Source organism: Thermobia domestica, unplaced genomic scaffold, assembly GCF_964235325.1.
Source record: "Thermobia domestica unplaced genomic scaffold, izTheDome1.hap1.1 HAP1_SCAFFOLD_438, whole genome shotgun sequence".
In the NCBI taxonomy this organism is placed as follows: Eukaryota; Metazoa; Arthropoda; class Insecta; order Zygentoma; family Lepismatidae; genus Thermobia; species Thermobia domestica.
In genome coordinates this window covers 9,679-153,857 of record NW_027656148.1, presented here as the reverse complement: position 1 = coordinate 153,857, position 144,179 = coordinate 9,679, and the positions used below count along the sequence as shown (strand labels likewise).

The 144,179-nt window shown below is 34.3% G+C and overlaps 2 protein-coding genes across 6 annotated transcripts; one reads left to right on the top strand and one right to left on the bottom strand.

The window, feature by feature from the left end:
- Positions 1–20,055: 20,055 nt before the first annotated feature.
- Positions 20,056–37,248, top strand: LOC145676860 (uncharacterized). The gene is made up of 5 exons (XM_081747648.1): positions 20,056–20,134; positions 24,684–24,922; positions 27,031–27,360; positions 28,580–28,815; positions 36,204–37,248. The coding sequence occupies exons 2-5, from the start codon at positions 24,706–24,708 to the stop codon at positions 36,261–36,263; spliced, it is 843 nt and encodes a 280-aa protein (XP_081603774.1). The 5' UTR covers positions 20,056–20,134; positions 24,684–24,705; the 3' UTR covers positions 36,264–37,248.
- Positions 37,249–55,817: 18,569 nt separating this feature from the next.
- LOC145676861 (uncharacterized) lies at positions 55,818–116,505 on the bottom strand. Of its 5 annotated transcripts, none has more exons than XM_081747651.1 (4): positions 116,073–116,498; positions 112,733–112,857; positions 108,762–109,305; positions 55,818–65,845 (listed from the first exon to the last, which is right to left on the bottom strand). In XM_081747651.1, the coding sequence occupies exons 3-4, from the start codon at positions 109,196–109,198 to the stop codon at positions 64,639–64,641; spliced, it is 1,644 nt and encodes a 547-aa protein (XP_081603777.1). In that variant the 5' UTR covers positions 109,199–109,305; positions 112,733–112,857; positions 116,073–116,498; the 3' UTR covers positions 55,818–64,638. The 5 variants fall into 5 exon arrangements, with proteins under 5 accessions (XP_081603777.1, XP_081603778.1, XP_081603780.1 ...); XM_081747652.1 differs by having other exon boundaries at positions 112,733–112,854; XM_081747654.1 differs by lacking the exon at positions 112,733–112,857 and having other exon boundaries at positions 116,421–116,505.
- Positions 116,506–144,179: the final 27,674 nt, after the last annotated feature.

Sequence of the window (144,179 nt, the reverse complement as noted above, 5' to 3'; positions counted from 1 at the left end):
TTCAAGTTGAGGCCACGCCATCGGTAGAGCAATAACTTGTGGGGATTCAGGGGGTAACTGTCCCCGCCGTTCGAGGGGGCCTTTTTTGAAAAAAAAAATTCTTACTCCATATACGATACAACATGAGATTAGAAATGAAGCATTAAATAGGGTCGCTAGATTACATAAACATTTCAGACCCATTTCAGTATAAAATGTCTACTATTAATGGCTCTAGAAATAATATTTATTCGTATGGCCTTGAGATTTATCAGTATTGTCCCCTTAATAATATCATGGGCCCAAAGAGTAACTAACGGAACCGCAGACCTTGCCGTGCGGGAGGGCCCACAGGCTCCGGGGGCCCATAAAATTAAGAGAAAGTTGGAAAGAGGAGTCCCAAGGATTAGAAAAACAACTTTTTCTTGGCGGCCCAAATAAGCTTATTAATGCTTGCACCCCCAGAAAAAATCAAAGCTAGGGCACTGATCATCGGTTGCAGGGATGATGGTCCCGATTTACATTACACTTCGTCTTTACCCTAACTTCTAATTTCCAAAGAAGAAAAGACGACAGAAATTATTTGCACATTCTTTGAATTGAAAATGAAATGAAAATGAAATCTTTGAGTTTTACGTCCCACGGTTATGCCAGTTAGGCTAAAGGAGACGGTGATGATGAGTAATGAATGAAATGGTGGAATGAAGAAAGTGGGAGAAAACGGGAGAATCCCGAGAAAACCCACGCACACGGTGTTTGTCCACCACAAAGTTCACTTGGCGGGGGCTGGGATCGAACGCGGGACCCCTAGCACCAGAGGTGAACGCTCTACCACTGAGCCACCGCGGCCCCTATTCTTTGAATTGTATCAACACGTGTAGAAATAGACAGTTCTATGTTTATGTTCCATAACTACTAGTTTGTTTTCTTATGTTCATATGAGAAATTTCTGGCAATTTGGCCGGAGCAGTAGCCGAGTGATCTCGGGCGTTAGGTTGTTGATCATGAGGCGCAAACTACTAGGGGTTCGAATTCCTCTGAAGAGCAAGGTCGGAATTTTAACTGTCGTCTGTATTTCTGTGTTCGTGTCACTGTAGTGTTCGGAATACGTCGAAATGATATGAGGTGCCAGTGGCGAACAATACTCGATTCGGGAGATTTGTTTTAAAAAATTGTGAAAACAGGAAACTCCCATTGCAACTACCTGGATGCAAATCCCGTCGTGGCAATTATTAATTTTTCTGAATGGAAAGATAATGTTTATGTAATTGGTATTGTAATTATGTTATTCCTTTTATAATAATAATAATAATAATAATAATAATAATAATAATAATAATAATAATTATTATTATTATTATTATTATTATTATTATTATTATTATTATTATTATTATTATTATTATTATTATTATTATTATTATTAGAATAGAAGGAAAGAAAATGTAACAGTAGAAGTTATTCATAGGAACAGAAAAGATATACAGTATGTCAGATGGTTTTTAAGTTTAGACATAAACACAATAATATTATTACGTTTATGGATTTACAGATAGATTTATCATTTTATAACAACAAGAAATAGAATATAAATATATGTTAGCTGATAACAGTAATGCATTTTGTTTCGTCCTTCTTCTAGGTAGAAAGGTGAGGTGACATCTTAAATTGAATCATTCCCGTGACTAGCGTTGTAAGTTCGATCATTATTTTCAATTTGTACACAGGTAGAAACAATTTCTAGGAACACATTTTTGGCCCATACGAAAGCAATAAGGACGTGTTTATCTCTTATGTATTCAAAATTATTGTCCAAACATGTTACGTTTCCAGACAGTACAAATGAAGTTGATACGGATGTTGTAATTTTGTGTAGTTCGCATTTCACCTGTGAAAGAAGTTTCAACTCTTAGACCCAGAGAAAAGGAATATTTTTCATGTCAGTATACATCAAAAGTATGAGTTTTGTAGATTATAAAAATTTCCTGAACTGCCACAGCCGGAATTGAGCTCGCGTCCCCAACATTATGGAACTAACATTTAAGCCACTACTCTAAGACATCGCTACTCTAAGAAGGGAAAAAATGGATTCAGTAATTACACACTTTTACGATTCCAGTGTAATAATGCTGAAACTTTTTGATTTCAGTCATGATAAAAGAGTAAAGTACTATGCATAAAGAATAGTCCAGAGAAGTCAACTTTAAATTGACCACTCATGTACGGAGGCGGGGCCCTATGCTCTCGCCTCGGGTCCTGATTTTTTACGGCACGAAATTGGACAGATACTCATATTGATTGGAATCTGATGTTTCAGGGCCCTATATTGTTTTTTAAGTTAATTAATTTAACGAACCTTCCTCAGTACCTTGTTTCCTAGTTTTACGCGTTTTACTCACTTTTACAGTTTTTCCACAAACTCTTTAAGAACAGGAACAAAAACACAGAAGAATTGAGGACAGTAAAAATCACAAACACTATTCGCACGTTCTTCCCTTGCCTGAAGTAAAAGAATAAAATATGGTGAACATGCAATTTTTGGTCTTCCATCTTCTATGTAGTGTCAAATTCAGAGTTGGAGTGGGTCAATGGGTCTAATTGATCGAGTTTTCTGAGTGAGTCAGTGGATCGTGGGTCAACAGCATGTGACACGCTGCGACCCATCATCCAGCGTGACTCACTGTGACCCACTACCCACTGTGACCCACCATTTAGTATGACCCACTCTGACCCACCGACCCACACTGCTCACTGCATTGTAGACAGCATATTCTGAACAGCATTTTTTTCACCCTCGATCCTAGCCATAGAAACTAAAAGCACGTTTCTGATTGGTTGCAGCTTGCGATTTTCCAAACCTTATGGTGTATGTATTGTGTATTACAGTGAGAATAAAAGAACATTGTCACTTTGTAGGAATTGAAGATGAAGAAAATTGAAGAAGCAGTTGAGGTGGCATCGTTACATCGTGGCAGTCAGGGTGGAATAAAACGAGCCCTTCGGGGCTTCTAACCCACTCCTCCTCCTGTTAGTACTACTTATACTATGGATTCGTATTGCAAAACTGCACACGTAACGTAATCATTCTTTTAGTATTTTTCATCTTATTTTAACGAAAAAAGTGTTTTGAAAATTTTAAAAATAAAATATAAAAAAAAACATTCCTTGACCCGGGTTTGCACCCACACCAAAAGCAATTATAATTACTAGCGCATTGCGATAGTATTTTTGGGCCACGAAGACCGCGAGTAACAGACACTTCATTTTTACTATATTTCTGCTACAAGGCGAGAAACGGATAACTCCAAGTTACTAGAACCGCGTATTTTGCTCCTATGACTAGGGTCGAGCGTGATTTGAAAATCTGATTCTGAACACTGGTCAATTTGTCTACGTTTAACTTTCAAGGCTTCTATATCTCTTTTTCATTTGTTTCTGTTTACTTACCTGAGATGAGTATCTCTAAGTGAAATAGAACTTGAGGCATTTTTGGATATTAATATTTTTAATTGTAATAATAGCAATACGACGTATACTACTACTTGGCTTTAGAGATACACAGTCTGTGAGTTTTAGAGGAGCTAACTACTGGAAACAATACATTATTGAAACACTGTAATATATAAATTATTATATGAAAAAATGATTGTAACTATGTGTGACTAATCATCACGGTGAAATTGCAGTCAAATAAAATGGCTTTAGGTATTTAGTTAGGCCTTAATCCAAACTGCGATTTTATCATATTGCATTCATTATAATAATATCCTAAGGGATAGTGGGAATCAGAATATTTGCGAAAAGATTGAGTCTCACAAACCGTTAAACTTACGGAGCTGAAATTTAGTATATTAACTCTTTATTGAAAATGAACAGAACGTCTCCTAGCATGTTTTAATAATCTCCTTTATGGGGAGGGGTAAATAGATAGTGCGTTAGTTCGTAAAAATAATCGAAAAAGATTGGCCGAGTTCGATTCCCGGCGGGAGCTCAATATGGTTCGGATTCACGTTAATCCGTATTTAAAGCCGTAAGCGTCGGTGGACCACCGATGGGCAACTAGCGACATCTCGCCAAAAAGTGGCGTCCCACAGCGACGATCCGCGGTGGCCTCTCTTACGTTTTGAAAATTATACACTCAGCGTCCCACCATTGGCTGAAACACGACAAAACGCCTATGAACCACAAAATTACTCCCTCAAAATGTGTTAACTCGCTTATATGTGTCATTTGTTTCCATTAAGGTGAATGTAAGAAAACACTTTAAAAAGTACCGGAAAAGTAGCCCGCAGGTGGCTCGAACCAAGAATCTTATGATTACTGGGCGGGTGTTCTTCCGACTTCGCCACGGAGGTGATGAAGTAAACGTCGCTTGTAAAGTGATAAATCGTTGAGATTTTTTTAATTTGGTCAATCAGAGTGCTTCTTTAACCGTGTATATGAGATGATAATTGTTTGAAATAAGATCAAATTCGTTCGCTATGTAATTTTATAATAAAATGACGCGTGTCTATTTACTTTATTTCATAGTTCTCCCATACACACCTTCTAATAATCGACGACAGTTGCCATATAAATTCATACAATTATCGCACTTATATCAATATTTTTCACTTCATCATGTTGAGGCAGAAGTTATTCTTGACTAGTGATGGGTAAATTCCCGGGAAGATATTTTCTGGGAAAATTCCCAGGGAATATTCCCGGGAAGATTCACAAAAATGGAAATATTCCGGGAATTTATGAACAAATACAAAGAAAATTGCATTCTATTACTATATTATGATTTCAAAATTAAATTCGTTTTTATCACAGTATACTTTTTACTGTTGTCCCCAACGGATTCTTTAAAATATATATTCTAAACGGTATTATTTTACTGTTATTTTGTTCTATTTAGAGAGCACGTATAATTTTATGTATACTTACTATAAATATATTTTGTGAAACTGAATATATAGGAAAAACATTTGGTTGCCCTATAGAAAGTCAAGATATCTTTATAACGATAAAACAGCTACCGCCTTATGCAGAGTCGATTAGACGTATGATTAGCCGCATACTAAAGGCCAGATTACTGCAGGAAACATATTGTGGCAGTATCCGTATTTAATCAGAATTTCATGTATAATAATTTTATTTTTATTGATCAATTTTTATTTATTTTATGGATATCGGGTTTTTATAAAATAATGAGGTGAAGGTAAACAACTGTTAAGAATTGAGATTAACGCAAGCTGATGCAAATGTATTGTTTAATTGTCAGCAAGATTCAGTAAACAAAAATGTATAATGGAGAGTCTGCGAATGCAGGAAAACAATCTATGTAATGCGTTAACTCGTACATAAACGACATTCTGTAAATTATGAAAAGTGATTGTAATCTGTTTGTGAACATTTCACACATTCACAGATATGAGGAAATTGCCTAGAATCGGGAAATCGGAGTTTGTCGAGTGTTGCAGTTTTTGAGTCTTGACACGAGGAAAGACGTTGTTTTTCCAAACGAAAGGAGGTCACACGTGCCTGGCAGCAGACGACGCCAGAGAATTCCAGAACAAAGGAGTTGAACAAAACCAAGAGACAGGAGGTCTTCTGGACAGACAGTGAGAGAGGAGACAGACAACCGTGGGTTCGACAGAGAACCAGGAGTTCGACCGAGATAGAAAACTGTGAGTTCTATTAAAAGAGAAGTCATCGCGATCTGGATGGAAGCTTCAGCTTTTCGAGAAGCTCCAGTATTTTATTAAAGAAGTTCAACGATTCATCTAGAGCATTTGGGAGTGAGACCAGACTCAATGCTAAGCCGCAACGCCTGTCCATAGAAGTGTCAACTTGGCGACACTGGATTCAACTCTTCAACACCAAGGCCATCAGCGAACGTCATTTGGAAGAGATCTGAAAGGTATGTGTTTCTCCTGTTGAGGATTTAATTGCTCAATGCTCGATAAGCGATACTCGTCTGGCAAAGTTTCCGATTATCCGTACTAAAAATTCACAACACTCATATTCATCACATTTTACTGAATACGAAATACAGATGTTATCTAGTCATTGAAATCATTGTGTTATTATTAGAATTAAATCCCCAATTGGTATGTGTAAATGATAAACCTCTCGCATATAAATTCGAGAACTTGCCCACTCATTCTAGATGGTGAGTGGAAGGCGCTCAGCTCAATTCATTTTTCCATCCCCAAATTAGGCACGAAGTGAGCTGGGTTGTCATGGTGGAGTATGCTTAGGGTTCGAGTCCCGGTGCAACTAGCTTGTTATTACTAACTACCACTGTATCATGGCGTAGATGATCTGGGTCATTCTCAGAGAAATATAGTTGTAAAGATTCTAAATAAGTAAAATTAATTCCCACCCAACCCACCCATGCTAATATCGTCTTTATGGAATAATTTTATTACGGCGTAATAATAGAGAAAGTGATAATAAGAAATACCAACAAGCACGTCCTGACGAAAATTATGAGAAATAAGCGTCAATAAGCGTTCGATTCCTGGCGAAAAGATAATTATGTGCAACAAGTAATAATATTTTGATTTTCCGATAATTTTGATTTTTATTCTTTATAAACCTTAGTAATTAATTTCTGGTGAAGATATTATAATATTTATGGTTATAGGAAGTATTTATTGTTATTGGAATTAAGTTAGATTAGTAATTTAAGTGATTTTAGTTAAAGTAAAATAGTTTGTAAGAATTAAAAGTCATAATACGACAGGCATCATTCTTAGCCGATGCATGAGAGGCGCATGGGCCACTTGCAAGCGACTGAACCGAGCGTTTCCGATCCGTTACCACGATCGACGAAGCTTCGCATGAGAGAGACGTGCTCAAGGTCGTGAGTACAGCGGCAAGCAGAAGCGAATCGTACGAGATACAGTGGAATGAGAATGTGCTATTGTAATTAAAATAGTAAAGTTTGACGTTATAGGATTTAAGAATAGTACTTTTAAGGTTAACAATATGCTATCACTTAAGAATAATCACAGGGTTCATTACCCAGTGTTAAAAGACAACGGAAAGCCAGCGTCTATGTTTTCTAAGTCTAGATATTATTGTTTGGACCTAGGAGTACTAAAACATTTCACAGAATATTCTCCAACGTATAGCGATAACAAAGAACAAGCATTTAGATGTAATGTCTTAGGTTACGCATATAAGCATTATTATTTCTCTGAAAGAAATTTTAGTATAGAAGATTTGGTAGAATTTCGTTTCCGAAGACATTATTTGTCGATTTTGACAGGAATAGCTGAAACCAATACGTTGATAAGAAACGCTGTATTTTTTGCAGTGAAAGAGGATCCGATAAAGTATAAAATATGTGCATTGTTCTCAAGTGGTGCTAGCCAGGACGTAGTGAATAGATGGCTAGAAAGATTCAGACATAGATTTAATTGTACACAGGCTGTCAGAATCTCTGACTTCATAACACCATTAGCACAGTTAGAGAAACAAGCAAGAATAGTTGTAGCGAGCGATAAATCTTTATTGCATTTAGCTGCGTTCGCAACATTTTTCAAGGAGAGGACACCTTGGTTATCGGCCTAAAGATGACTAAGGAAGTGAAAATTTTGAAAATAGTATTATTACTAGTATTTAAAGGGACATATAGATATAGGATATAATTGTTAGTGTACACATATTCCAGTTTATTAATTTTAGGTTGGTGATCAGTTAAATTAGTAAAATAAGTGTAGAAATAAGCATGATATGAGTGTATTTAGTAATATAATTATAGTTTTAAGAAATATAAATCTGACCCTTTGTTTTATTAGTTGAACTATGTCTTTATGACATATAGTATTTTAATTAGATTTAGTGACGTAATTAGTTTTAAGAATAGATTAAATTGGGGAAAGACTATGGAGAACAACAAACAAAATTTTGAATGATTTTTGTAATTAGATTTGAAGTAGGGAAAAGTAGATTTAAGAAAGGCAAGGATAAAAAAAAACACAAGTAAATGGATGATGCAAACGACATAGAATTAAGCTAGACAAGTAAGTTCAAAATTAGAAAACAGGCAATTACTCGAACCTTTCATTAGGGGAAACTCTAATCAGGAAGGAAATCCCATTCTCTTCGAGTTGAATTGGGTGTTTACCAAACTTCGATGAGAATATTTTATTTATCAAGTCACATAAGTCTTCCGTGATTGTTGAAAAGAGACACAGGAGTTGACTCGTACATCACGCGTAAAGCAGTGAAATTTTTTTTGGTGGTGATATCCTTCGTTTTTAGCTTAAACCTTAGTGATAATTAAAATTAAGTTAGAATTAGATTAGTGAGTAAATAATCCTGTATCCTAGTGAGTAAGAGTAGGATAGCAAGTGCGATTATAAAATTTTAAAGAAGCATCTAGCGTAATGAGAATAGTAAAGACTGGAATATTTGGTTATTTTAGTGTTTTACTCATATTGTAAAGAATTAGTCTAGTTTAATTTTGAACATTTGTATAGGTTTGAAGGAAGAGAGAAAGAGAGTTTGGAATGTGAGTAGCGAGAAGAAGGACATATTAGTAAAAATAGATTATAGAACAGTGAATAAGTATTAAATAAATATAGGATAGACGTAATAAAATTAGTAAATATAGAGAAGATGACATAGACGTAAAAAGTAAGAAAATGTGAATATGGAGAAGAGCAGAGTAATAATAAATAGATAAAAGAATAAATAGATAAATAGTTACTAAAGAATGAGAGTAGAAGAACAATATTAATAGCTATTAAAGAGTTATAGAGAATAGAAATGCATGCATCGTTGAAAGAAATATATAGATATAGATATACATGTATAGATATGATAAGCGCTATAATACTAAGAGATTATAATTATATGAAAAATAGATTATGAATAAATAAGCGCAAAATGTAGAAATAAGAAATAAGATTTGGGGACAAGCAGACGTAGATTTTCTGCAAATAGAAGCCCTAAACAAGAGAGAACATTTAGAGTTGGACAAGTGTAACAGTCATACGACTAATTTCGAGGATCCTTCTCACAAGCTAGGCCCTGTCGGCATATTTTAATATAATATAATAATATAATAATAATAAGAAGAAGAATAGTGAATAGTAAATAAATCATTAATAGATAAGTAATAATATAATAATAGTTAATGAAGGTGCACGATAAAATATAATTAATAAATATTTTAACTAACGAAATTGTTGTGGGAATGGCCAACCGGAACAACGTAGTTAGGCAAATAATAAATAAATAATAAATAAATCATTATGACACGTCTATGATTATTAGAAATAAGTCTATCAAAATAATAGATTATTATTTACGTCTACAAATTTAGAAAATGCGTCACGAGTATTTTATTGATTTTTTTTTGAATATAGAGAAGAATCGAATTTTAAAAAAATCAACGTTAGGTAGTCAGATTTTTATAAATATGTAAATAGTTCGATTGTAAATGTGATAGCTGGAGCCAAATCTTGATTGGGATGGACGGCTAGGCAAGCAGCCGTTTTTAACAACCAAAGCTTTTTCGAGTCTCAAGGAAATGTGAGATTCCATCGATTTTCCCTGAATCTCAATCGATTTTTGTATTCAGTTATTCAGCATTAAGTATAATAATAGTGATTATAGGTTTAAATAAAGTTAGGTAGTTATACACATTTTTAAATATATCCGTGTTTAAATAAGTAAAATTTTAAATGTACTCACCACTGTAGGTATATTATTCCATTGTTTATCCCATTGTTTATATCCATTAGTTTGTTATTGTCACTTTAAAACATCACATTCACACTTCATTTTTAATAAGTAAATAGTAAAAGCCAGATTGAGTAGAGCCAGATTGACACTGAAATAGGGGTAACACTAGTGAATTATATAACACCACGCAGATGTATGTCACGAAACGAAAACATTCTGAACGCCCGTTAGACATCAACATGGGAAGAAATATTCCGAAACAACATGCGACGTCATTATTTTGTAAAACACGAAATTTTGGCGAAATTATTAAAAATTTCGTGGTGTGTTTCGACATCAAGTGTACATGAAACCAAGGCGACGCGCAAAATGGAAGTGCTAGCGTGGATGTAGTTTTAACCTTGGGTCAATTTTGCTGAATTTGCAGTTGCCGCCCAGAAATTTTCTCAGTGTAGCAAATGCCCTAAAGAAGAATTTTATTCTTCCACAGTAAAAAATTCAGTGTTCAGTTTTATTGAAAAATAAAAGTGATGATATTTTGCGATTTATTTTAGTGCTACAATTCCACAATAAGTGAATATGTTTTAATTATTCGAAAAAAGTTTTATCTTTTTAGATTTGAAGTGTAAGACAACTGGAATGGACAAATGAAATCTGTTACTGATACTGTCAACAAATGTTTCAGTTGGCAAGTATGGACAACTAAGTAATGGAAAGTTCCAGTAATTTGACCTCTAAGCTGAATTGCGGGGGTTCTTCGCAATTAAGAGTACTTTTGCTTTTACATACATATATTCTTTCGCACAGAGTACTTGTGCTCATCTCATGCTCATCTCATAATTCTAGTACATATCACAAGATGTCGTGAGTGTACACTTTTGAATATAGAGATATTGATGTATATGGTTCACGTTATTTTTTTCACAAATTAATAGAGATGATTAAAAGATTATATATATATATATATATATATATATATATATATATATATATATATATATATATATATATATATATTATGATAATGTTCAGCTGTAGGAAAACAGTTATTGATTTATTGATATTGATTTATATAGATACACATGTTCCACTTATTTATTTTCAAGTTTATGTTTATTTCAGTGTTATTTATTTTCATATGATGTATATATCTACAGGGAGTTCTGTAATATCACGACCTCTTACGAGTTCTAAATTGAATAGCGAAGCTACCAAGGTTTTAAGGGGGGACATGTGGCAGTATCCGTATTTAATCAGAATTTCATGTATAATAATTTTATTTTTATTGATCAATTTTTATTTATTTTATGGATATCGGGTTTTTATAAAATAATGAGGTGAAGGTAAACAACTGTTAAGAATTGAGATTAACGCAAGCTAATGCAAATGTATTGTTTAATTGTCAGCAAGATTCAGTAAACAAAAATGCATAATGGAGAGTCTGCGAATGCAGGAAGACAATCTATGTAATGCGTTAACTCGTACATAAACGACATTCTGTAAATTATGAAAAGTGATTGTAATCTGTTTGTGAACATTTCACACATTCACGGATATGAGGAAATTGCCTAGAATCGGGAAATCGGAGTTTGTCGAGTGTTGCAGTTTTTGAGTTTTGACACGAGGAGAACTGTGAGTTCTATTAAAAGAGAAGTCATCGCGATCTGGATGGAAGCTTCAGCTTTTCGAGAAGCTCCAGTATTTTATTAAAGAAGTTCAACGATTCATCTAGAGCATTTGGGAGTGAGACCAGACTCAATGCTAAGCCGCAACGCCTGTCCATAGAAGTGTCAACTTGGCGACACTGGATTCAACTCTTCAACACCAAGGCCATCAGCGAACGTCATTTGGAAGAGATCTGAAAGGTATGTGTTTCTCCTGTTGAGGATTTAATTGCTCAATGCTCGATAAGCAATACCCGTCTGGCAAAGTTTCCGATTATCCGTACTAAAAATTCACAACACTCATATTCATCACATTTTACTGAATACGAAATACAGATGTTATCTAGTCATTGAAATCATTGTGTTATTATTAGAATTAAATCCCCAATTGGTATGTGTAAATGATAAACCTCTCGCATATAAATTCGAGAACTTGCCCACTCATTCTAGATGGTGAGTGGAAGGCGCTCAGCTCAATTCATTTTTCCATCCCCAAATTAGGCACGAAGTGAGCTGGGTTGTCAATATGTTAGTCGAACCCTTTACTATGGCACTAGTCACGCATCAAAATTACCCTGCATAAGGCACCTTAAATTTATATGTAAGTGAATTTTCTAAACTGATTCTTCCTCAGAGAGCGAAATTCGAATCAGAGACAGGAGATAGACCGACATGTATTATTACGCTCGTTCAAGTGTATTGATAGTAAGTAGTTAGGTAATCTAACTACGAGCGCACTTTTCCTCTCCAATCCCAAACCATCACAAATTACAAATCCACCACTGACTATAGAACTTTAACAAAGAAGAATAGAACAAAGTACATCGGATATTGTACACTGCGCACTGGCTTTTATGACGTTTAAAATCATAAAAACTTATAACTAAAACTTGTAACTTATAGTGCTGTCTTTCATTGAAAAAGTAGTTTTTGTTTGATCGAAATCGGTCCACAGATGGCTGAATGTTGATAAGTTAAAGTTAAGTATGTTGATTCGCTGGTTACATACATATATTCAGCTTACAAACCAGTTTTAGTTCAGAGAAGCAAAAAGTATACAGCCTCTCTCTTTCCTTCTTCTCCTCACACTAAGGTTATATACATATATATATATATAAACCTCCTCATGCCAACAGAACTTCTAGCTGCAGTAGACACTAGATGGAGCTGTTATGACCTAATCCCACGAGATGGGACTACGCAATAACTATGACGTAATCCCTTAGCATGGGACTACGCAATAACTATGACATAATCCCACGGGATGGGACTACGTAATAACTATGATGTTAGTTGATACACGTCATTATATCCTTCCACCTTCAGCAAGAAAGAGAGAGAATGACTTACTTATAGCTCAACATGATTTCCTCAACATCATTTCCTCAGTGTTGCAAACTCAATATTTTTTTCCGAACGTTCCAGGATTTTAATTTTTCAAGATATCGCTTTAAAACATATCGGAATGAATTCACCCCATTACTAATAAATATGATAATTGTTAAAAATGAGTTGGCAACACTGGCGGCCTTACCCCCAAATAACGTTAAAATTCAATAGTTCGGTTCTTAACTACCCGATTTCAAAAATTCAAACAACATTCGACAGATAAATAAATTTGCCATCTTCTGAATGTATTTTGGGTTGCATACCTCTAAGGATACTATTCCGAATTTGTTATATATCCGTTGTTTATTAACCGATTTTCAAAGTTCAAACGTCAATCGATAGAGAAATAAATTGGCTATCTATTGAATGTCTTATAAATTGCATAACTCTAAGGATATAATTACAAAAAACTCAAAATAATCTCTTATTTATACATGTATCTTTAAAATTCAAATGACATTATGTTCTGTATATCCAACGGTCTTAGTTTTTAGTCTTGATACTATAAAAACACTTATACACTTAAAACACACTTAAAATTACAAGTTCGGATACTGATAATGAAATCTTCTGCTAACCTCGTTCTCAATAGGAAACAATGACTTCTTAAACTCTGTCCACTGATCATAATTCAAGCTGAATAGACAACCGTTAATATCAAAAACTACTTGAACTTCGGTTTGCACATTTTTCACAATTACATTGAAATTATTAGTAAGTATAAATTTCTTTTGAGGACCCATTCTATCCACTCCATTTTTTACTTCTGACGACATATTTTTGATCATTTTTATTATTCTTTGGATTCACAAAACCGCTTTACATTTGAAATTTACATGCAGAACTCAACAGTTGGATAATTATCTTTTAAACCAGTGTATTTGATTTTTATTCCATCTTTAACGATCTCATCAATCATTTTATCTGTTAAGTGTTTTGTAAATCTAGGTGGAAGAAAGACCTTAAACTCTTCACATTCAACTAAAATGCTCTTTCCAAACTTAGTTTTAATCTTTTCCATTTTCACAATGTTATATTCTGTATTTAATTCTAATTCTCTTAATCCAATAACTTGTTTTTGTTCAAGACTTCCAAGTTTATTTAAAAGTTCAATATGACTCGCCATCGTATTTATTATACAGAAATCAATGAACACTCTTCAATTTTTATCTTCACCAAAATATTTTAATCATTTTTGTTAATTGCGTTTATGGAAAACTTCCATAAACACCCCAAAAATACATTTAACTATCTAAAACTCTTCTACTACTTTCTCATTCTTAGGATCATATGTAAAGTTCTTTTGTCCAATTAAAATCGCATAACATATAGTATTAGCTGCCACAGCTTCTGCAAAGTCTACTACAATCTTTATGTTTGTTCTCTCATTTACTGATACATTCTTCCTCTTACTACAATTAATCACATACATTGGTCTATTATCTATAAACTCTTTTGGGTCATAGTACATTTCTGTATTACCACACGTTATTCTCTTAAATGCAGTATAATCTTCATACCTCTTAAAATAATCCCTGTTAGCAATATCTAAGTTTCTTGATTCTTTTGGAAATACCTCATTCCTTCCATTCTTAAGATAGATATTTTTTACCTTACAATGATCAAACTTACTTGCACCTGCTGTTTGTTTGCCACTTCTAACTGTTTGGAACATTACAACTACGAAATCATGCATATCAAATTGTCTAGAATTAAATTGAGTAGTAACATCAAACTCCAAGAAAGAACCTACAACAGTCTTCTGAACACATTGATAAGTATGGAATGAAAACATGATTTTAGGTTCTTTAAGAATATTCAACTTTAACTTGTTTTCATAATTAGATTCGTATTCAACAATAGGCATTCTTATCTCCATACTTTTTATTGTTTTTTTTCCATCATGAGGAGCTGCTGCACCTGCTCCTGATCCAGTCCATTTGTACAAGACATCGTTATTGTTGTTAGCTTTTGTAAATGTTATTCTCAATCCACCTTTCCACATAACCTCTTTATAATCAGTTAAAAAGCCTGGAATTAATCTTAATGGATACAAAACACTAAAGTCCTTTCTTAGACCAAGTTTATCATCTGTTTCAAATCCTGCTTGTTTTAAATATTCAACTTCTGGTTTGGAAATCTTTAATGTTCCAATAGCTGTAGATGTTATTCCTGGTAGCTCAATCTTATCTATAACAACTCCATGCTTTCTAACCTCAACTTGAGAAAAGAAGAATGGTAAGAAGTTATTTACAAGTTTTATAGTATCATTTGCACCAAATGTTCCTCCAACTGATGCGCCAACAACTTCAAAAGTCATATAACAATCTGCTTTGTGTGGATGTATGAACCCATCCCCCACATCGAAATCAAACTCAATATCTTTATTAGCTTCATTCAAATTATTAAATGTTTTTGTGTTAGCCTTAAAGCTCTGTAACTCGTAACTCTCAACACTATCCATTTATTATAAAGAAAATCTTGAAACAACGCTTTTATGGGATATACCCATAAAAGAATCATACATAATAACAATTAAAAACTTATAATCCCCATCCTAACCTAACCTTAGCATTCATAGCAGTACCTACCACAAAAGCATCTAATCGTTCACCAATTGACGCATCACTACTAAATGCTCTTTTCCATGCTTTAGTTTCTAGTTCCTTATCTGCAATATGTTTTGACTCTGTATCTTTATTGTCTCTGTAGTATATATCATGTTCTTTACAAGCCTCATCTAATGGGTTAATACCTTCATCACCTCTTTCTAACCTTTCTTGGAGCTTAGTCCCAGGCCCGCAAAATCTAAAACCTGGAATATGTAATTCAACTGGAAGTTTATTAACCAAATCATTTACTAATCCTTTCCCAAACTTCTCATCATTCCAGAATCGTGGTGGTAATATATTTAAGGTCTTAATCAAATAACCTATACCTTTTGGATCATTAGGAATAAATTGTGAAAGATTATTAATCATACTCACTATACCTACGTTTTATTATAAAAGTTATTATTACCAGCCTTTTCTTCTCCATCTATAACTATTAACCGATCAATTAACTTTCTCACATCATCCATCCATATATATTCTTTAGGTATCTCTGTATATTGTTTAATTCCTTCACCAGTCCTTTTAGGTGTCGTGTTCTTTTTTGGAGTTGTAGGTAAAGATGGTTTAATATAATTATCCCAAATAGGCTTCATAATATTAATGTACTTAGAACCTCTATTCGATGCTACTTTTTTATCTCGATTATATTTTTGGAAAGCAGCATCTGATTCTATTATTATTTCCTTGTATTGTTCGAAATCGTCATCGTCATAATCTTCAATGGTTTTATTAGTATTCATCGTTAATAATTCCCATAGACCTTCTGTTCCTTTATAAGTTTTACCACTAATTATCAAATCATTACCACTCACTTTAACTTCAGAGTTTCCTATCTTATTTATTATTTTTCCATCTTCTTCTACAGCTCTTATTCCAAATACACTATCATTTCTTTTACTATAATATTTTGTTGCAATCTTACCAAATGATTGTGTTGTTGTTAAAGGTTCTACTCCTTCCACTCTGTCTTTAATTTGTTTTCTCATTTGTTTTATTTCTCCTGTTATAGGCGTATCACTACTACTTGGAGAACTGTCATAAGTTATCTTTTTAGGTGTTTCTAGTAGACTAGGATCTATTGAAGCCGTCTTATGCACAACTGGAACAAGTTCAGTTATTAGATTTTTATTTTGTTCTTCTACTTCTTTGATCTCACTTCCCAAGTTTTGAATAGCATCAATTACAGGTTGTTCTTGCGTCTTAAATTTATCGTATATACCTGCTCTTTCTTTCTTCCAGGATTTGAAGCCCTTTATCAAGAACTCCTTTAACTTGATATTCTTATTAATTTCTTTCTCATCCATTTATTATATAGAAAACGAACAAACGTCAATAAACGTCAAACGTTAAAACGTCAATAAACGTGAAAAACGGCAATAAACGTGAAAAAACGTCAATAAACGTCAATAAACGTCAAACGTTTATAAAGTGTTTTATCTTGTTCCTATACTTACCATTGTTTACCTTCCTTGTCATATCAATTACTATAAAACCATAATCATCTTGCCAACATTTTGAACATATCTCTTTAAATTTATCATAAGACATATCTCCTCCAACAAACTCATTATACACATGTTTAAGATTAGTATCATCTTGTCTGAATATGCATAGGAAGTTAACGTTATCTCTTATAAGCTGTTTAGGTACTTTTGAATATGTTTGTGCAAGATAGAAACAGTCTAAATGTCTATGCCTACCTCTTGTAAAGTAATTTCTAACAGTATCTTTATTCTCTAAAATGTAATCGTCAAACACAACTACAGAGTATTTTTCACATTCATCAATAGGTACAATACAATCATTACTGCTTAAGAACGTTGCTATTTGCTTCTTAAACTTTAGTTCTCCTTTTTCAAACCGATCTTTTAATTGCTCATACTTTGGCTGATTCATGCTTTTAGAATATATGTAGAAGTAATTATTGTTTAACCAACCTGGTTGTAATAAAAATTAAATAACAAGAAAGTTTTACCACACCCAGATGGACCCACGATAAGGCATCGAATATCATCAGGTATAAGTTCTCCATTTGTTTTCTTAGCTGTTGTTCCTTTAATCATCTCTTTTACATCCCAATTAAGTTTTCTTACTCATTTATTATAGAGAAAATTGTCTGCTAACACCTTTTATGATCTTATATCTTTAAGTTGTTCTCTGATCTTAAGCAATGTATTTTTTATATATTCCTCATCCATTTCGCCATTTAATGTTATTATCATCTCTAACTTTTCTTTAAATGAGTTAATACAAGTGACAATGGTTTTATATTCATCTTTTCTTTTGCTTATGTTTAACTTAGAAGACAAACATGTTATAAAGCACTTCCAGTTGCAAGAGACGTTAATATTGAGTAAATTGTTACAGGTATAAAAATATTAATAAATCCAGTTGTTGCAGAAAGTATAACTGATAACGTGATCAAAGTGTAGTATGCATATTTAACAATTCGTAGTTTTCTTTTTTTCTTCTTTAAACTGTATTCTAACTTTTGAATGACATCTTCTATTAACTTGATTACTTTCTCTCTTGGAATATCTCTAGGTAAATCAAATTCATTCATTTATTATATAATAAATGGCTAAGGTATTTAAGTCAAGAGTAATACTTCTGTTTTAAGGAAGAAACTCCATTACGAATTAGACAACAGTAGCAACTATTTAAGTATAGGACTAGTTGGGTTTTACAGTACATATCTAACTCCAAATGTTTCACATAATGCATTGTTTTACTATGGAGATGAACTTGTTATTATACCAAATGGACAATACAGCTTAAAAAGCCTTAATGTTTATTTAAAATCTCGCTCCATAAACATAACGTTAAAAGAGGATCATATAACAAATAGAGTAAAAATAGAAACAGGTGATATTGATATCACAATGGGAAATTTAGATACTGTTCTTGGATTTCGGTTTTATGAGCTTTTAGAAAAAAACAAAACACATATTGGAAGTAAGTTACCAAAGTTTTATCCGTTCGAAACAATTAATGTTCACTGTAATATAGCAGATGGTATGTTTGCTAAAGATACAGAATACACACATAGAGAAACAGGAATTATAGCATCATTTAAAACAGATGCCGAGTTTAAACATAGTATAATTTATGAGCCTACTTATCCATTATTTTTCCCTATATCCAAAGATAAGTTTGACAATTTTGAGATAAGGATAACAGACGAGAATGATTCCTTAATTGATTTTGGTGGAGCAACAACAACTGTACTTTTACAAACTAAGATTTTCTCTTAAATAAATAGGAAGATGTGTTCTATTAAAGGTTGTATGTTTAGTGTTCCGTACAACGAACTAAAGGTTTAAATATTGATCATGTATTAACAAAGAAACAACTTAACGATAAAGCCAAGAAAATTAAAGAAGGTAAAGGAATGGATTTAACTTTAACTACTGCACAAATGAAAAAGATTAAGAAAGAGCATATGGGTGGTTCTATTTTTACAATTCCAGCCATTTTAGCAGCTTTAGGAGCAGTTGGCTCATTAGCAGGTGGTGCAGCAGCGATTACTAAAACTGTACTTGGTGCTAAGAAGAATAAACAAGAACCTGAAGAACAAAAAAGGCACAATATGGCTAATGAAGAAAAGCAGGGGGCAGGTAAACCAAAGAAGTCAAAAAACTGAAACCATTGACCAACTTCGATATAGAGAGGTTGGTTAAAGAATTAAAGATAAAACGATTTAGAGGTGTATTTATTAGTGATGAACTTCCACAAAAACCCTATATAAATGAGTGTGGTGTAGTTAACCTCGATAAATCAGAAAACATTGGTACTCATTGGATATGCTATTGGAAAGATAACAACATAAAGTACGTGTTCGATTCTTATGGGGGTGTTCCTCATAAACAACTAGTACAATATCTTGGTACCAAAAACTTATTTTACAATGACGAACGAATACAAGACTTTAATTCAGTTATATGTGGTCATCTTTGTGTTAAGGTTTTAAATCTTCTTAACCAAGGGTATTCTTTTAGTGACGTTATGTATATGATTAAAAATGATTAAGTTTAAGTACTTTTATGGCTTATATCCATAAAAGATTTGTTTTAAGATAAATATGGAAGCTATACACAATAGTTTTTTAGATTATTTTAAGAAGCATGAGGATGAACTAGATGCACTAGATAGATATAATTTTTGTCAGTATTTTCAGGATGTTAGCAAGAATGACTTAAAAGATAGAAACAACGTATATACAGCTATTGATTTATGGAAAATGCTATTACTTAAATTTTTGTACACGGAAAAAGAGTTGGAAAAGTTACGCCCAATAATTACCTTAAAGGACATGTTGTCAAATAGTAGCACCGCACCATTAAAATGCAGTAGGATAGTCCCGACTTTGTCAGTAGAGCGATATCCTGTGGATATCCTGGCAGGATAATCCCGCAGTTGTTGATATTATTATTATTATTATTATTATTATAATAAAATACTTTTTCAAAGAGTAAATACAGTAATTATATAATACTTTTCTATATTATTATTATTATTATTATTATTATTATTATTATTATTATTATTATTGTTGTTGTTGTTGTTGTTGTTTATTAAATAATAATATAATAATAGAAAAGTATTATATAATTACTTGGTCCATCGTATTGTATAATTCTCGCGGCGCGATCGTTCACTGTTTCAGCAGAGGATCGCGAAACGATAAGCAGTTGTTTCCATGATGCACTGCGCAAGACGGGCCGTGATGGAAGTGAGTCAGTGTAGTAAATGTGTTAATCGCTTGTAACCAATTAAAATCCATTGGGCTGAAGAATATAGGTTAAGTAATTTTAGTTTATTCAATACGTATTGTTGCAAATAGTTTAATACACATCAAGTGTAAATGTGCAATAATTTCATTGCTTAGCGTGTATTTTCACGGGCAGTTCCGATAAACAACAGAAGTTGCTGATGCAAATAAGCGAAGCAAAATTGAGGTGTTTGATGTGATAGTTTATGCAACATAGCTCGATTCAAGGCTAGATAATATAACTTGCAGTGATTTTTAAAGATTTATGCAGTTCAATCCTCCCGAAAGGATCGAATACGTCAGAGTTAAAAAAAAATAATAAAATAAAATAAAATAAAAAAATATAAATAGTTTTTGATACCGTAAACTGATTTCTGACTATATGTTAGTTAAAGTTAGGTCTGTTTACTGTAACGATAAAAAAAAAATTTTACTTGTAATGCGACAAATGGGATGTAAGCCCTTTTGTGTACCACTTTAAAGAAAATACACAGTGATATGATATGCTCCTATCTGTAACAGTTCCAGTTCAATGAACAGCAAGAAGCGGGCTGTGGGAGCAGCAGTAAGAACATATTAACTTAATGCCGGTAAGTGAAAATTATTGGTTTAGAAATACTACATTTTACTTTCGCGACAATTTGGTTCTTTGTAATAATTTGCCGACTGGCAAGATTTTGAATGTGTAGACCACTGCACATGTTAATAATGTTAATAACCGTGCAATGGGAATAATGTTAGCATATTTTTACGCCCAAGGGCAAAAATGTTACCAAAATTATTTCTGAAACATGGTATCGGCACTACTTTATTAGCAGATGGCTCTAGCAAATTTATCGACATTTCTACTTTTTTTGGAAAATTTTCGTGCTGTTAGACTATATTACGGTCTGTTTGCTTCTGCGATACGATTCTTTTGGTCGGTTAGGTTGGGTAGGTTAGATTAAGATTCTGCTAATAATTACGGTCCTTGTGCGGTTACGGGGGTCCAAAACCAGCAGAAAAACAGTATGATCTACCGGAAGGAAGAGTTGATGGTGATGTAAGGTGAATTGGAAAAAAAAGGAGGAACTCATGGAAAGATTGGTAATTGCCCAGAAGTCCACTATGATTCAAATTATCGTTCTTTCGTTCCTAATGATGTTAACAATGCATAAAAGGGCAGTGCAGATGGTGTATCTTTGAGTACAAGAGTACATACACAGTCCTGGTAAAGTGCCCTTGCATTCAAAACACTCGGCTGTATACCCCACTTTCAGAATTTTAGACATCACCTGGAGCGAAAGAAGGAAATAGCACACACAGAGGGTGCAGAGTCGGGTGTTTTGATTGCAAGGACACTTTGCCAAAACTGTATGTACTCACACTGCACCCTCTTTTTAAGCGTTGTGTACATCACTAGGAACGAAAGAACGATGATTTGCATCACCCGACACTGTATGAAAGAAGGAGTTCTTCTGGGCAATTAGCGAAGGATATTTGGCGGAATATCTGTCTCGATGTTCAGTAAAGCAGGAAAACACCGTCCGGTAAAAGTCCACTTTGTGCCTCCCAGTATGATTGGCGCTAAGTATTCTGACGTATTTCTTAAGTACAGGGCCAAAATTAGTAAATGTCATTCGTTGTGTCATAAGTATGATTATTTACTATTATTACTATTAGTAAAGCAATGTTAACGTAATCTATCAAGGGAAGTGGAAAAAATGTAAATTTCGCACGTAAAACACTGGACCCCCGCAACGGCACATTGACCATAATTACTTATAAATTTCCTCTATTGACTTCACTGACAATTACTTAAAACATATTTCACGTGGACACTGGACTATATTTGGTAGGGTGATAATGTGAACACGTGGAGTTATATTTAGTAACATTTTAGTCCATAAGAATATAAAATTAATATTGCATCAGTCACAAGTCTGCACATTCTAAAATCCTGCCATTTGGCCCTTGTACTTAAAAATACTATAAAAATGCTATACTAGATATCTGCATCATCCCTCATACAGCATAGCCTGTGGTGGAAATAAAGGTTCTTTTTGGTATGCCACGGTCTTCAACACGAGGTACGGCTTGTGTAGCCCGCTCCTTGCAGTTCTAATCTGGAACTGTCACTGGTCGGAACATGTATCAAGTGACCATGAGCAATGTCGTTCACACAAACATATGTGAATGGCTCATGTGTGCAATGAACAATCCCAAATTATTTATTAAAACAATGCATTCTGAGCAAGACTATTCACATTTAAAGATGGCGTCGTGTATACAAAATTAATCCTATGAAAGTACAAGAAATCGACCATAATTAGAACCGTTAAAAGAAACAGCAATGACTTCTTCACCCTTGGAAAGATAATTTTGTCCCCATTTAGTAGTGGTAAGCGCGTGGCAGTACAGCAAACTGAACTGCGGAATTTCTGAATTTGAAAAGGAGGCGGGGCTAAAAATAATGGACAAATTTCCAAAACTGATTACACTTTTTTTTTGTGGAAAACCTGCGAAAGTATGCAATAAAGGGTCTACGTTTAAAAAAAGCTTTCAAAAAGGTAATATTTTCGCAGTATTTTAACTATTGACAAAATTGTAATATGATAGCACATGGTTTGGAGTACAAAATCATTCGCATACATACAGTTTCCTAGCGAAGTGTGAACAACCGAGGAATTAGTGTAGACAGTTAAATTAAAACGAAGAATGTGAAGATTATTCTAAAAGCAAATAAACCCCTTTTCCTCAAGCTGAAAGCTGCCTCAGCCTGTTGTAAACGGAAAGGACAGCATCAACTATCTAGGATTTGAAAAAAAAAAGAAAAGAAACTACAAAAACACGGTGTAAGGTTAAAATGAGTTCACTCGATGCATTCTACGATACTACCTGGATTCTAACGTGGCACCACATCATCCATGCCCTGTTCAAAGTAATGTTACTCAAGGTTCCCTAATAGGTCAGTGTGGCCTGTGGTGCCTCTTTCAGTGTATGGAAATGGAGGTGTTCTTCAGGGGGAATCGGGAACTTCTACGTCCGGGCTATACGGAGGGTGATAGAGAATTTACTAGTTAAACCCCCGGGGATGTGTTCTGTTCCGTTTGGCTGTATTTAGGCGTGCGTTGTCGTGCAGTAACAACAAACCCTCTCGGAGTGCCCCCCTCCTCGCCTCCCCGCCGCACATTGTTCTGGAAATGGAATTTAGCAGGACAAATATATTTGCTCTGGAACTGATGCTACAAGAGCATTGAAAATGTTAGAACAGCTTAACACTGTCGTGCGGTGGGGTGGCACTGGCCACACTGGCTGGGTTTAAAAATAGTAGTGTTTTTTTACGTGGCCAGACACTGTTACTGGCAGGCACTTGTCAATTAATATTGGCAATTTTCAGTGATTAAATATCGAAAATAGGCATTTCTATTTGCAGCACTGTAATGCAAATGTAAAAAGCGTAAGGTAATATTTTATAATATTTATTTTGCTGCATATTTCTTTAGAAGTGTTCCGTAGTGTAGGGATTGTAGTTTTGGTTTCTTGTTAGCGTGGTCCTGGTTTCAATCCTCAGCCAGAACATCCCACTTCCGGCGTCCACTCAGGGTCAGGAAGCAGCAGGGGTAACGTATTCAGGGGTAGGCAAAAGTATCGGGACAGGCCAATAATACGAGACAGCATCGAATGCGGTGTCGTCATAATCGCTACACTATATGATGTCATCCAGTGATCAGAGAAATTTATTTTATGTAATCTTAATATGTCTATATTCCTTTAAGGAGCTGCTGAACCGATTGTCGTTAAAAAAAATTCAAAAGTGAAAATATTTGTTTACAATTTGTGTACTTACTACTCATGCATATGTGACAGGTTTCGTGTTAAATTTTCCATATATTGCTATTTTCGATAGCATTGTTCTGTTCCATTGACCAGAATAACCCAATATAACGATTCACTCTATGGACCAATAATTCTTTTTTACGCAGGGCTCGAAATGGGAAGTTTCTCGAAACGGAACGCTAGATACTTTCTGAAGTGTGCTTCAATTTGTATGAGTTTTTGTGTGGTTCATTGAATCTTCTCACGAGACGGAACGGAATGGTTCCCGCATTTCACGAACCGGAACGCCGTCCGGTCTGCTCCGGGCCATTTTGGAAGAAAGGAAAAGGGGTAATTTAACGTCCCACGATTCTGCCAGCGATAGGGCTAAAGGGGACGATGAAGGAGAATGATGAAGAAAAAAATGGTGGAATGAGAAAGTGGGAATAAACCCACGAGCACGGTGTTGGCCACCACAAGCTCACATGGCAATGCCTGAGATCGAACCTGGGATCCCGAGCACTACCACTGAGCCACCGTGACCCCCCCCCGGTCCATTTCGAGGTCTGTTTTTACGCCAGTGTTTGAATTTCGTCCTTGAAATTAGAGCTGAAATGGTTTCAACTGATTCGTTAACAGTTTTCTGCGAGAAACAAACTGAACTCATAAACAAAAGTTGCTGATACGTTTAGCTGTACAGTTATGGGGGAAAAAAATAATCATATTTTTGCATGCTTAAACTCTTTATACATCTGTGTTATTCGTTTTTACCTGTTATAGAATTCCATACCGTCAGTGCAAAATGTCTGAAGAAAAGATTCCAGAGGCACAGTATTATGTTGTTGAATTCTCCGACGGGATACAACTAGTGCCGGTTAATTGGTTACTAGATGGGAAAAGAAAATGCTATTGGCCGAATTACAGCAGTTTTACAAAATACTATAAGGCAGTAGAGGAGAAATTAGAACCAAAGGAAGACTGGAGTATCCATAGGGTTTATGAAATTATTGGTCAATCATGTGAGTGTTTTAATATTTTCTTCACTACTTTCTTAATTATATAAAGACTTCGATTTTTTATATGTTTTTTTTTAATTTGAATTTATTGAAAGTGAAAAGAAAAAGGAAAAGAAAAAAATGTCAAACGTACAATTTTACAATAATATCTGTCACAAACAAAGAGTATGATTTTTTTTTATATTACTGTAGATATTAAGGGTCTTTCACACAGCAAAATTAAACTATACTAATTCTACAGTATTTCTGTAATATCCTCAAAATCGATAAAAAAATAACTTGAAAAATGGAAATGTAGTGCAATAGACAATATTATTGTGCATGTCATACCGTTATCACGACTCATCTATCTCGCTTTGCTGTGTAGTTATTAATAGATGCGGCATGGATTTGTGAGATACACCTATAAGCTGCAAAGGGACGGCTAGATGATTCGTAAAAAGCTAGGTGCTAGGTGATTCGTAAAAATGCAAAATAATATTGTCTAGCGCACTGGGTTCACACTGTTCAATTTCTTTATCTGTTTTGAAGATATTACAGAAAAACTGTAAAATTAGTATAGTTTAATTTTGGTGAATGGAAGATCCTTGGTAATCATAATAAAAATGAGACTGTAAACTAAGTTGTGTTTGCAATAATTGAGCGTGCTTGGTGAGAGTAATAGTAAATTCCAAGATGATATATTTGCTGTCAAAAACCTACCACTTGTAGATCAATTCCTCGCTACAACATTCTTGCATTTTTGCATTCTTACATTGAAAAACACTCATGTAATAACCTGTTAACAAAGTTTATCCATACAGATGTAATACTTTATTTTACTCACTTAGAGCGAACGCTCTGACCATGAAGCTATGGGGGAAACTACCAAAATTTTATTGTAACATTTTATTTAGAAAAAATACGGCCCCTTATAATGAAGTAAGGTAACACCAACGCAAATTACAGAAAGTAGAGACAAAGAATATTTTACTTACGATTTGGTGTCCTAAGTGGCAGATAGTTTCTATTAACATTGTTTAAATCTATTTATTGCTTTACTTATTCAACGGTATCAGTGATATACTGATCATTGGATATTTGTGACATCGTATACGAAACTTATTTTCTTAAAAAATCAAGAACGTAATGCCGATTCGTTTAAACTTTTGTTTGTCTCGCCTGGAGTTCATGATTAAAAGTATGATGCACTTCTGTGCAACGTCCAGGAATGTGGATATTTCAATTTTTGGTTGTTTGAAGGTTACGGTTTTCATTCACAGTGCTTCAGGGTTCTTTGAATTTTCATAATAATGAGGCGTTGAATGTTACCAAACGTAATTTTTTAAAAAATAACCATAACGATGGTTACATAGTGGTCATTAAAAAAAAAAAAAAAGCTTCTGACTCGTTGTTGAGCTGAAGCGGTAGTAGCTCCTACGATTGGCATCTACACTCGTTTTTGTGATGATTTGGCGCGAAAACTACTGAACAAATCAATATTTTTGCTACTATGAAACTTTATATAAAGATTTGCCAGAAATAAATGTCCCCTTTTCTGTATACACATATGTATACAAAGTGGATGTTAAAAATGGATGAAAAAATGGATCTGAGGGAAACATGTACGAAATCAGAATTTTGACGATAACAGATTTCAGTTTCGTAAGCAAAATTCTCGTGGGCCGCAACAAAGTGCCCCTAGAGGCAAAAGTCGAGCACAGTAGACCTAATGGGTAAAAAGTGCAACTGAAGGTAAAAATGGATAAAAATAAAAGGTGGGTTCAAAAGTGGATTTTAATTCTCTAAAGGTGCTCCCTGCCTTCCCGTTATTATGGCTCTGGGGTCAAGTTGAAAGCATTAAATGGAAAAAAATTGAAACCTCTATAAGAAGCACTATTTTTCGATTCTATAGCAGAAATCAGTGAGTTGCTGGAGCGAAGTCCCAAGTGGTCTAAGTGACACTCTTGGAATAAAGCCCAACAGGTGAAAACACGCTGAGTCAGTTCAAAATGGTCTTGCATTCGCTTTTGTTCAACTCGAAGCAATTCTGACATTGTATATAATTTTACTGACGAACATGATTAGAAGCGATATTAGTACCCTCTAATTTGTTTCAATATTCATTCTAGATTCTTACGAGTGTGGGATGGAGAAATTAGAACTCGCGAGAGACCAGACCGAAGTTGATACTGGTAATGAAGAATCTTTTGAGATACAGAAAAAGAAACGTCGCATACGAGCTAGAAAACATCAATCATCATCTTCGGACGAAGATATTGCCCTTAGTGAAGCGATTAAGCAAAGTGTTTCTACAATAAAGAAGACTTTGCCACCGTTACCGAATCTCTTTTCTAAAAAGGTCGTGACGAGCACCAATGTGGATGATCCTGGAATGGCAAAAACCCCTAAGCGGAGCCCAGTCACTTCAGATGAGAGTACTGCTGTCCAAGAACATGAAGGTTAGTTCCAGTAATATATAAAATTAGATCTTAAATTCAATTCATTTGTAAATTGCCATTTATAGTTTTTTTAAATACTTAATATGCTTTTACAGTAAAAATGTTTCTAACGCACGAAATATCAATAGTAACCTTTATTTTCAACCAGTTATCAACAATTCTATGACAAGGGTCCCTCCATACGGTATATTCCTTTTTATTTGTAGTGGGTGGGGTAACATACGGACAATTAGTCAAAATATTTTCTTCCTCAGGGTAATTCTAGGAATGTGAAATGATATTCTATGCTACTGATGATGATGATGTGGTGTTCTGCCCGAAGACAGGTCTGATCCAAAGGTTTGTGGGTAAGGTGAATCCATATCATGATTTCCCATTGCGTTCTTCCATGGGATGTTGACTTCCTAAGGACAGGAACTACAGTTGAACGTGGGATCCGAACCTTTTGTTCCCAACCTGGAATTGAGCCCGGGACCCCTTGATTACAAGACGAGCTTATCCACTGGAGACATTTGTGCTATGCTATACTTTAGAAATGCTAATGCTACTAGACATTTATGCTTTACTTCAAATATAGATTTCTTTAAGGAAAATATATATTAGGTTCCTTGTATTTCTAGAAAAGTAGTCACACTTAAAGAGGCTGTTATGCTGTCTTTATATATATATATATATATATATATATATATATATATATATATATATATATATATATATATATATATATATAACAAAAAAAATCGACGTAAATATTACATTAGGATTTGGAACTTATGTTAAGATGGGATTAACCGCGGGTCAGTCGCGCTACTTGGAGTAATAGATTTTTCTGATGTACATTTTTTTCTTTTATATGCTTCAAGACTTTGTAATAATAAAACGTACCTTTTCTCAATAGTTCATTAATGTTTCCTAAATATCATGTTATTGTTTTCTTGGGCTCTATATTTCGCTGTTACTGAACGACGAAGCAAAACATATTCGGTTGATTTTTTTTTTAAATTCCAAGTTCCATGCAAGTCAGCGTGAAACTGGGTAAGGTTACTTGTTAGGGAAGTCTTTTCAGATTCGATATTTTCCATATGATGTATATGTACTTCATACATTATCTTGCACTCTACTGGCTAGCTGTAATTCTTTTTTATTTAAAGTGTGTTGCACGTAAAAGTAGTTTTCATTACCAACTAGTAAGAATTTACTGTATTTTTCTTTTTGCTAGGGTGCACTGGATTTCACCAGCAGATGTTGCAAACAATGGCTAGTATCAAATACACTATAAACGATATGTGTCAATCTTTGGCCAGGATTGAGAACAAAATAGACGAAAAGAAAGAGACTGTTGAATTGGATGTACTGGAAGCCTCGATTTTGTCCAGTTACTTCCCCATAACTTCTGTTGAACAAATAGATGCCATAGAATCCAAACTACAGGATAAAGATTACAGAATAAAGCTGGTAAGTCCTTAAAAAAAAAAAAAAAAAAAAAAAAAAAAAGCAGTTACTACAAATAAGGTATTTTTACTTAGATAATAATAATAATAATAATAATAATAATAATAATAAAGAATTTTATTGTCGTTAAGCTATACATAGCAATAGACAATGTCAAAATTTGATACAATATTGATACGTAAGTATAAATAATTAATGATCTATAACTAAATTAATGATGAAATGACATTACAAAATAAATTACAATAACAATATACATTTTAAATACAAGCTCAACACGAGATTACAAAATACGTTACACTTCTATTGAACAATTAAAATACTCCTGTAAAGAATAAAAGGGCGTTGCAACTAACCAATTGTATAACTTACTTTTAAATCTATCTATATGTTCATCTTTTAGTGATGCAGGCAACTTGTTATACAATTTTATTCCAATTGTCTCGTAACTATTTAATGATTTGGATAGTCGTTGATATGGGACATTTATGAATTTACTGCTTCTAGTATTATACGAGTGGATGTCTTCCCTGAGTTGTAAATTTTGGTGATTACTTTTTATATAGAGGAGTACTGTGTAAATGTATAGATTGATTATTGTCATAATTTTAAGATTGATAAACAAAGGTCTGCAATGAGCTAATTTGTCTACGTTTGAAATAATTCTGATGGCCTTTTTCTGTATTAAAAGAATGCTATTTACATGATAATTGTTACCCCAAAATAATATACCATACAAAATTATACTCTGAAAAAAAGCAAAGTAAGCCGATCGGACATAGTTATCAGGAACATGATTTTTTAGTTGTTTTAGCAGATATATTACTCTTGAGAGTTTCCCAGAAATATAATTAATATGCTGTTCCCACGATAACTTGTTGTCAATATATATACCTAGGAATTTCACACATGTTGAGTTATTCTCAGCAGGCACTTCTTTTAGACTAAAAGTCATATGTTGAGTTTTATTTTCGTTAAGTAAAAAACCATTAGCCTTAAACCAAATCACAACCTGATCCCATGTATTTTCAGTTATAGAATTAAGTCTACTAAGATCAGGACTAGTACTTAGGAAGGTCGTATCGTCAACATATAGTATAGAGTAAGCAGATAAAAAGAAAGGTAGATCATCTATCATTAGTAAAAATAGAAGTGGCCCAAGTACTGAACCTTGGGGTTCTCCGTATTAACTGATGCAATACCAGATTTATTGTTATTTACAAAAACAATTTGTTTACGGTTTCCTAAATAAGACTTAAATAATTTAAAACTTAAACCCTTGATACCGTAATACTCTAATTTTTTAAGAAGAATTGTGTGTTCAACACAATCAAAGGCTTTGCTTAAATCACAAAATGTTGCCTGAACAAAATCCTTGTTTTCAAAGCCTCTAATAACCTTCTTTACCAACGAATCAATCGCTCCAACAGTAGATCTACCCTTTACAAAACCAAACTGTGAATCACTAATTACGTTATACTTATTAAGATAATCACATAACTGCATACGTATCACAGTTTCAAGAATTTTTGAGAAGACTGGTACCAGAGAAATTGGTCGATAACTAGATGGACAATCCTCGGGTCCCTTTTTATATACAGGTACAACTCGTGATACTTTTAAAACTTCGGGGAAGATTCCCTGTGTTAGACATTGGTTAATGCAATGGGTAAGTGGCAGTACAATACAATCAATAACTTTTTTAATTAAATTACTCGACAATCCATAAACATCAACACTATTTGAACACTTAAAGTTATTTACAATGTTGAGAACTACTTGGGGAGATATATTTCTAAATACAAAACTATCGTGTATAGGATTTACAGATTGTTCCATTAGATTGACTGCTGTTACATCAGGTTTGCCAATATTATTGTGTACTTCATCTACAGAGTTCACGAAATAATTACTAAAATCTTCTGGATTGGGGTAAAGACAGTCCCTATTACTCTTAACTATAGAATTAATTACATTCCAAGCTTGTTTACACTTATTAACAGACGATTCGATTTTTGCCGAAGTATACTGCTTTCTCGCTTCATTAACAGCTTGCTTATATGTATTCCTAGCTTTCACATAGACTGACCTAGTTACATCATTTTTCTCTCTCTTATATTTGTTTAAATGTAACATCATTTCACACTTCATTGAGTAAAGTTGAGGGGTATATCACACGTGGAATTATTTTCTTTATGTGGCTTTTTCAGTAAGCTCCGATTAACTTTACAAATTCTTTGTGGGATGAATATATCAAAGTTATAGAGAAACAAATTCAAGAAGCGTTCAAACAGTGCATTAGAGTCATTGTAATTCGACAGCAATTGAAACCAATTCATGTTGCAGAGTGAACTCTTAAACTCAGATATTTTACCCTCAGTGATTGGCCTAGAAACAACTATTTTACATTCTGTGGACAAGATATCAACCTCCTTACTTAATAGTGCGTTATCCAATTTTATCCATACACAATCGTGATCAGAAAAAGGAAATATTGATACATCACTATGAATTTGACATAAATTGAAATTTATAAATATGTTATCAAAACAAGCTAGACCTCTTGTTGGCTTCATATTTGTAATACTATAATTAAATTGCCTTAACAAATTTTTAATTCATCTACACTGTTCTTTGTTGTCGTTACGTCAAAATCAGAGTTTAGATCACCACCTACGACTATCTTAAAATTTCTAAAACTAGGCCTACTCAATAAGTTTAGCAGTTCCTCGAGCCTATCTAGAAAGACTATTGAATTACCGTTTGGGGATCTGTATAGTGATACGAAAACCAACTTAAGACAATTAATAACGATACCTGTGGCTTCGAAATCGAGTTCAGTACACAGAAAGTCCAGGTCTAATTTCTTACACTTAAGTGAGAGCTTGTCTCTTACAAAAATAGCTACCCCACCATGAGCACGGTGATTCCTACAGAAACTATTAACAAGTACATAGTCATCTAATTTATTAAACACAATTTCATCCTCTTTGCACCAATGTTCATTTAAACCTAAGACATCTAAATTATTTCCATTCCCAAAGTCATTTAAAACTACATGTTTATTATTGATTCCTTGAACATTTAAGTACCCCACTTTAAAGTCAATAAAATCAATAGCGTGGCTTTGTTTTACATTATCCTGTTGTGCTATAACCACTTGCAGATTTTTGGCTAAGTCTGCATCATTAAACTCTTTTGATCTAAAAAATTAGCATGAGCTAGAGGTATTGCATCACCTGAGATAGTAGACTGTGAGATTATGAGCTGAGCAAATTTATTACACATAAGGTTCTTCCCATTGCTGTTTAAATGTAGCCCATGTCTTGTGAAATGTGACCTATCTAGCAACTGCAAATCAACGTACTTTACATTTGGGAAAAACTTACATACCTTTGCTATTTTACGATTGGTACAATTCAGTAGTATATTTACACATGAACTCTCTGCCAGATCATGTCTGTTTGGAATTCCCACTACAAACACATTAGTCTTTGTTAACGTACACAGCACCTCGTACAAGTTTCGCACTGCCTCCGGACCCTCATTCTTTGCCACATCATTTCCTCTCGCAATCACAATTAATGTGTCTTTCATGGTCATGTTTTTGGCTAACAACACACAATCTTTCAAAACTTCGCTGGTTCCGGCCCCAGGCTTTGTAATGCAGCTCACATCATAACTTGAGTGTAGTTTTTCTTGTAATAGGTTAGCTATATTTCTAGCATGACTATCTCCAAGAATCAAAACGCGTCCTTTGTTATTTAATTGCAATTTACTCGGAGTTACTTCTTTTTTCCCTCGGAGTTTTGTTTCACTTCTTGGGCGACGTTCTTTTGTTTCTTTTCACTTTTCTTCCCTATATGCAGACAATGATGCTTTTGAGATGAAAATTTCCCTTGCACATTGACCGTTGTTTTTCTTGAGTGTGCAAGGGCACAGTTTTTCCTTGCACTTGAATTTTCTACTACTTCACTGTATAGAACATCATACTTATTGTTCACTGGTACAGAAGATATCGCGCCCACCTCTGCATCTCTGGTTGTTGAACCCCGACATTCAATTTGTAAACGAATATTAACTATTCCAGAAATTAATCTTAATGATGCAATGAGAGACCACGTTGGAAAATATGATTGACGTGCTACTAATCCATAGAACCGCAGAAAACTCTTTTCTGCTGCCCTTTTGGTTTTCATGCACGTTTCACTCTTCTGTACTTTTGCGTTTGTAAAAGTAATAATATTTGAGGCAAAAGCGGAAAAAAATCACAACGGAGGAGGGCTTCCCCCATAAACCCACCCCAAAATTACCAAAACTATGATGAAAATTAAAATGACCTAAAATAATAAAGAAAAACAGAAATAACTACGCTTTTCCGTTGGTAAAAATTACAACATAATGGGGAAGGAGGCACCCTCTCTATCAGAATTAAAAGGGACGAAGTACACAAATACGGAATCGAACCCGCATCTCCCACACCAAAGGTCTCATTTGCGCCAAGCAGGTTCTTTATATTTACCTTGTGAAACGGAGAAAATCCTACAAACTATCCGCGGATATCGAACCAACCACCTTCCGAATACAAACAAGCCTAATCTGCACCGATGATGACTGCCCCGGACAACGAACCAATATTCTTCCGAATGTAAAACTCGGACACTAATTAAATTACTTTCTACTGTCCAATTAAAAATACAATTGCACCGTTTACAAATCTCACAAACCGCTGTCTTTTTTTCTTTTTTTAAATTCGTTTTTATCATGTGCGGAACGCGAAGACCCATTACTGCTTGCTTCCTTCCTCGCTCCAATTGTTTTAAAATACCCGCCTGTAACTGCCATATAGGATTCAAGAGCAATCTTGCGTCGAAGTACGTAAACAATTTAACAAGGGCAATTACATCGAGATTTTTTGTGACGTAAGTGTATGGCTAGACATCACTTCACCAGAATGCATTAATGATAGACAATACACGATCATGTTTCGTCTGAATGTAAAAGCAAAATTTCGTTGTTTTGTGCGCAGATTTTTCCCGAAGGGTGAAATTTTGATCGATTAATGGATTTCCAGTTATTACATTTATCGAAATTTATTTTACTGGTCATTACACACAAGGCAATTTTCGAGGGAACTGACTCTCCAAGATTGAGTTGTCTTATAAATATCGTGGGGAAATCAACCTATTTATAAGAGAATTCAGTTTTTCAGAGTCAGTTCCCTTGAAACTTATCCCCTGAGTGATGGGTTGAGAGGAGAGCCAGTGTTCTAAAACCTTTCACAACTAAGGTATTGTAAATACCAATTTTTGACCCAAATTTTGTTTCGATTGTTTCATAATTCAGTAATTTTCAGGGAATAAAAGTCGGGGAATTTTGTCTGATATAGGACCCTGATAAACGTTGGCGTTACAGACCCTTGCGGTCCTGAGTTTTTCCAATGCTATCTTCTTGTGATCACTTGACCTGCGTCCACTTGAATAATGGGCATGTGATCAGCAGTGTTGCCTCATCTTGCTCACCAACAGGCTTAGCCGGCAACTTTCTAGATCATCTCTTTATTTAGGCCTACTTGGCTACCCAGTTTTTGTCAGGACTCCAGAGAAATAGGGTACTTTGAGCGGGAATCGAACTTGGGACTAGTTGTACATGAATTCCACGCTTTATTACTAGTCTTTGGAGCCCTCTGAACTAATCCTAATACATAATAAAAATATATATGAGAAGTAGGTAATAAAAAGCAGTTGTCCATTAGACTATAGTTTTGTAAGAACGTCGCGTGAACCATAGTTTAATAGTGTAGGCTTAATAAGATCTGCTGTTGGATCTAAACTCTGGATCGTTTTGTCTGGATCGTTTAAGATGAACAATGGAAACTAAAGAAGAAATTATGGGAAGTATTCTATGAAGACAAGGCTTAAGGAAAAATGGATTGCCAATTTCCATTATATGAAATTAAAATTAGCCAATTTTCCTTCTTCTGTTGAATAAAAACGGAAAATCAAGTGGATTAAAATAATTAAGGAAACTAGCTGAACTAAACAACTTTTTTGATGTCAAAAAAATATTGTCACTGTTATTTACGCTTAAGAAGGCAACAAACAAATGTAAAGAAAGCACTGAACAGTGACAAAGTAGTGCGGTTCAGTGTTTTCACTTCTTAGTCCACTTAGTTATTATGACTTTTTAAATCCGTGTGACTCTCGGACTTCATTCAACAGAAGGGAGGATTATTCCCGAAAGTTAATAATGTATCAATGTTTTATATCCATGCTTTATATGTCATATATCTATGCGGTGCACTTCATGGACAGCAGCAATATTCCTATTTCCAGAACTCCGTTTATGGGAGTAGGATACATACTTAACAATACCTTGAAAAAAGAAAAACAGGAAAAGTGCTCAATGGTATTGTTTCCTAAAAGTTTCATCTGATGACTACGTCCGTATCTCTTGGAAATAACCTGGATAACGAGAGTTAATGTTAAAAAGGCACTTCAAAAATCTCAAATATTACAAGATCGACGATTGTGTTAAATTCTCATTCTTATTATAGACAATTATTAGATTTGTACTAAGTACAAAGATGTTCAGGAAAAAGGGTCACAAAGTTTCAGGGCAGAAAGATTGCATCAAAAGAAGGAAAAAGCCGTACTAAACATGTCTTTTGCGCTTCGTTTCGGAGATATGAGCTGCCGACAATGTGGGAAATCGAATTTCATAAACTATTCAACGTACAGAGTGAGGCCGCAGTGGCTCAGTGGTAGAGCGTTCACCTCTGGTGCTTGGGGTCCCGGGTTCGATCCCAGCCCCCACCAAGTGAACTTTGTGGTGGACAAACACCGTGTGCGTGGGCTTTCACGGGGTTCTTCCGTTTCCTTCCACATTCTTCATTCCACCATTTCATTCATTACTCATTATCACCGTCTCCTTTAGCCTAACCGGCATAAACGTGGGACGTAAAACTCAAAGATTTCAACGTACAGACTGCGGTTTAAGCTTTCGCACTCAGTCATACCTGTTCGATTTGGAAATATATATATTCCAAAACTCTAATGCGTGCGTAAGGAACTCCTTAAAAATATTCTGTATCGCCTTTCGGAGTAATCCCGTCCGAACGCATTGTACAGATTTGAAACACGCATTTTCTAACTAATGTAAGTATGACTTCAAGTGTACGATTTACACAACACTAATTAGTACCATAACGTTAAATAGTTTCTGAAGTTCAGTTTCCCACGTTTTCGGCAGCTTTTATCTCCGAAACGACGCGTTTCTTTACTAAAAGAACTTTTCTTTTGATCTACCCTGAAAGTTTGTGACCCTTTTTTCTGAACATGTTTTATATTGTACATAATCATTTACTTAATAGTTTGTTTTTATTGTTGCAGGCACTGTGCGGTATCACAAGCATTGCAAGGCATCAACAGATGCAGAGATATCAGATGTAATAAAGAAGTGGCTTCGTCATGCTAAAGAGCGGGCTCTCAGGCAGAAGAACAACACTAACAATGATTAGTTATGCAAGAAAATATGTAAAATAAAACTAAAAACGCATTGTTTTGATGTTCTGTCATGCAGATTTAACGATCTGTGAAATCTGGAGTTAACGGTGATTTTTTTTTTATTGTAGGAACAACAGACAACAGTTTTTCAAGAAATGTGTTTGAGTGATAATAATACCCAAGTTATTTATTCTAAATTAAAGTCGGTCGTCTTTTCCTTCTTACAACTTAGTCACAAACAGATTATGTTGAATCATTTTTTTTAAACATTCCGTCGCTCAAGGCAAAGACATTGGTATAACCTTTTATAAGGTTACATATCCTCTTTTTTATTTTTAATGGAAGTGTAGGATTTACATGGATTAAACTTGAATTACTAGACTTTTTATGAGATTCAGTGCGTAGTGGTACTGTATGTAACTGCTTTTTTGTAAGTTTTGAAATTCACTCAGAATTTTGCATTTTTTTCAACAACTTTAATAATCGAGGTGTTGAATTGAAAAGGTTGAGAACCAGTCTCTTGGATTCATGTTGCATTTATTTTTATACTAAAAAACCTTTTGTGATGTATGTCATATTTTGTGTTTGTATCATTATTTGCATATGTAAATAATACTATGTGGAAGCAATGATTGTACTCACGTCAGTAATTTAGCTAAGTTTTAGCATTTATTGAAATAAAGAAAGAAAATCTACTGTACTTGGTTTTTAGCCTCAATGTAAATTATGAAATTGAAAACAAAATTTCAATCAATTTTTCAATTAATAAGTATTACATACTGTACAATATATATATAAAATCTTCTGATAGTTGATTGTTCCGTTTCTCTTCATTAATTATCTGTAACTTTGTTGCGCGGCTGATAGGATTCGGTACCGGTGACTGATAGTTCTCAAACTAAAATCCTGTCGACACTAAACTAAAATTTAAAAAAACCGTTCACTATTCTCGCTCAGCCATGGAAATGCATTGGGCGTATGGTTTATCACGACATATATTTTGAACCCGCAACTATTTTTTTTATGTTTTGGTATATTATATAATAACACCACATTTCTACGAAGCTGGTATGGTTAAGTCAGTTTTCTTAGAAACTTTTTTCTCTGTTCTGAATTAGTACGTCCACTAGAATGCTGCGTCGAAATTAATTACATAAGTATTACAGAAATTACATTGTTTTCACCCTTTGTCTTTTCTTTTATTACTAAATGAAGATCTAATTAAATTTCCTTTATGGTGCGGGAAATGTCCTGCTTCCGAGTGACGGACTTCATATTAGGAGTCATAGTTGGATGGACATTCAACTAGGACTCTTTACAATGAAAATTCCGTCTCTCGGAAGCAGGGTATTCAAGCATCATAAAGGACATTTATATCTTCGTTTAGTAATATAAGGAAGGGCAAAGGGTGCTCCCTCCCTTCTCCGTCGAGCTAGGCGATTTGAGATATCCATGTGACATCCACCGGACGTTCCATCGCGATGTACAAATCACGTCTCGCAGACATCACACGGACGTCTCGCGGGACGTCCATGGGATATCCATGAAGCGGACATTCGGCCGTCTGATCAACAGCTACAGGACGTCCTGCTGATATCGTGGGATGTCGCATGGACGTCGCAATTATTCCATTGGACATCCTGAGGATATTGAATGCTATTAGGGTGGGTATTCTAAGTGGGTAGACTTTTTCATTATCATCCATGGTAAATACACTGATAGATATATTAGCTCTATTTTCAAATTTTGCTATATCAGTAATTTGTACAGGAAAGGGAATATCCTTAAAATATTTATCCAATTCTTGCTCATATTGTCTAGGAACTCTTTGTGGAAGTCTATCAACAGGATGTAATGCCCTTAGAACAGACCATAAGAAGTATTTCTGATCTTTGTTTTTAATATTAATGCATGCTCTTCGTCTTTGAATTGTTTCTGGAAGTTCTATATATGATGATCCATTCATTGCTACACATTTGTTAATTCTTAGCTCAAGAAAGTCAACAGAATGCAAAGTCCAATCTGAACCCTTTCCTTGAAACTCTTTCATCTCTGCCCTAATTTTTCTAGTTGCATTTTTATAATACTCAATTAGATAAGTGATTTGAAGTATAATTTAATTTGATGGTTTAAAATTATGTTCTCGAATCTGCTTATCTTTTTTGATGCCACATGTAAATGACATATTTACCTTAAGTGCATTAAAATATTTAAATCCATTTTTAATCATACTTTTAACTGGTTTGCTAATTGAATGTAGGAATTTGGAAGGATCCACCTGTGTTTTTTTTTTATTTTGAAAGTATGTAATCTATATTTAAATGAAATTTCTTGTAGCTCAAGATTTATATTCACTCTTTTAGGCTTCGGTTCTCCAAAAATCTCTTGTTTAAATAGAAACAGTTTTAAAGCTTTTTCCTACCTAATCTCTTAGGTTTTGGTTTTTCAAAGATGTCTTCTTGAAATGGAAATGTTTGCCTAAAGTTTAATCTGTTTTGCTCATCTTCATGTTCTTTAATACAGTCAATAATTTCTGCTCTTCTTAACACTAGAAGCACGGACATTTTGAACCCACTAGAAGCACGAAGCAGTTAAATTGACTGCTTTCTGTTTTTGACTAAAATAGAAAAGAATGGTGACACAGGATGACTATTTTATTGACATTCTCAATTTGACATATCTAGAAGTAAGCCTAGAAAGCAAATTATTTATTTTACTGTTTTTATTTATAAACACTATATAATAAATGTAATATCAATATTTTTAAAATAATGAAAGAAAAATTATTACTGTCACTCTTAGGTTTTAAATTTGATTGTAAAATAATATTTGCTATGATATCTTTCGAAAATATCTTCTTAGAAGAAGACCTTCACAAAGTCTTCCACACTTGGAGCAGATAATTCGCTTTCGGATCTCTGCAGTACACACTTTCCACAAACATACTTTCGACATTTGTAGCATATGTCATCTGTTTTCTTTTCTTTTTTACACATTGGTTCTTGACATTTTTTTCGCTTGTGTGTGGACGCGCAGTGACATTGACAATCAAATCTTCGAAAAAACGTAAGAGATATTGTCACCTACTGATTTTCTTTCTAGTAGCTTCTCTGTACATTTTCCAGGAATCAATACGCACAACTCACTTTGTGTTTCTTCACCATTTGTCCACGATGTCTACACTAAACTTCATCTGATTGTAATACATTATAGTTTCGTTTCTTTTTTCTTATAGTGTCCTGAAAATTGACACTGACTCGCGCATGGAACTCCATCAAGAAAACAGTTCCGATTCGAGTGCGTATTTGTTCCCTTAACGTGATGCAGATCTTGTGCCTTTTCATCACGTATCAAGTACCGTTTCACTTCACAGAACCTATCCCTACTCATTATTTTCCTATACATTGTGGCTCTGTTGATCTTTCCCACAAAACCCCACTGAGCAATTCCGAAACACCTCCATAAATAATAAGGCCCAAATAAGACTGTAGTTTTGAAAGAGTTAAAAGTCCATATTGCTGACTGTAGTTGCCTATATGCTTCAGAAATGGCGCAATTTAGGATATGCCTCATCATAGATTTATCAAATAGTAAACGAAAAGAACTACTACACTTTTCCTCATCAAATAGTAAACGAAAAGCACTACTACATTTTTCCTCAGATACTTGCCACTTGGCAAAATTTGTCCGTACTGGAACTTCGCGAACAATATTCTGCTTAGATGTACGTCCAACGTCACCTTGTCCCAAATATTTCTTTTTCTACAATATTCCATCTGGAGCAATAAAACTGTCACCACTACTGGCATTGTTATCTCCATCCCTGTCTTCCTCTCCTTCATCACCAGAATTTAAAATGTTCTCTTCAGGTTCAAAATCACTCCAGTTTCCAAACCCTTCACTCGAATCCTCAGACTCATCTTCTAAGACGTGATGTAAAACTCAAAGTATTTCTTGAGTTCTCATCGTAAAATGTCAATGTACATGGTTCAGCTCAAACAACTCCAAGTGCACACTAACATGTAGATATTGGCCGCATGTATCTGAACTAATTTGTTTTTCGACCATAAAACACTGAGAAATATCTCATAACACACACACACACACACACAAATGAAGTTATAGCTGGAACTATGTATAGCAATATACCTAATAAAACAACAAGTTATCTTAATTTTTGTCTCTCAAATTACAATAAATAAAGGTTTCAATTTTTGTTTTGTCTAGAAATAAGAAATATTTAATACTGCCATATGTAACTTACAAACAGAAACACTAATTTCCTATACTCTTTATAAGGCAGTCAAAATGACTGCTTCGTGCTTCTAGGTATAACTGACAATAGCGTCCCTGTAAAAAGAAGCATAAACTTATTATTAATGCTATCAACAAGTGGGCACAAAAATATTAAATGTGAATGAATTTTAGGGCCTTAGTGAAAATATTACAGAAGTGATACGAAATTGTTTCTTGAAGCAGTCAAAATGACTGCTTCGTCCTTCTAGTGGTAATCGGGAATAACCTTTTATCCCCTTTCCTTTACATAAGTTTTCTAATTCTACTACTGTATGCTTAATTAAATTCATAACTACTCTGTCGTTTTTATTCTCTAAAAAAAATTAATCAGTTTCGTTTTCTAATACAACAGCTAATATTCATGTGACATAGAAACTACGATGTTTATTAGCATATTGTATTAGGGCAGGGTTTTAATTGAAAATGAAATGAAATGAAATCTTTGAGTTTAACGTCCCACGCTTATGCCGGTTAGGCTAAAGGAGACGGTGATGATGAGTAATGAATGAAATGGTGGAATAAAGAAAGTGGGAGGAAACGGGAGAACCCCGAGAAAACCCACGCACACGGTGTTTGTCCACCACAAAGTTCACTTGGTGGGGGCTGGGATCGAACCCGGGACCCCAAGCACCAGAGGTGAACGCTCTACCACTGAGCCACCGCGCCCCCAAGGGTTTTAATTGAAATAACCCATCAAAGTTACTAACGATCTAATGAAAACTACTTCATTTTTATTATTCTTTTTTCAAATCTACCTCATCACTATCATTTGTAGGCTCAAGTTCTTTGTCACTATCCCAATTTGATTCTGGTGTATATCTTTCTAGTACTCCATTCTCTTTTTCTTTTAATAACATTTCTTGTTCTTTTAATAATATCTGTTTTTTAGTAGTGCTGTTGTGAGTTTAAGATCTTGATGGATAAGGTTAAGTTTATTCTGTATCAAATCACATTGCCTATCCACATTTATTATATATAAAATATAACAAAAATGAATAATTATTTTCTTATTATTATACAAAACAGGACTATGGAAAGGAAAACTATCCCCCAGCTTAAACAATACTGCAGAGAGAACGGAATACGTGGCTATTCAAACTTTAGGAAACCAGAAATATTAGCCTTAATCAAAGAGCACATGAATAAGTCTTTAGCAACAACTGCTGCAAATTCACAACCACCAAGTGAGCAACAACCAAGTAAACAGGATGAACTTATAAAAGGTATGAATCAAAAATTAAATCCTGAACATGTCGTAAACTACTTTCGAAATCCGCTTTGTAGAGACATAGTTATAGATGTACTTAATAGTCGAAAATTCGAAGAATAGAAAAAATTTCAGAAATAAAGAACTTATCTGATGACTTTCTAGAAACCTTCAAAAACAAGATACATTAGTGTTAAGTTACTTCAACCCATATACTATCACTTTCTTTTATTGAACGTTATGAAGAACACATCGATTGGACCAGGTTATCAAAAAGAAAAGACTTGCTTAAACACGAAAACATTATTAACCCTAGAAAGGCAAACTTCACTATCAACCCATTAAAGGTAAACATACGTAATATTTACGTGCACACTACATAATGATGTATAGATATACGATTCATATAGAAACTATTATTGTTGGTTTGCTTAAGGTTCCAAAATTGAAGCTTTATTGTTTGAACAGTAATACGGCATAATTATTATCTTAATTTTTTTAAAATTACATAGAAAAAGAGCAAAATAAACATTATTAACACTCAAGAACAAACCTCTGAGAAAGTCGAGATATATCACTGATTGTTTTTGTTACTAGCAAATATTGAATTCATATTCAATAGTTCTATCACATTACATGCCAAATTGGTTCATAAGTCACACGCAGTTATAACACATTTTGATCTGATGTTCACCACATACTGGCTTGTTGCAGTTACGGCAATATGTAGTAGTCATTCTCTTCTTTCTATAAACACAGTAGGAACAGTATTTTCTTGCACCTTGTTGAGAGGGATACTTGGCACTTCCTTCTTCTTGGGAGGTACTTCCTTTCCCACTTTCTGATAACACCGTTGTCTTCTGTGCTTCTGTACTCTCCTTTTCTGAAAGAAGTACTTGTATGGTTTCCTTTAGGCTGCGTCTGATAGTAGGATCATCAATCGGTGTTTCTGACACGATGCTGCCAATTGATTAGTCAGAGCAAGCATGGAATGAAGTCTACTAAAAGGCTTTCTTTCGTCTCCATACTTCTTTGAAAAGTTGTGAACGTAGATAACGTAGGAATTGATGTTTGCTATGTTTAACATATTATAGAAAAAGCATAGGGGCCAGCGTCTTGTTTTTCTGTTGCAGTTCATCTTATGACACATCTGGTCAAAAGTGTCCACCACTCCTTTTGTGTCATTGTAGTTTCTAATTATTTCCGGTTTTCCTGATGGCTCGTGGATAACTGCATTTGAATGCATAGATGAAACAGCAGTTACGAGCTTTTCAGATTTAGGTCGAAAAGAAACTGCTGTAAGATTTTCATGGTGTAAGAAGAAACTTGTTCCAACTTTCCGTGCCTGGAAATTTGTGTTGGTAAATTCTGCAGGTAATTCTTTCTTGTTTTTCTTTATGGTACCTATTACAGTTAGGTTTTCTCGCAAGAGTTCCTGTACTAATGGCACACTAATAAACCAATTATCCATCGTGATATTACGATTAGATCCCTTGATGGTCGATATAAGCTTTCGAACGAAATAATCAGGTGCTGGGATTACTGGAAACGTTGTTCCCTTTCCAAGATAAGGATCAGCATCTATCATGTATTTCGATGAATTATTACACATCATAACTATTTTTAAATCGTACTTATCAGGCTTCGATGGCAAAACCATGCGGAAAATACAGCGCCCTCTAAATCCCACTAGCTGTTCTTCTATTGTGACGTAAGCACTTGGTTTGTAGTGTTTCCGGCAGTTACACAAAAGCATTTCCTAAATATCTTTTATTGGAGCAAGCCTGCTTTTTTCTTTCTTCTCTACTTTCTCGGGAATCGAAACGAAGACAATTTATAAGAAATTTGAACCTAGTCTCTGACATAGTAGATCTAAATCTGTCACCACAGTAGGAACCATCAACCAAAAGTTCCGTCGAGAGGTGGTTGTTTTGTAAAGCTGCTGCTAAAATTAAAATTCCGAATACAGCATGTAATTCCTCAGAGGTGACATCTGAGATATTTGGACTGGTCTCTTGTTTGTAGTTTTTTGTCTGTCGGTCTATCTCTTCATTCGTATGAAGGAGAATGCAATCAATAATATCCTGTGAAAAGAATAGATTGAAGCAATCCCGAGGTTCGAGCACACCAGCCGCAGTAGGAGTAGGCCCAGGCGTAAAATGAAGAATATTTCTTCTTGGGATCTTTCCACTTGAATCTGTCACTGGATTTGTCTTCCAGGGAAAACCATTTTTTCCTAGCAATTCAGTAACACCACTAACTGTCACTTGCAATTCGTTAATTAGAAGTCTTTCATTTGCCTTCTCAGCCCTAAAATATACTGCCCTCTCTGTCTGATTTTGCCCAGATTCTTCTCTTGAATGCGTGGCTTGACTGCTATTTTCGTTTTTACTACATTTTGCAACTTTCCGCTTTTGGGTTGGATTTGGGGTTTCACATTCAGCAGTTCGAATAGCTGACACAAAATGTTCAATATCACTTTCACTGGAATAATAATTTGGATCTTTGTCGGAGTCATCTGTTTCTTCTTCTGATCTCACATCAAATTCAACGTTATCTTCCTCCATTTCTGAGTCTGAGATCTCCTCTATTATCCGTAAAATAGCTTCCTCGCTATGTATTGCACCACACTCGTCCATTTTTGTAGTAATAATTAAGTCTTTACAAATGTTAATGGTCGATTGATAGTAAACATACGTAAAAGATGCGTGCAAGAAAACTAACTCTAAAGGTAAACACACGCTAAAATTACGTGTAAGATATTACGCTAAAAGGTAAACATACGCCAACTTTACGTACAAGGTTCTAAACTCAATCGTTTGGCACAGAGAACATAACACCTACCGAAGTTATTAATGTGGGAACTTCAAGCCAACTAACCCGCGATAGCATATCTAGAAGTTGGTGCTTCTACACACAGTTCCTGCCACGTCACATCAGTGTTCCCAACTCGTATACGTAAAATTTACGTAGTTTACCTTTCTCGGGTTAATAAGTATGGTAATAAACTTTCCTGGGACAAATTGTGTGAACCAAGGTATGGTTCAAGGTGTTATCATCATTTAAAACCAGAATTCGTATTAAACCATAAAGAACATACAAGACAGCTTATTCATTGGGATTATTATACGTATGAATATGCTCGACAAATGACTGAAGATTATCTTAATGAGTTTAAAGAAGAGGTTGATTGGTTTGGGTTCAGTAAAAAGTTAACTGGGGAAAGTATTCACAAAAGCGAGCTCTTGACGTTTGTACACAATTCAGAGAATATTTACATCGGAACACACTCTCTCGCAAAATAGATTTGCTCAAATTTACGTTCGTAAAAACCCTTAAAGATAAACTCAGTTGGAATATAGTTTCTAAAAATTTCTGCATGACAGGAAAAGAACGTACAGCCTTGTTGAGCGAATTTGATTCTCTTATTGATTGGGAAGCTTTTACATCACAGCTAGATGAAACAGACGTGAGAAAATATCAAAATAAAGTTTATTGGCCAAATGTTAGTTTAGACGGTAAAAGCGAAAAATTCATTCTTGAGATGGAAAGTAAAGGTTTAGAATTAGATAATATACGTTTGTTGGGATAGAAAGTTGTCTGAAAACTTTCTAATGAAAATCAAAGACAAGATTGATATGTTTAAATTGTTAAGAGTAAATAAGCAAGTTCACGATTCCCTGAAAAACAAACTAATACTACTTTCGACAGGTTTACCCTGAATAAAAGCTCAGAATGTAAAGGAACAAAAACTAAATTGTGTAAAACAACATGTAAGCATGTGTTCTGTGTTGAGTGTATGCTAACCTGGTTAAGAAACAATAACACTTGTCCTTTGTATAGAGCAGTTATTACAATCAACAACAATAATAATAACAACAATGAATATCCTGAAGATCTGATATATGCTAATCCGTTTTATTCTGACTTAGGATAGTACTTTGGAACCAGCAACCGTGAAGATGGATGTTGAGTAACTTGTTTTAGTTTTAAATTTGTTAAGCTTTTATGAAAATAATAATCATAAAAGTTATATCGAAAGATTTTACATAGGATTAGATATTAACCGATCACATAAACAATCTATTTCTTTAACGAAATCTTCTTCTAATAGGGATGTCCAAATCTCATTACACTTACATTTAAGAATATCTAAACACAAAACTCGCTGTTAATTTTCACTTATATTTAAAAACAAATCAATAACAAATTCATCATCTTCTCCATCCATATTTTTTGTCTACATGACAGCCATGCGAAATAACACAATCATATTTCTTCTTTTGCTTTATTCAGAAGGTTAATCGAGTTTTGGTCTTGGGTTTTAGACAATATAGTCATGTTGGGATATTTTTTGAGGTAGTGTAATCTAGTCTTTATATTAGATTCTTGAATTCTTCCAAGCCAATACCTGTAACTCTCATAGCTCTGTACTTGTTCTCTTTTTATCTATATCGTAGTTTTCTAATATCTTGTAGTTGAATATGGGAGAGATTCTTTTTAATAATAACCAGCTTGTGTACTTTTCCTGGATTTTCTGTATGTGCTGCAGCTGTTGATTTTAGTTTTGCGTTTTCGATTTTTAATTTTTCCATTAATTCTTCTATCTCTTCCACTTTGGATTGTAACTCTTTGTGGTATTCTCGGTATCGTCTAAAGTCCTTAGTGAAATAGTCTTCGATGATTACAGAACATTTTTCGTAAAAGTCATGTGATATCCAAAAGGCAATAGATAGGAAAATTCTTTTGTGTACATGTGTGCCAGAAATTAAATTTGACATGTCCGATCTTCCAGTTGGTTTTGCATAATAAAATGGGTTGCGAAGCCTCCCAGAAAACTGGGAAGATAGTTTTCTTTGCTAATAATCTAATAACTCCTTTGTGTGTTTGTTTTCTAGCTAGTGATCAAATCTTTTTCCGTATTCTTAACATAACTTAGTAGCATTGAAGTATCCTGTACTCTCATCCACAGTCTAAAATCGCCCAAAATACTATATCAATAATTGTCTTTAATCTGTTCGTAACAAATAGCGTTTAAACTAAGAGAACTATCCATAGTACTCATATTTATAGTATAGAAAATAATTTTTAACTTATTTTCGTCGCTATCTGTGTTATTTCGTAAGTTGCTTTTTTTTAAATTTCTACCCCTGGAATTCCGGTTCTGGAAATATATGCTATGAGTTCTTTTGATTCTTTATTTTGAAACCAATTATCAAACCTCTATTAAAATATCCTGTTGATTTGTCTATAATCAAATTGAAATCGCCAAACTTACGATACTAATAGTTATCTTTAATCTGGTCGTAACATATCTCATTCAAACTTTGGTCCATACTAAGCTTTTATGAATATTATTCCGTAAAAGACAATATTCAAATTTACATTACAACATTACTTTTATCTATGCAGCTTTCATGTGTATCATCAAATCCTAACCATTTAACGTATACTTTGTCACCTTTCTTTCTCAAAACCTTTTCCACCAAGTATTCATCTTTATGGTTCGTCTTTAATAGTTCTGGTTCGTAAAATCTACCTTGCACATCTTCTTCTTCTAAATTTTTAATTCTATGCGTGGGTGGATTAGATTGAATAACTTCACTAATAACAAAAACTTCTGTTGACCAATTAGGTGTATATCCTTTCCCAAATAATCCTTTCGATTTACTTATGCGAACATAATCACCAATTTTATACTTCGGCTTAATATGCTTAAATTCTTTCTTATACAGTTTATTCAATATTGTTTGCTCATTCTTCTTGTTAACTTCTACAGGCTTCAAACCAATTTTTCTATGCATACGATTATATTCGCTAAATAGTGTTGGTAATATCTCTATCCATTTATAATTTCCTTGTATTGTAAACTTCTTCCACATGTTTTGCTTAAGTGTTCTATCGAATCTCTCAACAACATAAACTTTCTTACCTCTATAGGTTGAGTAATGATTAAACTTATTTTCCTCCATCAATTTCTTAAATTCTTTATTGTAAACTTCTTGGCCTTGATCAGTTTGTAAGTTGCTAGGTTTTCTCGTTTTTAATATGGATTCAAATGCTTCTGTAACATTCTTTCCACTCTTATCTTTAACAGGAACAGCAAACGCATATTTTGAGAATACATCTATAACCGTTAGCAAATACTTATAGCCTTTAACTTGGAAACACTTTTAATACACCACTATCCACTTCTACAAGATCTGCTTGCCATAAATCATCGATACCTTTAACAATAACACTTAACCTAGGATAATTCTTTTTGGAAGGTTTATGAATTTCTTCTATAAGGTCTTCTCTAATGCCTTTATCTTCTTCTAGTCAAACCTCCTTTTTAACGAATTGAGATTTAATAACACCACATACAGAACAAATACATTTCTTAATATATCTTCCATTCTTTGTTTGTTCTATTCTAATGGTATTTTTCTTCGTATCTGTTGATTTCTTATACATAACACAATACATTCTGTTTATTATATAGAAAATCATTTAAGTTCTCTTTTTACGTACATAATAACATATAGTAATTTTCCTTCTTCGAAAGCTGAATTTTTATCAGCTTGAAACGTAATTACATCACCATTTTTAACGACAAAAGAAAAGTTTCAACTAGAGTATCGTTCAAAAATATATGTAGATAGTATTTATCCAAACTTAATTCCATATGCATTTTTCTCCATTATAAGAGAAATTTATTACTATTCGATAGAATAAACATTCTTAAGATTGGGTCTTTAACATTCTTAGTTCTCAATCAGCATAATAGATTTATAGTTTCTTTCTTCATAACGAACATATTCGCTTTTTTTGTTTGATTTTTGGAAATCTTCTTTTGTAACAAATTTATCTATATCATTCTTTCTAACATTCTCTAACTGCGATGACATTTCTGCTTTGTATTTATTGAATTCTGATATAGGAACCTTTGCACTAAACAAAAGAACTACATTATTATTAGTCTTTTGGATTTCTTCCATATATTCTTTCCGAAAAGCGTAATATCATCTATCTTTATGAATGTGTCTTGTAATGATTTTAATACTTCTTCAAATTTGTTTCTATCACTTTCTAATTGACTATTTATTGGTTCAAGCTGATGAAAAGTTACTACATCTTATTGGTCAATAGCATCCGCTACATTAAAAAGTCTGTTCTTTTTAAAATTAACACATGTTGTATTATTTGATGTAAAATCTTTATCTAGATCAATAAGGTTTCTGAGATCTTCACTAATGACATCATTCTTCCTACTTTTAACATTACCAAAGATATCCATGTTTATTATATACAAAATTTATATCTATTTAACAGCGAGAAGAACAGTTATACGAGCTCCACCAAAATCAATTAAATCACCATTCACATCTCGAATTGAAACTTTGAAATTATTAAATTTGTTGTGATTTATTGGGGAAAATATCTTTTCTCTAGGCTCATATATAACTGGTTCTCTAAATTCTGCATTTGTTCTAAACGTCGCAATTAAATCTGTTTCGTTATGGGTTTTATCATTGTCTTTTAAAATTATACCTTCCGCTAAAGCACAGTGAATATTTATAGTTTCAAATGGACGAAACTTTGGCACCTTATCTCCAACATGTTCTATGATACTAGCCAAATTCTCCACACTAAAACCTAATACGGTATTAATGGTGTCTAATATTATTTTACAATGCTCGTTAAATATTTTACCTCTATTTTTTACAGTACTCAGTAAATTTAATTTTTTTAAAGCATCGCTGGAGTATCGAAGATTTGATTTAATATATTCTTCTAAGTCTATTAAATTATATTGACCAGGTTGAATTATTAGTTGTTCTGAAAGTCCAGGATATTTACTACTACAAAATGTTAATTTATTATTTCTTTCTATAATGTTTGGAGTTAGGTATGTCGTGTGAAATCCTGCAAGAGCTATTTCTAAGTTGTTTTCAAATGGATAGTGCAAAGACATGTTTAATACAGATGAATAAACATTTAAAATAAGTACTTTCATTTATTATATAATAAAAATTTAATTGAATAAATGGGATATCCAAGTAAGGTTATCAGACCAAACTGTAAAAATGAAGAAGAATGATAAGTTGTTACCTGATGATATATCTAATAGTTGGGCCTAGTGGTTGTGGTAAAACAACACTAATGATTGATAACTTTTTACTAGCATCATATTGGCTTAAATATACAAATGTTTATATCTATTCTTAAAATATACATCAACGTTAATATCAACAGCTAATACAATTTTTCCAAGACATAGAACGAGATAATAATAACATAATTGCAATAGTAAAAGGTAACAACGAAGAGATTATTCCGTTACATGACTTTGAGAAAGATTCTGTGCTACTGTTTGATGATTTTATTTTAGTACATCAAAACCATGTTAGAGAATATTTCACTCGAGGTCATCATAATGGTTTGAACTGTTTCTATCTCGGACACACATATTCTAAAGTACCAAAACAGCTAATAAGAGACAAATTTTGTTTGCATCTTTAGACAGGATAACACAAATTTAAAGCACATATATGATAAATTTGTTGGATCTGATATGTCGTTTGAAAAATTACAATATTTATGCAATAAGTGTTGGGAAAGAGAGCACGGTTTCTTAACAAGAGATATGACTAGGGGAACAAATAATGGCAAATATAGAAATAAAATTGAAGACTTTTTAAAAGTATACACCGGAGTAAACAACGCAAGCGAATTGTACTTTAAACGTGATTGAAGGTACCTAAACGCGTATGTTGTGTTACGTTTTTATTTTTTCTTTATATAATAAATGAGTCAGTTAAATGCTGCTGAAGCTAAGAAATATATAAAGGTAAAAGAAGAACTTGCTAAAAGATTTAAGGAAATTAAACAGGCTAATCGAAGTAAATGTGAGAAATATAAAGAACAAGATCAACCTGTTATCGATGCAATTAAAGATTTAGGAGAAGATATATCAAAAGTAGCAGAACAAAATAAAAATGTAATTTAAGAGTTAGTTCCAGTTGTAAATAAAAGCGCAAAAGTAGATTCAAGCTTATTAGTAACCCCTCCTATTTATGAGAGTTCAATAAGTGAAAGACACAGACAGCGGATACGGAAGTTAAAATTCATGATGATTTAGTTATTAATAATCGACATTACACAGGAACCGAAGGTTTATATGAATACTAACAAAACATAATCCAAAAAACTATAATGAAGATGATCGAGAAAAATATGCACAAATAGCCATTGATTCTAATGTAGTATTGCATAACAATGATCCAAATACAAGAAAACAACGATCTAGTAGAAGCGAAAAATTAAAAGAAATTATTAAACCTATTAGGAATAAATATATAAAGCCAACACTAGAAACACCACCGCCAAGAAAACACCAAAGTGTGGAGAAGGAATAAAAATATACAACGAACTACCTACAGAATGTAAATGGATGGATGATATGAGAAAGTTAATAGATATGTTAATAGTTATAGATAGAGAAGAAAAAGCTGGAAATGATAACTCTTATAATGAGAAAGTAGGCATAATGGATATGATTAATTCTAAACTCTCGCAATTTATTCCTAATGATTCAAAATGTATAGGTTATTTGATCAAATTCTTGAATACGTTACCACGAAAATTTTGGAACAGTGACAAGTATGGACAAGGACTAATGAATAACATTTTAAACATGAAGGGAATACCAGAGTTATATATACCAGGCTATGAATTTTGTGGACCTTTGACGAAGCTACAAGAAAGGTTAGAAATAGGGGATAAAGGTATTAACCCCCTAGATGAAGCTTGTAGAGAACATGATATTTACTACAAAGATAATAACAATGATGGGTAAACTCCCGGGAAGATTCCCAAAATGGGAATATATGTAGAATCAGATAGAAAATTGCATTCAATTACTATATTATGGTTTCAAAGTTGAATTAATTTTTATATCACAGCATATTATTACTGTTGTCCACAGAGGATTCTTATAATGTATATTCTGAACGGTACTATGTTACTTTATTAACACTGTATTATATTTAGATAGTACGCATAAATGTATGTATATTTACAATATGTTCTATCAATTAAATATGTGCGAAAAAATATATAGTAACAGTTTAAATTTATATGTGAGTGTATTTGCTCAACTTGACTCTATTACTGATATTATAAACACATTAAATTTATAAATGTTATAAACCAATTAGATTGGATAAATGCTACAAAATACATGTCTCACCAATTTATCAACATTTGCGCATACATATTTATGTTCACAAAATTTGCAAGATACTTACTTATTTTATATTTTAGCATGTAACATTGCCATACACGACCTTTCATTCTACCTATTTCTTGAAATTCCATACATTAGGTCCGAGTACCTCTTCAGAAATTCGAGTCGGAGAGAGGAGACAGACCGACGTCTATTACTAATGGTGGTTCAGGGTTTATTAATAGTACTTCATCTCTATTTCTACATAATTCTAAATTACTGTACAAAATGGTTCCATTTCATCATTTGTATAATAGTACTTTGCTAATTTTGGCTGTTCTTTAGCATTGAGGGCCAGCTTGCACTTATTTTTTTGCGATATTCTATTCCGATGCGTCTGTTTTATGGTTTCATACGTTAAATTACGTTACCAACATTAAATTCAGATAGCATTGCAGAGCGAGCGTTAGCGAGTGGAGGCGAATTAGAGCCCCCGATGGCACGTTGTTTTCTACCTTCATTACCAACAATTCACTTTCTTTTCTCACATAAATGACTTCCACTTACCTTTCCGTTTTGTATGAATCCCATACTGCCCTAAAAAAATGTGTTCGATACTTCCTTTATTATCACTATCAACTCATTTCTTACGTAAATCATGCTACTTTTTGCTAGTTTTGGCCCCCCAATACTAAAGTTACCTTACTTTTCAGTGAAAATGGAAATGGAACTTTAAAAAAATCATATTATTAGTTATATAAAGTACCGTCAAATAATTTAAAAATTTTTAACTTCCAAATTCTTTAAAACCTAGAGGTAAATCATAATATATTAAAATAATGTAATTAGTCATTTGGTTCTTATAATTTGGAAGATAAAGTAAAGAATTGGAAATAAATTCCTTCCCGGGAATTTATAGGCCAGCGGAAAAACCCGGGAATATTCCCATTTTTAAATTCCTTCCCACCGGGAATATTCCCACTGCCCATCACTAGATAATAAAGATACAGCTTCTACACGTATTGCAGACAAAGAATTAGAATATATAGCATGGGAAGGAGCTTTTGCTAAAAACGCAAGCTTGATAACAGAACGGTTACCAGCTTTGGCTATGAATGCAAAAGTAAGGTTTGGTTTAGCTTTATAAGTATTGTGTTTAATTTTTATGGATTTTGCCTTAAACTTTTGTAATAAATATAAGTATGAAGTTAAGTAGTTTTACATTTACAATTCCTAACGAGGAACTTAAACAATTAAATATTGATCACATTTTAACCAAGGAACAGTTAAATGATAAAGCCAAAAAGATGAAAGAAAGTAGAAAAATGCATTTAACTCTTTCTATACCTCAAGTTAAGAAAATAAACAAGGAAATAAAAGCAAATGATATTAAAGTTCATTATGGAGGTTTTATATTTGCAATTCCAACCATTCTAGCTTTAATAGGTGCTCTTGGTTCTGCCGTTGGAGGTGCAGCTGCTATTGCAAAAGCTGTAAATGATGCAAAAATGAATAGAGAGGAATTAGAAGAACAAAAGAGACATAACTTAGCAATGGAAGAGAAACAAGGTGGTAAGCTTCCAAAAAGACGTAAAGCCTCAAAGATTAAAGACGAAGAAATTAAACCTTTAAGTAACTTGGATCTAATTCATCTTGTTAATAGCTTAAAATAAGAAACTTTAGAGGTGTGTTTATGAGTGATGAATTGCCTAAACAACCAAAGAAGAATGAGTGTGGTATTGCTAATTTTGATACATTTAGAAATATAGGAACTCGTTGGATTTGTTATTGGAAAGAAGGAAATAGAAAATATGTATTTGATTCATTTTAGGTAATCCACCAAAACACTTGTAAAATACCTTGGTCATGATATAGAATACAGCAGCAATCGTATACAGCGTTTAACGAGGTAATCTGAGGTCATTTACGTATTGTAATATTAAAAATGTTTACAGATGGATATAGTTTTTCAGAAATCATTAGTCTGGTGAATAGGAATAAGGATATTTGGAGAAGTTATATTTAAGTTTGTTTTGTGGGTTGAATTCATAAAACGATAACAATATTGTGTCTTTATAATAAATATGGATAAAATAGAGTCATATGAATTACAATCTTTTAAACCTAATAAAAAAACAATCGAAAATTTAAATAAATCAAACAGACGTATTGATTTTGATATAGATGTTGGGGATGGGTTTGTTCATCCTTATTACGCTGATATTTATGTAACTTTTGAAATTACAATTAGAGATGCTAATGGAGAATATACTGCTGGTCAAAATATTAGACTTATTGATAACTTCTTCCCATATCTGTTTTCTCAAATACAAGGTAGTAAGCCTGGGCAGTTATTGGATATTATAGACTATCCTGGTTTAACTTCCACAGCTGTAAACACATGTACGATTTTAAAACCAGAAGCAAATCACTATAAGGAATGTGGATGGGATGAATTACATGCCGAAAAACAGATGAAGAATTATTATTTTTACTAAGACTCTTACCAGGATTTTCTTCTGATTATAAAGATATTTGAAAAGGAGGATTGAATAATACATTTAAAAGAAGTGGTTCTGATGATAATGCGTTTGTTATTTGGAAAACAAAAAAAGGAGGATGGAAAATATGAGAATGATCAACCGAATCCAAGTAAAGTTAAGATTACAAATATGGAGTTGAGAATGCCTATTGTTAATTATGAACTTAACTGCTAGATTGCTAAGATCTAATATGTTAAAAGAGGGTAAAATTACAATTTCCTTCAACATATATCAATGTTTACAGAAATCAGTTACAGGCAAATATTTGGAATTCGATCTAACCACACAATTTAACTCAAGTGAATTTGATATGTCTAATTTCGTGATTATATTTTTCCAAACTGATACGAATGATAACGAACAGAGATTCAAGCTATTTTGATCGTTTTAAAAGTCCAGAATATCCATTTTTGTAATTCCAGAAATGAGTCTTTTACTTTAGAAGCTTTGAACTTTGATTTTGAAAAGCATAAATATCTCAAAGCTTACGAAATCTATACGATGTACAAAAGAGTTACAATTAGAAACACTGAGATGTTTTATTATTCTAAAGAGTTTTTAAAAAATAGACCAATGTATGTAATTAACACAAGGAGGCATAAATCAGTAATTGTAAATGATAGAACTAATTTGAAATTTGACTATTAATTTTGAAATCGATTTACCAGATGAAACAATTTGCTATGTTGTAATGATTGGTAACAAAAACTTTGAATATGATGTGCAGAAAGAAAAGATGATTGAGAAGATATAAATCTGTTCTATGCTTATTAGATTTTTTTAGTTTTTAAGTGTTTTTATGGTAATATCACAAAAACTTTTTTAATAAAATGAATAATCCAGATAACATTCCACGAGAGAATCTAATTGCGTTATTTGAGGATACTATATTAACACTTTAAAACTTACTAGCGAAAAATAAGAGGAAATTTAAGAGATTAAAATGTATTTACGTTACTCTTATTGCATTTTCGATACTACTTTCTGCTTCTACAGGGTTTATAAATATATTTGTTTTCGTTACAGTCTATTCAATTACAACAGCATTTGCATCTACTTCTGCTGTTATTACTGGCTTATCTAACGATTTAATATAGCTTCGAAGAAAGAGTATTATAAAAATATGGTTAGTCAAATTGCTATGTTTAAGGATGTGTTAGCTCAAGGCGAAATATCAACAATTCTTTTATTTGGAGTACGTCAACTTATCCACACAGTACGCTACATAAACACATTACATTCTTATATCGGGTATAGTCCATTTATTTTTAATCTGTACAAGAACCACATATTCATAATATCATTAATAAGATCCGTTAACACACATATTCATCCTTATTTGTTATAGTACTTACAACCACCTCAAAATAAAGTCATACCAACCATCAATTATTATTATGTTGTATATCTTTATGTTTGCACATATTCATAACCATTTTCAGCTTCAAAACAGCTAGTGACATATATATAAAACACTTTGTGCCAATCTGTACCATTCCAACATTTCTCCCCGCTTTACAAAATTAAGCTTATATCTTACCCCTCTTCCTACATAAAAATAAATCCAATGTAGGAATATGTTTTTCTTAAGTGTATCCCCACCTATCAGGCGGTTTCTTACTTCTCGATGATCTTCGGAGAGTTTGCTGTACTACATTATCCTGGGTTAGTAATGGCTGAACTAAGGATGAAGAGTATTGTCGCCATGGATCCTGAGATATCTGAGAACCATTCCCTGTGGGCTGATCTCTTCTACAATTCTCTTTGGATGTTTTGTTAAATGTATTTCCATTATTTGGGACTCGGTCACAAAAATCCAATTTAACTTGATGCGCATGGTACATACGGGTGATCCCATCCACTACTACTTTATACGTATTTCTACCGACTTTCTTTAATAACGTTCCTTTTGTGAACTTTGGAATTGACCCTCTGTGATTTTTGACCCACACAGATTTTCCAAGTATATTATCCGTCTCCCTTAGTCTGTGGTCGGGTTTCCTTCGAGGAATACAGAACCAGGTACGAGGTTTGAAGGTTAGAATTGTTTCTGCCGGCGTCTTATTTGACCATTTTCCATTGGTATGTAAAAATAAGTAATTGATTTGTCTAATCCATGATTGAAACATATTTCGATTCACTCTATAGTTGGCTTGTATAAATTTTAGTTTCAATAGTTTTTTAATTGATTGCACGGCCCTTTCAGCCGTTCCGTTACTTTGAGGGTGATACGGCGGTGTGTGCATTAACTTGATATTTCGTTGAACACAAAAATTCTTAAAATCAATCGATGTAAAGGGTGGTCCATTATCTGTTACCAACGTCTCGGGAAAACCCATAAGTTGAAATACTTCCTCTAATTTTTCCATCGTTTCCCTAAAATTAGTACTATTCACTACCCACACCTTAATCCACTTGGAAAAGACATCCGTTAAGAGTAGCACAACAAACCCAAAAATTGAAAAATGATCGAGATGGACTCTCTGCCATGGCTTGTTCGTTGATGGCCAACTACTATATTGTCGTTGTGCAGGAACATTGGTCATAGCCTGACAAAACTGACATTTCTGTACAAAATTGTGTATATCGGATAAGAAATCTGGCCACCAAACTTGCCTTTTAGCCATATTTATCATCTTATCTACTCCCAAATGCTGAAGTGTGCAACCTAGTTAGATAAATGAATCTTAATTTACCCGGTACAATAACCTTTCCTTGCCAATATAGTAAATTATTTTGTGCTTCCAACTCATATCGATGTTTAAAAAACAATTTATGTTCTTTATCATCTAAAGAAAGTGGTAGTCTTTTCGGCCAACCCTTTTTAGTCCAATTTAATACCGTTTGCATCCATATATCTTCCCGCATCTCCTGTCCAATTTCCTGTTCAGTTAGAATAAATGTTTGCAGCTGACTCACATAATTTTGCGTTTCCTCTTCATCTTGAATTGCTGTATTCATAGGAAATCTTGATAGAAAATCCACCACTCTTACTTCCTTGTGATATACAATTTCAAAATTATAATTGGTTAATAACAAATACCATCTTAATAAGCGGGGCGTGATTGTCGACGGAGGTGCTTTCACTCCAAAAATCCATCTAATGGGTTGGGAGTCAGTTAGAATTTTGAACGATCGTCCGTATAGATATTTATGGAATTTCTTCACCGCAAATACCACAGCTAAAGCTTCCCTCTCAAATTGGGAATAATTTCGTTCAGCGTTTGAAAGCGTGGCCGATGCACATTCCACCGTTCTTAAGTTAATATTGTAACTATTAAATAATACGGCTCCCATCCCATAGGGAGAGGCGTCTGTCATGACAAGAATATCAGATGTTTCATCAAAAGTGTGGAGAACTAGCGCCTGTGATACAATTTCTTTAATGTTATCAAACTCCTGTTGATGTATCTTATCCATTTCCATCGTACATATTTATGCAACAAATGGTTTAGATTGGGAATTTTCAAGGACAATGCTGGCAAATGTCTATGATAAAAATTAACCATACTCAAAAAGGATTGTAACTCTTGCACACATTTGGGCGGGGGCGCAGTTATTACAGGTTCTAATTTTGCCTTCGAAGGCATAATATTATCGCCCACTAAATCATATCCTAAGTACGTTATTTCTTTACTAAAAAAGATACTCTTATCTTGTCTAACTTTCACATTGTAGGTCCTAAATTTTTCCAATACCTTTACTGTTCTCTCGTAACATTCTTCCAAAGACTGCCCCCATATTAAAATGTCATCTAGATAAGTTGCAAATCCATGACAGCCGTGCAGAATCTGATCCATAAACCTTTGAAAAATTTGTGGAGAACAATTTAAACCAAAAGGCAACCTAGACTGTTGATAAAGCCCCGGAGGTGTATTGATGACTAAATATTTAGACGACATTTCATCCACCTCCAACTGTAAATACGCATTACTCAGGTCCAACACCACGAAATATTTAGCTCCCCCAAGTTTATTAAGAATGTCACTAATTTTAGGGATAGGATACGCACATTTTTCTGTATACTGATTTAGAGTCCGTTTAAAATCAAAGCATAGCCTTATATCACCATTTTTCTTACGAACCACTACTATGGGCGTAGCCCAGTCGGAAAACTCCACCTTCCTCCATACATTTAACATACACAACTTATCTACTTTTTTCTTCACTTCATCTAATAAAGCGTACGGAATATCGTATGCCTTCCTAAATATAGGAATGTGATCCACTTTCATCGGAATCGTCACTTTATATCCCTTAACTGGTTGATCAATATTCTCCGAAAAAAGCGCCTCAAACTGGGTTAATAGTTTATTTTGATAATAGCGAGCATCTTTAGTATCAGACACCATCGAAGCCACTATTGGTAAGTTCCTAAAATTCTCTATATTTTGCTGCCTCCACATGGGAGTTAAAACGTCCAACCAATTTCTACCTAAAATGGAACTGCTCATTTCCTTCTCAATAACCACCAGAGGTAAATTGTGAATCTTACTATGGTAATCCACTTTTACATTCACATAGCCTACCGGAGATATGAGCGAAGAGTCTGCATTTCTCAGTGAATTCTCAAACTTCATCATTTGGTTTCCTGGAAACCACTTCTTTTGTTGCATTCAGACTTATGGCCGATACTACAGCCCCTGTATCCAATATAAACTGCACCTTTCTATTATCGCAACATAATGAGACAGTTAAAGGTTTCGACATATTCGGGTTACTATATGCCATCCTACCGACTGCGCCAAAATTGTTAGCTCAAGCCGAAATATCAACAATTCTTTTATTTGGAGTACGTCAACTTATCCACACAGTAGACTACATAAACACATTACATTCTTATATCGGGTATAGTCCATTTATTCTTAATCTGTACAAGAACCACATATTCATAATATCATTAATAAGATCCGTTAACACACATATTCATCCTTATTTGTTATAGTACTTACAACAACCTCAAAATATCGTCATACCAACCATCAATTATTATTATGTTGTATATCTTTATGTTTGCACATATTCATAACCATTTTCAGCTTCAAAACAGCTAGTGACACATTTATAAAATACTTTGTGCCAATCTGTACCATTCCAACAGGATGAGTTTAATGTTATTAAAGTATTGAATGGAGAATTAACAGACGAACATACAGAAGACATTGTTGATAGAATTAATTATATATATATAACGAGATAAGGTCATTGCAAAAATGAACAAATTTTTAAGTTTTTTGTAAATAAATAGGAAATGGCATCATAATTAAACAAGATTACCATTTTAAACTTGTTAATTGCAAGATCTGGAAGAAGGAAAATCATACGACATAACCTCATTAAAATTGATAAAAACAAAATACACTGGTGAAAGAGTATTAGTACATTTAAATGACAAATACAAAACCATATTACCCCAGGGATATAATGAGGATACTGATCAAGTTTTAAAAGAGATGAAAACTAAGAAACTTTTTGTGAGGTATGATGGAATGAAAGATCTTTCTAATGGTTATAAAATGCACCAACTGTTCTTCAAAAATGAGTCTAAGAAGTAACAATGCTTAATAAAAAAAATTTCTAAAGTAAAAAATGGGGTAGTTAGTATGGAGCCTTAAAAGAAGTTCATTCTTTCTAATAATTCAATGTAATTTTAAAAAATGTGCGAAACGAAACGCAAATAGCTTTCGAAAACAATGGTTGTTTATTCAGCTTGTACTATGACAAATGGACTGAGTTTAAGAAATCATTGTTTCCCATAGAGAACGAAGTTAGCAGAACATTCCATTACCAGTACCCAAACTTGTAATTTTAAGTACGTTTTAAGTGTTTTTTTCTTGTTAAAAAATCATTAAAACTGAGATTTAGACATTCGTAACTGCATAAGAAAAAGCAGTACTTTTGAATGCCATTTGAATTTTAATGATCCATAGCTAAATAAGAGAGTTATTTGAGTTTTTGTAATATTATCCTTAGAATTATGGAACCTACAAGACGTTCAAAACATAGTAATTTTTCTATTGATTTTCGTTTGAATTTTGAAAATCGATGAATATCTGGCGAAGTTATAACCAATTCAAAATTTCGTTAATTTTTTACAGGTTTATCTTTTTGTTTTCGAGAAAATGTTATTCTTTTAAAAAAAGTCTTAGAATTTTATGTAGATTATGATAGTATGTTTTTATTTTTCAAAAGTTACAAAAATTAGTAGTTATTAAAATTTAAATTCGTATCCTTAAATGTAGGCAACCAGCTACACATAAAAAATCACGCCTTTACTTCTATCTCGACACCCGTTTATATTTTCAAAATTGATCTATAAATAAGGAAGATATAAGCATTTTTCATTTCTTGACCCTTGAAATTTCAGAAGTTACGCAACCAGCAATGCTTGCTCATGTAAAGTATGCAACCGGCAATAGATATATGGGTATCCAAAAATGTAATCATATTGTTCAAAAAATATTCAGTAGGAGCCGAGATATCGATAATCTTATTACTACTATATTTTGAATTTGCCTGCTACGTGAACATATTCAAGCACTCACTTACTCAATAGATGGCGTTACATATAATTTAGTTTATCACTTTGCTAATAGATGGCGTTGCTTGTAGAAGTATTTATTCATATATAAGGACTGATTTTCACTTGATTTGTTTGAGTACGTGTTAGCCGAGCGTGCTGGCTCATGGTCTGGCCAGCTGTGAGTAGTCATCGGCGTAGTTGTCGCAGGTTCGAATCGCCTCCAAACCAGAAGAGGCATTTTCACACTCTCCTCTAGAAACCAAACAAATCAGAAGTTGATGTGAATGGAGATTAGCGCTAGTTGGGAAAGCAAAACGGAGGCACAACAGAAGTAGCAACAGAAACAGAAAAGGGAGCCTGTGAGGCAGCCAAAAGCAAAACTAAACAAATAAGAGAAAGGCGTAAGCCCTCTCTGGTCCACCTGTACACAGGTTTTGCTGCTTTTTACTTTGAAAATGTAGTTTTAGATGTAAGTTTTTATAACTTTACATGTTATAAAAGCATATGCGCAAAGCACCTTGCTCAATCTTACTTTAGAATTGTATTTCCACTAACCATCTGTGTTAAATAATATTTGTCAAATGTACTGGGAGGGTGTGTGTGCTTAAACTGGTATTGATGACACTTGGAGGGGAACACTATGGTCAAAAGATGTGCTTAAACTAGATTTTTGGAGATTTAGCCTAATTCGTTGATTGGAGGTTGGAATTAAACTGGTATCTATGACACTTGGAGGGAAATAGGTTGGTCAAAAGGTGTGCTTAAACTAGAATTTTTTTTAGATTTAGCCTAATTCGTTGGTTGGTAGGCGGGCTTAAACTGGTATCTATGACACTTGGAGGGGAATACGATGGTCAAAAGATGTGCTTAAACTAGATTTTTTTGGAGATTTAGCCTAATTCTTTGGTTGGGGAGTGGGCTTAAACTGGTATCTATGACACCTGGAGGGGAATACGATGGTCAAAAGATGTGCTTAAACTTCTTTTTTTTCTTTTGGAGGTTTTGCCTAATTCGTTGTTTGGGGAGTGGGCTTAAACTGGTATCTATAACACTACTAATAGGCAGTCTTGTTTTGAAAAGAATATTGAAATGCATACCATCAACTACATAGCATGTTAAGGCAGCACTAATAAACTACAAGTAACACAAAATATGTCAAAGTAAAATATTTCCTCTCTATATTTTCAAGGTACCCTATTTCAGCGTTTTCTGTTTATCAGTTATATATTATAAACCCTGCATGCATAAAAGAAATTAAGGAAAACAAAATAAAAATGTAAATGAAAAACTATAAAAGATGAAGTATCTGAAAGCAAATCTCAAAATGAAAAAAAATTGGAAACGTTCAGTAGTTAGGAAAAAGTTTGCATTACAATAAACAGAAAAGGAAGATATAGAGGGTAGGAAATTTATTTTGATCATTCGTGAAAACGGAGAAATAGAGGTATATAAGGAGAGGGACTGTTTTACGTACTAAGCTACACCACCCAGTGAACAATATTGCAATCTTAACATGTTACATTTTTTTTAAAAGGAACTACGTCAGATTATTACTTATTTGAAATCAACATGTCAAATAAAATTATAAAATACCATATTAGCTATGAAGTGTAGCAAAATAAGGGTGTTATATTACAATCAACCAAAGTTAAAAAGCCTCTATCACATATACAGCACTACGAATATGAATAGGATTATGTTCGTCATTAGTACCTCAGCTTTGGATACCTTGCCCATGGTATGACCTGTTTTCAATGAATAGGAACGAAGTTATCAACAATTGATTGATTGTTGAGTTTAACATCCCGTTTATCAGCAAAGCTGTATAAGACGTGGGACTACTAATTAACGTGGAATCCGAACTACTTGAGTTCGCACTAGTTATCGAACAGAGATCTCCCACGCCGAACGATCGTACGCAAATTACTTATCCACAGCGGAGCTCTTGCAAACAATTGAAAATCTGAATTCTTTTAAACGCTTTATTTCAAAAAAATTCTGAGACAAGTGTGATATCTAATTAACTATGTCGTTTTCAATGGACGTAATAATTATTTTGCCGTTTACAAGTCTTCGATATCTCAAACTGTCCGGGAGATATGAGAAAGTTGATTAAGTAATACACATACTATTCGATTAATTTCTATATTTTACATGTGCCATGTCAAGATGGTACTAAGTTTTAATTCATTTTTGCTCTCTTGGCACGTGCTATGGTTTTACACGTCGTGTTAGCATGAGACGTACCAAACTTGAACTTTAAATTTCTGTATGCACACTTACCAAATGTTGGGGTATTCATCTAACATGTGAAGACATGCATTGTCACGAATATAGTGAACAGGTAATTTATGATATATAATAAAGTAACTTATTATTATGGAATTATATGGAAGTAGATGACAAAGCCTTTTATTGTTAAGGGAACATACGACCTTATTTTTCCTTTGCTCTTTCCACTGACACCTTTGTCTCAAATTAAGCCTTGTTATTAATTGAGATATGTGTTGAAAGATCTGGTACCTGCTGGTATTGTAAAATGAAGAGGTCCTTGTTATTTAAAATCCGGATTGTAATCGCTTGGTTTCGAAACCGAAATCAATGTCACGGATGGATTGTCCTCGAACATGAGTTGCTGGGGAGTTGATACGTAGTGTTACTTTGTATTTGTAATTTATACTTTCTAAAAATGGTTTGAAATTTTGTTACAATAATGCTCGTCAATATGCCAGCTTGAAAATGGTTTCCCAGGATTGAAATATATAGGCACGACGAAGTATAATATCCTACTGCATGAAATTTCGTGTGTGTCGTGTAGAAATGGCGTTTGTGTATAAATGCCTTGTATGGTGTTCCTTTGCAAACATAGAATTCTCTACTTTATTCTCTTGATAATTATTTTTGCAATGTTTCTCATATATTTCTTTTCATTATTCTTCCTTTGTTTATAATAAGATGTTTTGTCTTCTTATTTGAAATATCAGATTAGTGGTTGTTAATTTCCTTGAAAAAGAAAAATAAATTGGAACGAAATTTATTAAATTATAAATTGAGAGCGAAACGTTTTCATTTTCCGGGTGCGTTAGGCACTTTTTCAATACAGCACCCGAGATAAGTTTTTCAATTTCTTTTCTACGATTATTTGCTAAGAAGTAAGTTTGCAAATTCAAAGATAACACTTCCATTCTTTTTTCTTCAAGTACGGATTCTTGTTCCGGTGCGATCTTCCGGAATGAAAAGGAATTAAGTGTGCTTAGCTACAATGTTTTCCCAATCTCACTTTCGATTAAATTATTTTAAACACTCCTAGCATGCATGAGATTTTAACGTGTATGTGTTAATCTGCTTGGATTTTAATTGTCTACGTGAACTGAACTACTTTATACCTCTAGCGGTATGAATGTTTTTCCCGCCTATCACATTTGATGTTACTTTTAATTTACCCTTTCAATAAATCTTTTTTCGTGCTCTTGACAGTTCTAACAGTGTGGTCTAAAAGTAGAACGATAAATAAGTCCCTTTCCACGTCTTTCGCACCAGTGTCACGCACCTCTATGTGTTCTGACGTGTGATTTCATACTAGTAATTTGACTAAATCCTCTTCCACACATTTTGCACTTGTAAGGTTTTTCACCTGTATGTGTTCTGACATGTGCTTTCAAAATACTAGATTGACTAAATGCTCTTCCACACTCTTTGCACTTGTGAGGTTTTTCACCTGTATGAGTTTTGATGTGTTCCTTCAAATTAGTTCTTTGACTAAATCCCCTTCCACAGTGATGGCATTTCAGAGGTTTTTCATTTGTATGTGTCATGATGTGTGCTTTCAGATGATCTTTGCGGTTAAATCCCTTACCACACTCTTGGCATCTATGAGGTTTTTGAAATGTGTGTGTTATGATGTGTTTTCTCAAATGACCTTTTTGTGTAAATTCCTTTCCACATTCTTGGCAATTGTAATTTTTTTCACCTGTATGTGTTTTGATATGTGCTTTGAAAATACTACTTTCACTAAATCCCTTTCCACACGTTTCGCATATGTATGGTTTTTCACCTGTATGTGTTCTCATGTGTACTCTCAAACTGTTACAAAAACTAAATGCCATTCCACACTCTTGGCAGTTGTAAGGTTTTTCGCCTGTATGAATTCTGACGTGTGCTTTCAAAACACTACTTTGACTAAATCCTCTTCCACACTCTCCGCACATGTGAGGTTTTTCACCCGTATGTGTTCTTATGTGTGCTTTCAAAATATCTCTTTTACTAAATCCACTTCCACAGTGGTGGCATTTCAGAGGTTTTTCACCCGTATGTGCTCTAATATGTAGCTTCAAATAACTTCTTTGACTAAATTCTCTTTTACATTCTTGGCACTTGTAAGGTTTTTCAATTGCATGTGTCATGATATGTACTTTGGGATTACCTTTCCGACCAAATCCCTTCTCACACTCTTGTCTGATATGAGTGTTATAAGCTTTATGCGAAAAAATCTGCAATTTATCACTTGAATTTTCAAAAAGCCCGATTCCACACTCTTCACAAGAGCGAGTTTTTTCTCCTGCATGGAGTAACATATTTGATCTTGGACTTAATGTTTTTCGACACTTTTGATAAGTATGATACTTTTCACTCGTATGTGACCTTGACAATTGCGTTCGAGTTAATCCTTTGCAAGACCCTTTGCTGGTATGAGATTTCTCATCTAAATGGAGAAATGTTTCCTTCCGCGTAGAAACAGTAACCGCTTTTCTGGAAAGAGTATGTTTATCGAAACAGTAGAAATTAATGAAGAAGGAAATGAATATAAATGATATGAAACAAAAGAACTGCAATGTCTACATGTAAAATACAGCAGGAATGGCGAGACGCTAATTACGAGTATTTTTGCTATTGCAATTACCAGAGACTGCTAGTAAAAAGATAAAAGCATTAAGAAAATAAAAATAACAGAAAAGTTATAACAATTCCTAATTTTTGCACTATTATATCATTTCGATCAACAAATCTGTCTCTACCAGTGTTTCTATTGTCCTTAGAATCTTTTAGTTATAAAAATTTCAATCCATATTATGAGATTCACGTCAATTGAAATAGACTCTACGCGTTTAGTTGTGATACATATCTAAACACGCTTCCGATATAAAACTATTTGAGAAATCTCGTGCTTCAAATTAGTTATAATATGTCTCTTGTTCGTTTCTTTTAGGATTTTTACCGTTAGAGGCTTCCAAAATTTCCAAAGCTATTATGACGCAAATTTCCTTATTTGTAACGCAGAAATAAATGTGTGGCAAATATAACGTAGTCAAAAAAAAAAAAAAAAAAAAAAAAAGGAAAAATTAATAATGAACACAAAATTGAATGTAAAATCAATAATAAAAGAAAGAGGTTCACATATCTCAGAAAATATATGGGGATAGCTAATTAAAAGCATACGAGAATGACAATGAAAAGCTAAAAAACGATGTATAGCACGTAGAGTAAATATGGATAGAACATTGTGAAAAGGAGATTGTTTGAGTAAAATCTACAATAATGAAAAAATATATCCATCTTCGGCAAATTTTCCAAGGCAACACCTGCGAAACTCACGTGCTTGAAATATCTCATACCCGGATTTCGAATCTCTAGGCTCGATTTTGCAGGAAGTGAGACATTTGAGTTGATCATGTGACAGAGTTTGGTCCTTATGAGAAATCAAGTAGGCCCTTCGTAATAAGCTGATGCGATGCTATTGAATGTTCTATACCGCATATACAACACTCTTATTATATGGTATGTCAAACAATGTCTCCTGGCTATTGTCTGCATCGTGAAGAAATCTAGTGTTTATTGTTTCTTACTTTAGAAATAAATATTGTCAAAGTAAATGTGCCAATCTGTTGATTAAAAAAATGAAACAGACATGTTATACGAAGACAAATCAAAAATTAAGAGCAATGTAACATTATATTTTTTTACATTGTTCATATCAATATCTGCCTCGTCTATCGTATTGCTACCGTCTTGTGGTCATGCTATGAAAGTTTCATCCCAATTCCTTTGTTTGTTCCAGATAGATCATGCCGCGCCATTAGAAGTTTGCATCAAAAAGGAACAATGACCAGTGATCCGGTTTTTGTGGTCGGAAGGTGCACCAAGGGCCCCAATCCATCAAAAACTTTCGGGAGAATACAGGAGCAGTGATCTTCCATAACGCAGTCTCTACGAATGGATTGAAAAATTAAGAAATGGTCACATAAATGTTACGCACGAGGAACGAGCCGAAGGACCATCTACAGCAGGAAATGCTATCAGCCTTGAGCGGCACTGTGAGACCGTTTTTGAATTTTTAAATCTATTAGTAAACAATATGTAGTGCGAAGATACACTTCCTGTATTTTGCCGAAAGCCTTTGATAGATTGCGAATCCTGATACACATTCCGACCACAAAAGCTGGATCAATACTTGTTATTCCTCTTTAGTACAAACTCTGATGAAGCAGCTATCACAGTATACGTACCTAAAGGAAGAAAGGTGAAGGAAATAGGATGAAACCTTCACAGCATAACTAGACAGCATATTAATAAAATAAAGGAAGGCAGATATCAGAAAGAACAATATGAAAAAAAAATATAGCTACAATACCGGTAATTTTTTATTACCTCCAACATCATATTATAAAAAGTAGGCAGCCAGTCTGTTCGATATAAATTTTCTAATGTGCTGAGTTCCTACGGGCAAATGATTTATTTAATCACGTTACTGTTATTGAAATGGGTATCATAAAAAGAGGAATAAATCTAAAACGTACTTTAAAAATTATCACCCCACCACTCTCTTTTGAAAACAGAAGACTCATCACATGAGATTATCATTAAAACATCTTGTCGTGTGCACTATTATTTTGAAACATACCGTATTTAAGAGGAACACAAATGAAATTAAATCTTTAAGTTTTACGTCCTACGGTTATGCCGGCTAGGCTAAAAGAGTCGGTGGTTATGGGAAATAAATGAATTGGAGGAGTAAAGAAAGAGTAATGAAACAGAGAACACCGAGAAAACCAACGCACACGGTGTTTGTCTACCACAAATTTCACTAGGCGTGGTATGGGTACGAACCCGGGACCGCAAGCATTAGACGTGAACGCTCTACCACTGAGCCACACCGGCCCCCTTAAAAGGGAGATGATTAGCACTTAAAATATTATTACTCAGTACATACACTTGATATCCATCTTGTCCGTCATTAGCTCAGGAAGAGGGCAAATCGATTGAAATCAAATTTTGCCCAGCAATTAGCAATTATCTCAGCAGGCTCTCTTTTCTCGTTTGTTTTTTACATTACTTTTTTATAATGAGAATTCGATGAATATCAAACGGTATAAGTTGCAGGTCAAAAGTAGGATATCCGATTAGTGAATTATGTTAGAAAGGTGAAATTTTCTACATAAACTTTAATAAAAATTAGTTGACAAGTAATCTACGAAAGAGGGAATTTTCGTAGTTTTCTTAATATACAAAATTACGTCATGATATTAAATTAATATACAGTATACCGACATCCATCACACATCATCTGGGCAGATTAGTGATCACAGTTTTTCTAGCATACTAGAACCTTTTAGCAAAAGTAAGTTTTCAAGCAGATGTCATGAAATGATATTCAGTTATAAACTTATACACATATTTCAGTCTAACATCTCACTATTTTTCCCTTTACGATAAGGAAGACAATGATTAAATCAAGTGGACGATGATGCAAGAATTGAAGGAATGAGAAAGTGGGAAGAAATGGGAGTGCTTCGAGGAAACCTACGAACAGGATGTTATCCACCACAAACTTACTTGGCCGGGGACCGATAGGCAACCTCACGCACCAGAGGTATGTGCTCTATGTGAACCGTATATCTTACACTGAACAAATAGACTCGTTTCGACATTTCAACACGTGCAACGTTTAAAACTACATAATTCTTCGTGACATATATCCTTACAAATCTTTTTAGAGAAACAAAGTATTTTCATATTTTTTTTCTAGATAATTTCATTTTCGTGTCCCTCACGTGTCTTTTATTGGTGCGAACTACTTTATCTCTTGCCAAAAATATAACAGAGAATCATTTTCTTAATGCGTAATTCATATTCATGTTACTTGCTTAATTCGCAAGTTATTACACTAAAATATTCACGGGACAAAACTTTGTGTATAATCTTCACTAAGTGTATCTACGTAGTTTTCAGGGCGGTACAAATAATTTAACTGTAATGAACAGAAGTACGAGTGAGAAAAATTAGGAAATCTTCTTTCCCCATCTTTACCAACGCGTTCTGAAAAGAGTATATATTTCCTTTATATTACCTTCGTTAAAATCCCTTTTCTTTGTAAAAATGAGTAAAGAAACTGGTCTTAATTTCATTGAAGTAAAAAACAAAATCGCGAAGGAGCACAAACCCTGAACCAGGGGATAACAATAAATCTTTATCCACACTTTTAATTACTGAACGATCAGCGGAATTTAAAAGTTAAACTTACGTATTGTTTTTCTAAGCAATCTGTTCGAGTGATCGCACCTTCGTTATTAGGTGTATGTTTGGTTGGGTACGAGCTAATAATGAACATAATATGCACACTTTTCCGAAAGTATAACTGAAGACCAGAAAGATTTAAACATTTGCAAAACACATACTTTCATTTGAAGTTTTGATAGTTATTTACACTGTGTAATTTTAACAGCAAACTTTAAATATTGAAGAAAATAAAATTCGCATTTTATCATGATTAACCGAACTTGAAGGTAGTAAAATTAAACTACTTGATATAATACCGGACTAAACCAAGCCACACTGGATCCCTAAAATCCACCCTCATAGTATCGAGCTCTATAACATTATCTTATCGCTTTTACCCACCAAACCGTACATATAGCCTTTTATAAATAACAATTTTGCGAACCCCGTGTGTATTTCTGACGCATGCTACGTGTCTCACCTATCTTAGACATTTCGTTATTTGTATAATAATATGAGTTCCCCTCCTATTATAATGAACAACTATAGCTCACGAACGTAATTTTTTTTAGTTCCCTCACGCTAAGTAATTTACTCAAACTTTTGTCTTCGAAATTAATCAGTCTTTTTTAATGCGTGTTAGTTATCAATTACCTAATCGGATAGGTTGTACTTATGACAAGGTCATGTAATTCTGCTTAATTGGGGCTGATATAAGTGGAAAAATAATCCTTCCCTCAATGTCGTCTTGTATGTGATCTGTTTATATTTGAGAAGATTCTTCTGACCTGCTCACAGACAGTTTCTCCTTCCTACTCGATTGCAAAAAGTGCTGATAGCTCTAACGTTAAGAGATACAATATCTACATGGCGAAACTATTCTAATGTCTGCATTTACTTCCATAATTACAGCAACAACTATCACCCAAATAAATGATTAAACATCCAAAACAAATTTCACCTACAACGTAAAATAATCGGTATTATAACCGATCAAAAGTTCAGTCATTGTTTGGGCGTCCATTTAATTATAACCATCATTTGTGTCCCTGTTCGGGCTGCCATTTATTTAGAACCATCATTCGTGTCTCTGTTCGGCCTTGCATTTGTTTGTAGCCACCTGAATGTTGAGTCGCTGTTCTCCGTGGTCACGCTAACGAGTATCTTACAAATTTCATCCGAATATCACCCAAATTATAAAAATTCTATAAGTAATTCAAGTGTTAACAATATAAATAAAAAGTAAGTAGTAAATAACGCAAAATAAAACCATGCATAGGAAAAGGATTAGTTTAACTCTACAAGAGAAAGACACAGAACAAGTAGTTTAGTAATAAAAATGCAAAATGATTTAGATTTTTAGGAATATTAGAGAAGGTATAGTAATAAACTTACACAATTAATAAAACAAATTAAAAATGACTACCATATAAAACAAAATACATTATGTAATAACAATATTAGTAATTTATGGAAGGTAATAACAGATATTATAGATAAAAATGGCAAAAAATATGTACAAACTAATGAACGAAACATGAAAAATGGTTTTGTAACGTTTGAACGTGATCCAATATTAATAGTTGAAACTTTTAGTGAGCAATTTCCAGTATTGGCAAAAGATAGTTAACAAAGAGATTGGTGATAAAATAAATTTGAACTCCTAAACTGAAGTAGTAAACATAATATTTTTCACTCCAATCACTGAACAGGAAATTGAACTCTTCATAAATGAATTATCACCAAAATAAACATTTGGTATAGATGGTTTATCAGCAAGTGGATTGAAACATACGAAATGAAATATATTAAAACCTTTGCAGTATATCTTCAATCTAAGCTTAGAAACAGGTGTATTCCCTGATGGTTTTAAAACTGCTGTAATAAAACATATAAAAAAGTTCAAAGGCTGATCCTAATAACTATAGACCTATATCGAGCCTCTGTAACTGTGCTAAACTGTTAGAAAAATCTACAAAGAGATGATTAGTTAATTTTCTAGAACAAAATATATTCTTTTCTTCAAATCAATATGGATTTCGAAAAGGTAAAAGGACATTAGATGCGCTATACAATATCACAGAGATTCTTTGTAAAAATGTTGATAAAGCTGAAAAAGTAATTACAGTTTTCCTAGACGTACCTAAAACATTCGATACTATATTACACAAAATTCTCTAAAATAAACTAGAAACATGTGGAATAAGGGGTATACCGCTATCTTGTATTAGCAGTTATTTCAGACAGAAAACAGACCATTTAAATAGGTAATTTTCAAAGCAATTATTCATTTGTAAAACAAGGAGTCCCACAAGGAACTGTATTAGGTCCACTATTATTCTTAATTTATATAAATGATTGGTGTAATTTAAAAATAGACGGGCATATACAAACATTTGCTGATGACACCTCTCTTATATTTTCTGCTAAAACATAGACATATTTATTCAAGAAAATTGAAGCAAAAATGAGGAAAGGAAAACAATGGCTCGGTAATCATCAGTTAATATGAAATGCTGAAAAAACCAGGTATATAAAGTTTTCGTCAACTTCAACAGGACAGACGAAAACATGTCACTAGAATTGCTTTATTGTCAAAATACTGAAAAATGTAACTGTAGTCCTCTTATTAATGAAAATAAAGTTAAATACTTAGGTATATTTATTGGTAAGCATCTACAATGGTCTTCTCGTATTACACATATCGCCACAACACTAAGAAAATTATTATATAAATTTGCTGAATTACGAAACATCGTAAGCATAAAAATATTACGTACTGTATATTGTGCTCTTATAAATAGTGTACTTACATATAGCATATTTGGGGTGCTGCTTACCGTACTCATTTTAAACCTTTCATTGTTCAACAAAATAATATTGTAAGAATATGTTTAAAAAAGGGACATGAAAGTAGACTAAATAGACTCTATGACTATTTTTCAGTGCTACCACTTTCAAAATTATATTTGCAGAAGGTATTAATATATGTTAAAAAGAATAGTATCAAATGGGACGTAATAAAACATATGTATATAACCAGAAATATGGCAAACAAAAATTTAGAATTTAAAGCAACGAGTAAATCTACAATTCAATATCAAACATATGACAGAGCTCCGAAGATATATAACGAACTCCACTCCGAATCAAAGAGGAAAGTAATTTCAAAGTATATAAAAGGTTCATTTTACAGTGGTAACAAGAATCAAAAATATTTTTAAAACTATTGTTAGCTAAAAACGAGAATTATAAAAATCATATGTTACGGTAGGAAAATAAAACACGAGAATCACGCTCTCACACAAGCATTTGCTTATGTGAGCTATTTTCTTTTTTGTTTATTCTTTGCATAAGAAATACAAAAATTTCGCAACATAGAAATAAGTGCATTGATTTAACCTGTCCGCCACTGGAAGATAGACATGACTTCTGGAAGACCTAAGTCTTGTTGTCTCTGAATACTGGGTACGTTAAACTCTTTTAAAAAGGGAGTCTAGAAAGTTCGATTTCCTTTGGAGAAGTAATAGCACTTATAATTAGGAAATATGATTTGTTAATTTCTGTTTTTATATTTTTATTTCATTCCATTAATATTTTGTATATTGTTATTTTTATAATTTAGTATGTTTATGTATTTTATGTATATTCTTTAATATATTGGACACTTCCAAAATATTACATTTTATTCTTTCTTTAAATAAATAAATTTTTCTCAAGTGCAAAAAAAAAAAAAATTGGACAGGATTTTTTTTCTATTTTTAGTGAGTTAGTTTTTGTATCTGAGTTCCATACAAGGGTCAAGTATTCGAGTTTGAATTGAACATAAGTTTGATACAATTTTTGATGGGTGGCAGGTTTACGAAACTCAATACTAATTCTTAGAATAAACCCAAGATTTCTCTTCGCTTCATTTATTTTTATCAATATGAGGTTCAAATGTAAATTTCGTACCATACATTACTTCTAAATCATTGACAGTACTTATAACAGGTAGTTGAGTCTCATTAGTGGAATATCTAAATTGCACTCGTTTTCTACGTTTTGTAATACGCATGATTTCACATTTACTAATATTTACATTCATTAAAAGATTTTACACCGTTTCACTACTGAATTTATATCTTGTTGAAGTTGATTACACTCATTTATGGAATCTACAAATCTAGAAAGTTTGAGATCATAGGCATACAACAATTTGTGGGAATACGTTATACATCTACAAAGATAATTTATAAATATAACAAATACTAGAGGACCCAAATTTGACCCATGTGGAACATTAGATAGTTGCATGTTTCGGCATAATTGTATTCCTTACATACAACGAACTGCCTTCGGTCTTTCAAATACGACTCGAACAGCCCAATTAACTCTGCAGAGAGGTTAAATTGACGTAGTTTCTCTATTAGTACCTTGTGATTTACTCTATCAAGTGCTTCCGAAAAATTGGTGTAGACAATATCTAATTGATCACCTTGATCTAGGGTGCTTGCTATAAAATTTGTAATAATACTGAGATTTGTGACTGTCGATCTACCCTGGACGAAACCATGCTGTTATTCTGAAATTGATAGTTTTATTTCTTTTTCAAAAAGAATAGATTAAAATACTAGCAAAAGTACTCAACATTGATACAGACCTCTAATTTTGATTATCTTAACCGTTATTAGATTTATGAATGAAACAGACTTGTTATTTTCCATTAACTGGGGAATTTACAAGTAGAAATAATTAGATTGAATTAAATATATAGTGGAAGCAGAAAATGTTTTTCACATCCCTTTATTATATAATCTGGGATATCATCAGCTCCTATCGCTCCTTTTTCCTTCAGTTTTCTTGTTGCTTTTTTAATTTCAGTCATTCCAATTTTTAAAATCCTGAATTTGTCCAGTATCTCATATGAGCTGCTACTACTGCTGTCCATATTCGTTATTATAGATTGACTGAAAATGTGTAGCAAATAAATTTGCAATCTCATCATTACTAACTACTTCTTGGCTATTGTATGTCAGCGTGTTACAATTAAGGTGTTGGGTCTAGTTATAAAAAAGTCCAAAGCTGAGAAGAATCAGTTTGCAACGTGCTTTCTGTATTCACAACAAAGGTACTATATGCTGCTCTAATTACGTTTTTGAGTTCATTTCGTTACTTTTTAAGTTCTTGGAACTGATATGATATATTTCTCCTAATTAATTTTTGCTTAATTGCCCTGTGGTGATGAGCTTTTGTTTTTATTTTTCTAATTATATTCTTAGTAAACCAAAACGGGTACTTCTTTCTTGAAAAGAATAAACTTATCAAAAATATAAATAAGGTATTATAAAATGATTTTATAGTCACAATAACGTCAGAATAACAGCTAAAAAATGTCCAGTCAATATTTTAAAGTTCAAAATAGAATTGCCTAATATTTGCTTTTCTAAAATTATATATGCTGGTATTACTTTTTTTTAAAACCTCACAATTTGCTTAATTTTAATGCTATAGAAAATGCTGGGTGTTACACATCCTCCTTAATTTAAGGAAATATATCCCTAGTGCCTGTTACTACATTTAAAGTTTTCCCAAGATTATTCCTAATATTATTAAAGGACGCTATATTGTACAGCGACACAATATTATACAACCATTGATATTGGACTGAGGTATTTAAAAAAATGAATTTTGTGCCTGTGATTTCTGGTAAGATAAAATCACCAAATAAGGTTATATATATTATTAGAATATATGATTAATTTTATGTATTTAAAGGTGGAAATTATTGTTGATTCAATACAGTAACGAATAATAGAAAATAATCGGAGGCTTATCTGAATAAAACACGCCATTCAACCCTAAATTTGAATAAAATTTACGTCACAGGATGTATGGATCAACCCAGTGTTCAAATGTTGCATAGTTTTTAGTGATAATATATTATTAACCCACATGTTCCATGTGGGTAGTTTACGACCCTGATTCTTTAACCGGAAATAGTTAATTAAAATGAGCTCAGTGTTAACGATATTAGGGCAATACGTTTGTAGATACGATTGATATACTTCATCTGCCATACATGGCTTTTGAGATTTCCAATAGTTCAATACTACAGACGGTAAGTAGCAGTCCGAAACTTCGGCAGAAGAGACATGAATAAGCATGGCGTGACCGACTCGTTGTACTATAGATATGTGATTTTTCCACATTTGTAATATCACTAAGAGAACTCGTAGTGTAGTATATGAAAAACAGTTGTATATGAAAAACAGTTGTATCTAGTTGTATATGAAAAACATGAAATGTGTAATCAGTCCTGCTTAATTCCATTTTGTAGTAAGGATTATTTTCGACCCATTGCGAACATCGAAGCTTACACTACTTTTTCTAAATATCTTCCTTTGGAAAGCAGAAAAGGTTTTATTAAAATTGTTTTATGCCTTCAACATTGATGTCAGGAAGGTGTTAATACTAGAAATGTATTTTTTGATATTACAGGTCTGTAAATGTAGCTGAAATTCTAGATTATTTAGAAGAAAGCTCCAATGATGATACAGAACATACAACAGTTATCTGTCCACAAAATATTCGAGAAAAGACTGATGAGGATTCAGGAGATGAAGACAACTTGAAAATTTAAGTGTTACAAGGTGAAGCTGATTTTGACAAAATAAGAATTAACAAATTACATAAGAACCAGAAAAGAAAAAGATTAGATGTGGGAAAAGCTGAACATCAGCGTTGATTTGCGAGTACATTTGTAAAAAGAGCAATTTTGAACGTAGATTTAAAACAATCCCTGCTCATATTATATCAGAATTATTGCAACCGTTCGAATATTCAGAACACTTTTTGATGACGATTTTATGGTAAAGTGTAATATACCGATCTGAAAAAGGAAATCATAGTTCTACCATCTCAGGTGAGGAAATGAAAGTATTTCTTGGAATTATTCCATTCAGCGGTTACGAATGTTTACAAAGGCGGCGTATGTATTGGGAACGTTCAGACGGTACATTTTGATTGTAAAATCAATGAGCCATAACAGATTTGACGAAATAATGAACGCTGGAACATTACAGGTAGCTGACAGCAACCAAATTGATGTGAACGTCTGATTGTCTAAGGTAAGTCAATTTTTGTGTCTTCTTAACAAAAACAATATCAACTTTTCAACTCAGAAGAAAATATTTGTCGACGAATCGATGATTTCGTATTTTGATAGGTATGGGGCAGTAGAGTTTTTCAGAAACAAACCCTTTACAAAGCTTCAACAATGGTTACTAGTTTAGATTATATCATTCAATTTGATCTCTATGAAGGTAAAGACAAGGATCAGGATAGTTATGGGATCTCTACTTATCAGCACAGGGATCAGCATCCACATACTCAATAAGAATTTGGAGTTGGTAATTCAATTGTGCTGATATTTTTCGATATTTTGAAAGAAAAGTATCCCAATTAACCGCTTTCTTTCTATTTTGAAATTTCTTCCCTTCTTGGAAATTGCTGAATCAAGTTCAAAAGATAGATACTGAGGTTATAGGGACGTTGCGAATAGCACGAACAGGAAAGACACGAAGCAAATGAAGAAATTACCAAGAGATAGCTACGACAAAAGGAGAGAGAAATGTACAGGGATTATGGCAATGCGAGAAAACGATAGTGGTGTAACACCTTTGTCGACAGCTAGCTTTAGTAGGAATAATTGACTTCATTCCCGTGTAGGAAAATTCTTGTGCGAATTATGGCTGTTGCTAAGAGTGTATGTGGCCGTAGACGTGTGGTGGGTAGTTTTTTTTAACAGACGGAGACGGGGAAAGATGACAACTGATGAAAGGCAGTAAACCTTACCTTTTTAGACAATAGAAGAGGATTACAATGAGGAAGAAAAGAATGCAGAACAAGAAATTTTACAAGAAATATATTTTTTTTAAATGGTTTAACGAATTATTTTGAAATTTTCGAGAAGAGAAAAAAGAAATATATTTATCTTCTGTGGAAAGACAGGCAGAAGCTAATACTGAACAAGAAGAAATAAATATTCGTTTAGAAGAAATAGGGAAGCGAATGAATGATTTGCTATTTGAACTTAAGCAGAAGAGAACGCAAGTGTACAAATGGGATTTGGACATAATCATGATAACAAGAGATTTAATATAATAGAAGAATGTACAGTACAGTACAGTACAGGCAGTACCGTAAATACAACATGGAAGGTACAATGGTAAGAATCCGCTAAGCACTGCCTGCAGATGAAAATCCTGTTACTGCAAATGAAACAAGCTTACGGTCTCTAATAGATTATTTGTTACGTAAAGTGGAAAAACATGATAATTTAGGAATAACAATCAGAAATAAAAGAGAACGTCGCCCTTCTTGATTGTAGTTCAGAGAAGCTACAAATCTCTCAGGAAAAGTGTTATGGATGAGTTATGAGAAAGTACTCCAAACTAATGCGGCTGCTGTTATAAGCGAAGATTGTATAGTGAAATTCCATCATGTACGTATGCGAAAAGAATAAGGCTATTTCAAACAAAAGTTATGAATACTTCTGAATATTTAAAGACAAAACGGAGTATCATTACGATTAACAACAAATGTACAAATTGTTTAACAAATGCAATCGTTGTTGCCATGGAATTAAAAAACACAACGGGAGATGCAAACATAATACAAAAAATACGTATATAAAAATATTCAATGTAGCTAGAAGCAGATTTATGTGTAGCCGCATTTGGTTGTGTAGTTTAAACAAAATGTTGGTCTTGTAAACAATTAGTGAATTCCATTCTAAAAGCACCAAAAGAAAGTCTAAACTTATATATGTAGACTTCAGCCATGGTAATGGAATTCCTGAAAGTCGTAAATTTCAAGAGCATTTAAAGGCTTAGAAAATCACAGGTATAGGGGATTCTCAGGACGTGATGTTATGTTTGAACAACCAAGGAGAAATAACGATTCAACATCTTTAAATTTACCATTCATAGATAATTATTAAAACGTTATTGAAAGCGTGGCAACAGGTTTAAGCTGCAATTACTATTACGAAAGTTGTCGTAAGAAATATGAAAGAAATCATGCACTTTTAAAACAATATGTAGCTGTGTGTTACCGATGTTATTAGAAACCACTATTTGATATTAGAGAAGGCCGTAATGCATGCAATCATTATGATTGAGAATTTTATGGTCAATCATGTCATGATTATCACAAGACAAATCCTTATCAAAATGGAAAGCCTTTGTTCAATCGTTTGAAAATTTATGTGGTGAAAGAAAAAGGATCACACGTATGTGGAGAAGCGTATTGCAACATTTCTTATACTAACGTACCTCCTAATTACGAATGTTACATGAAATTGAGTGAATGAATATCAGAAAAGGCGATGTAAAATTTATCACGGACAAGAAAGCTATGATTGTTTGGTACGATATTGAATGCACACAAAATACTAAAATAAAAGATGATGAAGCAATCATGTTTGAACATATGCCGAATGTGTTGGTAATTAGCATATTTGCTACCGTTTTTATGAAGTTAACAACATAAAAAATGAACATATCGTTTGTGGAAAATGTGAATACATATTTGATGGAGAAAATATAGGAGATTTCCGAACGACATCCGAATATTAAGACAATAACATGCATAGCTCATAATTCGAAAGGATTCTGTGCACACTTCGTCGTAAAAGCTATCGGTGAGATGAAATAGATTCCACAAGCGAACACGAATGGGGCGAAAATACCCTCTTTTAAGTACGTAATTAAACTTTCATACATGCAGAGTTTTCTACCTATGCCATTAAATAAATAAAGTGGTGTGTTTGGTGTTCAATCTTGCAAGGAGTATTTTTCCCACATTTTAATTGACGAGAGAACAAGATGTATGAAAGCACACTTCCAGTTATTAGGTATTATGGAGCAGATACAAGTATATGAAAGTATATGAAAGAATGAGGTTCAAGGAACATATAGTGAATATAGCAATGACTACTTAGAAACTAAAGAAGAACTTATAAAGTATTGTGTACAGAACGTAGGAGGTTTACGTCAAGCATGTATTTCTTTTATGTATACATTTGAGTGAGAAACAAATGTAAATTCATTGCTAGAATGTATTACAATCGCTAGTGCATTTAACTTGGTGTATCGAAGAAATTTCATAAAGGAAAATATTATCATAAGCCACGTTATCTGAATTGATATTTGGCTTAAACAAATAGGCTTGCAGTGCGTTGTTACTGAACGTTCAGAAAGGAATCTTCTCATACAAAATTGTCCACAAACACGAACGAAATGAATTATGAATGGTTAGATTCCTTCCTGAATATCTAGTAACAGCGCACTGTGTGCTTGACGTCACATGCCAATTCGGGTAACGCGGACCATAGTATCATACCAAAGAATGGGTATCGAGGGAGACATGTACAATCAATTGAAGCAGTATAAAGGATAATTTCGGAAGTAGAAACATTCAAATTACGAATGCCGCAAGTAGTAAGGAAATGTGAATTGCATCAATGAAAGTAGATGGTGAATGGATAGACGACACACGAAGACACGTGTGGGATTACGAAGGATGTTTCACACGCAGTTGTATTTTTTGTTAAACTAATGGACGAGGTAGACACATATATTACAATGCTACAGAAACCACGAAATTTCGATATGAAGTAATAAAGAAGATTAACAAATTAAAAGACTTTTGATGTGAAGTTTAAGAAATATGGGATTGTGAATTTAAAATATACTAGAGAAACAAATGAAGAAAAAAAATGAAATGAAATCTTTGAGTTTTACGTCCCACGCTTATGCCGGTTAGGCTAAAGGAGACGGTGATTATGAGAAATGAATGAAATGGTGGAATGAAGAGAGTGGGAGGAAACGGGAGAACCCCGAGAAAACCCACGCACACGGTGTTTGTCCACCACAAAGTTCACTTGGCAGGGGCTGGGATCGAACCCGGGACCCCAAGCACCAGAGACAAATGAAGAAGTTTTGTATAAATCATCCATACACAAAGAAAGCATTATTGAGTATTACTGACGTTTTTTATGCAGGCAGTGCGAATGCCATACGTTTGTATCATAAATCAGAAAAGCCTGAAGAAAAAATTATACAGACGTTAACAGTTTGTACCAATTCGTATGCCAAACTAATTAATTTCCAATTCGTTACCAGACCATCTATTTCCTGGAGATTCCAATTTTCAAAGCATTAAGTAGATAGAATGATTTGCTAACTTTTCCACCAAAAACTGCTCCTTTGTGTGTTACCTTACAAATCAATGACAGATTAATATTTCCACTTTGTCTTAAATGTAGTGATGAATTAAATCAGCCAAATTGTAATTACAGTGGTAAAGACCGAGCTCTACATAGTACGTGGGTAACAGATGAAGTAAGAAAAGTACTGGAAAAAGATAGAAAATGGATATTCATGAGATTTGGTCTTATGATATTGTTCAATATGATGAGGAAACAAAAACTAGTGGATTGTTTGCAGAATATATAAATGCCTTTTTAAAAGCGAAAACGGAAGCAAGTGGATCCTAGCAATGGTCTGATAAAGATGACCTAATGGATGACAAGTACATTCAAAAATTTTATGTAAAAGAAGGAATACGGCTAGATATAAAAAAGTAAAAAATAGTCCAGCGCTTAGGAGTTTAAGCAAATGTTAATTTCAATTTGGGGAAAATTTAGTCAATGTGAGAACATGTGACACATAAGTCATTATTGGCCCAAGGAATTATATGATAAATTAACATAGACATGTTCATCAAATATTTCCAGTAAATGATGGCAAAGTATATGTTTATTGGCAATACTCAATCGAAGTCCCTGCTTCACTATCAACAGTAAACGTTGTCACAGTCGCATATACAAGAGCACAAGCCAGATTATAATTGTATAATTATTTAGATCAGCTACAAGAAAGTATTATATTTTGATACCGATTCAGTAATTTATACACAAAAAATTGGTTAAAGCACTATCCCAGCTGATGACATTTTAGATGATTTAACAAATGACTTATTCGAAGATGGTAGAGAGGTATATATCGCAGGCTGTGTATCAGCTGGTTCGAAGAATTATGCATTATATATTTTGACCATAGTATAAATAAGGAGTATCAACACTTACACTTGGATGTGAGGAAGTAAGTGATAGTTTATGAAGATGAAAAAGAAGAATCGCCTCTAACCACAGAAGGCAAAATTACAAATGAGAAAAAATTGCCCAAGGACAGATCATACTATCGTTAACATGCCCGAATCAAATGTGTATAAAGTTAATTACATAAAACAACGTACAGTTTCAAATTCGTATGATACTGTACCATATGAATACACTCCTTCATTGAAAAGAAGAGAAATGTAATACAGACATATATAAATATATAGATGCAGATAAAATTATCATAACCTCTTACCATAGGTACCACATGGAAACACCACCTTTTCATATTTTGTTGTCAAAAAAGCTTCTTCGTAATACGCCTTCTTTCTAATTTATCACGCATGGTTAATGCATCATTTCGTAGTATTTATTTGTACTATGGAGAGTTCAGAATATATACAGAGAAATTTCAATGTAAGTACAATTTATTGAAGGACTACCAAGAACAGAAGACATTTTACCTTAGACTGGACCTCATCTTAATATGTACTAACTAAACGGTAATATAGTTGACTTTTTTACAAAGGGTTCCCATCGAAGAGATCTTAATCTAATATTTATTACTAAAAACATATTTCATCAGGGAAAAGGAAGCAGAGATATGAGTTTGAATTGTCCTTATTTTGTATTCTTTAAAAATCCAAGGGACAAATCACAAATTAAAAATATGAGTCATTAACTAATTGATGAGGATCCAAAATTTCTTCAAGAAAGTTTTAACGACGCAACGAAGTTACCACATGTATATTTATTTATTTAGTTAGTTACCACTAGTGTTGGAAAATTTCATGAAGTTTAAACATGAAAAGTTCGCGCGAAAGTTCGGCTCATGTTTTTAAATTCTGCATTAAAAAATCCCTGTAAAATTACAAATATTATGGTATATAACATGGCTATATTATAAATCGAAGTAAATTTATTTTACCTCCTTTTCTCTCTTTCTAATAGTACATAATTTTCACATTTTTTTCGAAAGACGTTACGGAGCGTTACAAGCATATATTTCAAATTCCAACCCTATATCATAAAACAGTATGTTTTCGGCAGAAACTTTCAATTTTACATGATGCTGACAACCGAAAACTTAAATTTGACTTGCACAAACAATTTATATCAAACTCACGCATTACCAATACAAAATTATCATTTTATTTAATATTTTTTTCTTTCTGGAAAGCACTGATTCAGTTCAATAATATGTTTTACGTGTTTGTCCATATCATGTATAATGTCAATGTTTGAGTGTCCATCTTGTATCATTATGGCGCAAATAACTATACTGTATAGCACATAGCTAGCTCACATTCATCACACAATGTTAAGAATAAGTTATTATAAAAATGAGTGTCGCTAATTGGTAAATAAAAAATGCGAAAGTTCGGGAAACGTTGCTTATGAAAAGTTCGGAAACGAACTTTCGAAAATGAAAGTTCGCCTGAAAAGTTCGCTCATTTACATCTCTAGTTACCACATAGATACGCCAGACGGATTTTGCTTTCCAATAAAAGTATTTCCTGATCATGCTTACCAGTACGTTTATGTTCCGACAAGGTAGAAGATGATGATGATGGTGATCAAGCTGTGTTTATAATGCTAGTTTTACACAGTTTCTTTTTTCCATCAATATGTCTGCAAAGCAAAATACGGGGATTATCTTCGTACGGTGCGCAAAGCAAATTTGTAAATTACGTAAAGCTATAGTGACAAATGCAGACTCTTCAGTGAATCGTAGTATTTCCGAATGTTGTTATAATGTATTAAAAGGTAAAGTACATCTTCTAAAGATGGAGAAAGCAAGATTAATGTGACACAAGATGCTTCGATATTTTGTGAACAATGGAAACTCTACCCAAAAGTAAAAGCATTTATTACTGAAACTGGGTAGTTTCTTAACATTATTAGCTCCTATTTTAAGTGGTGCGTTTGTAAGTTCATTATTCCGCTAGTGAAATGGAACATGCAAAGACGATGACTTTTGTTCCACCTGAAGTTTTAATCGTATACAATCACAATCACTAGCAACCCTGGAGAACGTGAATCTAGTTTGGATCAAGAAATGCAGAACATTTTACAATTGTCCTCTGTTAGTGGTGAAGAAAAATTAAGTAAATATATATTTCTTCATAAACACTTACAATTAATGAGAAAACAAGCAGAATCTGTGCACTTTCGATTGCGTCAACTAAATCAGAGAAGCCTGAAGTAGAAGAAAAAATATTGTTATCTATACCCAAAATGTATCCTGAAAGAGCAGAATTACTACTGCATAGAATGAAACAAGATGATAACACGTGGGCAAAAAACGGAATTACTTACATCAAAGATGATATATTAAGGGATCTCGCATTGTAGATATAAATTGTGAAGTGTCATGACCAAGGAAATGAAAAAACACACATATATTGGATAAATTTTGTAATTATATATATTTTAATAACACACCACAAATTTTTTTTTTGGAAATCCAAAACGTTTGTCATGTACTCTACAACGGAACAAAGCATGAGTAGCATAATCGTCAAGGCAAAAGCTTCTGAAATTATTTCTAGAAGCAGACTAGTAAGAAGAAAAGGAAAAATTATTATTTTATGTAAGGAAAAGGAAACGAGCGTGCAAGCGTCAATACCGTCAAGATGGAAACCGTATCCACACAGTTAAATGGAATTTATTACAGAACTTCACATCCTGCTTTGTTTTCAGCTGCTAAAAAGTTTGGACAGCTTCAAAAAAAATTCACATCCCTGAAAGTCGTTCCTGAAACAATCAACATATACACACACCCAGTGGCGTATTTACGATTTTCTTTCTGTGGGGGGTTTGTTAACTATAGTCCTAGAAATGGGAAAATTCTGCAAGATAAGCCATTTATTTAATATAGCAAATAAAAATTTCGGGGGGATTAAGCCCGGAAGCTCCCAGTGAATACACCACATCATACGCCAGTACGTCGTCGTTTAAAAGAGCTTTCCATATAGTGAATAATACTGACGATGAATGGGAAAGCGATATCAATGATCTTCACTTTCTTCAAAAAATATATTTATGGATATCGTTATATTCTCACAGTGATTGATGTGTTCATTCGATTTGCCTGGGCTTCCAGTAAAATCTAAGACACAAATGACGTCTTAAAAGTATACAATTGGTTTTCAAAGATAGACAACCAATTACATTCCGAACAGATAAAGCAAGATAATTTACTAATAAAAAAATACCAAAGTCTTTTAATTAAACAAAATAAAACATATGAAAAGAAAAATTATGATATAAATGCTAGTATTGTAGAGCGTTTTATCAGATCTCGAAAGAAATAATGAGCAAGAATTTCACAAAGTATCAAACGTATAATTAAGTAAATGTATTGCTTCTTGTGAAATCATAGAACGAAGTTTATCATTGAAGCAATTAGATGTCACATGCAAACGTTTCTCAAAATAACCTATTACAAGTCAGGCATAATTATAATGATAGTAAAATTAAGAATAATAATCCTATAACCGCTATCATGTTATAGAAGTATTTTTGTGGACGCTGTGTATATTTCGTTAAGACAGTGATTATTATTTTCGATTTATACTTTATTCTCCGACGCAAATAAGTTCCTTCTTCGGTGGGAATTGCTTCTCTCCAACACAACTGGAGAAAGAAGTTTTTCATTGCTTTTTCATATATATATTTAAAACATTCCTTTTTGGTGAGAACAATTCAGTGAACTGCAAACCTTTTCATTGTTTCTCCCTGACTTATTAATATGCACAGTGCATATTCTGCAGTTATTTGGAACTGAATTAAGTACTTTCTTTAATAATTTATGATGATACTAGCTGACCAGATTTTCATGTGAGCAGAGTGACGCCAGTCACATTGGGTTTGCAGTACCTTATCTGTACTTTCTCACGCCCGAGTTATCACAGTGTCTCGTGCTTCGTAGCCAATGGACTAAGATTAACATAAATTATTTTCCGTATTTTGTTCGTATTTGCATACAGGGGAGAACACTGAGTGATTTTTAGAATGAACTGCCAACACTCTTCAGTCGATCACTGCACCCACTATCTAGAACTTTTGAGCTCGGGAAGTTTGACTCCAGGTTTAGAAGCCGTAACCACGCACGTTGCGTCGGGAATCAAGTATGATTTTGTGTTAAGGGGCATAAGCTAGTAGCCAGTGAAGGACGTTTTCTTAAGGCTAGACCCAACTAGTGAAGTAGAATGTTCATAAACCTTGTGCGCCAAAAAGTTATAACCGCGCCCTCCAACATCAGCATTCCACTTCGGAAATTTCGCTGAAGACTCAAGTCGACTCTTCAGGACTGTTTGGAGTAGCAACCAGGTTACTACGTGGGATTATCCCGGAAACTTTTCCCCCACTGCTAATCCACCAAGTGCGTCTCAGTGGTGTGAGAGAAGCATTTATAGTGAAATTTCAGACATAATCTCCTACATATAAAGCGCTACAGTGCATTAAGAAGGCAAAGTATGATTTAAGTCATGAAAATTATTATACATATTCTATGTTAAGTGTTGTGTTCCTACCGCTTCGTTATTTTTTTACATAATAGCATTGTAATAAATAAGTATCGTGTTATTTAATCCAGTGTGTTTTCGTTGTTTGTGTGAATGATGTTTGTGTGCGTTATGCTCTGTATGACCGTCTGATCGTCCGTGAGGTTTTCGGGACGAGACATCCGAACCTCTCGGCGCCTAATGCTCATATCATCATTGAGACCGACGAGCGATTTGGAAACAATTTGTAACCCCTTCTTGGAGAGGTCTTTTATCGTCCTATATAGGTAAGTTCAAGTCTCAGCAGAATACTTACAGGCAGGACCACGGAAGACAGAACTACGACCAGAGACTGGACCTCAAATTGGTTACAAGTAAATGGCAGCCCGAATACCGACCGGATGCTCGGACGGTTACAATCCAAATTTTGAATCATCTTAAAACAAGTGATACTAATGAACGAGTAAAACTAAACGTACAGTTGATAAAAGATACATGCAAATCTGGAAGTGGAAAATGTTTAAAGTGAAGAAAATAATACCTAAAGATCGACCTGCTTATGAAATAGATCTAAATATGGAACCACTGGACTGATTATTTATTGGGAGGAATTAGAACCTGCAAGGTTGTCAAATACGTTTTACATAGATAAAATCATAGCACAATAAAAATACGTAAAGGAAAACCATATCTTGTTCATTGGAAACTATATTCTTGTTCTTTCGAATCTTGGATACCGGTATCATCCCTAAATAAGGTTAAGAAGCACAACGGAATGTGAAGGATTTTTTTTCCCTTACGCTTCCCAGGAAAAGTACTATGGAATATTTTCCGAATACCACCTTAACATCATTCACTACTAAACTTCATCACAGAATGGAATTCCGTGAAAAAATGGGAAGTGGTTATTTTTTAGATTCATTATACTTGCTCAGTTTTAATATGAATAATAATTTTTTTGCAATAATAATAAAATTTTAAAAATAATAAAATTTTTGCAATCGCCCAAACAGTGAAGAATGGAAGTTTGCACATATTGCTGTGCGTTATTATACCGATGTTTCATATTAGATGAAGTTAATACACACAACAAATTCACAAATTGACAAACTTCCTACATTAATGAAAGTAATACCTGTTTTATAAGTGCTCATAAAGACACATCTGTGGACATTATATTATCACAAAGTGTTACTGCGATCTTTAGTTTAGATTCTAAAGCAAATTTAAAGAACATGCGAAAACGCAAAAGGGTTCCCAATTTATGTTTAGGACTTCCGTCTACAATGTGTGTATATTGTGATATAATTCTACCGGTATTTGTTGGAGATCAGTAGTACCATTATTATATATCATAAATATGACTCGTGTGAATCTTACATTTGGAAGTAGTGCTATAGAAATTATTAATCCTCCACATTATGTAGATACTGAAAACATGCATTTTGAACTAAAAAAATATATAAAAGAGATAGTACATGCTATACATTTCCATTTAGATTCCGAACTGTATGCGTTAAACTACACTTTCAACCCGTGCGACATCAAAAATTATGAAGAATCCATATTTACGTATTATCAGAAACAATATCTTTCTGGAACTGGAAACGTTTATATTCGATCCCATTATCAAGTTGGACATGCTATTGGAAGTTTCTTTGGAGGATTTTTCCACTCTGTCATGCAATCAGTAATACAAGGTACAAAACAATACGAAAGGAATCATCAAAATTTGGTACAAACGTTATAATGATGCCATCATTGATAAACAACCTATTAACGAATACTTTCATCAAGGAACGGGTGAACTGCAAGTAAAAAAGGATTACACATCATTCTATCTTTAACCCTTAATCATTACACATCATGAAGAGGAAGATTAAGTGCACGAGAAAAAAAGGGAAACGTACAGAGAAAGCAAAGAAAAATCAGTCTTATAAGAAGAGGAAAATACCAGGCGATATCTTTGACTAAATCATCATCATGGCTCTTTTGCATCCCCAATCCTGCAAGCGTGTACAAACTGAGCTAGACATTTTTTCTATAAAGCCAACGCAAAATAGTGTTTTTAAAAACCATGTTCTTACAAATAAACCAATCAGTTCACTACCTGATAATGCGCCTACAGAATGTCATACCAGGAACCAGTAATGAATACATAGATCTTATACACACTTTCATTCAAATTGGAGCTCAAATCATTAAGCCTGATGGATTATCGTTTCGAGAAAATGATAAGTACTTAATATTAACGACTTTTTACATTCTCTTTTCAGTAAGGTGGAAGTGTATTTATATAAAAAAAAAATGATTGTATTTCCATGTCATAATCGTCCATATCGATCATGCCTAAAAAGACAACTAAATTAGGGAGATTCTGTTAAAACAATTACCTTCAATGTGAATTATGGTTTTGAGATACCAGTAGACGTATGGATGCGAAAACTAGTGTTAATATGGGATTTCAACAGCGTTACGAGTTAACAAAAGACAGTGGAAATTCGACATGCTTGGATATCTTCTTTGTAATACTTTTAATCAGAATAAATATTTAATCCAAGGAGAAGAACTACGCATCAAATTAATTATTGCCAAGCCAAACTTTTGTCTCATCGGAAATGATTCCTGTTAAGGCTAAATTAAATATTTTAGTCGCTTCTTAACATATTAAAAAGTCCTACAATAAAACTAGCACATAACAAGCTTCGACAATCAACATTCGCAAAATACCCTCTCAGAAGAGGTAAAATGCATTCATTCATCATTCCAAATGATCTTCAATCAAAAGCCATAGATAATTTATTTATGGAAGTTCTAAGAGCTCGAGTGATTGTGTCGTTTAGACAAAATAATGCCTATAAAGGAGTGGTAACTTCGAATCCTTTTAATCACAAACATTTTGGCATCAATTTGTTCTCATTACACATTGATGGAAAACATTTACAACCGAATTTTGAAGAAAAGCTATATGTTCCTTCATTTCGCACCTTATTCTGCGAATCAGGTATTCACTCTCCCATCTATGGTAAAAAAATTCCTCGCCTTGACTATGCTCAAGGATATACTATCTCTGTTTTCGACATTACTCAAGATGAAGCCAGCGCTGTGCAGCATTGGAACCTCACCACACATGGATGTGCTTGTATGAAAGTTAATTTTAAAACTCTCTACCAGCACCTGTCTTGCGGATCACGCATCGAGAATTCCAGTCGCTCTTAGAAGTGGTTCACCAGAGGAACACCAGCATGGGTTTTGAAAGGTACGTTACTATTATTATTATTTAAATACCACATCATGTATGAACACGTATGCATTTTTATATATGTCATCTACAATAGAACTATCAAACGCTCTTAAAACAAATTCTTTATTTCACAATCAATATGTATTGCCACCAACGAATTACCATTACGTGTTCCGATACCTGCAATTATCATAATAAATAGAGACCTATCTACTAAAATAAATACGCATTCGGTATTCGTATATATTAATATGTAATGCACCACAATAAATTTCTACGTAGAATTTTTCTTTATTATAAATAATATACAAATTGAAAGTATGAAAATACCCCTATGTGGAAATTTATACTTATTTCTATGCTTTAGTCTAAGACACAGACCTTAAACGATTTATATCATACATTTCCATCAATACTATAAAGAAATTATCTCCGATTGATTTATCTATTACTGCAGGCATTTATTTATTCTTATTTACTTCTTTTTTGTTAATACAGAAAACTTGTTTTGTATACGTGTTATCATTTCATCATTTGTTCCTTATTAAAGATAAAAGAAATTTTAAATTGTTTTTCAAATTTTTCATTTCAGAGAAAAAAACGACATCGTGTGTATGGTCAACTTCATTGTACAATATGAATTCTAGCCACGATTCATCAGATTATTGTAAACATCATCAATATGAAAAGTTTCTTCCATAAAATAATGACACTAGAACGTCGATATGATAATATTCAGTGAAAAATTCAAATAGAAAAAGTACTGCCTTCAGTGAACATTAAATGTTCACTTTTCGAAACGTGTTATTTAAGAACTGAACTTAAAACTTATTTTGTACTAACCATCATTTTTAATCTTTTGTAAATATTATTATCGTGAATAAAAGTATTTCTTCTTTTGTTTTATTTTTAAAAATTATTTAATTTGAATTTTTCATTTCCTAATAAATACTTTTTATGACCAATTAAGTAACTATATGCATAACATAGTTACTTAACCGTTATAAAACTTGTTTTATACATTTATAAAACATTCATTGAATTAAGGAATATCATGATATTTAAAAAAATAGAGAATTTTTCAAAATATAATGATGCATGTAAAATTATCAGTATTTAAACAACAGACGAAAGCGTATTTTAAGAGAAAATAATATGCCGGCAAATGTCATACAAAAGTAGTAAGAAAATTTCTGGCTATAAGCTTTAGTGCCCGCGTTTCAAGAACATACAATTAGATCCCTCCATCAAAATATATAAGCTTTTGAGAATATTTATTACCAGTGAAGTTATTCTTATGACGCCAACCTTTCAAAGATTACGTTAATGCCAACCTGAGGTCCCTGCGAACCTCAACCAAGAACGTTGTTATTACGCTTCTTTTATTAGGTTGTATTTTTATATTATTAACTACAGTTCCTTAGTTGTATTTACTATACTATTATAAAAACAAACACAGTATACCCCCCCCCCCACACACACATATATATATATATATTTATTTGTGCAACATATTTGTACTACGATACATTCTACTGTGAAATAATCTATGTATTACATTTTTTATTTCTACATATTTTCTGATTACTCACGGCTTTCAACAAATTCCTTATGGATATCCTTTTTGCGCCTTCTCATTGTATCAACAACTGTTGTTATCTGAAGACGAAACTCTCGACGAGCCCGATGCTTCTGAAATAAATCTCCATAGTTATATTTCCTACCTTATTTAACCATGGTTTTAGAAATGACTTCAACAGATCCTTTAAATTGTCTCGTCCATGGCCTACGTGCTGACACACATATATTTTGCCTCTGAATGATTATATTATTTCAGTATTGTACACTCAGTAATTTTTATAATGTATTTTTTTGACACACGTGGAATGTAAACACAAAAAACAATCATCCACATGCTATGAGTGTGCTCGGTTCGATTCTGGTTAGTATCTTTTCGTGTTAAGCCAATTTATGACAGTTTGTCCCTGGATGGGAGTAACCATATATCATTACTCTGAGTTCATTCCTAACTTTCAGTTTAAATGGTGAAATGATAGTAAAATACAACACCAATTAATATGGGGAAAAGATCAACACTCACGGTCGTTAGGTTTGGGTTTGTTCACTAATTGCCAAAGGCTGAATCATGTGCCCACCGTCACTGGCGAGTCCCCCATCGATAACTCCAAAAGAATACTTGAAGTGGGAACAACTAGCATAGGTAACACCTGAGGGTTGCACAGAGATAAAAAATATAACTTTGTACTGCGCTACATTCGATGTACTTTACCTGTAACCTGATGATGAACTAAATTATGCACATAGTACGGTATGATACTTCTCTTTCACATACTAAAAGAACAACACTAAATAGCGTACACCATATTATTTCATGATTAATAAAAATAGCTTATGCACCAAATATTTTAATATTTGAATATAGTTTGACTTTTAAGAAAACAAGAACATACTGAATAACACTAACACGAAATATATTGATCAAATAAAATTTAACGATAATAGCTCTTAGAAATCGATTCGGACGCGTACGAGTACAACACCACGAAGCACGCGCGAATATTATAATTTCTGTAGTTTTACGAAAAACAATATGTTTCTTGAAGAGATAAGCACTATTCTTTTTCGGTGGCCTTATGATAAATTATTTTTTCCGAAAGGGATCCTTAGGTGTCGCTTCCTTAGACATATAACGTTGTTTTTATAAATCCTTTTTTTGCATGTAATTTAATAAAAACACATTGTATTAGCACTGACTTTTATCATTTACGAACTTATGGAATTAAGATCCTGGTACCTAACACATTTAGTCGTAGTATTTGCACAATCGGATAAATACGTGCTCTAGCTTTGAGCGTTGCTTCTCTTGCTTCCTCTCAGAGCGCACGAGTATACTAGTGGAATAAAAAATAGTTCACATAAAACATTTGTTTTTTATATCACTGCTCCAATAATAGGAAATAATGGATTAATTACTGTTGGATTGAAAGTACATTAATAATATTGATTACATAGTAATGTAAAAAAATAGTAATTATTCCCAAAAATTCACATTATGACGCATGTTCCAGTGCTGTTGCTTTGGAATCAATACTGCGTTGGTGTGGGAACGAACGAATACTTTACAAAATATGGTCCGGTGAGAGGTGCGGAAAGACCTTGAGAAATGAGGCATCTTTTGGGTAAAAAAATTCCTCTGTCTTCGCTCTTCTGCGAATTCCGACTGGCTGAACATTAATTCTAAGAACTAACATTGGAAATATGGGGGTTGGTTAAAAAGCATATAGAACTATATCGTTATATCTTGCGCGCGATGGGAATGTCCACTGATGGTACTCGATATGTAGGCAAGAACCCTGGAATCCAATTCTTCATGATTGCATTGGATTCCCTATACCAGTATTCCACAAAGGGTTAAAGTTATCTGGAGTTTGTTTACACTAAAATATAACAATTCACATGTTCAGAGGGACACACGATATCACGAAAATTCGAAGGATAACGAACGCGTGGGTTATTTGCTGTAACTCGTTGGCCATTTCATAAATGTCTTTGAGTCATTATTATTATTATTTTTATTAATTCATATTTTCTTTTTATTTTAATCATCCCCTAAGATGTGTATGCAAACACAATTTCAATGCTCAAATGTAAGTCAATGGTTACCTATGACTTAACATATTATTCAACATACATGAAAATTTAGTATGAACATTGTATTCCATATACTGTTTCAAAATTTAAACTAAGTTACACAAACACATTAACATATTCAAAGGAAATATTATATTCCATAAAATACTAAATTCAATAAATTATTATATTCAATGAAATATTGCATTCAATGCAATTTCTAACAATGTACAAATATAGGTAACACAAACAAATATATTACGACAAGTTTCAAACAATAATAATTAATTCAACATCATATACATTAATAATATTCATCAATTCTAAAATAAGACATGCAGCACTACATAACAACAGCTGATCTATCAATAAATGATTCAAATTACCATAATATCACTTTTCATGAAAGTGAAAATACTTCTTGCTATTGAAAAAATGAAATGAAATCTTTAAGTTTTCGTCCCACGGTTATGCCGGTTAGGCTAAAGGAGACGGTGACGATCAGAGATGAGTGGAATGAAAAAAGTGGGAAGAAACGGGAGAACCCCAAGAAAACCCACGAGCACGGTGTTTGTCCACACAGCGCGAGCTGGGATCGAACCAGGGACCTCCTTGCTATTGAGTATAAAAAGAAATACCTATTATTCTCAATATAAACAAAATGTTCCAAATATTGACAATATTTATATAGATTCAAAATTATATTCCCTTAAACTCTAACATGATACCTTTATCAAAAGATATTCAAATAGTTCAATACAACTAAAACATAACACTAGGAGAAATAATATTTCATTTATTTAAGCAGATGCGAGCTCGTCACACTCAAAGTATATATAAATATACCGCTTGCATTTAATGTACAAGACCCTACCCCAATTATTTATTTATATGATTCTATCCGCGAAACTAAGAGGAAAAAATAGAAAATAAGGTTATAAAATCAAAATAATATAGGGCGGACAAATAAGAAAATTGCGTTGCAAACGTGTTAAATAATAAGATTAACCCACAATCTGGGAGGGACTTTGCTTCCATGATTTCAAGTTTAACTTGAAGTGTTTTTCGTATTAAACGAAAAGATTAACACAAAATATAGGTATTTTAAAAATTTCTAACAATCAGCATATGAGTGTCTTACTGCATTATTGGTTGTATCAAAAATATTTCCTCTTTAGCTATAAAACTCAATAACGCGCCTTGAAGGTGGGTACAAGTATTAAATAAAGGTACAATAGCTTACAACACTAAAAGTTAAAGTATCCTCAGCTGATTAATAATCCCAGAGGCATACCAATTACATAAAGCAACCAACTCAATGAGACATATCATTAGTATACATTAATATTAATTGGCGCATAATTGTTATTTAAAAATTGAAAAAGTTAACTGTTTAATTTAGGAGGTAATTATTTAGGTTTATAACCAAACGGATTCTCACCAAAATATTTGAATTTGTGATTCAACATATTTATAATTTTGTAAAATTGCAACGCTGTGATGGAATATTTTGTATGTAGATTATCCACATCTTCACAATTTAAATTCATTTTTTTATTTCATTCCACTAAATTTAATACTATTTTCACTGCACGAATTCACTTTTGCACTTCGAAAAAGCACTATATTATTCATAATTTGAAAAAATAAAATTTCACTGTGGATAAATCGTATTACAGCCAATTACGTAACACATGCTTAAAACAAAATTAAAAATGGTATTTCTCATTTAGCATTCTTAATATATCATAAAATGCAATAAGTGACGGGGAAAATAATAATTAAAAAAATTTGGGGAATTTATAGGCTATAGACACCAGCATGACACATACGGTAAAAATACTATTTATTTTTAACTAAAATCCTTTTTATTTTGGTAGTCAAAATTTTCTAACATACTAGTAGTTTTACACAATATTTTTAGTATGGAAAATAATTACTAACATCAAATGAAAAATTTCGTACAATAAATCTTTGCAATGTGTCCAAAGCATTTTATTTTTCATTGCCAAATCAAAATATGGGAAATGGGTAAACCTGCTATATAATAATATCGTTCACCCAATTCCTTTTCGTATTGGATTTATTACATCGTAAGCCAAAATTATCATGTGATCACGAACTTTTCATTTCATTTCTATACCAGGTGTCTTTCTATTTTTGTTGACGTAAAATTGCAATATTCTATGAGTACTATTTTTTTGTATTGCACTGATGCGAAAATCAGCTGATCCCTTAAAATTGGTTTGTACACTTGAAACATACGTCATTTGAACGTTATTGCAATTATTGGCAGCGAAAAGCCTATGCTTTCTGCGTAGGTATAACACCTTACCTGTTTTCCGTAATACTTTACGAATTTTCAACTTAATTTTCGTTTTTGGACCGTGTAAAAACCTTTTCTTACCTTTTTTAGTTGCCATACTGAAGTTGCTACTTCTAAATTTCTTATTGGCATCTTGGAAAGAATGCAAAATAATGCCCGGTGCATAGTCAATCTGGACATCCTGATTGAATTTACCATAATCTTTTTACCTTTACTAGGTTTTAATTTTGTTGATTTGTAGTTTACATGATGTGTGACAATCGTACATGAAACGACTTCATTGTTATTAAAGCACAGTTGCAGGAGTACATATTGTACATTCTAACCACACTAAAAGTACCTTACCATGGGAAAAATAACACAGCTTGTCAATCTGTACTTGTTGCGTAATGAATTTTACTCTAGGGTGAATTTAAACATGCCGTGTACAAACCATGAAAAATACAGGACTGATTGACAAACATCTTTTATCGACAAGTACCATTGAGCCGGATGGGGGAAACAATTGGTCCACCCACTTCCTTTTACATAAGGGACAAATGCAGACTCTAATTTTGTCTGACAATACCACAACGGCATCACTTTTAATTTTCATAACGTTGGTTACATTAACCAAAATCGTACTACTAAGGAAGGTATCCCCCGTAAAATCAACCTGTACGGTGTTTATATTTACACTGGCGGTTTTATTATTTACATCAATACCCTGAGAAAAGATATAACTATCCTGTAAAACAGATGTACTCTCCAATTTGGTTATGATACTTTGTAATTGTGTACTGTTGTTAACTAACAATTGAAATAAATCATTCCACAACTTATTTTTACTTTCATCATTATTGACGGACTGCAACTTATGAATATCAGATAACCTACATTTTTTGACAGGATTTTGATAAACATCTGTGTTGTTCGCAATACTTTCCCATTTTCTTTTATAACCTTTGCTTCCAGACTCAAAATGACAAATATGACGAACGCGTACTAGCGCGGCCACACTGAACTGATTAGCAAATTTAACCTTTCTTGGAATTTTATTTTCCTTTTCGCTCTGACCCGCATTTAATGACATTGTATGTGTACTAACATAATTACTACATTTTTGAGGATGGATTTAATACCACTAGAGGCAATATTGGAAGAATTTTCAACGTCAATTAAAGATAATTGTTTCTCCTTACCGTTAGGCCTAATTTCATGGTTACTAGAGCTACTAATGTCATTGGAATACTTCTTTTTTAATCTCTCAATCATTACTTCAATGACTCTACTTTTAATGTTAATATCATCACATGGTATATTTAACTTTTTAGCTACATCGCTAAAATCCAAAATTTTACCACGAGCACACTTTTCTTTTAATTTGTCGTACTCGGTGGGTTTTCTTATACCACGTACACGAAGATTGATTTCTTTTTCTATTCGTTTTCTATAGTCACAGTTAAAATTGAACACAGATAAACAAATGGCTTCTTTAGCAACTCTACTAAGATTATTAGCTTCTATATTGAAACCTAAAACATTTTGAAGTTCTTCTAAACAAACTGGAATGGTACTATATTTGTACTTATCTATAACGTGAGCATTGCCTAACTCTATCTGTGCGCTAACATTCATTAAATTGAACGCTAGCATTTTGTATGTGGATGGTAAAATGTACATAAGATTTTAAAACTAACACAAGAATATAAGAATTCACGTAACGTTACATGTAAAATAATATGAGGGAATGTTTTGTTGGAAGCAACAAGTTAGTTATTGGCGATGGCGAAAATAGTTTAATTTTAGCACATGCCGAGTTATTAAAACAAAGATGATGACAAAAAAATGAGTGAACTAAAAAAAGATGGGTTGGATATGAAACATATTTTTGTTTGTTTAGACAAATGTATTTAAAGATGGTACATGGCATATGTTCTAAATGTTAATTCAAGGTCTGTGATTATATAAATAAGAGAAAAATAAAAATGGTTTACAACTGGCGCAGTCGGTAGGATCAGTACTATATACTATACTATAACCATGTATACGAAACCATTATATGTAACGTTAAATTGTAATGAGCAGTTGGTAGAATTTTTGGTAGATACAGGTGCTGCGTTATCTGCAATATGACATACTTCATCTGTATTAAAAGGAAAACCAACAGAACCATTTCAAGGACGGCTAAATAATGCGGATGGTTCACCTATTAAAACTGTAGGTAAATCTACGGTTAAAGTTCAATATTTAAAATATGTTGGAGAATTGCCCATAATGGTAGTACAAAATGATATGTTTCAACCCATATTAGGCAGAAGTTGGTCAGATGCGATGTATCCTCAATGGAGGATTCAATTATCGAATATGTTAAATAAATCAGAAGATATGAAGCAGCTTGAGATGAATAAGGATACGTCGGTGATTACCTTACAGAATCAATTATTAGTACAATTTACGGACGTATTTAATGGCTCAATTAATGTACCTATTAAGGAGTTTAAAGTATCAATACCGGTCAGACAAAATGTTACGCCTATTTTTAGAAAAGCCTATGATGTACCTTATTCCTTAAGAGAACCAGTTAAAACAGAACTGGATAAATTGTGTAAAGCAGGAGTAATAAAGAAGGTTGATAAATCTGATTGGGCTACTCCAATGGTAATCGTTAAAAAGAGGAATGGTACGGTTAGACTTTGCTTAGATTTTAAACGTACACTTAATTTGATAACTGAGAAAGTTAGCTATCTGCTTCCGAAAATAGAGGATTTACTTAATAGGTTAGCCTATGCCAATTGCTTTGTATTATTGGATTTAAAGCAGGCTTACCTACAGCTAGAAGTAGAAGAAAATTCTCAAAAATACTTAGTATCTGACACGCCATGGGGATTATATCTGCAGCATAGGCTACCTTTTGGTCTTAATTGTTCTGCTCAGATTTTTCAGAAATTTATGGATACAGTAGTACAAAATATGGAAGGAGTAGCTTGTTACTTGGATGATATTCTTATTTGGGGAGTTAACGTACAAGAGTGTTACCAGAGGACAGTGCAAGTACTAAATAAATTTCAAAGTCTAAATATACAGGTGAACAAGAATAAGAGTATCTTTTTTGTCGATACTTTAACATATTTAGGATACGATATTTCAAAACAAGGAATATTGCCTGCAAAGGATAAATTACAACCGATATTAGACACACCGTCTCCTGTAAATGTAACTCAGTTACAGTCTTTTTTGGGTATGTTAAACTTTTGTCACCGACATCTACCATCCTTGTCATCACACATTCCGGAATTATATAGATTGTTAAAAAAAGGTGTACATTGGGAATGGACTAGTAAACAGGAGGAAAAATTTTGCTTAGCCAAAAGCATGTTACAAAAGGCAAGACTTTTACATCCTTTTGATGAGAATGCCAAAGTAGTTCTAATGACAGATGCTTCATCAGCTGGAGTCGGTGCTGTGTTATACAATGAAATAGGTGGACAATTAAAAACTGTAGCTTGTGCATCTGCTACCTTATCCGACGCTGAAAAGAAGTATTCACAATTTGAGAAAAAAGCTTTGGCAGTAATTTTTGGTGTACGTATGTTTCATAAGTTTTTATTTGGTAGGAGTTTCAAAATTCTAACAGATTCTCAGCCGGTTAAATGGATTTTTGGTTTGAAAGCTCCTCCTGATGGTGCTTCTCCGCGTATGCAAAGGTGGTTTCTTTTGTTAGAAAATTATGACTACGATATTATTTATAGTAAAACAGTGAAAGTTGCAGATTATTTATCTAGATTCCCGTTAGATGTACCAACCGAAGTAGAATTAATAGCTCCAGATTATATCAGCGAGATCTCTACAAACATATTAAATAAGGAAGAAATAGAAGGAGTTACAAAAGGATTCTATGTTTATACAAGTGAAATATTGGATTTTAAATGGTTGGCCTAAACGATTACCACCTTGTCTAGATTATAAAGAATACAGGGAATTATTTCGCAGAAGAATTCAATTAGAGCTACAAGATAATTACTTGTTTTGGAAAGGTAGAAAGGAGATTGAGGAATATTTATAAAGAAAGATTACACAGAGAGCATATAGGTAGTTTTGCTACTATAACAATGGCCAAGGAAGAAGTATGGTGGCCCGATATGAATACAGATTTATATGAATATTTGCAAGACTGTGAAGTTTGTGCAACTATAGCTAATAACCCACCTAGGTTTAATTTTTGTTCATGGCCCAAAACAAACAAACCTTTTGAAAGAATACATATTGATCATTGTCAAATTATTGGATTTCTCTTTTAATAATGGTAGATACTTTCTCACATTTGATTAGAGTATGGAAGGTAGATTCTACTAATACATTAGCAACATTGGTTTGTTTAGAAGAATTATTTGGTTTGTTTGGATTTCCTAGAACCATTGTGACAGATAATAGTCCTCCTTTCAAAGGTCGAGAGTTTCAGGACTATTGCAAGAACAGAGGCATTAGATTAGTAACAACTCCACCATAAACTCCAGCAAGTAATAGAAGTGCCGAGAGAGCTGTACAATCTTTTAAGAAACTACTAAAAAAAGAGATATATACAAAATGGATATAGGATTACTAAACAAAATGTAGTCATTTGGTTAAACGAAATCAATTATGCTCTGTTACATACTCCAACTAAAGTAACCAACTCTTCACCAGCTGCTTTATTTTTTTTCGTTTAAACCTAGTACGTGGTATAATGTTTCACCGAGTATTTTTGACAGTAAAAATAAAAAGAGTGATTATTGCAATCAACTAGAGTCAGATTTGTCTGAAGGAGAAACTGTATGGGTAAGAAATTATAAAGGCGATCTACCTAAGTTTATTAAAGGTCGTTTTATACGATTGTTAGGTAGTAACATTTTGGAAGTGTTAGTAAATGGAAATATTCGTAGATATCAAAGAAACCAAGTGAGAATTCCTAGAGTGATGTTGAGTAAGAAAAATAAACCAATACAAGAGCCGTCAGTTGCGACAGAAAATCAACGGAGTCAAAGGAATGACGGAGGATTTGCAGAACATACACGACAGATTGTAAGCGACCGAAGATTACAGAATTACGAGCAAACTGGAAATAATAAAAGCTCTGTTATGGCTCAGGGGGAACCTATTGTTACTAATTATAGAAGGCCCCAAAGAATTAGAAGAGCTCCTGACAGATGGGGGTACGATTAATAATGAACGGGTGGAGGAGTTGTTGGAAGCAAGAAGTTAGTTATTGGCGATGGCGAAAATAGTTTAATTTTAGCACATGCCGAGTTATTAAAACAAAGAAGATGACAAAAAAGAGTGAACTAAAAAAAGATCGGTTGGATATGAAACATATTTTTGTTTGTTTAGACAAACGTATTTAAAGATGGTACATGGCATATGTTCTAAATGTTAATTCAAGGTCTGTGATTATATAAATAAGAGAAAAATAAAAATGGTTTACAGTTTCTTCACCAAAACATTCATTTCTAAATTCAGGTTTCAATCAACTGGTTGCTAGTTTAAATTTTCATTTCACTAAATCGATCATTTACTTCTATTTTGAATCCCCCAAGTCCTCGTCTCATGCTTTCAATTTCAACTTTAATTTATCATTTAAAAGCAGTACACTCTGCTTCTATTCTTTGCGTGCCGTTTGTAAGTTCTTGAACTGAGATATCGTGTTTTTCGCGTAATTCAAATTCTTCTGATTTTAAACTATACAAAAATTCAGGTTAGGATCCGAACGGAAGTGACGATAGTTAGCATGGTTGCCAGTACGCCAGGTAAAAAATGTTGTTTATTCTAGTGTGTGTGAGCGTGTTCAAACCTTTAGAGCAGGAAGTACAAGGTGGGCATATGCAGAAATGAAATGTGGCGGATTTCTGTACAATAGTATGATTTTACATTAGTTCCACAGAACATCCACTTTTTCAATTTCGTCACAATGATCTTTAGATGGGTCATATTATGCGTAAACGTTTGAAAGAAGAATAAACAAAACAAATGCAACGATAGTTTTCTTTGTACCAAGTATTAACGAAGCAGTGTCACTTTAAGCTTTGAACGATATCAGTGATTACAAGAAATACACATTATTTTATATCTAGGATTAGCTTTGCTGAGATATCTACAACTTATTTAAGATTATTCCTTATATTTAATTTACGTACAGGCGGATCTGCAGTTTTCTCAACTCCATGACATTTGCCAAAATGTCGTGCGACTCCCGAGGAACTTGATTCACATACATCTACTATAGAAACAGAGAAAATCTCTGCACCACTTTGACATTCAATTCTTAGACAATATACGAGTTATTACGTTGAAAGGGATTCTTCGAGGGGTAACTGAAAAACAACTATCACACAGAAGGACTGGTGATGTGATTTGCACTCGACCTTTCATTTTGTCCCAGATTAAATGGAATCGGGGGGAAGGGCGGTGGTTCAGTGGTAGAGAGTTCACGTCCGGTGCTTGGGGTCCCTGGTTCGATCACAGCTCACGCCGTGTGGACCTTGTGGTGGACAAATACCGTGCTCGTGGTTTTTCTCGGGGTTCTCCCGTTTTCTCCCACTTACTTTATTCCACCATTTCACTCATTTCTCATAATCATTGTCTCCTTTAGCTTAACAGACAACTGTGGAACGTAAAACTTGAATTACAACTGAATTCCTTAGCCCTGAGATAGCATATGAAGAAAAGTTTCCTTCTTCCCAAATATATCAACCTGAAGTGTGAACTGCAACTGACAAAAAAAAAAAAAAAAAGGCGTGAGAGTTCCAACCTTATGGATATTATTATTATTATTATTATGATAGAGCTTCTCTAGCATTGGTTGCTGGGCAATTAAGATCGTGCTACACAAATACTTCTGACAAATGTATAGTAAATAATATGGGAACGTTTCCGCTGTAAATGGACTTCATATGGTACTATGGACGCAAATATGTTTTCAACATTGGTGGGACGGGCAAGGGCGTTTGCATAATCTAATTTAAAAAAAAGCGGTGGTTCAGATATTTATAAAGTTGAAAAACAATGTTGTGGAAGATCAGAGGATCAGGGCTGTCGTCAATATTTGTATTTCATTTTCAGAAATATGTGAAATAAAAAATAAATATGTAGTGTTTTAGTTCTTAAATAACACACAAATACATAATTATGTATTTTTTCTAATTATATATATCACAAACGAAAGAGAAAGCAGCCTCCTCCCCCAGTACTAGACAACGCTAAGTACAAGTTTTCGAAAGATATTAGTGCATGAATATGACGTTTACAATTTTCACATTTCAAGGAATAAAGTTAGCAATGCCCCCTGAAACAAAACCGTAAATACCCCACTGTCCTAGTAATGCAATCTCTGATGAATCCCAGAACACCCTTTTAGCCGAATTCTAAGAAGGAAGGTCATGCACTGGCAACCGTTCATTGACAGAGGGGTAGGCCTTGGTAGGGGTGGGTGTCAGTGTTGTCGGATTTCCCGTGTTGCTGTGTGTGATATATGGCTTTTGAACATTAACCTTAATGAATTCACGCAGTCTTTGCGGAAATCCTACAACAATGACCGGAGACGTTGCCACGGGTTGTCAGTTCACTTTGACATTTTGGTGTATTTGTAGTTATCGAGCAGTGGTGCGCCAAGAGTTTTATTTAATTTTTTTAATATTAGTTCGAAGTAGTGTTTAACATTTTGTTTTGTAGTTTTGTTGTGTTGTGTTGTTATTCTTGATTTTCAATTTGCGAATAAATCGCAATGGCTTCAAATTCTCCTCAGTGCTACAAACAGCAGAGGAAACAAAATAAACCTCTCACTACAGGAGAGAAAAGAATGTTGTTAAATGTGTATACATATTTCCGTAATCAAGGGGAAAAGGGGACATGGAAACTGTTAGAGAGACTTTGAGAAAACCATCTGAAGCAACTCTCAATCCTCCCTGCACTATTATGAACGTTAAGCGGAAACTTTTGAGTAATAATGGTCAAGTGTCCACTCCTAGGAAGAAGAGACCGAATGATAGGAAAGTGACTCGGCTACAGAAATATGATACCTTTACACAAGCAGCAATACGGCGCAAAATTCATAACATGTATAGAAAAAACGAACTCTACTTTAGCGAAAATTCAGCGCGTTATAAATGAAGATACTGACCTACCGAAGTTTTCTATTCCTACTCTTCGAAGATTCATCATTGATATGGGGTATAAATTTATAAAACGTGGCCGCAAATCGTTGTTGATTGCGTAAAAAATGTTGAAAAGGAAATGTGGGAAGCAGACGGACTTATCAAAATAATACACGACAAGATATTAATAAATATCGAGAGTGACACGTCTACTACTTCTGAAGAGGAGGGTTATTGTGGCATTTGGGAGGGAACAATTGATAATGCAGTGGACGAAGAAATGGAAGACGAAGAGGATCTCGGATTTAGTATTCTACAAGACTGACCTTACATGGTAAGTTTTTCGACGAATGTATTTCTATGATTTCATTTCCATGAATTTGCTTTCAGGGTCGGATTTAGCATTTTGGCGCCCCTAGGCCCAATAATTTTTTCCGCTCCCTAGTCTGGTTAAAGTTACATTCCCTAAAACCTTTATTAAAAAATTATATCAGGCCTATATGTTAATTGCTTAAACACCACTCCACGATGCAATTTTATCATTGCAAGTTTTTTGAGGAATTTACTTGGTTCTGGGCTTAACAAAATACCGTTAAAGTATTAACAAAAGATTGGTGAATAACTTTGGTTTTGTTCAATTTAGCCATTTGGGCAAATAAATAAAAAAAAACGCTGTGGTAAAAAATAAGTAAATAAGTAAAAAAACAACAAAAAAACAGCCAGTTCTCCCGTGCTTGAGATCAATGTTGTAACGAAGTTGATGCATAATGTTGAAAACTAGTTTAATTTACCAACAATTATTTGTTCCAATGAACTACAAAATCAGAATACTTTATTACCCTGATTTTTTAAAATCAATTAAAAAAATGTTAAGATATGGCTATTTATTTTTATTTCTAGATTTTTTAACTTTTTCTCTCTCGGCCGTGCGCCCCTTGGGAGCTTGCGCCCATAGGCCGGGCCTACCGGGCCTATTGGGAAATCCGGCCCTGTTTGCTTTACTTTCTCACAGTATGCAATTAAATTATGAAATTCATAGTTCACGTTAGATAACTTACTACGAAACTAATGTTACAGTGTGAACGTAATTAATATTTGACCTTATATATTTTTTAAAATTAGTATCTGAAAATAACAATGAAACTGTTTTCTTCTCTTCCTTCTTTTTTTCCTGCCTGTTCAGTGCTCGACATTGGAACTCCTTGGTCTGAACCATACGACACCATTCCCTCGCGTTAAGCAGCGGCAACGCTGCTCTCGCTTCCCATCACTTCCGCTTTGTTCCGAACTAAAGGTGAATTTTAGAATAGCAAATTGTTTAATTAAATCATTATGGCTACCTTTTATTGCTTGGTTAGTTTCGGTTAAGTCCGCGGACAACTTTTTCACTGCTTCGAGTAGTGTTTCCATTTCGCAAATGCTTGACATGATGAACTTATATAACACACTACAAAACACTAGATATATATATAAATTAATAAAATGGCATTGAATATACAAAGTAGCGTAGTCCAAACAATGATTTTCCCCTACTGAAACATGTCCCTGTACGGGCGCCAATTTATGAGTGTGTTGGTTTCGATTGCGGTTAGTACCTGTTCGGGTTAAGCCAATTTATGACAGTTTGTCCATGAATCGGAGTAACCACATATCGTTACTCTGGGTTCGTTCCTAACTTTCAGTCATAAATGGTCAAATGATAGTAAAATACAACACCAATTAATATGGGCAAAAATCCTCACTCACGGTCGTTACGTTCGGGTGTGTTCACTAATTGCCAAAGGGTGAATCGTGTGCCCACCATCACTGGCGAGTCCCGCATAATACAAATGCATGGATAACTCCAAAAGAATACTTGAGGTGGGAACAACTAGGTAACACCTGATGGTTGCACACAGACAAAAATATACCTTTGTACTGCGCTACTTTCGATGTACTTTACCTGTAACCTGATGATGCACTAAATTATGCACATATTACGGTATAATAGTTCTCTTTCACATACTAAAAGAACAACACTAAATGTCATACACCATACCACTATTATATATTATTTCATGATTAATAATAATAGCTTATGCATCAAATATTTTAATATTTGAATATATTTTGACTTTTGAGAAAACAAGAACATACTGAACAACACTAATACAATATATATTGTTCAAATAAAATTTAACGACAACAGCCCTTAGAAATCGATTCGGACGCGCACGAGTACGATACTACGAAGCACGCATGAATATTATAACTTCTGTAGTTTACGAAAAACAATATTTCTTGCAGAGAGAAGCACTATTCTTTTTCGGTGGCTATATGATAAATTATTTTCTCCAAAAGGGTCCTTGGTTGTCGCTTCCATCTTCCATAGATATATAACGTTGTTATCAATCCTATATTTTGTATGTAATTTAATAAAAACACATTGTATTAGCACTGACTTTTAACATTTAAAAACTTTTAGAATTAAGATTCCCGTACTTAACACATTTAATCGTAGTATTTGCACAATCGGATAAATACGTGTACTAGCTCTGAAGTCTTCGAGAGCACTCTCGCGCCTCTTTTGAGCGTCATATCTCTTGGTTCCTCTCAAAGCACACGAATATGCTAGTGGAATAAAAAATAGTTCGCATAAAACATTTGGTTTTTATATCACTGCTCCAATAATAGGAAATAATGGATTACTTACCATTTGATTGAAAGAACATTAATAATATTGATGTACATAGTAGTGTAACAAAATGAGTAATTATTCACAAAAATTCACATTATGACGCATGATGCAGTGCTGTTGCTTTGGAATCAACTCTGCGTGGGTGTGGCTGAGGGAACGAACAAATACTTTACTATAGTCCGGCGAGAGGTGCTGAAATGTATTGAGGAATGAGGCACCTTTTGGGCAGAAAAATTCCACTGTTTTCGCTGTTCTGCGAATTCCGACTGGCTGAACATTAATTCCAAAAACTAACATTGGAAATATGAAGGTTGGTTAAAAAGTGTATAGAACCATATCGTTATAATGTACGTATTAGTTACTGATCCAGATCTGTACAAGTCATGGAAATTCAGATCGAATATTTCGCAGAGTTCACGGAATGCTGATATCTTGTCTGTTTACAGTTTCTCTTGACTAATTTGAACGTTACGAAATCAACAAAAGCTAAGGAGACAGTTGAAAGGATTCAGCAACACGTCGCTTGGAATATATGACGTCCATTTTCACTTACCCACAATTCATTCAAGCCTTCTTCTGCCGATTTTGGCAATAGGGCCAAATGATGAAGTTTATTAACGCATATATTTCAGTTTCGTCGTTTTCTGAATTTTACTCCTTTACTTTTTGAACATAGATTCGCGCTTCTGTTTCTTGCACAATTAGATTTGTGGATTCTGGTGTTTGAAAACATTGAACGCACGTCATTCGTTCTGAATATTTAGTTCCGCAAGTTTGAAGCCCATTGATTCCTTGACGTTATTTTGTGGCAACGTCTGGTGTTCTGACGGGTCCTGTCCACTTCATTTTCTTCCACGTGGAGCTGTAAATTCTGTATTCATTGTTCCGTGCTCTGTTCACATCCTAAAATTCGGCTACAACGCTGCCGAAGGTCATAATCAGAAAAAAAGGTCCGCATCGCGTTCATTGGGGCTACCAGTAGTTTGATGTCCTTTCCCTTCCCCAGACACTTCACATTCATACACGTAATGGCTGTCGTCCGATTCAACCTCAGTTGTCTCGCTATCAGTTACTTTTACTTCTAACGTCCGCAGAACGCATTCTTTAGGCAGTTCAGGAAGAGATACTGCAACTAAATAACAACTTTCTCAATCTAATATTGATTTGAAACGCAGCGTTTTCTATACATTTGAGTAGAAATATACAGCGGCAACTTTTGAATACATATGAAATTGAACAATTTCCTCACAAATATTGTACAGGAAGTAAACTTTTCGTTAAAGGGAATTTGTTTCGAAAATATGTGTATAGTAACATTCAGTAAGGTATCAAATTGTAATGGAATAAAAACACAAAGCTAATGCTGACATCTGACAATTTTTAAAACAACACAACTCACTTGTCAGTGGAATAAATATTTACTTTTATTTAGGTTGTCATTGTTACGAAATACCAATTTGCAAGCTCTAATTATCTGTCAGCGCATATGGAAACATGGAAAACCATGAGATCCGTACAGACCCCAGGTGCGCTAAACACGTTTTGATTCTTAAATATCCTTATAATGTCTACATACGAAAGAGCACAAGTAAATTGTTATGAGCGAATTGAAAACACCTTAAAAAGAGATGTCCTGAGTCGTGGTTAAGATAACGAAACAAACAGAAAGTATACTAATATAATGAAGCCTCGGGTAAGCAAAGACCCCAAGTTGGCGTCATAAGGTTAAGCCATATCTTAAAATAAACTACTTATAGAAGCTGAATTTCTGGTTGGTAATTAGGAGATCGTTCGTGGTACGACATACATCAATATTAGAAGAATCCCAACAAGTGAAAGGGTCTCGTAAGATAAAAAAAGATTATTTCATCAGAAGATCCGTATTTGGCATTCTTATTTACTAACATGTATATGAAATAATGTTAGTTTCAGATCAAAAAATAAACGAATATAAAACAATATGAGCATTTGTGCCATGTATTGAAAATATTTGGAGTGAGAGGGAATATTACAGATAAACAAGTGAGGTACTGTTCCATATAATAAAAGACGCATAACCGAATTTTGGGTCAACAAAACAAACATACTTCCTATTCCACATACTGGTTCAGGAAAAAATTAAATAGTTTAAGATTTGACAGTGGTTTACATATTGTCTAATGTATTAATAAGCGATCGTCTTACATAAGAGCACCCACTTATAAAAGAATTTATCTTGGCATTCCTTAGAAGTACGTTAGTATTCAATCCTAATACTCGATCCTCAATATTAGGATGAGGTACACAGCAATTTACCGAGACGTTTTGATACTTAATTTCCTGTTGAACTGTCTCATCTCTTACAAAGCGAAACATTATGTTGCGTTCTTTTGTTTGTAAGTCCACTTACCCAGTTCAAACTAAACGAAAAACAGAATATTTAAGGAAGTGTTGCAAGTTGAAAAGAAGTATTTATAAAAAACTAACTCTGAATAAATGAACGCATTTAAACGTACCTGAGGGAATGTGCATTGATACCTGCGACTTGCTTATCATTTTCTAGAACGTCCTCTTCATGATCGTGCTTATCTCCAATATTGGAAGACATTTGACTTCTTGACTCTTCTCCGTTATCTGTTAAATCCGATGAATTTGGCTTGATGTTACTATGAAAACTGTTGGCATTTACAGGTATTTCAACTGTTGATAAACGCTTGATCAAACATATTGCTTTAGAAGTTAATTTTAAACTTGATATTGTTTCATCCTCATTACTTTCTGGAGCGATATTTTTTCCTTCCGCTGTACTTTCTCGATCCTTACAATCCAAATGTATTGCAAGAGGATCTTTATGATCGTCAATGTTACTAGTACATACTTTATAATCACATTCTTCAAATACATCGTTTTCTATTTTCACTTCAAATTTAATAGGAAAGTTTTCTGTTTTCATTTTAATTTTATTACAAAGAAAACTGAGACAAGATTTTGCTATTCCAAAAACTGTTCAATTTGGAGATTTGAAACCTTCAGCATTTAAATGAAAAGAAAAAAGCAAATCTGAAAAGAATAAGAAAAATATTATTCGGTTTAACAAAATTTATGACAAAACTGGGAAACACAAAGGTAAATGCACCTTCAGGTCAAATTGGGTTAGTGGATGGAATACATTGTTATGAGACTACGGATATAAAAGTTACTGGAACCTATAATTTAAAATTTTCGAAATTTTTACTACTCATAACAAAATAAAGGTAGACCTAAATCCCGGAAATACAGAACCATAACGAAATATCGAAATCCTGATGAATATGAGATTTTTTCTTTATTTTCACTCTTTCTAAAGTATCTATTTTCCTCATAACTAACTCTATATAACAAAAACTATGTATAACTAAAAAATGGTTTCTATGCAACAATATTATAGGTCTAAATTATGTTTCATGTTTATTATTATATTTGTGCTAGAGATAAGTATATTTTAACTAGTACGACTTTTGTATTCTTTTTATTTTTTTTAAATTAATGAATTCTCAACGTACGATCAGTGTTGCCCGAAGACAGGAAACTCTGCTACATTAAAATATTAAAATACATAAAATATGAAAAGTAATGTTATACCTTTTTTTTAGTTAAAAATTGTTTAAATTTTCAAGACAATTATAATATCTTAAAGACAGATCTACTTGTTGTCTCCAGTCTTTCATCTTTAATCAAATACATGTAGGTCTAGCAATTTCTAATTAAACTCATTTTGCGCCGTTACTTCGTGCTCTAATTAGGTAGTCTTTCATTTTTTTTTTTTTTTTGGTATTTTCGGTTTTGAAAATTAAATTGTAATTGGATTTTTTTTTGCCAATATCGTAGCTTAATGTATTTCAAGGATAATTGGTTGTGTTGGTGTTTAGCATCCATTTTAGTAGTAATGTTATATGAAACATGAACCTACTGGTTAATGTTGAATCCAACAGCATAGGCTGTTACTACAAATGAACCGATCTTTCGCGTAGAATGCGCATAGGCTTATCTAAAGAGCAACTTGAAAACTATAAAATAAAGATGTAATGGGACATATACCCACTTAATGTTATTATCGTCTAGAATATAAATAACTTAACGAAAGAAAAAAAGTACTAAGAGCGTAGCTATACGGTATATTTTATTGAATTGAAGCATTTTATAAAGCAATATGTTAATTTTTGTTTTCGATATAATTCAGTTTTTCGAAATTTAAAATATCAAAATCAGTATCACAAGATCTTAACATCGAACACTTATCGGCATATATACTTACTACAACTTGCATTTCTTCTCAAAATTAAAATGAGATAAGATGATAAAGGAACTATGTTACCTTATTACTTAAAAAAAAATTAAAACGAATTTGCTTTACTGAATTAAATGCCTGTTCATATTAATAGTTTTTTTAAGATTTAAACAGATATCTCCCTTTTTGGATTCAGGAAAAATGTAGTTTTGCTATCATAAAACAAACAACTGTATATTGTTTTTTTCCTCATCTTTTATAAATACTGGTTTGAGTTATATGCGCATTTTGGTACTTAATATAATAGTAGTGAGACAATTTCCTCCTAAACCATAAAGAGTTACTTCTCCTACAACCGTGAATGGAGCCACGAAATCGCCTTGAAGAACTTTTCAATAGAAATCAACTAGGGCTACCAGTGATACCACAGAATTTATTTCACTCTCAGGGTGCTCTGAGCTCAAAACTCTACAGTTCGTTCCTTGAATGATACTAATACTTAAGTTGATTTTGAGTCTAACGTCCCTTTCAGCATCGATGCTATATGAGACGAGGATCCACTGATTAAGTAGAATCCGTACATCAGCTTCCGCCGGGAATCGAACCCAGGTCCACCACACCAAAGGCGCGTACGATAATCACTTTGCCACGGAGGAACTCATATTAACACTCTGAGTGTTAATCACGTATATATAAGGAGTGTCCGAACATATGGAGACTGCGATAACGTATAAGAATGTATTCCAAATCAAAATTTATTTTATGGTTTTCTTCGTACTTGCACAAGTTAGCAATCTTGGATTATACCCAAGATCGTAATTTAGTTACTACTATTCATATCAAGATAGCCATTGGATTCACTGTGCTGCCCTGATCATCACTCAAAACTTATATTTCAATGTCGAAACTCGTTAGAATTGCTGAAATGTTATCTTTTCAATACTTAAGACATAAAACTTTTCTTTGAACTGAGTAGTGAGAAACAAATAAAATTAATAAAATAGTGGTTATTTTATTGTATTCTTTTGGTAAGTTGTTGTTTATATGGCTATATATAAGAAATGAAATCACATATCATTACGTGATTACGTGAACTGCTGCAGTGTATTGTCAATCTAAAAAAAAAAAAAAAAAACTTAGATAGATCTTAAAATATTACCTTGAAACCAACTGTTGGATTCGTTTTAAAGCTAAACAATAAGAAATATACGATTTTCACAGCTCTGCTTTATCGCTTTCGCAGTTTATACGGACTGAAAAGTTGCTACATTTTCCTGGAGTGTATTTAGCACTGTCAGCCCGACGGGTGGTAAAAATTTTCCTGTTCGGCACTTTTTACAGGAAGTTTTAAAATTTTATATATCAACAGACTTTAAACCAATTTCTTCGAAGTTAATAGGATATATAGTAAACGTGTGAATTATTGATAAATAGAGAAACGAACTATCTATTTAGTTTGTATTGGAAGTGATGGTCCTCGAATTTTTCTTTCTTTTTGTCATTTTTTTTTACTCGACGCAGTACAAAATACACTTCACCGAAACAAACACACTCATAAAATGTCTTATATTATACAATCTTAGTTAATATGCAATGCTGAGTTTGCACGTCACAGGAAACTTGTTTTCGGATCTAGAACTCCCAGTAGTTCGGTTTACTACCGTACATCTGAAAGCACTTTCCGACGTAAAGTCCTAAACAACAAACGTTATTTCTTCAAACTTTCTTTCACCGTGTGGATGCTACGCACTTTTCATCTCCTTTGTCCTACTCTATTAGGACTTGCGGATACTAAGGAAACTGTGTCGGTAATGGCCGATATCTACAAGCCTTCCTGATTTCTTCCTGTACACACTGTCTGGAAAGTCGTAAATCAAACAGCAAAATAAACGGCTTCTTTCACCATTTGACAGACACACTAACAGCTCTTCCGTAGTTGATCTGTAAACCCTTCGTATACCTGGCTTCCGTACAAGGCACATGTGAATAATTAGTGTAAAAGTTTTCTTGTTTTCAATTGTAGTAAAATGCTTTCACTTACGAAACAAGATTCTTTTTTTTCAGTAAGCTTCCTATTTCTTAATCCGCTCTTTTGTGTATTGATTCGTTTCTTTTTCTACTATCCAAATTCATCCGTAAAATCAGCTGACACACTTTACATGGGAAATAATCTGTACAGAGAATACCCAGGGTACATCTAAAGACGGGTTTTGCGTTTACCTGAATTTTATCCCTCGAAGCTACATCAGAATACGCCTTCATATATGAACGACTCGTTTTTTCTTTCTCGGCGCAACGTCACGTTCCCTTGAGAGTCACTATCTTGTTCACTCCCGGATAAGCTGCTGAGAAAAAAATCATTAGTCATTACTATTTAACTCACATCTGGATCGGAGTTATTCATTACTTCTGCAATTTTACCACCATTCAAAATTTTGCCTCTTCTTTCTGTAATATTGATGCTCGTAGAAGGAATATGCCTAATTTCCTTTTTGAATGGTGGCACGAGATATCCTCAAGAAAATATAAATGTACGTTCGCCCGTCTCATTGCAATCAACACAGGATGTGAGAGTGTGCGTACATTTTTGACGCCTACAAACCGTAGGGAGGTGTTGAAAACATAGTCAGTGCTTTCTAATTTACAATACACCATAAGACGCAAAAACAGCTTTCGTCACCTACACTATACATATTGTTTTCGTTCAACGATAGAAAACAAAAGACCCATAGTTCTCTGCTACATTCGCCACAATTGATTGCAGCACAACTTAAGTGAACACGTCACTGCTAAGACTCCATTTCTTTTTTCCCTCTAAAATGTTCGTAAGCTCAAAAATATGTATACTGATAGATCTTACGATACAAATGGCGCCATTTTAATACGTGAATTGGGAGTTACGAGCAGCGATAAGTCAGCAAGTGGAGAAGGCGAATGAAGTAATCAGATTAAAAGATTCTTGGATGTGTTATTTCAACATTTTACTTCCGAGTTACGTTGAGATTGTACATCCATTGCTATTATTTTACGATGTTGCGAAACGTTATGAAATTTTACTTTATTTTCCTATTAAACACATATGAGGTAGACTCCGCGCTGCGAGCTTCCTTAACGCGACAAAACAGCACGAGGTGGTTCGTTTAGCGGTACCACACTTCCACTTACTGTATATACGCGCGCGGAATTTAAAGGCTCGGCAGACACATGGCTCTCTGCTCACAGCACAGAATGTTGGAATAAACTTTTTTTAAAAAATTTTAATAAACGATCTACCAAGTAAACAATTTTTCGTTAAAAGTTTCATATATTTGGAGCACTAGAGTTCCAAATTTCCGAATTGTGTTAACTACGTTTCTCTACTTACAACAGTAAAAGAGATCAGATCATCATATATTTATTCTAATAAAACTAAATTCTCAGGTGATGAATACTGAACTTTTCAAAACTTACCGTTACTGGATGCATCTATATATCGTACCAGCGAAATTATTTCACGAATTTCATCCAATACGTAGTGCACTCTTTAATATTGCTATATTCTTCCAATGCAAAATGTGGTACACGAAATAAAGAGGAAATGCCTAACTTTGGAGTCCTCTATTCTACATAACTTTTCCATATGTAACATGTAACATATAACAATTCACATCTATTGCCCACTCAAGTATAAAGAATTTTGTCCTTGTAAACACATCAAAATCGAATAAGTTTCCGGTCTGGTTCGACAATGAGCTGCGTGATCATCTTATACAATTATACAGAGGTCTCTTTTTCACCGAGTACCCAACTATTATAATAATCTAACAAGTGAGGTGGACATTTTTTCGAGCTACCCGGTGTTTGAAAGAGCAATAAAACGCGTGCTGGCTATTGATGTTACTGTTGTTAATTTTTTTAATTCCTTTTCTTTTTTTTCGCGCTTGTTGACATTTCCCTGTGTAAAATGGCACAATTAAGCTGTATCTAGGAATTTATCCAATAAATAAATAAATAAATAAATAAATAAATATAGTTTAAGATACCTTAATTGTTTAATATAAAAGGTATCTAGGTCGAAAAAGGCAAAAGGTTTAGAAACTAGTCTAACATAGTGTTCATTGAAATTAGCGAAATTATAACTCTTCTTTCGATTCTACAATCCCAACCTCTAGCAAAAAAAAAAAAAAAAAAAAAATGCAAAGTCGCTGATGCCCCTGCTCTTACGGACGCAGAAGCGAACTCAGCCGCGGCTCCACCAGATTCGCACTGCCCAATTCTGTTACACAACAAACTTACTGTTTGGTAACCACTTTGCACAGGTTCGTTTGTGTATTTTGCATACAAGATCTTTTTATTGGAGCCAGTATTTAACGCAAGTCGTGAAACAATTTAGTTGTTTCAGCAATTATTTCTTGTGGGTCCTGTGGATATCATCTAAGCTAAGTAGGATAATGTCATATTGCACAGACCAAAATATGGTCCATGTTCCGTTAAGGGGGTCCAAAACTAGTAAAAACCACAGGATTTACAGTAGGGAGAAGATGTTGGGAATATAATGCAAAGAATATGTGCTGCAAGTGTGAGATAAAAATGTAGGTAATTTGTCGGTTGTATGTTGTGAAGGGAGGCGGAAGAACTGCAAATTATGGGGGGAAAATAAGTAGTGTAAGTGTGAAAATGTGAGTGTCAACCCAGAAGGGAGCATCGTGCGTTTCTTGTGACATTTCAATACCAAACTTCGTACGATCATACGTAAGAAAGGAGAATGAATTGCTTAATTTTGTACAGAGACACAGCTTAATAAAGTTAAGGTTCCTACATTTGGGAAGAAGAAGGAGCATACGGAAAAGCGCTTATCGGAATATCTCTTTAGATGTTCAGTGAAGCAGGAAAATATAGTGCACAATTTCTTAAAGACAAAGAAAATCAATACGAAAAAATGGAGAAATTGCAAATTTCGTGTAAATTGCAAAAAATAGGGAAAGACGCCTATCCAGTGTCTTTGACACCACTTCTTTCTATTGATCTTCATTTGATTACATAATATAACGTTATATTAGGTTCCATTAGGTTAGGTTAACTTAAGGGAGTCCAGTGTAGTTTTGGACCGCTTAACGGAACATGGACTGAGTAGAATAAGACAGTCAACTAGGGTACGGGTAGCTTTAGTTTAAAAAAGTTTCGGTCCATTTTCATAAAATTAATAGTGTGTAATTTTTCCCATTGAGTATACAAGCTCGAGCGGGCATTGTAAAGTTAACCTGGAGAATTCTTCAAATTAATACTAAATTGTGCGCATAACAACACTCCCCACGAGAAGGTGTCACGTACCTTCTTCAACTAGTGATGGCCAAATTCCCGGAATGATTCCCCAAAATGGGAATATTGCGGTAATTTATGTACAATCACAAAGAAAATGGCATTATTTTACTATATTATGCTTTCAAACTTAAATTAGTTTATTTTTTATCAGAGTATATTTATTACTGTTATTTCTAGAGGATTCTTTAAACTGTATATTATGATTATGTTATTTATTAGTTTTCTTATATTTAGAGAGTACCCATAAATATATATTTACCTACAGTGCATTATGATCTACTCAATATGTAGGAGAAACGATATAGTAAGTACATATACTTTTTCACCGTTAACAGTTAAATTTTATATGTAACTTTATATTCTCACTTGTCATTACTACTGATATTATAAACATATCATATTTTCAAATGTTATAAACAAATTAGTTTGGGTAACTTAAAGACGACGCCTATCCACTTCCACTTCCACTTCTGGGGGCGGAGGCGCTCTCCCTCCTTTGTTCCAGCAGCGACGTCTTGAACATGGGGTGTAGTAAAAAGGGTAACTGCAGGGGTAAATTACGGAAAAGATTAGCTTAGATTAGGAAGTCCTGTAGCGCAATGCCTACCCATTTACCCCGGAGAAAGTATTAACAAGGTCACTATTGTGTTTTTCAGATGTAAAGCATCACGGGCAGTAGCCAATGCTGTGCGATATTCCGCGCGGTGTTGCCGGATTTCGGACTCCCCTTTCCCTTCTCGCTCTTCCTCTAGTTGAGATTATTACACATACATTGGCAACATTATTCACAATGTAAATATACTATTCCAGCAAAGTCAAAATTTTGGCTGTGTATCCTAGAAGTATATATAGCAACTGAATAACATACCTATTAACTTATTCCAGTGGAACTGCTAAACGTTCGTCTTCAACACCACTTTCACTATTGCCTATGTCAATTAATATTTCGCCATTGTCTGAATCTGACTCTTGTAAATTTTTTATTATGAGTTCCAAAAATTGTAAACACAAAAAATAATTCTTCCAGCTTCACTTCGTAGCACTTTTTTTTTTTTTAAAAAAAAAAGAAAATTCCGCACTTAAACTCGGTTTCCTTAAAGACATTGTCAACTATAATTTTGGAGAACAAATGAACTACCACGAAAGAAAGCAACCTAGACACTGATGAATTCTGTTTATGCTAGAAGAGAAGTTGCGTTCCTACACACACAATCAGCTCCTTTGCTTCCATGTCTGTTCCTATAATAACATACTCTTATACTTGATGTAGGTCTCCCAAAAACAATTCATCTGATTCGTAAGCAACACGATATGGTTACAATAATTTATGACACCACTCAGACGCCTGGTGCTTTTGCATCCCTGCTAGAGGAGTAAAGAAGGAGCACGTAATTGGCCACACATACGTAAGGTATTGAAACGAAGAAAAAAAAAATCATACTGCGTTTCTTCTGTCGAATAAGGAAGAATCTTGCATGAAGGCAATTTCAAAACAACATTACGAATGTCCCATACCTTCTGTTCTTCCACATGAGCTCACGCCGGGAATCGAATATATATATATATATATATATATATATATATATATATATATATATATATATATATATATATATATATATATATATATATATATATGAATCAAATTGCAAAGGCTTGTTATTTAATTCGATCGCTTACTATTCTCAAGGGTGTCGAAACGAGGGAAAAGAGGGCCTTGACTTTCCAAACTATTTCCAGCCCCGAAATGAGGTTCATCTAGTATATGTTTAGTAAACTTATTTAATAGTTAATGCAAATTAGGAACGTTTAAAATAAAATACGATTTTTAAAAAAAGAAAAAAGAAAACATCATCAATACAGTTTCTGTACCTAATTACAAGGACGCTGATTTCTCTATAAATTGGCGGGGGGTGCATTCAGATGCAGAAAGCATATATTATGATTTTAAGACAAATTGCATTCAAATTATGCCTAATATTGCAAATTTACAAATAATATGAGGGGGCCCACATGAGTTTTGGGGGGCCCTGGCCCCCTCCGTCCGCCAGGATCTACGCCCTTGCCTAATTAAAATTACTAACATTAATTATATGCTTTATATTCTTATTTCCCTAACTGGACGCGCACCGTGTGAACTCACTACTATATTATTGCATAATAATATCTGAGTTGATTTTTTTTCGAGTTTTTTTTTCCTTTAGTATTTTAATCTACATTAACACAAAGTCAGATAAACAGACTGCTAGAAACAGCATTTGTTTTCTTATGAATAGTTTATTGATTTATCTCTTACAATCCGCTTTTCAACTTCAGTACTGTCAACATCCGTCTTTTGTTAAGGTAGCATCAAGAAAACATAATATGTGTATAGTATACATGGTGAGTTAAAATGCTTTCTTATTCTGAAAGAGGTCATTTGTTCTGTTTTTAATGTGTGAAAAGCTTTCCTACCCCTGAAAGTAATGTTCCCCTAGAACAACCTGTTGGTTACACCCCTGATTATCCTTTAATAAAAGTTGAGTTCCATTTCCAAATCGAAGAGAAATCCACTGGAAATTAGACGGGACTCAACGCTCGTTTTACTAATTGTTTTATATGGAAACCTTTCAAAGCGTGTATCATTACAACCAGTTGTCATAAAAAGATGTAGTTTTCACGTATGTATTCGTAATTCTTTTCTCTACTTCGTAAAGTGAGCAGTTAATGTGCTAATACAATATTTCTAATAAGCGCCTCTGCTATTGTCAAGATTCGCAGTAGCGCAAGAAGTCAGCGTGCAGAACTGCTTGTCGAGAATTGTCAACACCGCTCAAAGCCAATTGGACGCCGCGTAAAGCCAACTCAAGGCCATGCCACTTCTCATCTGAAATCTGCTTGTAGATCCAGGGTGTCTGTACCATGTAAATTATTCGGTTCCGATACAGGACCATAATGACAAGTGGGGATATTCAGTAATGGTTTGCGCCAAGCCAATGCTAATCTTGCGATAATCTGCAAAATAGTAATAATAACAGTTACGTCACCTAAAATGAAAACATGTATGAACCAATACCATTCTCTATTTAAACTTCAATCACCGTATAAATTTTTCAATGTCAGAAGATTCTCTTAAAAGACAGTGGCGACCTATAATAATGGCTTGCGAAAAAGCAATTCTAATCGTGCTATAATCTCCAATAATAACATTTACGTCGCCTAAAACAAAAGATATTTTCATCAATATCATGCTCTATTTAAACTTCAATTTCACCGTATAAATTTTTCGGTGTCAGTAGACAATTTTTTCTAAATACAGGGCCACTTTCAATAACGGTTTACGTAAGGCAAAGATAATCTTGCTATAATCGGAATAGTAGTTACAATGACATTTTGCTTTTCTTGTGTGTATTTTGCGCTAGTGTACACTGAATTTTTTTTTTAAACTAGTACGAAATGAGTCTCAGCATTAATTAGTGTTCATGATTAGCTTTCTAACCTGATGGGGCCTTCTGCAGAGTCTTTTTGTAATATGATTAGAGTCATACTAATGATCTGACTTCTGCAGGCAACATATGATTGTCGAACGCTTTAATATTGCACTCATTGCACGTCAAACAACTCTGCACAACTTGCATGTTCTTTATTTTTCATGAATATTTCTTATTACTAAAGGGAAACCCATTGCTGTAAACAGCAGGTTAATGTAGGAGGGGCCCGTCGTTTTTCAAGGGAGGCCAAGCCCCCTAAAATGTGTGTACAACTACTGTTTTAGAGCAATGAAAAAAACGGAAAATTTTGGTTTCCTTCCGGAACACTAAAACCGCTGCTTTTTAAGCTTATTATTATTATTATTATTATTATTATTATTATTATTATTATTATTATTATTATTATTATTATTATTATTATTATTATTATTATTATGATCCATAAATTATATTCCTGATTTTTTTTATTATATTTAACCCAGACCTACTGTCCCGGGCCAAATGTTATACTTCTGTGTGTAGCTATCATGTATATCAAAGAAAACTGTAGAAATTATGTTACTCAAAGTAGCACTCACTCACACAATACAAGGCGCAAAAATGAAAAAGATAGTCCCCATGTGCGGCTGTGCAAAACTCAAAATAGTTATTTCAGAATTTCAGGAAGAAATTTCAGGATTAGAATAGAAAAGTAGTACTAGGTAAAATATAAAATATTGTATTGATTAATGAAAATTGTAAATATTGAATGTACGCGAAGTTAAATTTTGACGTTGTCTAATACAACATCATGTTGTTTAACGACAATAAATTATTCTTATTCTTATTCTTATTTCAGTTTAAGCCTTTGTACACAGCACCTATCTACAAAAGATTGATTTTCTTTGAAATTGCACTTTATTTCTTTAAAATTTCCTAAGAAAATATTTACTTATTATTCGTGACTAAACAAACGTAATTACTTTGTTAACAGCTATATCTTTCTTTCTGTTTTACACCAAGTAGCAGTTTAAAAAAGCGAATGAAATCCAGTGAAAAATTGAATAAAAACTTTTTCACCAAATTTTACATATAATAAAAAATGTTTTATAAAACACGAGGTAGACCATATAGAAATATAATGTACTTACAAATTAATTTAGTACCAATGTTTTATTGTAGTATTTATAGTACCTCATTAAAACGTTTGTCATTAAACTATCTACCGTAAGTCGCAGTAAATTGTGTAATCTGCTGTCACAGAAAAAGCATACCATGCTACTTTCCGATCGGTATAAGAAGGAGATACCATCAGCGGTGTAGCGAGCATTAAAAGATTTGGGGAAGGATGAAACTTGACATTGCCAAATCTTGATTTTAAAAATTACCTAGTCTTATTTTAAAAAATGAAAAGTGTTTCGAAAACCTTAGTCTCACTTCTACCAACCCTGTGAAAATCTATTACATCAACCTTATTTTCATAGTCATCCCATTCCATGCCTCGTCTGACATACGAATACGAACAGCCGTTGTCCCACTTTCGAGTACAATTTTACACCTCAACGCAGGATCATTATCACCATGCACGATGCACAACTGCTAATTTGACAACTTATGGCTAGGTTAGATAATCTGCTTCACCCAATCCTCACGAGAACCTCTAAAGCTATAATCTGTTGTAGAAATGCATTACAAAACGTAGAATAAGGTAGGCCATATTTAGTGCTTGAGATATAGGGACATATATTTTATATAAACATTCAATTGAGAGACCAAGCTAACGTGCACACAAATACCTCCTTAGCTCATATACTTCATATTTTAAGGACGTTTGGTAAAACGCCGGACCTTGTTGGGTAGGGTGCGGAAAAAGGCTCTGGCAGAGAGGTGAGAGAAAGCCTGAGGGAATGTCTGTAGAATGATTTTATACCAAAACGAAGAATGTACGTAGTTAGAGAAGAGGAAAATGCACTATAATACATATTATAATATGAGATTTGATTCTATATTAAATTCACTATTTATTATCGAATTGAAATTGTGAAATTATGAAAAAACAGGGTGCGAAATCCTTGGGGAATAGGGGAATTTCCCCCACTGAATATTTTTGGACAAAATTCCCTCACTAAATTCTTGGTGAGGGAGATAATCCACTCAAATAATGTCAGAAGTTTTCAAAGTAATTACCGTAATTCATATGTAATCAACGTGTATTTCATATTGATTTATTAGATAAACTAGTGATCAGCGGTATACTAGTAATATCTAACTTGGTATACAGGATTTGTCCGAGAAGTAATAGGACTGATTTTATTCCCCATGACTGTACTTCGGAGCGTGCGCGCACCGACTGGATCCGGTAGAGGGCGTTCCTAGCTAACGAACGAGCGGCTGGTCAGTTGTCTCCGAGCACACGGAGAGTCAGGAAAGGCTTTTTCGCGCGACGTGCTTCTGTGCGTGGTGCAAGCCGAAAATGCAGCGTTCTTTAGAGCAGACGTACGCGATTGAATTCTGTGTTAAACTCGGTAAATCTGCGACAGAGACGTTTGATATGATCAAGAAAAGAAGGCTTACCCAGATGATGCTTTAGTAAGAAGTGGTGTGTTTCGGTGGCACAAGGCCTTTTCGGTGGACCGGGAAGAGGTCGCCGCTGAAGACCGTGCTGGAAGACATTCGACTTCGACAAACACCGACAATGTGACTCGTGTGCGCGAAGTTTTGAACTCAGACCGTCGACTAAGTACTCGTTTAATTGCCCAGATGTTGAATTTACCAAAAACTGTGGTTCATGAAATTGTGACGGAGCATTTGAACATGCGCAAGGTGTGCGCGAAGATTGTCCCAAAAGTGCTCACTGACGACCAGAAATTGCGGCGAGCGGAATTGTGCAAAGTAAATTTGAACATGTGTAAAAGTGACCCCCAATTTTTGAATAACGTAATCACAGGTGACGAATCATGGATCTTTGAGTATGATCCCGAGACAAAGAGGCAATCTTCCGAGTTGCACACGCCGGCGTCTCCTCGCCCAAGAAAGGGAAGAATGAGCAAATCCAAAATGAAAACGATGCTCATTGTCTTTTTTGACATCAAAGGCATCGTCCACCATAATTTGTTCCTCCTGGACAAACCGTCAACGCCAAGTTTTACGTGGAAGTGCTCAAGAGACTCAAACGAAGGGTCAATCGGGTCGGACGAAACATCGGAACCGACTGGAAGCTGCACCATGACAACGCCCCGGCTCACACTGCCTTTCTTGTGAACAGCTACCTGACCAAGGCCGGCATCCCTATTCTTCCGCAGCCGCCCTACAGCCCAGATGTGGCCCCCCGGACTTCTTTTTGTTTCCTCCCCTGAAACGCCCGATGAAAGGCAAGGATTTTGAGACGACAGAGGGAATCAAAGCAGCTTGCACCGCGGCTCTCAAGGCAATTCCGGAGAATGACTTCCGTGACGCCTTCAATGCTTGGAAATCGCGCTGGCAGCGGTGCATCGACGCAGAACGAGCTTATTTTCAAAGTTTTTAAAGAACTGTAACGATTGGCTCAATATTTTTTTTTAAATCGACTCAGTCCTATTACTTTCCGGAGAAACCCTGTAGTTTACTACTTCTGGATGTCCAAATACGTGAACTTTCTATATCGAAACTTTGAAGCATAAAAGTACACAAAGTTTTTTTTCTTTCTTTCTTTTTTAACTCTTCAGTCATCGTCTCCTACCACTTCGATTTCATGATTTCGCACTCTGATGAAATATATTAAATACCGGCAGGGAAAAAAAACTAATTTATAACCTCCCTTTTAGGCGCTCCTCCTACCACGCGCCCGGTTCACGTGCCTCGCTTCCTCCCCCAAATTTGCGGCCCTGTGAGCTAAATATGTAACATACAGCGGTATATGTAATGCTTTGACTTACAAATGCAGAAGAAGGAAGAAATGCAATTTTTGTTTAACTTTCGAAAGAAGCAATTACGGGATTAAAAATAAGCTAGGAAAGGTAATACATTTGTAACAAAATGAAGTGAAACACACAGCAGTCTATGCTTTCACCCAGCAGACGTATTGTTTTGAACCCCAAAATCTGACTTTTGGCATCTTGCACTTAGGTACAGCGGAAGCGACGAAATGACTTGACTCCAGTGCAGTGCAATGGTAACTCAGCGCCTGGGGGGAGGGTATACGACGGTGCCGTCGTACATATGGGCAAGATCGACAGACCAGCCGTGAAGCGGCACCATGCTTCGCGAGAAGCGGTAGAAAATTTTCAAAATTAAACCCTGTTTTCTCTTGATTTTGAAAACTTTTAGTTACTTTTTTTTTTTGCATTTTATACATGTGTGCGTACATGCATTTTCCTCCCGAAGTTTGTGCCCCTTTACATCAGCACCCGGTGAGGTCGCCCCACCACAAGGCACGGGACTGCACTTGTTGTTCAAAGGGAAAGGTCTATTCACACACAAAGCAGATACGGTTACACAATATATTCACTCTGCTATCAAAATCTACTTCCCTTTGATATTATACTATTGGGTTAAAACTCTAAAATTTGTCAAATTTTCATACTATAAATGGTAAAAAGTTTATACTAACCAGCCACTGCCTTGTTCTTAGTTTATTAATAGGCCTATTAATACTTATTAATCTCCACAGCCTGCGTGTTGTCTTGTATACCCTCTTGTATCAAATGCTTTTGCGTCCAATGCTCTCTCTGCAACCGAAACGCTTCTTCTGTCTGTCTTTGTTTTAATTTTGCACGCCACCTCTATTGTCAGTGGTACAATTTCCCAATTGTTCATTAAAGATTCTTCAAAATGTTTAGGAATATCAAATGAACAAAAGTGAAGTGTGATCACTTGCAGAGCCGGATTTAGGTTTAGTGGGGCCCTAAACTGTTGAAGGTAATGGGACGAGTTACGTGTCCAGGCGAAGGTAGGCACCCTATATACATAAATGGATGAACTAATGATATTTTAGGAAGCAGGCTAGCAGAAGGGGCACCATTACTTACATCATAGTAGCCTTCACAACAGGAAGCACTGTTGCTACGTCCTACGTAACTTTATTGATTGATTTTCTTATGGATTGGAAATGGATATCCAGTTTTCTTCAGGTTTTCGGTGCCTCCAAGACAGTGGGGCCCTAAACTATAGCTTGCTTAGCTTATACGTAAACCCGGCACTGATCACAGGCAAAAGTAAACAAGCTTTCAATGAATACATCAATCTATTTCAAAATAGGAAATATACAAAATTTATGCCAAGTCTATAAAAGAACTGATAATGACTTGCAGCAAGAAGAAACCCGCACTCTTCAAATTGCCAACTTGGTATTTTAATTTGCCAATTTGTTAAGAAATTGAGAACTTTGGGAGGAAGCTCCACCCTTGCCGTCCTTAACAACGCCCCTGGATACCACACCATTTTTCGATTGGTATGGTAAAATAGTATTTTCCATACTACTTTACCTTAAATTATTATTTATACATAAAATTTATTTTTAAATGACTGACGCGAGGTAATCTTAAGATGATTTTTTATAAGCTGGTCATTTGGGAGGGCAAGAACTCATTTGGGAGGCTTGGCCCCAAAGCCTCCCCGTGGCTACACCCCTGGGGAAACCCATCAACTGAGTAATTATACTAAAGTTAACAATAACAAGTTGAAAATCGTTATACTTGTTTTCAATTAGTGTCAATGCATCATTTAATGCAATTTAATAATAACACTGGTCAGCATGAAAATCCTCCCACGAGGGTGAAAGGGTGTACCGGATAGATTCCGAGACGCTGATTACGAATATCTCATCGAGTTTTTTTTTTTTTTTTTTTTTGCAGGGTGCTCTTTCCATAATTGGCAGAAAAATCGTATTTTTCGTATTTAATTTGTCTTTTCCGTGTTTGGCGTTCATAATTCTGAATTTTTTTATCTTAAAACAAGAACTGTTACTAGGCTATATCCCAGAAACATTCTTTTCTCTAGCTCACGACACCCCGGAAACGTACCCCTTCCCCTTGGGTTGCAAAGATTTATTGTCGTGCCACACTGCATACACCTAGGCGTTACTGACGGAGAAAGGTTTCGTAATCAACTTGCGATCATCGTCGGCTCCCTTTTGTCTAGATGACAGAAAGATTGTTGAAAAAGGCGCCAAGATATACACCACGTTATCGCGTGAAACAAATATTTCAGTTTCGAGTTGATCTTCGTGTTAGAAGGTGGTGTTACGCTGTGCCTGTGTATGCCGTAGGTGAAAAATATTTCTGCATGAAATATTGACGTTTGTGTTAAACAAACATGCCGAGAACTTGCAACAATTCCAAAGATTCATTCATTCTGCTACACATGTACGGAAGTGATTTTCAAGGCACAAAGTTGGTTATTGCCACCGTTCCTGAAGACAGCCTACCATCTTTACTTCGAGTGTAAAATCGGTGACCAGGGTCGCGTTTGGGCTCCGAAACAAAGTTGTAACTCGTGTGCGCGTACTTTCACAGGATGGTTGAAAAGTACACATAAATCGATGCCGTTCGCCGTACCTAAGGTTTGGCGCGAGCCCCGTGATCAGGTTTCAGACTGCTACTTCTGCCTGATTAATATAAATGGTTTCTCAAAAAACATGAAGCATAAAATACAGTATTCTCACTTGGATTCCGCCAGGAGACCTGTGAAACATGATGTTTTTCTGCCTGTACCCGTACCACCAGACTCAAACACCCTGTGCAGTGTTTCATCCGATGAAGAACCTGCTGCTTGTGAGGATGTTGCACAATCTTCAAGTACACAGTCAGATCCCAATTACGCTCTAGTGCCTGACACTAATGAACTACATGTGATAAGTCATGAAGAACTGAATGATCTGATCAGAGACTTAACCTTCCCAAGTCTAAGGCCCTGTTGCTTGCATCACGACTTCAACAATAGAATCTACTAAACCAAGATGTGAATATATCGATGTATACGAAAAGGGAGGTGAGCCTAGTTCCTAATTTTACAAACGATGGTGATTTAGTGTATTGCAGTGACTTTCCATCGCTAATGGGACATCCGAAGTTGAACGACAACACTGATGATTGGAGGCTATTCGTAGATTCCTCTAGGATAAGTCTCAAGGCAGTGTTACTACACAATGGCAATGAAAAGCCAGCCATCCCTATTGCTCATGCTGTTCATATGAAAGAAACATACGAGAACATACGAAACCTATTGCAGAAAATAAAGTACGAACAGTTCCAGTGGTCTGTATGCGCTGACCTTAAGGTTATTGCCATCCTCACCGGTTTACACGGAGGTTACACAAAGCACTGCTTCTTCTTTTGTCATTGGGATAGTCGAGCCAAAGATCGGTACACCATCACATAATAACCGCCAAGGAAGCAACTGGTCCCAGAGGAGATGAACGTGGCTAATGAACGTCTTGTGGATCCAGAGAAAATATTCTTACCACCCCTTCATATCAAATTAGGGCTCATGACTGTCTTCGTCAAGGAACTGAACCGGGATTGTGAAGCATCATCTCCGAAAACTATTCCCAAGAGTCAGCGAGGCCAAGGTGAAAGAAGGTGTTTTACGGGACCTCACATCACAGACGTTTTTGAGGATAACACATTTTCTTCTAAGCTTAATGAAGTGGAAAGTGAGGCTTGGGAGGACTTTCGAGAAGTGTGCAGTAACTTTCTAGGGAATCATAAGTCACCTGATTACAAAGACATTGTGGGCAGGTTAATTACTTCATTTCGTAACATTGAATGTAATATGTCCCTAAAGTTACACTTCCTGCATTGCCATCTGGACTTCTTTCCTGAAAGGTATAACTTGGGGGAGGTCTCTGACGAACACGGGGAAAGGTTTCAACAGCAAATAGCTACCATGGAGAGGCACTACAGTGGTAAATGGAGTGTGAATATGTTGACTGACTCATGTTGAAATGTGACACACGAGACACCCTGCAGTAATTACAAGAGGAGTAGGAAAACGAAGTGACACTTAAGTGTTTAACTTTTTATGCAATTTTATCTGCATAATTTATATTGATATTGGAATTATAACGTACGAATTATTATTGGTGGAGAATAGCAACTTTGGGCGGATATTGAAACACGCCCTCCTCCCTGAAAACTGGTACGTCCTGGAGGAAAACGGGTTGAGGAATCAAACTCAGGACCTTGAAACCTATAAGAATCACCTATTTTCGTTCGTGGGAGCGGAAAAATGTTTAATTTTGCCTACCAGTGTAATACTGCATTAAGAAGTCAATCCAGCCGTTTTATGTCGATATCGTCAAAATGCAACGTGAATCCCCGTTAAAGTCACCCATTCTGCGGTGCCTGGGCTCTCCAATACTCGTGTGGACCCCGATAAAAGAGATGAAAGTAAATCCTGCAATTCAAGTTAAAACTGTATGCCAGTGTGCTACCAGGAATTTACTGAAAGAGTTCGTTCCAAGAAGCTGGCGACAATGACAATATCATAGCAGGTAACCTAAGCTTTCAAAGAACTTCACTTGCTCAACTGAATGACAGGAGGACAGTACTCTAGTATTGTAATTGGAAAACGCACATGTTCTGTATTGACCGTCGAAGTTAGAAATGGCTCTGGTTGCCTCAAATTTATCTGCGAAACTGCGGTCGTGGGTAACTATCGATGATACGTTTACTACGGACGTTAAAGTGGTGTTGTGCCAAATGTGTGATAAATAAAATCGGATGTTCATTGAAATGTCAGTTAGAACAACATGTAAGAAGTGCACTCTATGCAAGAAATAAAAGGTTGCGAACTGAAAAAAAAACAAGTATTCTTGACACAAATGCATCAAGATACTTCAGTGAGTGAGTTTTTCTAAGACTTGTGCCAAGCAATGATAGCAGCAAGCATTCCTTGGAACGAAGTTCAAATGCCAAAATACAGTGCTTTTCTGGAGAAGTACTGCGGGCGTCGAATTCCAGACGAATCCACTCTTCGAAAGTGTCATCTCGAAGTTTGTTATAGGAAAGCTATAGATACCATTAGGGGAGAAATAGATAGTTGATATATTTGGATTTCTGTGGACGAAACATTAGTCGTTTTGAGACGTTATGTAGCAAATTTAGTGATTGGAAAGTTAAGTGAAGATGCTCTATCTAAATCCTATCTTATTGCGAGTAAATTGCTGGAACGCACGAATCGCTCCACGATTGCTCGCTTTCTAAACGATGGTCTTAAAGTGTTGTGGCCGGGAGGAGTTCAGGAAGAAAAAGTCCTTGTTCTCTATAGAGACAGTGCAGCATACTTGTTAAGAGCGGCTAGAAGTCTTACAGTTTTTTACCCTCACTTAATTCATTTCACCTGTATGGCCCATGCTCTTCATCGTGTTGCTGAAGAGGTGAGAAACAACTTTTGTGAAGTAAATCAACTAGTTTTCTCCACGATAGAAATGTTTGTTAAGACGCCACAACGTGTTCAGGTTTACAGTAGATCAACTGCCAGACGTGCCACTTCTTCCGGAGACTGTGCTAACGCGATGGGGTACTTGGATACAGGCAGTGCATATCTACAATGAACATTTTCAAAAAGGTAAGCCTGTTGTTCATTCATTTCCATCGGAACCTGCTATGTTGGTTGACATTGCTCAGAAACTGTTTAATGACTCAAAAGTAGCATGTGATATCGCATACATAGACAGCAATTTTCGTTACCTATCTACAAGCATTAAAAAGCTAGAGACTGATGTGCGGCCTCTTCTGGAATCCATGGAAACCATAGAGGATGCAAAGAGACTGCTGCAAGGTGTGTGTGTGGAAATGCAGGAGAAAAAGTTCCAAAGAAATTAGATGCAGTGCTGGAAAGGAACCCTTGTTACGGCAGCCTATTGGGAGTGTGTGATATTCTCAGTGGTGAAACAAGAACCCCCTGAAGATATTTGCCCCAACTACATCTCCTTGTTGAAATGAGCTCCTGTTACCTCATGTGATTTGGAGAGATCACTCTCTGTATACAAGATATTTTATCCGATCGCCGACAAAATTTAATTTCTGATCATTTGGAAATGTACCTTGTAACCCATTGTGCAACAGCCCACAGTAGAACTGCAGGCACATCTTTTGTAAGTACTTTATTTCAAATTAAAAATGTTCATTAGTGGAAATATTCTTCAATCTTAGTTCACCTGGTATTGTGTAAAAACATACAGAACTGCTTTTCCCCGCATGAAATAAATATAAATAAAACAATACATCTCGTCTTAAGTTGCTTTTAGTATTTAAATTTGTATATTGCGAATAATTCATTTCAAGATTGGGCCGTGGTGATGGATGCGCATTTAGTGTAAAAGGTTCTAGATTTGAAACGGGACGACACCACACCACTTGAGATTTCTGACGTACAAATGCCATATGCATTGCTTTTCTCGGAGCTTTCCCGATTCTCTGTAGCTGATTCACATCTTCCTTCATTCGCGTCTGATTTTTATTATGACTTCATGATGTAGAGGCAGGGGTTATTCTTAACCGTCGTAGCTCACTTTAGAAACATGAACTGAAAATGAAATCTTTGAGTTTTATGTCCCACACTTATGCCGGTTAGGCTAAAGGAGATGGTGATGATGAGTAATGAATGAAATGGTGGAATGAAGAAAGTGGGAGGAAACGGGAGAACCCCGAGAAAACCCACGCACACAGTGGGTGATATCAATAAAAATAAGTAACTACTCCTGAGAAGTCCTGCTCGAGAATCGGAGTAACTACAGCTGGAGTAATCTCCTCCCTCAATTTCGTATCAATAAAACAAGCCACTACTCAGGTCTAGTCTGCTCCAGATTTATGAACGTTTACTCGCGCTTCCTCTGCACGTAGCACTGAGTCGTATCAATAAAAGAAGTGATTACTCATTTCTCCCATTCATCGCGCAGTCATTTCGTTGTTTTTAATCTATGGCGTAGTATCTTAAAAGCCAAGAAACGGGCAAGTAGCAACGCTAGCTTCAATCAAAGTGCATTTGTGGATATTGTAAAAGAGTTTCCAGTGGTATTTTCAAAGTCACAGCTACCAGAAAGTAAACGAAGGAAAGCCGAAACTTTGAAGGTAATTACAGTGAAATGCAACGAAATATCAAATACATCTACGACTGAGATACAAATTCAAGAGAGAATCTTTAATATTCGAGCGAGAATAAAACAAAAATAAAAAAGAAGAAAAAATAAAAAAAAACGGGAAAGAAGAAAGTAATGTCACGGACGCCATGGGAATGAACCTATTTGAGCTGATGGATGTTGATTGGAATCCAGCAATATCAAGATTAATACGACAAGCGCATATCACGTGTTGTCCAAGGTCTTTGTAGATTGTTTGGCTTTAAGAACGAAATCAGACACTTGGCTCCTTTGTTTTCTTTTTAAAAAAGTCCAGCCACCCACGTCATAAATCACGTCCATTTGATTGCGTTTTCCATACGTGTCCCCTTTCGCCTTGACATAAACAAAATACATTCTCATTTATACACCCTTTCTATCAACGTTGAGTTGAGTTGATTATTAGTTTAATGTCCTTTTCAGTAGCGTACCTATATGAAACAGAACCCACTGATTAACGTGGAATCTAAACCACATGAGCTCCTGCCGGGAATCGAACGCGGGTCTCCTATGCCAAAGGCATGTACGCTAACCGCTTAGCCACGAAGGAGCTCTTCCTGTTAACGTATTACTCTCCAAAATACTAGGTTTCTTTAATGCCACTTGTGTATAGTCAAGTGCTCCGATAGCACCCGGAAATGTATATTGTTCTTGCCACTCTGCCTTTGCTGTTTGCATATTACGCACACTTCCGGAAACAATCCATTTTCAGGTAGTCATAGACACAGTACTTTGAGCCACACCAGAATCCCCTGACATTCCGACCTGGAATCCCGGATCACTCACGTAACGCAAGAAAACCAAGGGCACCGATTTCTCTGTAAATTTGGGGGGGGGGGGCATTCAGATGCAGAAGGTATATATATCAGGATTTTAAGACAAATTGCACTCTAATTATGCCAAATATTCATAAATACAATAGGGGGCCCACATGAGCTTTGGGGGGCCCGGGCCCCCTGGTCCCCACAGGATCGGCGCCCTTGAAGAAAACCCGCATCTTTTCATCATTACGTAGTCCACCACCCAGAATTTCGGTTGATTCTCCTTAAAAATGTTGTGCTAACCACTCTACATTTTCTTTCATAAACTTATAATGCTTTTCGTAATCTCCATTTCCAACATTTCTATGCAGTTTATAAGTTTTTCTACGTAGTAAAACAATCATATACTCTGCCATTTTTCGCACGGAGTCACCTATTTAGCTTGCTCCACAAATTTGGAGAAGTTACTAGCATCACAGAGGAGTCTTTGATTTTTATTGATATCAAACGCGGAGTAGTTATTCGGCTCGAGAATACAGGTGTGGTTACTCTAGAGGGGCGGGGCTTCTTCGAGGTCAGCCGAGACGACTAGTGCTCAGTTCTCTTTTTATTGATACCAATGCGAGTAACTACTTCAAAATTGGGCGTAATGAGTAACTTCTCCGTTTTATTGATATCACCCAGTGTTTGTCCACCACAAAGTCCACATGGCGGGGGCTGGGATCGAACACGGGACCCCAAGCACCAGAGGTGAACGCTCTACCACTGAGCCACCGCGGCTCTCACTTTAGGAACAATTCGTCAGGAAAAATAATATATAACAATCAGTGACGTATTTACGATTTGGTTTCGGGAGGGGGCTTTGCTAACTTTCGGGGGGCCTTTGCCTGGAAATGTGAAAATTCTGCAAGATATTTCATATAGTTTACTATAGTAAATGAGATTTCGGGGTTTCTTAAGCCCAGAGCCCCGCCCTCTAAATACGTCACTGATAACAATAACCGCATGCACATGACTGGCGATAGTTCGTGTTGGTCCCTTCGCGTTTCTCCGCGACAAATCGAAGAAGCGCGGATCAAAATGAAGTCCTGCTGCTACGCGGTGGTAATTTCAACGGGGATGGAACGCAAGTCTTAAACTATACAAGACCTAAAAGGCATAAGACCTAAACGGCAGAAGTCCTAAACGGCACAAGTTCTAAAAATCATTTCGAGGCACAAGTCCTACACGGCACTGGACCTAAAAATCTCTTGTGGCGCTACTATCGCGTCTGTGCCAAGAATACTGTCAATCTGTTATTCAAAGTTTTAGATATACTATTTCATATTACAGAAACTTAGTCCTTACAAGTAATTTGTCTAAATACACATTCTATGGTTCTGATAATAATAAATAAATAAATAAATAAATAAATAAATAAATAAATAAATAAATAAATAAATAAATTAATTAATTAAGCCTATTGTCCTTTCTTCTTCTTTCCATGATATATTTCTATGGTGACAAAATTTGAACTTCCTACCAAATGTGATTCCCAGATATCTCATAATGTCTATTTTCACTATTTCCACACCACTGACATCATGTTAGTAACAATATTGTGCTTTAGTTAAGTACATCATAAATTTTGCTTTCCTAGTTTTGAAGTGAATTATTTCTACACATATATTTATTGCATTCATGTCTTTCTGTAGCAAACAGTTATTATACTCGTAATTAACTACTTCTTACTCGTTATCATTATTAATAATAATTTTAGTATTACTAACAGCTGTTATCGTAGGAATTACATACGTTCATAATAGTATTGTGGCAACTACTTACCATGAAATGCTTCATCGAATATTTAAGTCTGTAGTTTGTAGCAGGGGTGGCCACAGAAGTTAATGGCTTATAGCCCATAGCGTGTCACTGAAATTTTAGAGGATCTTTGGAAAACAACTTAATTGAAAATAATGAGAATCTTAGATATATTTAAAATAAAAGTATTTAATACAAGAACATTACGTTTAATGAATATCGCAACCATGGTTGGAAAAGCGCTGTATTAAAGTACGAACCATTGAAATAGTGTAGAAGCAATGGCTCAGGGTTTATTTCTTTTTTAGTTTATGAGTTTTGCGTTCTTATACAAATTCGTGATTACGAAGGAGGGATTCACATTGTAGGATTGCCAATTGGAAGAAGATGTGGACCGAAGTCAATGAAAACGTGCACAGATATTGTAGACGTAAAATGAGGAATTTCCCTAATCTTACGTCTACAATATCTGTGCACAATTTCATTCCCTTCGATCCACTTCTTCTTGCCTTTCGGGCGTCAACTTTCAAAAATGTTTGGTGGGAACTTTTGCCCTCTAAAATCGTTTTTCCGAAGAAAGTATAAAAACACGGATTTGTTTACTTTATGTGTAGTACGTACCGGCCAAATTTTATCAAAATAAGAAATGTTGCCATTGAGAATTGTTACATGTTGTTATTATATGTAAGTGAATTACAAAGGAGTTCTTCTTCTGTAGGAAGAGTGTGAAGCTTTTTACTTGAAACAGTACTTTCTGCTTGTGTAGTTGCTAGCGAGAGTGGCTTGCAGACAGGGTCTCAAGTTCGATCCCCATTGAGAGCTTATTATGCAAGTTTTTCCCTCAAATTTACAAGTTCCGTATATATTTGGCACATCTTTGAAAAAATTAAAATTTCAAGTTTTCTGGAATTTATTAATGTAGAAAAAAGGACAATTTTGTCTAAACACGTCTCCATGTTAGAAATTTTAGTTTGGAGTTCATGATTCATTCCCGTTCTGCCTAAAGGCCCTCCAGCACCTTGTAGAAAATATTTTAAATGATCTTATCTTTAGGCAGAACGGGAATTTCTGTTCTGCCTAATCTTTGGAGACATGGAATTTTATGCTGAAAGGATTTATTAAAGGGAAAAGTAGCACCAAAATGCTTGACTCCTAAAGTGTTTTTATGCACATCGGGAGTCATGTAGTTGCATATAATGGCTGTAATAACGAGAGCGGGACAAAACGCTAGGGATAAAAAAATCCAAGAAAAATTCTGACAAGGTGGACAAAATCCTATGGACAGCTTGATTTACCAGTGCTCGCCCTTTATGATTATTTTTTCCTTCAGTTGTGAATTTTATTTCTTTTAAAGTACGGAAAACAAAATAAAACTTATTGCTAAAAATGATATAATATAAGGGTAGATTGGCTTTAATTAGTTTCACACCCACTCACAGTTATGGGTACTCATATTTATTATATATTTAACACATTTGAAATACGTTAAGCATGTTATTGTTAAACTATTAATTTTAATTGTGAAAACTAACTGTGATGTTATTTGATTATTTCTAAATGTTCGTCTTCATGACGTAGCATTTAGAAGACTTATTTTGAGCGTTGTATAAATATTTATTTATTTATTTATTTATTTATTTATTTATTTATTTGAATTCTGAAATACTGATCAAGATATGCTTACTACTGTACAACGTGTTTTTATGAGTTTTCAGTATTTAGAAAGGTTATTTCAATAAAGTGAAAATTACAGATAACATTTTAGGTGCATGAGCTCATCATCATTATCGATATTGTGGAATTATTGGCAGGTGACTTGCTGTAACTGAGAACCTTCCATGCTTCATGGTCTTCCGCTAACCTCTTTCTCTTCACGTACTATTTTTTCTGTTTTGATATCGTCCATCAATTGTAGTATCCTTCGCCCCTCCCTCTGTCTCGTCTGGGCTCAACTGAGCCGATGGCTCTAGCCGGTTCACTTGGGGTACCCGGATCGAGCTGGATTGGTTGGGATGAGCCATCTACTCCGTTCGGCTCAACTGAGCCAAAAGCTCTAGCCAACTAGGTTGGCTGAGCTGTTGGCTTGGCTAATTTCTCGGCTCTGATAGATAGTAAATGAGCTGTGAGCCACGCTGCTCGAATCGTTGACAATTCTAAACCTGAGCAGAGCAGTTTTGAAGATATTTGGCCAGTTCCCTATAACATTTAATAATGTTTGGCTCGAGACCGAATACTCAACCTAGACCCTCAACCCAAATTCAGAAGCTTGCGAACAATGTCCTTGAATACAATGTCCTTGACGACTACCGAGATTAGCAATCAACTAGTTTTTTAATATTCAAGTACAAACCGCCTATCTTTCATGTTTATACACAGTGTTGTTAATAATAATAATAATAATAATAATAATAATAATAATAATAATAATAATAATAATAATAGTGATAGTGATAGTGATAGTAGAACGGAAAATTGAAGTAATAAAATTTTTTCACATATTCAAATTTTCGGACCTAAAAGTAACGTGTTAGTAACGCGTTACTTTCGAAGTAAAGTAACAGTTACTTTTTGGATCAAGTAACGCGTTAGTATCGAGTTACATTTTAAGAGAAAGTAAATTAACTTGTAACGCGTTACATTTTTGCAAGTAACTTACCAAACACTGGATCTATCTCATGTTGAGTTTCCATTTTCACACAATATGATAGTAGATCAATTTTCCACTTTAGAGTCCTTAAAAGAAAGTTGATTTTACGCAATATGGTGTATGTATATTTCCGTAGACTTTTACGCTCATCCTCACTGATTGGGGCCAAAATCTGTCGGGAATGAGAGATGAATTACTTTCTCACAATTCTTGTAGAAAATGTACCACCAAGAAATTGGTAAATACCTTTTACTTTTATTGCCTTGTAACAGGTCACATTTAATTTGATTTTTCCCAATCTGATTGATGATCGCTGTGGAAAATTCGTGGCCGGCATTTTGCAATAAACATTTTTGATGAAACATGCAATGTGTTTCTAAACACAAAAGATAGCATAACGCGTTAGTCGATTCTATAGAATGACGCTAATTAGGGGAAGGTGAGGCACTTTCCAACAGGGGGTACGTTGCAACAGCAATTTTTTTAGCGTTGGCTCCACTGTGTTGTATTGAGACGTGTTTGAACACGAAATGGAAGAGGTCTCTCGTGATCAGTTTAACAACGGAGGGCCGAAGGTGCTGTAGACGTAGAGGGCGAAAGTTTGTTTTTTGTTGAAGTAAGTATTTTCTTTAAATGTTTGTCTTTCTTTGCTACATCTTATACATATCTAACAACAGTAAGTAATATATGATATCCAAATACTATCATAACTGAAGTATATTTCTGTTCCCGTGTTACCTACCATTTAGTGGCGAGGAAAGATTATATATACAAACATGTCGATGGGGTAAATTGCAATATCTGTTGCAACATGCCCCATGGCATTGAAAAAAATATTTTTGCCGGTTAAGCATTGTTATATGCACAATTGTTGTTGGTTATGAAACAAAGAGTATTATGATTGTTGTTGTTATTATTGTCATTATTATTATTATTATTATTATTATTATTATTATTATTATTATTATTATTATTATTATTATTATTATTATTATTATTATTATTATTGTAGGACAACAGTGATGTCTTATTGGTTGCAGTACCAAGTAATAGTTGTTTCCTCTCATCTTCTCAGTTAGAACTTCAGACTGCAAGTCAAAGTGAGCTTCATGGATCACCTGGAAATGAATTTAACAAGATAGTGCAGAATCCTTCAGATGATCAAATACCAGGGCCAAGTGGTCTCCCAGGAAAACCTGACTTCTCTCGTGAATATGTGCGGTCCTATTCAAAAGCTGGACCTCGAAAACTGATAGCTCGAAAAAGGAAGAAATGTGCTATTCTCACACTTCAAAAGGAACTACTATCGAAATAGAAAAGAAGTGTCAAAAAAATAGCGGAAATGTGAAATCAGTAGCTAAGTAGAATTTACTCTCAAGTCTTTCCACAGAAGATTGTATCTATTTGGTTTGTGAAGAACCGTATGAAGAACCGCATTACTTCATATTTGGACAAGGGGCGATTCGGATATTGATCTGTACCCTCGGATATTAAAATTAAAACTTAAGGAAACTGTTTCGAATCGATAATAGAATATAACCGGATGATTATAAATATGTGAGTTTGTTATTTTGTTATCGGTAATTTTATTTTAAAATATGTGGCTGTAATTATATCAAACCTCGGATCAACATATCTAATACTAATTCCGACTATTTTAGTATTTATAAATGGATAACTGTGTTTGAATAAACTGACCAGATGAATATTTAAATATTGAGAAACTATTGCAAACTTCGTTTCAAAGAATGAGCACGTTACAGGCGTATGGATTGAGAATCAATTATGATTTGTAATGATGACTATGTCAGAAGTGTAATACTAACTTTGAAACAGCTTCGACGGAATACAATGTAAAATAGTTAAAATTATGTAATATGAAGAATTTAAAGTAATGAAGAATGTGATGTATGATGAATATTGAAGGATAAGAATAAGAATAATGTTTAACGAATATTTGAAATGTAAAGATATTATTTAATAAAGGCTGTCAGAAAGTTAGAAGAAACAAAATAAAAGTCAGATAAACATTCATATGCTGATCTGTGTGTAATTGTCTGCGTAATATGGATGACAATTTATATGTTTTTATGTACAGCTTAACGACCTAATCACCAGTTATTCATATGTATGTCAACAACGTTACAACATTGTACTTCGCTTTGGGAGTTTCTCATTTGTACACCGAACCTCAAATCGATTTATAATTGGAACACATACTCGTGGGAGGAGGAGAATTTTAATGTATTCCGTTACAATTCAAAAGATATTTTTTACCGTAAAAGATTCGAAATTAAACTACTATTCAAATAGAGAATAAAATTACGAAAGTTTACAATTATTATTGGAAATCAATGCTGTTACCCATTTTGAACATTTTAAAAGAACATAGTTTCTAATATATTGAAATTTCATTTCTTATGAATAGTTTGAAACGTTGTAAATAGCCTGGAGAAAATTCCATCAAAATCCTCCTACAATGGGGAAGCCGTGTTAGACATGGAGTTAGTGAATGCAGATGGTGGCATTGGAAAAGCCCGGGTCTCCCGAGCACAGTGGTGATATCAGAAACCGGGCCCCAGCCATGAGGCTCCAGAAAAATGGGGTAACAAAGTTTTGGGCGCGGGTTCTTTTTATACGCCTATTAAACATGGAATTGTACGTGGGTGGTGAAGTTGGAAAGGTTCGGGTCGTCTGAGCAAAGTGGTAACGTCAGAAATTGGGCCCTTGTCTCAAAGGACCAAAAATAGTTTCCGAAATTTTGAGCTTGGCTTCATTCTATTTTTCTTTTAAGCATGGAGTTATTGGATACAGATTGTGGTGTTGGAAAGTTCCAGGATCTGAGACCCCAGAAATGAGGTCCCAAAAGTTTGGGTTTGGGTCTCTTTTATTTGCCTATTTAACATGGTGTTGTACTATAGTGTTAGCGTTTGAAAGGTCGGGGACGATTAACGAAAGCGGTAATGTCAGAAATTGGGCCCTGGCCTCCAAGCTCCAGAAAATGTGGTTGCGAAATGTTGGGCTCAAGTCCACTCTAGTTCTCGTTTAAGCATGAAGTTGTTGCATACAGATGGTGACGTTGGAAAGATCCGATTCCCGTCAGCACAGTGGTGGCCAGGAACCGGGCCTCCACCATGAGGTCCCAGAAATGGGGTCCCGATGTTTTGGGCATGAGTCCCTTCTATACGCCTATTAAATATGAATTGTTGTACGAGGGTGATAAAAAACTTGTATCTTCCTTTGAAAAAAACTTGTGTCTTTCTCATAATTATTAGATAATAATCTCAGCTCCTAAACATGTATAAAAGATATCGAAGTTATATTTCAGCAAAAAAAAAAAGAAAACAATTACCATAAAACATCTATTTGCATGCGTAATGATTTGCTTCCCTCCCAAATAAATAAATAAATAAACGATTACAGTCGATAAGCGTAAATCTGGCGGAACCTATTTTCCGAAATCTAAAACAAATCACGCAGATTGTTTATTGCTTGTTCGAGATTGTCCACATTACATTTTCGGTTTTTCATTGTTTGTAATTAACTTATACCATAACAGAAATTCCCGCTACGAACAAATTATACGTAGGTATACGCCTATGTGTCTCGTCTCGAAGACTTCTGGGCCGCGATGGCTTAGTGGCAGAGGGTTCACACATGATGCGTGGGCACGCGTTCTATACCAACTTGCGCGAAGTGGGGTTTGTGGTGAACAAACACCGTGTGTGAGGGTTTTCTCGGAGTTTCTCTTTCCCACAACTTTTTCATTTCACCATTCCATTTATTCTCATCATCTCCGTCTCGTTTAGCCTACCCGGGATGACAGTCGGACATAAAACTTAAATATCTCATTTTCATTTTCACATTTAGAGACCCTGTATCTGTGTTCCTTGAGTGCTCCAAATGCTAAACAATAATGGGTTGGAAGGCCCATGAAATGTACTACCTTGTACAACCATTATCTCAACTTGCCCAAACAGTTAAGGGCTCACGTTAAGTTAGCGCTCCAAATCTTTGGTTTTCACACCTTATTAACTATATTGGCCCAAAAGATGAAATTTGTTAGCCAAGTTACTTCTCAAATCTATTTCCTTAAATGTAAATTAACATTTAAATAGAATGTGAAACTTAACACGAAAAACGGCCAAACAATATATCTACGTCGTAATAAGATCGTTACCTTAAAATACTTCACCCAAACATTTCATAAAACTGAGCACTTCTAGTAAAATCTAACAGCAACTGCCATCTTGTGTGCTCATTGTAAAACGTATCAAATATTTTCTTTTGTTTGTTACTTTCTTCGATATCAGAAGACACAACCAAGTGAATCAGTATCTTGTGTTGTAGCTGAAACGTAACTATGCGAGTATCTTATAGTACAATATTTATAATATGTAACGTTTTATTGCGCTATAATTAAGGGAATGAGCAAAAATGTGTACTGATTTCCGGGTAGTGATCCAACTTAAGGTTACATCTGTTAACTAAAGAGTATATGACATGCATCAGATTTCTATAACGATTCCTGTGATGCTATTGAGTTTATCATAATTTTGCTCAAATAAGAATATTGTTGTGTCATAAATAATTGATATTCTTTCTTCATAGTTTTGGGGAAGTCATTATTTATATTATTATAAAACAATTTTAACGTGGATCATTGTGGATGCCTAATTAGAAACATACCAATTATAAATATGCATGTATCACATTTCAGAATGTGTTCACGGCAGTGATTTGTAATACTGATATGTACTACTACTTCAACTACATCGCCTAATATATAATATACTCTACAACAGGTTCACTTCAGAAATCAGATTCATCTACCGTAATATCAGTTTCATCTCCCTTCCCTAGAATAAGCCTCAAATCTGCTCACCTCCCAATGTTGAAGAAAGCCAATGGCGTCTTCAGGATTTTGTTTCGAGGGGCTTTGCCCGACACGGGAAAGGAAGTGGGCAATTACCCACCTGAGTTTGAGAATTAAATATATTTTAATTTATGCAAAAATTGAAGTTAGAATGGTAAGAATTGGAGACCGATAAATCATATATGATATGACACAAAAATTTAGGAGTGAATCTAACTCTTTATTCTATTCATACAAGAAAAAAAAGCATCCTCTTGACCTACCTAATTTCCCAGGTTATTTATGATTTTCTTAAATTCAAACATTTCCTTATTTTGAAAATAGCTAAACGATATAATTTTTCCTTTTTTATAATGACTAAAGTCCCGTCATATTGATATCCGCGCAAGTTGGTCTGGAACACCAGTTTCGCTTATCAACTCCCCTTAGTTTTAGTGTTACTGATGACGGCCGACTTGAATCACAACTGACAACAGTCAATAAAGTATGATAGGCGAAACGGAAGAAAGTAACATCAAGAAGAAGAAACAGAAAAGTAGAAAGCACGAAAGAAAGAACAAAAGGAAGTAGTTCTTACTTGGAATGAAATTTGACAAATACAGTATTACTTCTGAACAAAAAGCATAAGAAAATGGAAAGTCAATGACATTCTTAGAAATGGTAAGAAGGATTGTTATTGCACGTGGAATGCGAAAAACTACCAAATTTATTTCAGGGGAACTTGAGCCCGATAGCTCCCTAAATACCGAACGCCCGAACCTCCACAGCATTGCTTTTAAACTTCATAAATATTTTGAGCGTCGCTTTATATATATATATATATATATATATATATATATATATATATATATATATATATTTAAATCCCTCTACCAATATGGGGACCGTCATAAAACGTATCCTTTTTGCAACCGGGTGAACGGCTGGAGTATAGAAATTTCTTTTTGGATATATCGTCTCTAGACATTGAGGATGACACCGTAGTCAACTTTTTTTGTTCAAAATTGATGTATTTCTGCCTATTTCCAAACTGGCGTTCTTCTGGAGACAATTCACTCAAGTACCTCTTCGGAGTCCAGTATAGATGCTTTTTTGCGTACAGTTTCAGGCAATTTCTGCGCCCATTCAAGCAGAACTACCAACGTTTGCTTGGGCGTCCAATTAGCCTTACAATGAAACGGACTTCCGGCGAAGCTGTGTATAGATGTTTTATGCACCTCTAGTTATGGTAACAGATATGTATGTATTTATTATCTGATGGAGCGACGAGCTCTTTATTCTGTTCCTTCAGCTTTTTACTATATACAAGGAGTATCAGACCACCCGTCCCAGGCACTTTTCTCGCCTCGTAGTGCACGTAGACACTTGAAACAAAAAATGAACTACCAAATCGTATGTGAAGAATCAAATAGTGGTGCCTCCGTATCCAGCGGCGTAGCAGGAATACTTCCACGGGGGATCAACTTCAAAAAAATTATATGGAAAGTGGTATGAGTTTCGATTTCTTTGGAAGTATTATTGAAAAACAAGCAATTTTGCAGGAAACACTTTTCTTTAAATTCTACGGTTTGTCATCTATGTGTGTTATTTGTTGTTGAATTGCTATCAGACCACCCGTTCCACGCATTTTTCTCAGTTCGTACTTCGTAGTGCACGTAGACACTTCATACAAAAAAAAAATGAATTACCAAATCGTATGTGAAGAATCAAACTGTGATTCTTTCATATTCACGATTCCCGGCGGGAGCTCATGTGGTTCGGATTTCACGTTAATCAGTAGGTCCACGTCTCATATTGCCTCGCTGCTGAACGGGACGTTAAACTCAAAATCAACTCAACTCAACTCTTTCATATTCAGTGGCGTAGCGAGAATACTTCCGCGGGGGATCAACTCCAAAATTTTAAACGGAGAGTGGTACCAATTTCGATTTATTTGGAAGTATTATTGAAAAGGAAACAACTTTTACAGGAACATTTTCGTTAAACTCTACGGTTTGGCATCTACTGTATGTATTATTTGCTGTTGAATTGCAACTAAGAACAACAGTTTTAGTTGGTAATGACTCCAAAAGAACATCAGATAGCACATGTTCTATTAAATAGTTCTTGAAAACCCTTTACAGAATTCAGTATCAAACGTTAGGGCATATCTCGTCTCCTTATCAACAAACGAAAATAATATTACAGGACAGTACTAGTTTAAATTTCGGAATCTGAACCAATTTAAAACCGAAAAATAGAGAAAAACACTCTGGTTTTAAACTGCGTATGAAACAAATTTGGATGTAAAGTCCAACACCCCCTCCCAAAAGAATCAAACTTACGAAATCACTGCCACTCTCTTAGTCTTCTTAACGTATGTAAACATTTTAATAAATCACTTTTTGGAACTCATTGCACAAACAATTGTTCAAGAATAGTATATATAAACAAACTGAAGATAATAAATAAAATAAATAACATGAACTGCAAGTTCTGAACATTCTCACCAAAATATCGTACCCCCCCCCCCCAAAAAATAAAACTCACAATAACTGTTCAAAGGATCGTCCAGCACGTGCGATGCACATTCGAATGCGCACCGGGACATTGTAGATTGCTCTTAACACTTCATTTCCTCTTAGTCCATGGCAGACATTGTGTCTTCCCTTGTAGTAGGACGCTCTTGACTCGTCCCCAAAAGAAAAATCGAGAGGAGTCAGGTCCGGAGAACGAGCTGACGAGGAAACGGCTTCCTCTTCCGATCCAAATGTTTGGAAATAAATGAGCAACAGTTTGTCCGGCAACTCTTGCAAAATGAGCAGAGTAACCGTCTTGTAATCACATTGTTTTACGAATTGCTAACAAGACCTATTCCAAGAGCTCACAAAGAACATCTGACAAAAAATTAGCGTATCCTACTTCTGTTAAAGTACCTTCGAAGAAGTAAGGTCCAATTTGGCCTCCCACTATACCGCAGCAGACATTTAGACTCCAGATATGTTGATTGTCAACTTCACGTACCCAGTGAGCATTCTCACTGGACTAGTAGTGAGCGTTGTGTACGTTGACCTACATTAATCTTGAAGGTCGCCTCATCCGTACACAGAATGTTCTAGTGAAACATGGGTTCCTGGCGCTCACCCATTGACAAAACTCCAGACGGTTATGGAAATCTTGTTCTCGGAGTTTTTGGTGCAGACGAACATGATAAGGATTTAACGCGTTATTGTGCAGAATCCTCCAAATCATTAAGTGGCTCATAGCAGCATCCCTAGCTAATCGTCCTGTTGAGATTTGAGGAACCATAAGGACTGCATCAAGGATGTCGCGAGACCGTTTATCCTGCACATGACGCCTGATCTGCAGACGCTGGTTGTGGTGAGGATGGACGTGCCCAATCCTTTGCACACAAAGTGCCGATCAGATACTCGTGGACGTTTGCGGACAGAGTGTCAGTGTCTGTCAATATCTGAGGGTTCAGTGAATATATTCTAGTGAATTCAAATCGGTTGAGAGCTACGTCCATGTGACATACCTTTTGGTATGCCTCTGAAACAAGATGCGCTACATCGTATTCGGATGTCTACTCCAGCATTTTTGCGCATCCACAGTGAACAAGCATTATTGTATGCGTCTTGAAATGGTTTCATAAAACATCTATCAGTGAGTTGAGTCTTGTGAGTGATATGTGGAGAACTACTGAGCAGTGAATCCTGTGATTCCTCGCACACTTAATCACTTTCAGTTCTTTAT

Coding starts and splice junctions, on each gene's coding strand:
- LOC145676860 (XM_081747648.1), top strand. CDS start 24,706: ATGTCTGAAGAAAAGATTCCAGAGGCACAGTATTATGTTGTTGAATTC. Junction 24,923..27,030: donor TGAAATTATTGGTCAATCAT/GTGAGTGTTTTA, acceptor TATTCATTCTAG/ATTCTTACGAGTGTGGGATG. Junction 27,361..28,579: donor TGCTGTCCAAGAACATGAAG/GTTAGTTCCAGT, acceptor TCTTTTTGCTAG/GGTGCACTGGATTTCACCAG.
- LOC145676861 (XM_081747654.1), bottom strand. CDS start 109,198: ATGAAAACAGAAAACTTTCCTATTAAATTTGAAGTGAAAATAGAAAAC. Junction 65,846..108,761: donor ATCAATGCACATTCCCTCAG/GTACGTTTAAAT, acceptor TACTCTTTCCAG/AAAAGCGGTTACTGTTTCTA.